Raw genomic sequence first — 143,325 nt, 5'->3', positions numbered from 1 at the left:
GAAGTTTATTTGACTCTCAATTCTGGAGGTTGGGAAGTCCAAGAGTGTGGCACTGGCATCTGCTGGTTATGGGGAGGGCTTCATGCTGCCTCATAGGCAGAGGAGGACATTGTAAGGCAGTGCAGTAAGTTGACAGAGAGAGCTTGCTTTCATGGCAAAGCCCATTGCTGTGACAACCCATCCATCCATCAGTTCATGAGTAGATTAATGACCCAACACCCACAAGAGTCCCATCTCTCAAATCCCGCTGACATATGACTTTGGGGATTAAGTTTCAAACACATGGAATTTAGGGGACACATTCAAATTGCAGCAAATCCTAAAGAAACATGGGCTGCATACAAGGACAGTGGGCAGATGAGAGGGAGAGTGCCCTCTAGAGGGCAAAACAGTGTCACTTCTGTGACACCTTGAGGTGCAAGCCCCGAGTGTCCAGAGCACAACACGTAGGCAGCACGCTCTGAGGCCACAGCACTTGCTTCCTGATGTTTATGACATTCCCACCTCGTATTGAAATCATCTGTCCGCTTGTTTGCTGTCCTTTCTAGACTCGCATCTCCTCAGGGCTGGGTCTGTTTTTTGGCCCTATTTCCATGTTTCTGTGATGCTGGACCAAAGGGGCATCATGTGCTCAGCTGGTGTATCTAAGGCCTCAGGCCGTGTCAATGCCTGCACACACGTGGTTTGCACACAGTAGGTCCTCAGTTACACCTTTTGTGAGCTCTTTCTATCTTCTCAACTCTTTTTTAGGATCTGGGTTTCCCTGGAAGCTGCCTTAATTTAAATTATATTCCTGAATCTATGGGTGCAGCATATTAAGTGCTGAGGTCCCAAATATTCAGATTAATAAAGGAAAAGTTAGTTATTTCTGGGCCAATAAATGCAAGGTATGGTATTGGATTGGATACTGGATCAAAAAGAAATTGCTCCAAGGGGCATTGTGGGTCAGTTGGCGCTGCGTGCATTAATCCCAAAGCTTCTCCTTCTTTATTCTTTCATTCTTTACTCTTAGTTCTAACAGAAGATAAGAGGTTTTTATCAATGTGAAATTTTCTGAGTTTGATAATGCTATTTTCATTATATTAGAGACTGTCCTTTTTCTTAGGAACTGAGGTAGTTAGGGATAAAGGGATATGAAGTATGCAATTTATTCTCAAATGGTCAGACAGAGAATTGATGACAAAATGACTATAGTAAAATGTTAGCAATTGGTGAATCTGGGTAAAGGGTATTGGGAACTCTTTGTACTATTCTTCCTACTTTTATATAAGTTTAAAAATTTTTTTCCAAATTAAAAGTTAATAAAAGGTTTTCATTTCATTGCTAAACGTTTCCTTTGATGCACTGAGAATAAAGGGCACAGGCACAGATAGCCAGGACCTATGAGTCGGAGCAGTATGTCCTTATCCGCCCATCTCTGTTTACGCCTCTCCTATTGTGCAGACGTGGATATGTGCCTGTCTTTTCTGCTATGCTTTTTTAGTGCTCTTGATTCTGCGCAGGGCTTCTGTGGTCCCATTCACCCTGGTTATTGAATGCTATCGTGTTCAGGATGCTGAGGCCGGTTGCAGATATTCAATTTGTGGTTGTGTAGATAAGGCAGTGCAGAGGGTGCTTTTCATCTGGGTTTGAAGACATTATGAACTTTAAGTGAATCTGGAGATCTGCATGTCCCCACTGCCTGCTTCATCTCCCTCTTCATTCCCTCGTCTACTGGTTTTGACTTTCATTGCCAGTCATGTCAAACTGTCCTTGTATGGTTACCAAGAACTCCTAACTGGAAATCCAATGGACAGTTTTCAACCTTTGTCTCGTTGACCTCTTAAGAGGCTATGTGATGTGGGATAAGAATAACAGCAAAATTTTATACAGCACTTACCAAGGCAGTCTTTCTTCTTGGCACTTGGAGTGTAATTATATATTTAATTCTCCCAACAATCCCAGCAATGGATATTATTCTCATTCCCATTTTACAGCAAGAGTTTGGGGCACAGGGATGTTAAGTAACTGGTCTGATTTAGTAAGCACTGGAGCCAGGCTGCCACCTGGGGACTTGCACTACCATTGTACTCTATTGCACAGGGTGCTCCTCATGGTGGCTAGCATGGTACCAGTTCTCCATGGACAGTTGGCTACTGTTGCCGGCCAGCTGGACTACAGTGAAGGTATGGGCCTGATGGCCTGGAGCCGGTCATCCCCTAGCCACAGGCGGCTGCTGCATACTGAATGTTAGCTGGTTTAAATTGACATGTGCTTATGTTTTGAAACATACACAAATACAAAATTTCACAATAATTCAAAAATATTTTGGATATAGCAGATTAAATAAAATACATCATTAAAATCCATTTTGCATTTTATTTTTTACTTTTAAAACATATTTAAAATTATAACCTTGGCTTGTGTTGACCAGGCACTGGTGGGCATGCCCCTGCAAGCTTCCTTGGGCAGACACCACATGGCAGTGTTGCCATAAGGTCCACAGGTGGCTGCGGGACAGGACTTTTATCTCCGGACTTCTCCTTGATTCTTCAATCTCATTACTTACCCCTCTCCCCTTCCTACTTTACAATCTGGCCATCTGAGTCTTTTGCTTTTCTGCCTGAAATTCATCAACCTAACCCTCTGCTAATATGACCTCTGTACCCACCTCCACCAATAGTTCTGCCTGGGAAGCTTACTCTTCCTCCGGGCCTCAGTTTAGTCACCTGTCACTCTGGGAGGCTGTCCTCATCCCTCTGTGTTCCTCCATGAGAGCACTTTGTACCCTCCTTTATGGATTAGCTTTGAGCATGGATGGCTCCTGATGCCCTATCTTCAGCACTACCAAAGTGCCAAGTTCATAGTTGTCCAAGAAGCATTTGTTATATAAAATAATGGACTCAACGGAGCTCACTGATGTCAAATGGCAGCTCCCATCGGACGAAGAAGATGTGAAAGGATAGGTGGATACTGACGCTCAGGTCTGTCTGATTTCTTCTAACTTCTTATGAAAAATCAAAACCCCTAAGGTCAAGGGCAATAGCTTTTTAAAACCCAAACCCCTTACTTCTTGGCCAGCTCATGAAATGCCCATCTTCAAGTCCATGGTCACTGCTGCTTTCCTTTTAACCTTTTTTTTTTTTTTTTTTGGTACAGGGATTGAACCCAGGGGGCCCTTAACAACTGAGCCACACCCCCAGCCCTTTTAAAAATATTTTATTTAGAGATAAGATTTTGCTAAGTTGCTTAGGGCCTTGCTAAGTTGTTGAGGCTGACTTTGAACTTATTGTCCTCCTGCCTCAGCCTCCAGAGAAGCTGGGATTATAGGCATGGGCCACTGCACCTGGCTTTAAACTTTTTTTTTTTTCTTTTTAAAAGTGCAGTCAGGCTAAACTTGTATGAAGTTTAGGTAAGACTGGGTAGAAATTGGGTAGAAATGATTTCTGTTTAGCCACAGAGAGTGAAGTTACTTCGAAATTGTCAGCCACTCTGTACTTCTCACCAGCTTACTCTTTTCAAGTATTATTCTCAAATTAAATTTGAGTCATTTGGGGAATCCAAAATATCCTCTGAATTATTGGATGTGGCTGTAAAATGTGTTCTCAAGGAGCCCCTTGTAAATTTCCATGAGCGGCTGTTATCCTAAGTCATATGGAGGCAGTAATCCATCAGAGCTACCCCATGTACACAAGGAAGGACTGTCTAGAATCTAATTTTATCTCTAACTCTATAAACAGCCAAGTGGCACCATTTATTATTTTACATAAATCAGTCCTGAGACCAAATTCTCCTTTAAATGTGTCCTTCAGTCTTTTCCAACGCTGCTCCAAAGACCTCGGTAGCTTGAAACAGTACTAGGGCCCCTGCTTGTGGGAGGGAAACGGGGTCCTGGAGGGGAAAAGGAAACCCCTGTTTGGCACAACTATCCAACAAGGCTTTGGCCTCATGAACCAGAACATCTGGGTGAAAAGCAAAGAACAAAGTTCATGGTGGGCCTCTTCTCAGCTTGGCCAGGTGCCCTTTTCTGTTCTCATTAAAAATGTCTTTTGGCAAGTTGAAAATTGCAGGTCTGCATTAGTCACTGTTAGGAAAACTCGTACAGGAATTCACTCTCTAGTGACTTGGCTTGGAGAACGGCTGGTATCCGTGAGTCCATAATAAATGTGAGTGAGAGATGAGGCCCTAAATGGGCCATATGCTTCCTGAGGCGCTGATGGGAACAGCACTGCATTGAGCATAATGGCAATATGGAAAATCCACTTCCTTCTCCCAGCCATATTGTCACTAATATAATACTATAATATAATTCTCTCCTGTTTATCCCCTTATTTTTTATAGTTAAAATTTTAATTTGGGGTTTAAATGTAATTTGAATACTGCCTAGAGCTCTCCAGAGACAAGGTGTGATATCAATTCTGCAGAATGGAATAATTGTAACTTCCACATGGTGTTGGATGGCAGCTGGGGACATCTATGCCTCATGCCTGGGTATCGAAAAGCCCCCCACCATCAGGTTCAAGAGCACCACCAGGAGCAAATGAGAAACCAATAAAAAAATGAATGTTTCTCTCCTCCCAATGTCAGTTACCGGAGTGGAAAATCACCCTGTTATCTTTTCTTGCCATATTTTATAGAATGAAAATCTGGCCTTTAAAAAAACATTTAGGAGTAAATATCCCAGTTTTTTATTTCTCTTCAGCTCTGGGCTGAATTTTGGGGCAGGTAAGTGAACTGTGAAGCTTCAATCCTTCCCTGTCTGGGTTGGTTGCCGAGCTCGAGGGCAGATTATATCCTTGCTGTTGTTTTTGTCTGTTTGTCATCCTCAGTCCAGTGAATTCTCTTCTCTGACTCCAATCCACATTTAATTTACATTCCCAGCATTTGACGTCCTTGGATGAGATCAGAAATGGCAAACAACTTTGAGGACTTTATGCTCATATGGTTATAGATGTTTGCCGGCTGGATATTTGGTTTTGGTTCATTTATAAGCTGATATTGGTTTTTTAAAAAATGGGCTTGATTTTTTTTTAGATCTGTTTTTGACTCACAGCAAAATGGAGCAGAAAGTGTACTTCTCATACCCTCATGTTCCTGCATCTGAACAGCTGTCCCCATTAGCAAAACCTCCAGCCCAAGTGGCATGTGTGTTACCACTGAGGACCCTGGGCACCTCGTCATCACCCCACTTCCATAATCTGCATTGGGGTTGCTCTTGGTATATACCCCATGGGTCTGGACACAAGTACATGCGTCCACCATTGTGGTGTCATTCATACAGAGTACTTCCACTGTCCTAAGCTCCTGGTGCACTATCTAGTCATCCTACCTCCTGCCTAACCTCTGGCTCACACTCATCTTTTGCTATCTCCGTGGTCTGATCTTTCCAGAATGCCATAGCTTGGAGTTGTGCCATACGCAGCCTTTCACGTTGGCTTCTTCCATTTCCTTTCATGGCTTGGCAGCACATTTCTTTTTCGCATTGAATAATATTCCATTATCCGGATATACCACAGTTACTTTTATCCTACTGAGGGGCATCTTGGTTGTGTCCAAGTTTGGGCAATAGAACTGCTTTTTTTGTGTGTGGCCAAAAGTTTTCAACTCATAGGTGAACACCCAGGTCTGTGACTGCTGGAGCATACAGTATGTTATTTTGTAAGAAGTTGCCAAATTGTCTTACCAAGGTAGCTTTGCCATTTTGCTTTCCCACCAGTGGTAAGGAGAGGTCCTGTTGCTGCATATCCGCACTGGCGTGTGGTTTCACCAGTCCTGAACTGGCCATGCTGACAGGGGTGGGGTGTCATGTTGTAGTCGTTTCAACCTGCCTCTCCCTAACTACACGTGGTGGGGAGCATCTACTCATGGGCTTATTTGCCATCTGTATGTCTTCTTTAGAGAGGCATCTGTAAAGTCTTCAGCCCATTTTTAAATCAGATTGTTTTCTTGTTGTTGACTTTTAAGAGCTCTTTGTATATTTCATTTGTATATTTGTTTTAAGTTTTATTAAGGTTTACTTGACAAACAGAAACTATGTATACAGTGTAACGTTTTATATATGTAAACATGGTGCAATGAATAAATCAACATAATTTGCATATTTATCACCTCCTGTACTCAGGATCTTTTTTATGGTGAGAGTATTCAGGATCTATTCTCCTAACATGTTCAGGTGTATTTTATACTATTATCACATAGAGTCACCCCGTTGAACTATCGATCTCTTTAACTTTTAAATTTTTTTTTAATATTTATTTTTTAGTTGTAACTGAACATGAAATCTTTATTTTATTTATTTATTTTTTTATGTGGTGCTGATGATGGAACCCAGGGCCTTGCATGTGCTAGGCGAGTGCTCTACCACTGAGCCACAACCCCAGCTCAGTTCTCTTTAACTTAATCCTCCTGTTTAACTGGAATTTAGTACAATTTGACCAACGTTGAACTTCCGATTGGTTAGGGCTGTCATGCAAATATTACTGATATCTGGGTTGACGGACCCTCTGATTGTGAAGGCAGCAGTTTGCTGAGAAGAGGGTGGTGGCCCCTTTTAGGACAAAGTGAGACCAGGTGGCATGAAACATGCTTTCCTGTAGAATGGATAGGAAGGGACCATTTGGCTGGAGGGATGAGGGAGAGGGGAGGGCCCTGGGGCTGTTCAGATTCTGGCTCAGGTGCTGTGAGAGGTGGGTACTTGCTTCTGTATGGAGAGGGCTGCCAAACTTCACAGTGATGAATGGGGTGATGGCCGAACTTCACAGCCCCCATCTGCCACTCAGGAAGTAAGTGGAACACTCACATCTGGGGAAGAGACTCCCTTCTTCCTCTCCCTAAAAGACTTGCTTAATAAGATTATGATTTCAAAGGATCTTAAGAGACCAGGAAGCAAGAGGCCCGTCTCCACTGGCAAGGCTCAGTGTGTAGTCTTCACATAGAAACTCCCAGGTTCCTCTCCTGTTATACAGACCCCTATATATGCAGGGTGACATCTGGCTCTCATGTGGTCTCTATGGGGTGCTGGGCACAGGGAACCAGCACAGTTCTGATGCAGTAATAAGTTGAGCTCTGCTACTGAAACTCATGTTTCCTTCCAGGATATAGATGAATAACTGTAGAGAGTAGAAACTTTCCAGGTAGTGGGTGGTAGAACTCCCATAGCCTCTGTGGACATGGCCCTTTAGATGTCCCTTCATGACCGTGTTTGACCTTCTTCAAAGTCCAGAGCCAGCAGGGCAGCTCTGGGGCTTTTTTTTTTTCCAAATGGGGAGAGTGAGGCGCTGTGAGGTGAAAGGGTTTGCTCAAGGTCAGACTGGCTTCTAGACCAATGCTCCTGCACTGGCAAAGTCTGCCCTCCAGGGGACAGCTGGCAGTGTCTAGGAGCATTGTCTCAGCTCTGGGGAGGCTGCCATTGACATCTGGTGGGTAGAGGTCAGGGGTGCTCTCAATACCCTAGGGTGCCCAGCTCACCCTGTGACACATGTCAGTGTCACCGAGGTTGAAGGATGGTTCTAGGTCCCTTGTTGCTGGAGTCTCATGCCTTTCTCAAAAACCAATGTGCCAATCAAATACGACTGAGAGTACCTGTCGCTGTGAATGTAACCTTTGTGAAGTTTTCCTTTTCCAATAAATGATCCCAGCCTTTAGTATAATGTTCTGTGGGATAACGTCTAACTCAGACCTAACTGGGCATATTCCATCTGTGTGTTTTCTTAAGAGCCTATGGTATGAAATAAAAGGACTGTGAAACTTACTGGGAAAACAGCAGGCTGGGCTGCCAGCTCCTTGGGAAGTGCTCCCAGGAGGGAAGGCTCCTTGTCTCCCCGCTCCCCAGCGCCATTCTCAGTGATGCTGCTGTGGGGAAGCAATGGTCTCCTTCAGTTCTCTTCCCCAGGGCCCTTGGGATCTGGCTGCCACTGTGGGCCTTTCCTCCTGGGTACCGACAACCTCGTGATCCCAGCAAGGTGAAGGTGGACGTCATTTGGCCCCAACTCAGGACTGCCAAGTCAAGTCCTGCAGAGTTTTTCTCTGTGGACAGCCTGGATCTCCAGCCTGGTGGCTGGTCAAGGGTCTTGGACAGATGTGAACAAGTGGCATTTTAGGATGTGCCAATGGTTTTTGGCTTCATCCTGGCCTCAGCTTCTCTGGGTCTTACCACAAACCTGCGGTTATGGTTTCATTTGGTTTGTTGGCTTCATTTTTTCTTCCCTTTTGGTTTTTGTTATGATTCTGGGGTTTTGAGGCTCACAGTGAGAGGGACTAAGGAGCCAGGCGATGGCTCAGAACTTCAGAGGCAGTGGAAGGAGACCCTGGGCCTGGTGTGTGTAGGTTTTTGTTTTTTTTTTTGGTGTTGGGGATTGAGCCCCGAGCCTTGGGCATGCAAGCCAAGCACGCTACCAACTGAGCTATATCTCAGCCCAGGGCCTGGTGTGTTTGTGGGCCCCAGATAGTCACTGTCTTTGTGTGTTGGCTCCCATCTCCACTTTCCTCAGGTCAGGGAGATAGCAGGCACTTCCGAGGAGACAGCATCCTTCCGATGGACATCCTTCCAACAGGATCCTCCCGACTCCTTCTTCTCAAGAAAAGATGCTTTCCCTGGTCCTTGCCCTGGACCCGTTCCCTCCCACAGTCATCCAACTCCACTCACAAAGCATAGGTCCAACTTTATCCTGAAGTCCCCAGGCTTTTGTTAAGGTCCAAGTGACAATACACAAGCGTGCAGTCTAGGTCTGGGCTCTCCCTCCCTGGGCGGAGAAGGCAGGTCTGAGGCTGGGGGCTGGGTGGAGTGCCCGCAGTCATCCCAGGTGTGGAAATGGGGCCCTTCCTTGGGCCTAGCCTTGCTGCCCTCACTAGCCACAGCCACCCTTTCATCCTCTCTTGCCATCCAAACACTGTGGATGAGTAGCCCAGGCTCTTCGCTGGACCAGGACTCAGCCCATGGAGGATTCTCCTTTCTCTCCTGAACCCGGCACTCATGTATCTGTTGGGGGCATGGGGTTAGAGGTTGAGGTGGTTTTGCAACAGCAATGCCAGCTAGGAGCTGCCCCGGCAGGACAGGGCTTCACCTTCCTGCACAAGAAGCCCAAGCGTGGACAGTTCAGGATAGAGTGAAAGCTCAAGGACACCAGACCCAAGGTCCCTGCAGCACTTGTGACCTTTCCCTCCCGCTGTGTTGCATGTTGTCTTTTGAAGGGGTACAGGGGATCAAACCCTTGGGTACTCTAACCACCGCCCCCCAAGCCCTTTTTAAAAACTTTTTATTTTGAGACAGGTTCTCGCTCAGTTGCTTAGGGCCTCTAGATGTTGCTAGGTCCTGTCCACAGGTTTCAGCTGAACTGCTCCCCCCCACCTTCTCAAAACCATGCCAGCTGTCCCTCTTAGGAGTCCCTATGCATCCTGTCCTTCCTAGCATGGACACTCTAAGGTAACTGTCCATTTACTTGTCTGGATTTCTCGCAGATCACAGGACAAAGGATTCTACTTTGATCCGATTCCTGACCCTAACCTCTGGGGTTAAATCTTAATGAGTGTTGCTTCCCTCCAGTTTTTAAGTACCAATAAATCTTGGCCTTGGATGAGGAGTAAGAAGGCGGCCTCAGCTCTAGGTAAGTGTTTCCCAAAGGGGTACTTCCCAGGGATGAGTTGTGTATCACCCAGTCGCTGGTAGGGCCTGGCTTGAGACCCTTAGGGGTCTCTGGGTGTTGGGGACTCAACCAAGACCCTTTACCTATGAACGCACGTGCTCCTGTTGCTTTGCTGAGCCTGGGACAACGCCCTGTCCACGTGGCCTCTGGATTGTGTAGTGACCTTGAAAGCTCCCAAGGCCCAGCCGAAAGCCCCAGAGACGGTTCGCAGGATCATGAGAACCAGGGGAAACGCATTTTCCTCTGGCTGGGCCAGCTCTCCTCAGGACTGCTCCTCATGCCAGCACTCACGGAGGTCAGCCGAGGGGACAACTGGATGCTTGTCCTTGGCGGGAACCTCCTTCTTTCTTGGAAAGTTACATGTTCCTGAGCTGGGGCTGCACAGCTGCTCTGAGGTCAGGGCTGTGTGTGAACAGGCTCTGCTGAGGGTCTGGTTGGATGTGCCTTGGCCTGGAAGCAAGTCAGGGGACAGAAGCTGCCCTCATTAACCCAGGATTTTGGCTGTGGTCCGTCAGCCAAAGAAGGGGTGGAGGACTAGAGGTGACCGGTGGCTTCTGGAGGCCAAGAAACTGCAGGGCAAGGACAATCTTTATTTAGGCCCAGTGCTGCAGGAAGAAAGAAAAAGTTGATGATTCTACTTCCAAAATGAGAGCAGAAAGGAGAAATGGCTTCTGGGAGCACGTACCATGAGTGTCCTGTCATTACCACTCCTGGGCTCGTCCAGCTAGTGCGGGGTGAGTTGTGGACCCTGTCTGTCCCCATGTGTCCACACCCTTGCTCGCTGCATCCCCCTGAGTAATGGCTGCCACCCTGGCTTTTCAGTTCAAAAATCGTTTTCTGACTTTCCCCACATAAGCACCCTGTGGTCTGATTCCACTTGTCAGGCTACTGAGAGGTGAATAGAGTGGCACATGGATGTGCATTTGTCCCCTTGAGCACTGCAGATTGGGATCCTGGAACTCAGCACTTGCTTGAAAGCTAATTGTTCTTGAGTGGTTGCTTAGAGGCCACAGTGCTTCTGGTAAGCGCATCTCGTGGGAGTGGCGCAGAGGACATCGTCAGGTAACAAAACTAAATGGCAGCAGCGCAAAATCTGTGGACACAGAACATTAAAATTTGCAAGTCCATACTTCACAAGCTGTTGTACATTTTCTCAATTATTTTGACTATAACACACAAACCAATAACAACTGATGTATTAACTTTTTTGAGGGGCGAGGGTACTGGGGATTGAACTTAGGTGCACTCAACTACTGAGCCACTCCCCAGGTATTTTATTAGAGACAGGATCTCACAAAGTTGCTTAGCACTTTGCTTTTGCTGAGGCTGGCTCTGAACTCATGATCCTTCTGCCTCAGACTCCTGAGCTACTGGAATTACAGGTGTGAGCCACTGAGCCTGGCTTAACTTTTTTAAAAAAAATCAGAAGACTGTTTGCTAAACTGTCACAAAAAAAATGATGTGTGTTGATTTGGACTATTTAATTTTAGTGTATATTCATGAATATTCTGTGTATCCCAATCTTGCACCAATACAGTTTACTAATAAATGATTTTTAAGTAATATTGGTGCAATTTTTATTAAAGGTTCACATGGTTGTAGCAGCTCAATTCACAACAGCCAAGCTATGGAACCAACATAGGAGCCCTTCAACAAATGAGTAGATAAAGAAAATGTGGTATATGTACACAATGGAACATTACTCAGCCATAAAGAGGAATGAAATTATGGCATTTACTGGTAAACTAGAGACTATCATGCTAACTGAAATATGCCCATCCCAAAAAACCAAAGACCAAATGTTCTCTCTGATATGCTGATGCTAACACACAATAAAGGTGGCAGTGAAAATTGAAGTTCATTGGATTAGATGAAGGGGAATGAAGGGAAGAGGGGAAGGATGGGAATAGCAAAGTCAGTGGAACAAATCCGTCATAACTGTCCTATGTTCATATATGAGTATACATCATGTACAACCACAGGAATGGGGTCCTAATTACAATACGTTATACTCTATGTATGTATAAGACGTCAAAATACATCTACTATCATGTATAACTAAAAAGAACATACAAAATAACATAAATAAATAAATAAATAAAAAAGAATGAGGAATGGGATCAGAGGTCATCAATGCTTAGATGGCTTGTTAGAGTTTTGAACTCTAAAGAATCACTGTGCTGGGTGAAACAAAGCCTATTTAAACCCAGAAAAGAAAAAAAAAAAGCTTCACACGGACTGGAAAAGCCTTTCTTAAAGCTTCATATGGGGACGTGGTTCAGTGATGAAGTAATTGAACTGGGTTTGATCCCCAGCACAGGAAAAAAAAAACAACTTCATATAAGGGTTGCACCCCATTCTTTTGAAAAAAAAAATCTGACATAAAGTCTGCAATGATTATATGGCTAAATACTATAAAGCAACTTCCTTGTTGGTCTGGGATCTCTTTGTTCTGTGATAAAAGATTTAAAAATTAAAAAATGCTGAAAACAATTTGTCAAACACTTCCATGGTGAGGGGTGCATGCAGAACACCTCACTTAACAGAAAGTCCCGCATCACCATGAGGCAGGCGGTCTACAACCTTCAACCTCAGTTGCTACCCTTGAGGCTGGGAGCGGACAGGCCACCTATTCAGGGTCCCACAACTGGGACATGGTGACTCTGGGGTCTCTACAAAGTCTGAGCTCTTGCCTCTTAATGCCACCCCCAACCCCAGAATTCTTTTGTCACATCTCCAATTTATCCAAACTGTAACATTTTTACAGTAAATATCAGACTAGTTCTTGTCATTGGTCTCCTTCAGTTCAACCATAGGTTGAGCAATTAAAAAGGTGCATTTTTCTTGGGAGGCACAAGTTTCAAAGTGTTATTTTGTAAGAGAAGAAGGCTTGAAACGATCAGATGTCTGTCCATAGTGGACACGCTGAGCAAGCCACGGTCAGAGTGCTGTGCTCTTGAAAAGATGAGACGAATATCTGTAAGTATCGCTGCACAGGGGTCCCAGTGTGCATAGTTGAGCAGAAAAAGCCCCAAGGTGCAGAACAGCGGTATTCTCTTTGTGTAAGAAAGGAAAGTGTATACGTGTGGTGTAGGAGTTTTTTAAAAAAGAGTAAAAAAATAAGAAAAAAATAAACAAACTGCTTTATATAGCTATCTACATAGGGAGGGAGGGAGGGAATAGAGTAAAAATAAGATTTGTGAGAATATGTCTTATTTTATAGAATTGACCCTGACCTTTACATATTTTGAATAATTAAAATTAAAAATTAAAAAATAGCAACTGCTAAAAACTGTAGTAAATAAATCTAATATGAAATTGATGCCAATACTCACACCCACACACACACACAGTATTTGAATGCTCATCCCTAGTGAAATAATATGCTAAGGTTAAAAGAAACTGTAAAGAAATATTAACTTGTATTCATAAGTCTTATTGCAATAATAATATTAGTACCTCTACTACTTGGAAACTATTATATGGTAATGTAGGTTAAAGGTAATGAAAATGATGTTAATATCTTTAGGACCAAAAAATTCAGTAAAAATATAGATATATCTATATCTCTACTATATGCATGTGTATCTATCTTATCTATATCTAAAATACAAAGAAGTTAAATAAAACCCTACAGTCTTGGGGCTGGGGTTGTGGCTCAGTGGTAGAGTGCTCACCCAGCATGCACGAGGCACTGGGTTCTATCCTCAGCACCACATAAATGTAAAATAAAGATATTGTGTCCACCTAAAACTTAAAAATAAATAAATATTTTTTAAAAAACCCTACAGTCTTAAAATTGGTATAAAATGTCAGTATGAACTCATTTTTTTCCTCTTTCAAAAACAAAAACAAATGACCTCTCACCTATTTCTTAACTTTGTCCATGGGGATGTGGTGGAAATAATGACTAACACAGTGCCACTGAGCGTCACAACATCTAGACTGTGGTCTCTAATTACCATTTCTCACCAAAAATGAACTAGAGTTCCTCAGAGAAATGCACAAGTTGGACGTGAGAGGTTTTTGTTGTGCCAAGGAGCAAGAAAGCTGAGTGGTGACTGGGACCATGGCAGAAGAGGCAGGAGCCAACAAAGTGGTGTTTCCAGTGCTGACGGTAGCAAAATAACGAGGCAGCTGATGGAAACAAACCAGTTAGTGTCCAGAACCAACCAACCAACCACGACTTACTGGTCACTCTTGAAAATTGACAGGTACCAACTTATTCTAGAAGTGGAAAAACGAAGGACAAGAAATGAGCATTTCTACTGCCTTTCTGCTCCAGCTGCATTTCATGGCGAAAGGTTGATGAGGGAGGGATCTTTACAGGAGAACTTTAGTTAACGGATGGAGAAGGCACAGGAGAAGCAGAGCATCATTATTTTGCTACCCTGACGAACTAACACCTCTAGGCCACAGTCCTTGTGCTGTTGATGCTGTTAAGATCATTAGGTAGGAGGTTAATGGGGAGCGTACATGGAATGACCCAAGTGACAGTGCTTCAACCCACTGGGCCACTTGAGCATCTCAGAAAGCGAGGTGCTCGATGTGACGACACAATACAATCACAAGTGCCCAGCACCACCTGTATCCCTGCCCCTGCAATTGAACTGGAAGGCCCCGTGCCTGGATGTCATGTGATACCCTCGCTGATTTTGTTAGGTGTGACAATAGTGTTGTGGTTATGTAACAAAAATCTTCAATTGATATATAATCTAATAGTGCTAATGGGAGTTGCCTTAACATTGTCCAGAAAACCTGTTGGGGGGGGGGCATTGGACAAAACAGATTGGCCAAATCTTGAAGATCTCTGAAGGAGGGTGGGGGGGTCATGGGGATTTATCACTCTCTACCTTAGTGTAGGCTTGATCATTTCTATAATGAAAAGTTAAAAACAACAAAATAAAATGGAAGAGTTTTTATAATTTAAAAAATGTCATGACTCATTTCTGTATTCCCTTCATTTGGTGTACTCTGCTCTAGGGCCTGGCCAATGTGGCCGTCCATGTGGAAAGGAAATGATTTATTAGAGAACTGCTATACCCAAGCCCTGCCAGCCCATCTGGGAGAAAGCCTGGAATGTAGTTCCATGTGAGCTGATCCCCAGCTGAACCTGAGGCCGAGAACTCCTGGACTCTAGACATCGAGGTGGGGCCCTGGGTGCAGTCCCAGAGGGATGTCTTGGGGACTCCCAAGTCTCGGTGCCCATGTTGCTGTCAAGCCAAGCCTCTGGGGCAGCTTCCTTAACTGAGTTCTTTCTGGTGGTACTGGCAGCAGTGGGGCTGACAGGTCCACCTGGGGACCTCTACTTCCTGGGTCCTTTCTAACTTCCTAACCTCTCAGGGCCCTGGAGTGGCCCAGGAAGTAGCTAGAGGGGTCTCTACTGGCTACAGAGTTCTCAGGGCAGGAGTGCTGTGGAAAACAGCCCTGGGCCGGGGGAGCAGGTGTCTTGGTGCTCATGGTTGGCTGTGGCCATCAGCCACAGTCCTATCCCTGAAAGTTTCAGCAGACCAGTCTGTTACCTTGAAGAACTAGGGATTTTCGTAACTATGGAAACATAAATCTAGGCATTAAGGAGTCAGAGAGAAAACTGCTATTGTTGCCTTGACAACGGATGAAACCCCAGGTCTTTGTTGTTAGGAGTCAAGATACTGCACCTTCAAGCTTCTAAATTAATTTGCTTGTGGGAAGGAGAAGTTGAAGTGGGCTTGGGCACCCTCTAGAAGCAGATGATGGGTGACAGCTTTGACAGGGGGTGTGGGGGGTCTTTCTAAGGTCTGCCCTGCTAAGTAGAGAGGCCCAGCTCTGCAGAGATGTTCCTGAAAGCCCATACCAGGTGGCATGTCCCAGGAAGGCCTGCTTCTTCTCCAGGTTCTTGTGGTGAATGTCACCTTCAAGCTGGCTTTGAGGGGACCTGGCTATCCAGGGGAGCTGACACCTTATTGTTACAGGGACAGATACTTCAACAGCCTTTCCCCCTCCATGTTCCTGCTCCTCAGTGTTTGCGAGAAAGGGTGAGATGTCAAGATGTGCCGCTTCCAGTGAAGCAAACTGCTCCAAACTCACCCCACAGCTTCTGTAGTGAGGACATAGCTGCCTCCAGCCTGCTGATCAGTGGTCACAAATAGCCATAGCTCCAGGCCACACAGGGGGTTAACTTCCATGTTCCACTAAGAGATTGTTTTTCTTCCTTAATATCCTCAGAGGATATTGTTCCCCAGTGTGGCATGAAGCTTTCTGAGTTGATGTCCAGATAAAATCTGCAGGAGTGTGTCCCCAAGCTGACTCCAGGGGATGGTGACAGGCTTCCTGCTCTCGCTGGGAACAATGATGGTGGGTCTTTTCAGTGCTGAACTGCCAGCCCTCTTGGTGGGGAAGATGACCCGAGAGATGAAAGGAAAATGGGAGAAGATGCTTTTAGAAACCATTACTTGCCCAGTGTAGGCTTCTGGACCCCATTCAGAGAGGGGACGTGGGGTGAAGTAGCATAGAAGCACACCCAATGGTGCTGCAGGCTGGGGAGCCAAGCAGGTGGAGCTAGGCCTGCACCCAAAGAATGCACACCTCTGCACAGTGACTGATGTGATCTGTTGACCTGTAGAGAATGACGAGTTGAGAAATACAGAGAAAGTACCCAAAGGGCCGTGCCTTGTGCCCAGGCTTTATCTCCCGACCCCAGGCCTAGATTTCCCCCACAATCTCAGGAATTGCTCCCTCTCTAGGGGCTAATTTAGGGTAGCTCAACATGGTGAATGTGGGGTGCACACATTTAGCAGCTCAGAGACTACTTGCTATGACACCAAAGGAGCCTTCTAAGATAGGTTTATCCATTTAGCACTCTGGCAACATCTCCTTCCTGCTGAGTGGAACCAGGGATGCAGTAGCCCTTGCCCACGGGCTTCAACATGGAGAATGAGCCCTGCCTGCAAATCCCCCCACAGCCATTTATTCATTATCCCCTGGGAATTTCTCAGAGCACTGTGGAGTGAGGGGCACCTGGATCACAAGACAAGGGGACCCCAAGCAAAGCAAACAGAGCCCTAAGGAGCTTCAAACTTGGCCAGAAGTGACCTTCATCAAGCAGCTGGTGAAATGCCCCCTGACCATGGGGTGACCAGGTCTCTTACTTTCTTTTATCGACTCAATTTCTTTTTTAATTTTTTTTTAGTTGTAGATGGACAGAATGCCTTTATTTTATTTGTTTATGTTTATGTGGTGTTGAGGATCGAACTCAGCGCCTCACTCACGCTAGAGAAGGGCTCTGCCGCTGAGCTACAGCCCCAGCCCCTATCAGTTCAATTTCTTCTTATTAAATTTTGACAAAAATGGAGCATCGTCACAGAAAACCAGCAGGTCTGTGAATTAGAAAGTGATCCGAGAGTGTTAAAATCACAGGCAATGGATCAATTTTGACATATTGCTTTTTCGTCAACTTGGTACTCGTTGAACTTGCTGCTGATCTGAAGCCTATTTCAGAAAAAGCTGCTTTATTAACACAGGCCGGATGAGCTTTCTCTCATTAAGTCTTGGCTAAGAGGCGGAGCTGTGCAGGGGTTACACCAGGTGGCAATTTCCAGCCCCTGTTTTTTCACAAATGAGTGAGATAATGTAAATCAATCAAATCAATCGTGGCTGTCCTGGTGCATCTTACAAGTTGCCTTAAACTAATACAAAGGAAGCTGTGGAGCCTCTGTCCTGGGTGTCCTCCTCCACCCTCCTCCACAGGCCTCGCGACTCCATGCTGGGAGAATCTTTTTTGTCTCTGTTTAAAACACAAAACAATAGGGGTTGGGGAATTAGTGGTGCGGTGCCAGGTGCCTGACATTTCCAGCAGTGGTAGGAGAGCGGGAATTTTGAAGTGGATGAATCACCGGGATTAGCGAGGGGGCCAGAACAGCAGCAGGTGCAGGGTTCATAGGGATCAGGCGGCTTGTTCCGAAACTCGAAACTCGATACTGGGATTCTGCTTTCTGAAGGCCAAACAGTGAAGAATAACTGACTCCTGTTGACGCACAGGGAGTGGGGAGCGGGGCGGTGGGTGGCAGGTGCAGATGGTGGCGGGCCACCGGCAGATGCTGCTCTCCGGTGGGTTAACCCTTTCCTGGTCTCCAAGGGGACTGCTCGCCTCTGGCCCAGGCCCTCTCTGGTCTTTTCCTGCTGGAACCAATGGCACAAAGACTGGCTCTCAAGTTCTCAAGTGGGGGTGCTGCGCCTCCCCCAAAGCTCTGACATAGAAGAAGCCCATTTGTCACAATCTTTCATTTCCTAGCTTTGCGTATACCCAGCATGCACCAGGCCCTAGGCACAACTGTAGACGCTTGGGGGGTCTCTGTGGTGGGGCCAGGACATTCCACTATGAACTGGGATCTTGTTCATATTGGAGGGAAAGAGAAAGATAGGGCTGCTGCCCCAGGACCCCAGATCCGGCCACATGCGTACTCACCTACGGGAGCCTCACCTCAGGTTTCTGAGTCCATCAATTCCTCTTGGAAATAAGCCAGTCTAGACTGGATCTCTGTCACTTGCCACCAAAACCATCGTGAGCAACAGGAAGCTAATGTGTGCTAAGTGAGGCAAGCCCTGGCAGAGCACTGGAGAGGGTGCAGCTGTGGGGTTCTGCCAACATCATTGATTGGGCTGCTGGCAGACCCTGCCTGGGCAGTGGTGCTCCATGCGACGCTGTGGAGCTCAATACCTGTCTCCTTGCTCAGGAAGCCCGTGGTCCTGGGACCAAGAGGAAAGCTGCCTCTGCTTCCTGGTCTAGGATGAGGGCAGCTGAGATTTCTCGAATTTGTTTTTAAAAATAGTTTTATAGAATTCTGAAAGTTGCCAGTGGTTCACAGAAGGAGGAAGTCTATCTGATAAGAAATCCCCTCTTTCCTCTTGCTGAAGGGCCGACTGCTGACCAGCGTGGGCTCCTGCTTCTTGGCTGGTGGCGGGGAGGGGAGGACTGCCATATCATCTGTTGTTTTGGGCTGCCCAGCACACGACGTCCCTTTTCCTGGTGATGGAATCTCCGTTTTCTTGTGGAGCTCACTGTGTTCTCAGTTTGTGTGGCTCAAGTGGACCGACCAACAGATGCAGACAGAAGCAGAGCCCGAGAAAGAGGGAGCCCAGAATACTTCATGGAGGGGGCAGGGGGACCTGAGGCTTCTGAAGCCTATGTTCCATCTCTGCCAAGGCTACTTGGTGGCTACTAAAGCTCAGGTCCCAGGAGTTTCCATGGTACAGTATGGGTACATGGAGGGACAGCATGCTGGACTGTTTATAAAAATGGCTGCCAGCCTCTGTCCCTCCTGGTCTTGTGCTCTTAGCAATGTGACTTTCAGCTCTTCCCATCAAGAGGAGATGTCTATTTCCTGGCCGCCTGCTGTGGGTCTTGGCCATGGGATATGGTGCAGGTTTTGCCAGGACAGTGGCAGACCTACGTCTCCAGAGCCTCATGGGCTTCTGTTGGCTCATCCTGCTCCTCAGAAACCTACTGCTTCCATGTGGAGAGCCTGGGGAAGCTTGCTATAGTCTGGGAACCCTGTAGAGGAAACCCTGATCATTCCTGGTGAGGCTATCCCAATCCAGTCCATAGCTCCAGATACCTGAGAGCTCAGTCAGGATGGGAAGCTTGCTATAGACAGATGAAGCCCTGCTGAGACCTGGAGAACCCAATTGAACTTCAGAGCCATGTGAAGTGCTTACTGTATGATCTTGCCAAGTTTTGGGATTGTTTGTTACTCAGCAAAAGCTGACTGTTACAGACATCACCAGTTAGGCTTATTGGGCACTAAAAAGTTGTCCAAACACAATTTAACTCCACAAGTCCCAAGGCTTTGGGAGGTCACTGACTTTGAAAGCATGAGGTATTCTTGTTGCCATGGATACCCCCATTGAGACACTGGAGTGCAAAGAGAGAAACCTAGTGTTGCCTTGACAACAGGCTTGCAAATCCAAGTCTGGGAAAGCAAAGAACTATAAAAAATAGGAAGACTCAGGAGGAGGGGGAAATTAACTTTAAAAAAGCACCCCACCACCACCACCAACAACTTGCCTCCATGCAGTTGACAGTCTATTAGAAGCAAGCGCTGCCTGAATTGGGAGCTATAAAGTGAGCAACAGGAAGCTCTTCCCTTTTCACGGCCCATCCCCACAGCAGGAGAAAATCACACAGCCAGAGAGCAGCGTGAAACGGGAGTCATTAAGTGCTTCCTCTAAGAGTTTGCAATTTGCTCTCCACCAAGTTCCATTCCGAGGATCAGAGCCTGCCCCAGCTGGAGGGGGCTTAACGGCATCCCGCTCCTTGCTCCTTCCCTCTTTCCATGGGGAGGGAAACCAAGGCCCAAGGAAGGAGCAGATTGCTGAAGGTCAGACAGGACGAGAGGATTTGGGTCCAGTCTAGTGGGTCACACTCAGCCCCAGAGTCAGTCAGACGGAGTAAAAGTCCCAGTACATGTCCAGTGACACTGACTGGCTCTGTGATGTTATGCAAGCCCCTGGCCTCCCAGACTGTCTGGAAGATGGGGCTGCCGTCACGTCAGCCTCGAGGGTGCCGAGAGCTCCCTGAGCGGAAGTGTGGAGAGCACACGGCGCAGGGCTCGGTGAGCTGAGGTTTGCAGCAGATTGCTCACGATGATTCCCATTGTCATCATGTCATTCTGCCTCTGCTCTTTAGGGTTATTGAAGTCATACTGGGGAGGCCCAATGGATCCCGCATCTTCAGGGAGAGGCTGATGGCACATTTTAAGGTGCATTTTATGGTTGGATGCGGCAGTTTATAACTTTCAAAGAAGTCACAGCTTCCAAGTCCTCCTCCCTGCAACCTGGCTGGACAGGCAGGAGGGGACACCAACCTCATGTTTTTCACTTTGTCAGGGGGGAAGCCAAGCCATAGGCTGACGATTTGCCCAAAGTCCCCAGGAAGTGCCTGGCTCTGCTGGAGGGCACCTACTCAGCTCCCTGGACTGCATCTGCCCCCGGGGGTGGCACATCCACACAGATGGCCAGATGTTGGGTTTAAGGATGTCTGGGGTGTCTGTTTATGAGAAGGTCACCAGTCGTGCAGGGTGTTCCTGCTCATGGTGATGAGCAAATACCCACTTGCATATTCAGAGACACATCTCAGACACAAACAGCTCCAGCTGAAAGGCTTGGGGAGAGGGGTGGAGGAGGTTTTTCCAAGCCTTCATGTGATCAAGGCCTGGTGATGATGAGGAGGAAGAGGCCACAGGCCTCAGGAGGTACCACACTGAGCCAGCAGCGAGGCAGGGCCTGGGGATGCCATCTGGGGAAGCAGAGGTGGGCTCATAGGTCCACCTGGGAGCACCTGGGTTTAATCTGCTCAGCAAGGAGGAAGAAGGATGCAGAAGGGTGTGTGGAAGTGATTCCAGGTCAATATTGTGAGGGGAGTGGGCTACCCCTGAATTCCTAGAGCAGGGGGTCTTCCCAGTATTGGCCAGAAGCTGTCGAGGGCGCTCACCTTCTGATAAAAGCCTGAGGTGGGCATGTGCTAAGAGCAGCATCTGTGGGTTCTGGTCCCATTTCTTATTTGCACACGTGAGGTGAGCCCCATGCAGAGCTTATGCATAGTGCATCTGAAGGGGTGCAGGTGAAAGACTATCAAAGCCTCTCCTGGAGGGCTCCCTCCTGCCGGGGTGCACAGGCCTTTGCCTTGCTGTTGTTCACTGAAGGTGAACAGTGTTGGTTCAGGTGTGGGGAGTGGGGAGGGAGGGAGGAAGGGTGTCCGGTGCAAAATAATCTGTGTTGGTGGCAACGTCAGGTGAACTTCCAGCAGCTCGAGAAAAATAAACTCTCCTCCTATGGCTGCTTCCTTTCAGGAGGTTGAGGGAGACAGTGGGCCGGCTGTCTGTTCTCTAACTTCAGCCTCCAGGGTCCTTCCTTAGGCCCCACTGGCAAAGACAAATGGTTGTTGTGTTGGTGGCCTTGTCTGGCCTCGTGTTAGAACAGGCTGGCTACAGGCACAGCTGGGTATGGATTCTGATTCTGAATAAAATTGTTGCCTCTTTTGTCCCTTGGCAACATCCCCCAGTGCCACGTAGGGTTTGTTTTTGTGTACCCGACTGGCCATCTGTCTCAGGGTTAGCCATCCAAGTCTGTGTTAAGCCAGGCTCCGCAGCCACAGTTGGCTGTGGATCTGGCTTTATCGACCCTGAACCCTCCAGTGGGGACTACAGATGCGGAGAAGCAGGCTCCACAGGGGGGTCAGTCACCTCTGTGGGTACAGCATGTTCAGGAGTGTCCCCTCTGCCCCTGGATGCACCATCCTGACAAGGAGGAGGCCATACAAAGGACACGGAGATTAGAGTGAGTCAACAAGGCTCAGATAAGTCACAGAACCTCACCTGAGATAAGTCTGAGAACCTCACCTCCCCCAGGGAAAGGGCTGGCCCTGGGGGCTCTTGCCCTGGGGGCTCTCATTCCTGGCCACTCCTTGTCCTTGCAGGTGGGTGACCAGCCTCCCTCAAGCCATGAACGCATGGAGGGTGAAGCCTCCCAGGCAGGGGGCTCTAGTTAGACATAGTAGTCCTGGCCATCTCCCTGCTCTGACTGGGGTCAGGGGCTTTTGGAAAATCAACTCTTGAGGAGGGGCTCAGGGCAGATGTGGCTGTTTCCCTGGGGTGCAGGTTGTTAGGACTGGGTGTGACGCTGTGATGGCTTCAGCCATCTTGGGACTTTGATAGCCTAGGGGCAAAGCTTGCAGGCTGGGGTACTGGTCTGAAGAGAGAAAGGCCAAGGGTCTCTGCAAGGAACTGTGAAGCCCCTGAATTTGCTATTCCTGGCCCTGCCCTGCGGCCAGACCTCTTGGTATATGAGATAATGAGAAGTCCTTGCTGGTTCCACCTTCGTGCAGTGTTGACTTCAGCTGCAGATCCTTCAGTTCTTTCTAGTGACCCTCAGACCTGTGGCACTGGCACTCTTAGTCTTGTTAGAAATGCAGCTCTGAAGCCAGGCGCAGGTGGCCTACTCTCGTCATCCCAGAGACTGGGAAGCTGAGGCCGGAGAGTCACAAGTTCCAGACAGTCTTAGGCCACTTAGCAAGACTCCATCTCAAAATTAAAAAAAAAAAAAAAGGCCTCGAGATATAGCTTGGTGGTAGAGCACCCCCAAATTGAACCCCCAATACTGGAGAAAAAAGAAAAGAACAGAAAAGAAAAAGAAATGCAGATCTGGGTATCAACCCCAGACTTGCAGCCCAGACCATTCCTGCCTTAGATGGGGGTGCCCAGTAGTTTGAGAAGTCTGGTGGGATGTTTTTTGTTCAATAAGCCTTACTGAGGAGAACCTAGTTTTGACAGTGATGGGCTTCTCTTCCTTCAAGATGAGTAGGTGCTGGGAATGAAGGCCCTGCAATCTCATCTACTGCCAAGGAGTTGGGGAGAAGCTCAGAGAGATGGGGGGCTGGCCGGCCTGGAAAAGGAGAATAGGAGAGAGCTGTTTATTAGTTTCTGCCGCCCCCAACTATTGTTCATCGACTGGCATTTGGGTACAGCATTGATTTTCATCTGGAGCCATGAAGGCACTGAAATCTCATTAATTCAAGCCTCACCAATTTTGAAGTGATAATTGAAACCAAGGCCAGGCTGAGGGCTGGCTGGAGTGAGCAAGCGGTGTTGAAGGGCCTCTGCTCTCCAGGAGATGCAAGGAGACCTTCCAATCACAGATGAACCTCGCAGAGATCTGCTTCAGCGGGAACCACACTTGAAAATCAATCCATCAACAGATATTTATTGAGTGTCCCTTATGCTCACATCCCTGGTCTGCACAACACACTTCGTGAGAAGACTTTTAATCACCGGCCATGCTGGAAACCAATATGGATTTCTTTAGGAAGCGCAGTTTCTCCCACCGCCCATGTCCCCATCTTCTGCCAACTTCTCCACTGCCCCTCCTGCTCCATCTCCAGTGTCAGCCCTCCTCCCAAGGTGTTTAGAACTCGCTGTTATTTCCATCAGCTTACAAGAAACTCTCGAGTTTTGATCCCATGTCTTCTCTGCCCCTCCACCCATTTCCTGGATCAACTCTTCACAGGGTTGACTGTTCCCTTGTGTCCAGTGGTCCTCCATTTCCATCTACATCCGAGGCCACTCCTCATCCCTGGAGGATGCTCTTCCCTGGGCCGAGGGTACATGGAACCCTGAGTGTGGTTGAGCTGCAGACTTGTCCTGGCAGGTGGTGGTGCTCTTAAGCAGAGACATCATGGTATTATATCCACTGCCATCCCTAACCCTGTACCATGAACAGCCCCTCCCTCTTTATGATTTGTCATTTTGAGTAAGTCACATACATTGAATGGCACTGTGTGCAAGGCCTCTCTTTCCACTCTGCGTGAAGTCCTTGAGGTGGTCTGCGTGTTCACCATGCTTGCGTGCACAGCTCACTGCTCCTTATTGATGACTGTCTGGTACCCTGAGATATGAATGTACCCCATTTAACCATTCCCCTGTGGAAGGACATTTATACTATTTACATTATTAACTAGACTTGGACCTTATGCAGATTTCAATGTATGGGGACCTTGAGCCAATGGCCCGCGTGCTGGGAGTGTGCATAGAGAGAAAAACAAACCACACAGCCTTGTTTTCCCCATTTGTCATTGAGGACAGAAGAGTCCTTTCTACCTAACATTGTTATTAACAAGAAAGGGCTGCTAACATGCGGGGGCAGGTGCTAGGAGAAGGTGGTCTTGGGTTTTCCAAGTGGCGTGGCATTCACGCGGGGCCTGGACACGCAACTCTGTCTCAGCCTTGCTTTCTTCCCTCCCTGTGTTTTTTCCAGTGGGCTGTGAACCATCGTAGCCCTGAGATAATGTGGGTCTCCCCAATATGGAGGCCCCAGTTTCCAGGGTGTGCTGGCGGGTGCTGGTGTCTGGCCCAGGACTGAGCAAACAGCCCCCAGACGCACCTCCTTCCATCCCACATGTTGCTGAGCGAGCGCCAGAAAAATATGTTTGGGGCCTTTGGCTCATTTCCCTCCTAATGAATAAATCAGGCTTTATAATCGGGCTGGTAGAGGCTGTGTGCTTTGGCTCTTTTGAATGCACAAGGGCACTTTTGAAATGCGAGTTACTTTCTCTTGTGCTGGGAGCTGTTGCAGATGAAATGCCCCAAACTCTTGATTGGTATGAGTCTCTCATACCTTTGGAGTCTAAAGGGGATTATAAATGGCTCTTTGAGGCCCAGGTTTTCTGGTCTCTGCTCTGGGACTTGGGAATCCTGCATCTGAGTGGCACACCTGGCTCTGACATTGGCCCTGTGACTTCAGTAGTCATCTACCTCAGTGAGCCCCAGTTTTCTCTTCTGAAGCAAGGGTTGGTAATACCTTCACCACAAATTGTGGTGAGCCCTCCCCCCTGCAAAAAACAACAACAACAGGTGTGGACTTGCATTGTGCACAATAGGTGCTCAGAAACATGACACCTCACGTGTGGGCAAGGGGAAGGAAATGCCAGGCTCTTGCACTGACCTAGCAGCTCTGGGGGTGCACTGTTTGGTTGGGGTTCAGGACAGACATTCCCTCTGCTCCCCCAACTCTTGCCATCCCCTCCTTCCAGATACAGTGCAGATCCCTGACCACCAATGCCCAAGGTCATCATTTCTATACTTAAAATTCTCCTCTAGAGAGAGTGCTGATGTTCATGAGGGGCAGGACCACAAATTTAGAGATGGTGGTGACTTGTGCCAATTGTCTGCTATGAAGCCCAGGCTCCAGCTGGGACATGGATGTTCACAGGTACTGGCTCAGGGTCCTTGGGAGAGCTGGTCATTAAATCTCACCCCACAGAAGAGGGGTGGCACCAGAAGCCTTGGCCCAGAGGGACTTCAAGCGAACCTTCTCTGCCCTCCACCCAGTGGTGGCCCATGGCCCCTCCTCCTTCAATTCACAGGCCTCCGTTCCATGGGTGTCCCTCTGGGGAGGGATCTAGGTTGGATCAGGGAGGCTGCTTCTCTGCACCAGCAGGAGCTTACTGGGAAATGTGGGATGGGAGGTGCAAGGCAGCACCGGCCGGGGGCTTGCTGCCATACAGAGCCCTCCTCTCCAGCCCGCAGGTGGGCTTATCTCCTAGCCAGGCGAGGCGAGTTCTTCAGACTCGCATTCTTTGTGCCTCATTAATTTCTCTCTCTTCTTAAAATGGAAACTGTTTTTATTGTACTTTTTCTGATTATAAAAATGATACAAGATCATTGTAAAGGATTCAAAGCACACAGGAAAGCATAAGATGAAAATTAAGATCCCTTTGGTTCTCTCCATGTGGGGGTAACATTCTGGTTACTTCTTCTCAGTGTCTTGCTGCGCGGACACACGCACACCCCATTGTATGAGCAATTTTGCATAAATGGGAACATCATCCTGTGCTGTTCTATAACTCGCTATTTTTCTGCCCAATAATGTGATAGAGACATCTTTCTAAGTCAAAAAAGTGTGGTGTCGTATTGGTATTTAAAGTAACTCATTTCTTCTCATTGTGTGGATGTCCATCACTTGCCTGGCCATGCTTCTTTTGTTGGAGATTTGACATATATATATATATATATATTTTTGGTCATTGTCTGGCTTCAACAGACTACCCTGTACATATATAGTGTGAATTTGTCTGATTATGTTGTCAGGGAAAATTCCTAGGCGATTAATCGCTGTGTGCCAGTATTGCCAAGTTGTTCTCCACAAAGTTCACCACCCGACAGGCTCGGCAGCGGGGCAGGAGCATCCTGCTCCCCAACCCCAGGACCCGGGCCTTGGCAACACCCATGTCATTGTCAGTCTGGTAGATAGAAACACCATCCTGATTTTACCTGTTTTCCTTGTGCTCAGAGATGTGAAGCATCTTTTCATTTGCCACTTGGACGTTGGCACATCTTCTGGAAACATCTTTGCCCATTTTTTCCCCCAACTGGGTTTTATCTTTTTTATACTCATTTGAAACCCTTGGGTCCCTAAATGGGGAGTTGCGTCCTCTGCATACTTCAACCTGATCTCCAGCAGCCCACAATGGAAGGAGGTGCGCCGAGTGGGTCTAACAGGCTATTTCTCTGGCCTCGCTGGCCCACGAGGGGACTGAGGCCCTGCTCTGCTGCCTCTTCTAAGGCCAGACAGCAGCCCCTTATGCTGCTGACCACAGCTGGAAGTGTCTCAACTGATCTGTTAGGGCCTATTCAACCTCTGGTGCCGCATGACTTCCATGGGGTCGCCTCCGGCAGTTGCTATGCTTGTTTTTCCAGTAAGAAAACACACCTCACCTGTCAAACTCTCACCCAAAGTCAATTTTTGAGATGATTTAAGGCAGCATATGTTAATGCTGATCTGTGCCTAGGTACCTCCATGCAGTCAGACAGCCCTGCCTGTGGGCCGGCCGGGTGGCCCCACGAGTGCCTCGATTTGACAGTTTCCAAGAAGAAAGAGGGAAGAGAAAGAGTCGATTTACAGTTATGAATGCAGGGCTGGCACACAGCAAGCGGCAGGTGAAGGCTGGCTGAAAGGGAGCAGTTAGCACCCTGTCCAAGCCGAGGAGCCAGTGGAGACTAGGGAGCTCTGCTTCCTGCTTTCTCTCACTTCCCAGCCTGGGGGACAGGGTGGGGCTCACAGCAGAGATGCATATTCACCGCAAGGACTAGCTGGAGCCTGATCCCTGGCTCCTCCTCCTTCATCCCACACTCTTCCATTCTGCCCACTCTCAGGTCCCAGAGCCATGAGGTATGGCCCTAGCCACTGCAGGACGAGTGGCACTCTGGCATGCAGATAGCTCACATCCCAGTTACCTTCGTGGTCCCCAGGAAATGTCTTGGGCATGTTGGAAGTCACCTCCCTGCCACCTTCCCAGTGGCATCCACACTGTCCCAGAGCCCTCTAGTAAAGGTGACAATGCCCAGAATCCTCCCTGACCTTCTCCTGACCCAGACCTAAAAGGCCCTGCCATGACTTAGATATGGTTTGTGTGTCCCCTAAGTGGTTAGAAGTGGGGTCCCCAGGGTGATGGTATCACCTTTACTAGATGGGGCCTAGTTGGAAGAAATTAGATAAATGAGGTCTTGTGGGACCTCTGTTAGTTCTTTCTGAGGATTGTCATAAAGAGCAGCCCGGCCTCTCCTTGCTCTCACCAGCTGATCACTCTTGCAAGTGCTCCTGCCATTGAGATGCCATCCTCTACAAGGTCCTCATCAGAGCCAGGCCAATGCTGGCAAAGGCCCTTGGACCTTCAACTTGTGATCTAAAGAAACCTCTTTTCTTCACATTACCCAGCTTTAGGTATTTTGTTATGCAACAGAGAATGGACTAACACAGCCCCCTTCTATCCAGTTGGTCTTATGTGCTTATTTCGTTACTTTCTCACCCCTTGTCTGTATCTCCTTGCAGAGACCTGACCCATTTGCTCATTACTGTGACCCAGCACCAAGGACAGGGCTGGCATGTAGAGGGAGCCTCAGCTGCTTTCCTGCTTCGACTCTCACAAAGCTGAAGTGAAGAAGCCGTCAGGCTGTGCTCTCTTCAGAGGCTCTGGGAAAGTCTTCCTCTAATATGTTCAGGTTGCTGGCAGAATCCGCCTCCATGCGATTGGGGCTTTTGTTTTCTTACCAGCTGGGGCTGGGGGTCATGCTCTGCTACTAGAGGCTGTAACCTTGACTCACAGCCCCCTTAAGGCCAGCAGTGGTGGTCAGGTCCTCATGAGGTGGCCCTGTCTTCCCTCCTGTTCTGGCTTGCCTCCTGCCCACTCTTCTGCTTTGAAGGGCTCATGTGGTTACACTGACTCCACCTGGATGATCCAGAATAACTTTCTTATCTGAAACTCAGCTGATTAGTGACCCCAATTCATCTGCAATGTCCCTTTGCAGCAATGCTTAAAGTTTGGAGGTCCAAAATTTTGGGGGGAAATGTGAAGAATTCTGCCTTCCACCTTTGCCCAGAAGTAAATGGCAGGGCAGAACCCCAACTCTGTCCTCTGACCCTGAAGCCCAGGGTTCCCTCTGCTGCCCAGATCCTTGGGGTGCATGCAAGTTTACCCTTTAGCCTGTAAGGATGCTTTGTGGTAGATACTGTAGCTCCCTTTTGATTTCTTGATTTTCCAATCTCTCCTTTCCTCCAAGCTTTCATCCTGACAGGTGTTTGGCTCATTCTAAAATGAAATGTTGAGTTGAATCATATTCTTTTTGACCCACCAGGCTCCAGGTTCCTGGGGTGAACCAGGCTTGGGCTATGAGTTGCCCCACACCACTTCCTTTCAGTCTCACAGTGAGCATACCTGGTTCTAGCTGCACAACGTCATGAAGAACAGGCACTTTTATCTTTTGGTGTTGCTGGGATGGAACCCAGGGGCTTGAGCATTCTAGGCAAGTGCTCTACCACTGATCATATAGAAAATAAAAAACTTTCCAACTTTTCTTGAAGTTGCATGTGATCTGATGGCTAAAATCTGGCTAAAGAGCCTTGTGCAGAAATGAATTGTGCTGTTTCCGTGTCCAGCCTTTGAGGGATGCGCACACATCCCACTCCTTGTCCATTCTGGGAGACTGTGTGTGCCATCCTGGACCATGTGGCCAGGGCTTTGCTAGAGGGAGCACAGCCAGCCAGAAGTGGCCTGGGTCCTGTGTGGCTCCATAGCCATCCCTGGACTGCCTGTGTTGTGACCGTAGCATAAAGGGAAGGTAAGCACCCTTCTTGCTTAAGCCACTGTTTGTTTTAAGTCTTCATTACAAAGCCAAAACTTTTATCCCAAGATGGGCAGTTACAGGTGGTTGACACATTACACACGCAGCATGCCTTTGATATGTTTTTTTTTTTTTCCTGAAGGCTCAATGAAGTGTTGTGCATACGATAAAAATGCCTGGCATTTCCCAATATTGTGTGCAACCCATCTCTCTTTACTGCCATTCACCAGTGAAGTCTGCGTGGGGAACTGTGAGTTCTGAGATGTTACTTGATGACCCTGGGTCCAAAAAGTGGGTCAACCTCAGATGCCAGCCTTTAATTTCTCAAGCTTTCTAGGGATTTCAAAGCTGAGATGCCACCAGGTAAGCATTTCCTTTCCCTCCCTCTCAGTTAAGTTCATGCAGGGGCTGGGATTCCTGTGCAGAGTGGCAGTTTGAAGTCGCAGTCAACCTGAAGCCTCCAAGTGGGAATAGTGCCAACGGAGCATTCATAGCAAATGGCACCAGGCAGGGAGCCTGGTACTGCCCATATGTTCTGGGCACAGTTGTGTTACTCTAACCATGCTAGAGGCCCCCTCTGACAAACCCAGCCCTTCATTTTAATGCCTAAGTCCTGTCTGTCCCACCCCTCAGTATCAAGGTCCCAGCCCCCTTCTCTCAGGTCATCTCAGAGAAAATCCCAAAGGTCCTTTGGACTTTACTGTTGGTTACCTGTGTTCAGAGAGGCATTATTTTCAAAATCCAAACACCAGGTGATAAATGTGTATCAATTACTCAGTGTATTGAATTGCAGGATTAATGCTGTGACACAGTCATGTATTTAAGGACACATTAAATGTATTATTTTAAAACTGTTATTAGCACCGATTTTGGAGCATTTTGGAAGACTAATTAAATGATTGAAAACCACATTCTGGTATTGTGATGTTTGCTCAACAAAAGCATTTGTGGAAATTAGGTGTCATTCAACCACCTCATTATACAATTAGTTGTTTAATTCTGCCTGCAGACATTTAAGGTCATAGTTAGGATGAAACTGTTGCTTCCAGGGTGCACCTGGCCTTGGGGGTGGGCCTCCCCACTTTAGGGTGCTGTCTCCTCTGCCCACTGTCCTCCCTGTGCACCTATTATGCCCTTGTTTGCCCTCCCGCTGGGCCTCATTTGGACCCAGAGGCTCCTGTGGGCCCCTCTTCTCTCTGCCTGTGTGGTCATCATTGCCGCTGTTCTCCGAATATTTTTGGTTCTGCTCACAAGCATGTGGGGTGCACTCAGCTCCCCACCCGCAAAGAAGTTCCGTGTCCTTAGTAACGAAGGCATCGTAGGCAGAAGGGACAGGTGCTGTTTCTTGGCAGAAGGTTCCAGAACCCTGAGGAATATCCCCCTTTCCTTTTCCTTTGCCATGGCAACTGGAGAGCTTCCAGACAGTGGCTTCTCCATCAACCTTGGGTCTTGACGTGAGGAAATGCTTCCTCCCACTTACAGACACGAAGCATAACTTAGAAACAAACCTTTATGGTCTTAAGCCACCGGGACTTGGGGATTGTTTGTTCTGAATGATCTAACCAGCCCTGATGGACAGTCAGGGTCACTTTCCCTGACCTTCCTGTGGCTGATGCCTCTGGAAGGCATTCCCTCTTCAGAAAGTCCTCTTGTCCCTGCCCTACCCCTCCTCACTTGTATGTCCTGCCCTAGGTTCTTTGAAGCCCTTGTCCCCTTCTGACATTATTTTATTTGTCCATCTTACTCGCCTTCATTAACTCTAAGATACAACATTTCCCGTGTTTGCATTTCTGGAATCAGAAAGGGTCTTAGGGGCATGGTGTCAATCAGGCCAGGGCGTGGTTGGATGCCTGTGTGTGTGGACATGCCAGTGATCTGCACCCAGACCTGAAGTTCCATTCGGCAGCGAATGCGTCACTAACATGTCGCAGGCCGCTGTCAGCACACGGGAGGAGAATGCGGGATTGGAGAGTGTGTTAGCTCCTCCAGACATCATGGCTGTGGATCACATGTTTAGCCACTTTGCTGAAAGATGACACAAAGCAGAAAACCTGGACCCGATTTTAAAGCCTGCTCAAGAGCCTAGTGCTCACGACCCCTCATCCTTTTTTGGGTTCTGGGAAGAAATGCCACATCGTTGGTGTGCACGGATGAATGCAGGGATGACAGAGCGTGGAAAAAACCCAGTCATTGATGAGTCGGAGCTGAGCAAGCAGCTCGGAGGAGTTGGCCTGGGTGTGAAGTAATTTGAGGAATAACAACCAATTTATTTCACTTGTATTTTCATTTTTATGTATGCACAATAGTAATATGTGATAAAAATCTGTCTAATTAAGTCTCAAAGAACTCTTTCAATAAGTAAAATTAAAAACTCTAAGTGATAAGAAAGCATTGTGTCACGGTTTAATTGGCTGCATATTTTTCTTTCATAGCGGAACAAAAAATAATGGTTCTTCTTGCAAGTGTGCGTCTTAGGGCTGATGAAATGTGGCATTTTCGTCTGAGGCTGCCCTGTCACGAAGACATCTGCTGTGTCATTCAATTTAGTTTCAGTTGAGTTTAAACAAGGCCTCCGGCAGGTTAGAGAGTTGGCTCGTTTAGACCCAGAGGCTCCTGTGGTTTTAAATTTGATCTAACCTGGACAGGAGAAGAGCTGGTGTTCTGCCTCCAGGACCCATTAGGTGCCTAAGGCTTGGCTGTCCAGAGACTATGCTCCTGGCTGTACCAGGTCCCCAGCACCTAAAGAAACAGCAATCCCAGATCTCAGGCCTATCACCATCACAATTTTTTTTGTATTCACAAATCACTTGTACTATTATTTAATATTCTCCTTTTATGAAACTTTTATTTTTCAAAAGTTATAAACCCACAGGAATTTCCAGTACAGAGAGGTCCCATAGATCCTCATCTGGCTTGCCCAATGATAAGGTCCTTATGGAACTAGAGTGTAGTATTTAAGCAGGAAACCGATACGGGAAACCGATACAGTGAGCTGTGCTGCAGAACTTATTCAGACCTGCATGTGTGTGTGTGTGTGTGTGTGTGTAGTTCTACAGCACTTTATCATATGTATAGGGTTGCGTGACCCTGGACATTATCTGGTTGCAGACTTGTCCCTGGGCATAAAGATGCTCATAAGGCCCCTTCGTTGTGGTACCCTATTTCCATCCCTAACCCTGGCAAGCACACTTATTTCTCTTGTTCTAATTCTATCTTCTGGGGAATGTGGCACATATTGAATTGATACATGATGTTTTTTCTCCACTCCACCCTTGAGATTCACCCAAGTTGTTGAGTTTATCATGGCTGGTTGCTTTCTGTGGTGTCCCATGGTCTGGATGTACTGCAGTTTACTTTGTCACCTACCTGTGGAAAGGCATTTGGGTTGTTACGTGCATTTTGTATGTGAAAATACATTTTTATTTATCTGGGATATATGCCCAAGAGTGCAGTTGGTGAGTTGTCTGATACGTACATACTTAATTTTATAGAAACCACCAAATTGTTTTTCAGAGTGACTGTCCCATTTTATGTCCACACCGGCAAAGTGTGGGTGATTGGTTTATCTACAACTTTGCCAGCATTGAGTGTTGTTGGCATTTTCACTTTTAGCTCACCTGATGGGTATGCTGTGATATTTCAGCATGGTTTTTAGTTTGCATTTTTCTGATGGTCAATGATGTTGAACATTTTTCACGTGCTTTTTGGCCATCTGTGTGTCCCTTTTGGGGACTGTCCTTTCATATCTGCTGCCCATTTTCAAATTGGATACTGTGGGTGTGTTTACCATGGAGTCTTGAGAGTTCTTGATGTATTCTGAATATTAGTTGGATATGTGGTTTGCAAATATTTTCTCCCAATTTAAAGTCTTTGTTTTAGTCTTCTTAACAGACTTTGCAGAGCAAAGGTTTTTAGTTTTAATGAAAGCTAATTTAATGATTTTTTCTTTTATGATTTATTTATTTTTTGATATTATGTCGAAGGTCTCTTTGAATCCTAAATCTGAAAGCTGTTCTGTCTTTTTCTCTTAAATTATTATGGTTTTACATTCAAATGTACGATCCATTTGACTCATGCTCTGTATAAGGAGTGAGGTTTACTACAACTTTTCTCTTTCTCTTGTAACCTTCCAAGTCCAACAGCTTCAGCATCAATGAAAAGGTTACCCTTCCTCCACGGAAGTAACTTTGTCCCTTTGCTAAATCAGTCCAGCACCTCTGTGAGGGTCTATTTCCAGGTCCTTTATTTGATTCTATTGATCCCAGTGTTTAATCTCTTGATTACTGTTGCTACATAGTAAATCTTAAAGTTTGGTACTGTCATTCCTCCAAATTCATTATTTTTAAAAATTATTTTAGTTATTCTAGTTCCTTTACTGTTTTTCTGTAAGTTTTTGAGTAAAGTCAATGCTTTAAATTGATGCTTAAAATCTTACTTAAAAAGGAAACACATGAGTTAGGTATATTAGATCTGTACTGTCAAAAGCACATTAACATGAAAATATAATTAAAAACTTCATCTATGAACCATGTTTAATGATTTCATGAATCAGCAACTGATCTGCTCTTCATCTCCCAGCATCCCAGCACTGGAAGGTCCTGAGAGCTGGCTGTGCTTCTCTGGGGAGGCTCACTTGGCCCTGACCCTTGGCTAGAGGGTCAGTGGTGGCTGGTGCTCCCCCCTCCCCCCCCAGCAGTCATCTATAGTCTGGTTGCAGCTACACAGTCGGCTCTAGGAGCCTCTGCCTAACTGTGAGGCTCCATGTGGACTAAGGGAACTGTCAGGCCCTCACTCAGCACAGCTGAGTGTTGGGTAAGAAAGTCAGTGGTTGGCAGTGGGCATGGGGCAGAAGTCACGTGGAAGAAGGACCAAGAGGGAGCCCAACAAGCAGAAAGTAGGTAACTCGTGTGGAGGGAGTAGCCAGTCCTGTGGGTGGGAACAGGAGCAGGGAGTGGCACACTCCTCTGCCCTGGCAGGGGCCTGGGAAGAATGAGGAAGTAGACTACCAGGCTCCGGAGCTGTCCTAGGTCCTGACAGCCTCCTCTCAGGAGGCCTGACGCCCAGGGTTGAGCTGGCTGTGTCCCCTCCCTGTGGACAACTCCCACCTCCTACAAGAAGTGTCATAGAACAGAAGACCTAGCTCTCCAACGGTGTTAGCCAAGACCAAGAGCAGGTCGTTGGGTTCTGGCCCTTCCCAAGTCCTTTAGAAAAAGAGGTGGCCTTGGCCTTAGGGCTCTGAGTGAGCCACACCCTTAAGGCTGGAGCTTAATAGTATGTTATGTTTTCATGGTGGGTTTTGATGGTGATCCACCTACCTACATTTTCCTTCATTGGATAGCACCTAGTATGTGGTAGAGCTTCAAATCACCACCCAGTGAGTGGCGGAATTGGACATTTTTTTGTCGTTATCACTCTTTGATTTTTGACTTTTCATCCTGATTGACTGTGAACTCTGAGAAGGCAGGGACTGTGCTGTCGCTTCTTCTTTACTGACTTGTTCCTAGGGCTCCATAAAGTGCTGGCCCAGGAGGCCTGCTGGTGTTTCTTCAACTTGCCCTCTTCCTTCCCTCCTGGGCTGGGCCTTGTCCTCACCCCACCATGTTTCCATCTACCAGGGACCTCTCCCACCCAGGAGGGAGCCAGAGTGAAATGCGGCCAGATTGTCCACTCTGAAACGGGGTCATCTGCTGTCACCTGCACCTCAACTCCAGCTTCACGTTCTCTCTTCATTTTCCTCTGATAATTTGCTGTGGGCCGAGGGCTGTGGTGAAGCTGGCTGAGGACTTCCTTAAAAGAAAAAGCCCACCCAGGCTGGATGCATTAGCGTGGTCAGCGTGACCGTCCGCCTCCTTCAGAGAGAAGGTCAACAAATAATTTTCAGCTTTGTTTAAAACCTCTTTAGAGGATTCTATAAAATGCTCTAATTACAAGTGATTACCTGCCTGAGTGCTGGCAAGCTTCTAGAGCTTTCTTTCCTACACCCTTTCCACTCTGTTCACACAGAGTTCAAGTTATCTGATGTACTTAAGCAAGAAGAGGCATTTCTCTTTTTCCTTCTCATCCTCCTCCTCCTTTTTTTCATTTATTATTTCCACCCCCTCCCCCACAAAATTATACAGCTTAGAGCATCTATTGGTCAGGCCAGTTCTTTCTCTCCCTGTCTAAAGCAGGGAGTTTTTGTTCTACTTTGTTTCTGTCTTATCACTTAAAAAGAAAGTAAATGCCATTTAAAGGATATGGAAGTCTCTTTCTTACCAAATAGAAAGTTATTGGTCTTTGTTTTGCATAGAATTCTTGCATGTTGTCTCATCTGGGATCCACAGGTGGAGAAGGGAGCGGACACTTAGTCTGGGCTTCTCTACCTCAACACTGGGGACAGTGGGGCTGTATCCTCGTCTGTGGCTGGGCTGTCCTGTGCAAAGAGGAATGGTCAGCAGCATCTCTGACTCTGCCCAAAAGATACCTATACCTAGCACCATCCGGAGTTATGAGAACTAAAATGTCTCCAGAGACTGCCCAGTATCCCCTGGGGGGCAAAATCACCTTTGGGTGACAATAGTTGACTTAAGTCATTTTCAGAGGAGACCAAGGCTCATGTGAAGGGGCCATAGCCAAGGGCCCAGAGATGGTGTACTGTAGGGCTGGGGTCTGTCAGTCTCTTACCTTGCTTGTGTGGATGGCCCGTGGAAGCCCCAAACCCAGGAGGGGGCCTCTCTGTCTTCACCTCTCCTTGTCTGCTTCCTGCTTCCTTCCTGATAGTTATCTCAGTATGAATGCCACCGTTCAGTAGCTCCCCGTTGCAGCGCTGGTATCTTGCATGTCTGCCTCACACTAAAAGACCTCTCTTCTCATCTTCATAGTGCCAGGGAGGCCCTTCCTGCTCTCCGTCACAGGATGCCCTATCCCTGGAGGCCCACTAGGGTGGAGAGGAGGCAGAGTGACAGCTGCCGTAACAATGAGAGATATAAACTCCCACATCTTGGTCCAGTCCATGTTCTTTTCATGAACCAGGACCAAAAGTCTCAAGTTCATTGATAACTCCATGTGGCAACCAGTGTTGATGCAAACGGAGAGTGCCCTGAGGTGTGAAGCTTGCCTCGTTCCCATTCTTAGCATTGAGCTTTTCCTGTCCTCTCTGGCTATGATGGTTGATTTGGGTCATGCTAACATTGGTTGGTGTGAGTGTGCTGTGCTCTAATCATTGGTAAGAGGGGACCCTTTCATCTAAGGTCTCCCACATTGTGAGAATGTTGCATTAAACCAAGTAGAACAAGATTCTGTATTGCAGGACTTCTCCCAGTCTTTCTTGGCTGAGTGCTGTGTGATGACCCAGAGCAGTGTGGGACGAGACATTGAGGAATTTGACCACAGACCCCTTTTCTGCTATCCATGGGGTACTTCCTTCCACTGTTCACAGAACATTCTTTGGGGAAAGTGCCACATCCAGAAATGAAGGTACACCTCACCCTAGTCATGTTGGCTGGTTCTCAGGTAGCTTTGACACTAGGAAACCTGAAAGAACATCAACTACGGACACCCAAAACCTCTTTGGGTTGGCTGGCGCTCAGTAGCTAGACTCTGGGAGATTCCAGAGGAAAGGGTATCTTCCTCAAATGACTGGACGTTCTCAAAGCAGTGGGCACAAATCTTCAGAACTGACCTACCTGTGCATTTTGGTGGCCACAGGGATGGTGTGGCTGGAAAACAAGGGCTTGGGGGGTCCCTGCAGGGGAAGTGACCACCCTCACTCTCCTCCTCAGAAACTCAAGAAGAGAGGTGAAGTGGAGAGAGTGAAGAGAGAGGAAGGGAAGCAGAAGTTTCCATTTGTACCCAATGGTTTTGTTTTTTTTTTTTATCTGTTTGCAAATGTTCAGTGCAATGGTTTGAAACCCAGCCGTGTAGCTGCTGCCGCCCACACAGAGCTGCCGTGGCGCTCAGCTCCAGCAGGAAAACCATCTCACCAGCGTCGGCCATTACCCCCGAACCCACACCAGGGCAGGCTGCTCACCTACCCCCCGGTGTCCCCCTGCCGCCCCCCAGCGCCCCGGCACCCCCGACACCCACCACCCTCCACACACACGGTTCTTCTTTTTTTAAACCTCCAGCACTCTGTTTTCTCTAGAGGAGGCATAAAGAGAAGGCAGAGATGGGACGAGCAGGGAGAGCACTCCTGCCTCATCGGAGCCACCGGCTTTCGGGAGAGAGCAGCAGCCCCCCCTGCTTGTGGACTGACCACTGAAAGGTGAGAGAGGACTTTGTGATTTCTTTGTGCACCTGGAGGTCTGGGATGCAAGGCCAGGTGAAGGGGTCTTGACCACTGAGCCTGGTTTGCTGCCTCCGAGTGAGTCTATGAGGCAAGCGTGGTGGATGCCCCCTCCCGACACTCGCCCTTGTCTCTGACACAAGCCCCCATGCAGGGCCCGCAGAGCTTCCCACCCGGGGGCGTCCAAACCCCCTCCACCTTCCAGCACAGCCCCCGACACCCAAGTGGGATGGAGGTGTGACCCCGCCTTCGGTTGGACCTGTTGATTCCCAACCAAGGCTGCTGGCTCTTCCTCTCTGGAGTGTGTGGTGACCCACGCCGTGGGGGCCATATGGAATGCTTCTCCATCCAAGGGGCTTTGGGAAACCTGTTTCCCTAGTGGCCCCAAGCCCGGTAATCAGAAGCAATCAGACCCAGCTGTCCAGCTAATCTGTATGAAATAGGCTTCCTTCCTTGTAGAAATCAACAAAGTTTAAAATAGAAGGGACTGTAATCGGAAACGAAGCTATAGAGCTCTCTGTGTGATGCCACGGGCAGAGACATCCGCATGGAAAATATTAAGTACAGATGACATGGCTTACAACCCTGGGAGTCAGGAAAGAAGTGATTTCCTTGCTTATTAAGCATGTTTATGGGTCGGAGGGTAGCTGAGTAGGGACATCACTTCCGGAAGGTTGAAACCTTTCAACAAGAAGGACAGAAAGAAAAGGAAGAACAACAAAGATGGAGAGAAAGGAAAAAGGCCATAACGTAACGTTCATGTAGAAGAGAAGCAGAGAAAAAGGCTCCGAGTTCTGTGCAGTCGGGGGATGAATCAGTTGGCAAAGATCTATTTTTAGTTTCCAAGATCTGCTGCTACATTTTGCCTGGCATTAATTAATGTCACAGGCATGTTCCACACACGGTTCTGAAGGGCCCTAGCATGTCACCAAAACTGGAGGTGTCCGTCCTGAGCACAGGCATTCCCTGGCCCTTCGGGTCTGGTCTCTGATACAAACACGTGTCCAGGCTGTTCTGCCCTCTGACCTTGTCCTCTCCGGGTGTATCCGTTAATCTCCTGGCTCCAGCCCTTGGATGTCTGGCCACTGGCCAAGGGAGAATTGCAATTGTTATGCTTTGTTTTTCAAAAAGGAGAGGCTGTATAAGCTGAAATTTGAAGAAAAAAAAAAGACATCAGATCATGGCTTGGAATTAAAAAAATAATTAAAAAAAAAGGTTTTGGGGGCAACTCTACCACTGCTAGGAAGAAGAATGAGGTCCCCAATCTCCAATCTCCAAACGAGGTTGACTTTGACAAAGTAGATTTCATAACCAGGGAGCATCTTCCAACATAGCTTAGACAAAGAGCAATAGGCTGTTAGCAGGAACTAACTATGTGACTGGGTTGGGTGGATGTTGGCTGAAACTGTGTGTGGGGCACCCCCAAAACCTGTTCTTATTCAGAGATTAGGCGGTCAGTCTGAAAAGCAATGTCCAAGAAAGAGGGATCCTAAGGAAGGTGCTTTGTTCTGAGGTAAGGACAGAGGGTAGTGGCTAGCTTGAGCAGAGAGGAGGTCAAAAGCCAAGTGGAAGTTCCACACTGGGGCCACTGCTTTGTGCACTTGCATGAGTGTCAGGCCAGTGGCACCATTAGAGGTGACCTCCATACACTAAGATCATTTAAAATAGTCTCCGACTATTCTAGAATTACCTGAAGCCACGAGGGTCCCTGGTTCAGTGCCACCGTCAAGGGCTGACCACAGTCTCATTAGTTCATATGTCACCTCTGGTTGGCCCCTTCGACACGCGGCCTGGACAGGGTCCTGCTCTTCAGAGTGGGCTGGGAGAGTTCCCGCAGAGTCTTGAACCCTTTGTTGGGTACAGAGGAGCTCTGATGACCATTGGCAGAGTTGATTTTCAGGTCCTTGAGAAGAATTAACTCCACAAATTTAAAAAGTTCTTGAAAATAAGGAACAGAACAGAGGCTGTGACCCAGGCAGGGCACTGACCTTGGGTCTCAGGTCACAAAGTGATTCGAGCCTAGCACTCAGATAGCTCGATCTGGGGTCCTGAGCCCACCCATCTCAGACCATGTATCTGAGGTGCACCTGCCCTTCTGACTGTCCCCAAGTGCCTTGGCCATGGCTCACAGTCTCCTTCACTGGGTGGCTTCAGCTGGTGAATGGGCACAGTGTGTGGGGGGTTCTGAAACAGGAGCACTGTGTCCACGAAGGGCAGGGCTGGTAGATGGGGGTCTCGCCCCCTTTTAGGCTGGTCACACCTGTGGCCACAGATGTGCAGGAGGGGTTCCCATCTTGGTAGACCACACAGGCAAATGGCTTTTAGGCCACTGTCTTTTGTTGGAGGTCTGATACCTGGAGGCCACTAGGAAGTCAACAGAATATCCGTCACTTTCCTCTGTGCCCCAAATCGAGACTCCCTTTTCTGCTTCCTGGTTTCTTTATGCACACGGGAGTCTGATGAACGGGACCTCAAAAAGGAAACTTAATCGCTGGGTCTGGTCTCTGTGGGAATTAATGTCCCCACAGAAGGTCATACTTGGCCTGCTGTGGCTGTGCAGGGTCTTGCCTCAAGTCCCTGCACTGTCTTTGCAAAAGTTCTTTGGGACTGCCCTCTCCATCACCACTGTAGAGAGCAGAAAATGGAGTCGTACACACTTTACTTTTTGTATTTTATCTTAAAAATACAAGTCTGTTGCATTATACTCCACAGTACGTCCACTGATCTTACTGTAAGACAAGATTTCCCTCTCAAAAAGCTCTCACGGGAAAGCAGTCCCCCCCTGGATTAAGTTCAGGTTCTCTGCTGGGGTCATCGGCTGCAGCACATCAATATTCAGAAGTACCTGTTCCCCCGAGTGCAGAGCCTGGCAAGGCAGGGCCCTGGAGTGCAGAGCGGATCATCCCCAGAGGTCTCTCACCCCACACCATCTAACACCCATGCCTGGTGCCCTCAGTATTGGTTCCAAATGAGTGGCAGAGCTGGGACTTGAACCCAGGTGCCCAGCTCTGTCCAGCCTCACAGGCCCCCAGTGCAGGCAAAGAATCTGGCAAGGCCCGTTTGCCCCAGTGCACTCTGGGAAGGGTCCCAGTGGACCTGTTATGGCAGGAAGTTGGGCGGTGGGCTGGTGCAGGCCCTCAGGCCGTGGGGCCAAGGCTCTCCAGGTAGACCCTGGCTCCAGCCCCAGGACTGCAGCCGCCTGGCCCACGGGCCCCCCTGTGTGCTCGCCTCTTCCTCTGCGACCCACCGTGAGCCTCACATCCTGAAAGGAACCCTAGAAACGAGCTCTGTTGATGAAAACACACATACCCTTCACCACAGGAAGCGTGGCCTCACGTTCGCAGCGATAACACTGCTCCTCACAGAGACCGGAGGGGAACAGATTTGAGATCTTTAACTAAATTAGGAAACACATGTTCTCTCTGGTCTCCCTCTCCCTCTTTCTCCCCTTGGCAATTTTCAATGTACCTCGCAGGGACCCCCACCCTCCCTTCCTACCCTGGACTGGGAAGTGGACGTGTAGGTAGCAGAGACGTGCCCTGTGAGCGGAGGTACACTCTGCGAGAAAACAGGATGTGCGTGATAACAGAAGCCTCCGGGCCTTGGGTCCAGGTAGTGTGGTTGGACGTGCTCTGGGACTCCCAGTTAGAACTGGACTTTCAGGTAAACAGCGGACACCTTCTCACTGTGGGAGGACTGCACAGGACAGACTTCCCCTGAAAGTTCACTGTTCCCTTGAAATTCACATCCAGCCCTGCGTCCTATAGTTTTATATACTTGCTGCCACTAGTTACCAGAGCACAGGGGACCTTCCCTGTGAGCCTCAAGCAACATCGGGGCATAGTGCTAGGGAGAATTTCTCTGTCCAGCCTTGCTTCCTGTCCTCTGATAGGAATAAACAGCCTATTGTGTGCCAGCAACTGCTCAGCTCTGGGCATGGGCTGGGTTTTGAGCATGAGAAGCTCTCTTTGGGTCTGCCCAGTAGAGGTGTGTTGTTGTTTGTAGTCGAGGGGGAGAAACAGGCCCGGGAGGTCCCTGTGAGTCTCCGAAGCTCCACCATCTCTGGGCCTGTCTCCTGGCAGAGTATTGCTGGTGGTGGGTGGGGATGCAGCGTGAGCTCGGAGGAGCAGTAATAACAGGTTAGCTTGGAAGTGCTCTGCGCAGAGATGGGAAGGGCTGTGTCAACACATGCAAATTATATGCAAATACACTTGGCCTCCTGGCAAGCTCCCTTACCTGGATGAGAGACCCAGGAGCACAGCTTCCAGCCCAGCCGTCCATGGGCTTCCTGCAGGGGCAGGGGAGGAGGCAGGGAGAGAAGCTGAGGGATGCTGGCCCCGGAGGCCCACGTTTCCCCGTGCACGTGGGCTGGGGCAAATGCACACACGTGTGTTCTCTCGGTGTGGATGTGGAGGTGGATGCAGGAGGCTGTGGGGCGTGTTGATGTGTGCGTGACCTGCCACTGCGATCTGTGTATTCCCAGCAAGCCACAGGGTTTCTGTCTCCTGGGATAACCCCTCCTGAGCTTTTGGCATCTCTCTCTGAAGAGAAGGAAGCATCCCTTTTTCTGGGCATCCTCCTGATGAGATGCCCCAGGACAGGAGAACTTTGTGAATAATCCTGCCACAATAAAGGCCTTGTCAGCAGTGGTTGGGTGTTTAAGCACCTTGTACTTAATTCTTCAAGTGCGGGGTTTGTGTTTCCCAGACTTCATGGTTGAATATGCTGAGGTTTGGAAGGTGAAGGCCCTTCCCCTTGACTAGTGAGACTCAGAGCCAAGACGTGTTCCTAGCTGCCACTAACTCCTCGCTCTTCGGTTTGGTCAGTAGATTCAGCGGGAAGGGGAAGGATGAGGTAGGATAGCATGAAGACCCTGTCCTGGGCCTGGGATTCCTAAAATGGGAGAACTATTTTGAAAAGTCCTCTATGGAGATTTGTAGCAGTTGCAACTGAGAGAGTTCGGGATTTGGCCTATGGGAGTTAGCTGGCCTCCAGCATTGGTGCTGAGGTATAGGGAGATATTCTCCATGCCAGGGGACACTTTGGAGAGGAGCTGCCTTGCCTTCCCTCTTTCACATGCTGCTAAAGGACAGCATGGTTCCCTGGTAGAACATGCTGGCGGGGCAAGGTGATCTCCTGTTGAGTGATCTCCTGGTGGTCACCTCCACCAGCTTCTTTCCTCGTCTGTTAAATGCGGTATTTGAAAGGTGTCTTTCTCTTACATGGCTTGGAGGTCTCACTGGCCAACAAGTATGATAATTATTTGTATAATAATAATAATAATAATAATAATAATGGTGTTAGCTCTCAGCTTTGATAATCTTACAGTTCAGTGAATCAAGCTAAATCCATTCTAGTGAGGAAGGTAAAGATTCACTCAGAAAGTGTAGCAGAGACTGTGATGCTAGGGTTCAGGACAAGGGGAGATCATGTCTAGCTGGGAAGTGCACCCTGAGGCCTTTGCTGAGGAGGCAATCTTTGGGATCCACTTTGATGGATGGGTAGGCTTTGGATATATGGATCAAGGAAGGAAGGAAATGCCACGCTGAACAGCCCACAGATTCTCCTTCATGCCATGTTTATACCATGAAGGAGAATCTATGGGCTGTTCAGTTTGACTGGGAGGTCCATTCACCATCCATCCACCCACCCACCTATTCATTCATTCATCCATCCACCCATCTACCCACCCATCCATCTATCCATCCACCCATCCATCCATGCACACTTGAGCATGGATGTGAGGCATAGAACAAGACAGAAAGGCTCCTGACCTTATGTAAACTGCATCATTAAACAACATTAAATAAGCAATGCTGTATCTGATAGTTTACTCATGATTGTGGTGGGCTGGTGGGTTTCTGAGCTGGTCAGGGCATGGTGTCTAGAAGCTTCCCTGAGGAAGTTTCATTAAGAGGTAATGAGAATGCAAAGAGCACTTAGGGCTATGAGTGTGGCTCTCTGGGGACCCTGACATGCACAGGAGTTCAAGGACCTAAAAGGCCAGTGCGCGACTGGGCTGTGTGTGACAAGAAGTGGCTGGGAGGTAGAGTGAGGTTGGTGCACATGAGACCAGTGTGGCCAGGGGACATTACTTTATCTCAAGAGTAGCGGGTTGCTGGAAGGCTTTAACCAGAGGGGGGACGTGTGCATGTAATCTTGTGTTTGAAAATGTCCCTCTGGCAATGGTAGAAATGGCTTTGCTTAGGGCATGGGTTAAAGTAGGTAACTGCGGCCTGTACACTTTGACCTAAATCCTACTTGGCTACCAGCACTGTCCTCAGCACAACACTCTCAGGGCCTCACTGGTGTCTTGTTTAGACCCTGTTCCTGAGGTCAACATCCCGCTTGGCTTTCCACCACCCTTGCTTCAGAGAACATGTGCACTGGCTCCCGCCCCTGGGCTCTGAGTTCTTTCCATCAGAGCCAAATCCTGAGGAACTGGGCCCAAAGAGAACAGGAAGGAGTCAACAAGATATTAAGCATGCTTAAGACACACTGCCTGTCTTTTGAGAAGGTCAGGGCCTGATTTCTGTTTGGCCCTCCTCACTGGGCTGGGCGCATCCTCATGGGGTGGATCCCTGGGGAGCCGAGGGCTTGGCAGGAGCAGTGGATTGCTTCACTGAGCAGCAAGTGCCAAGGCATACAAGGTGAAGTGCTTAATTGTGCTGGACTCTGCCCAGGCAGCCTGGGCCTCCCGCAGCCAAGACCTGATTGCGAGGCTGGAGAGCATGTTTGACTGTCCCAAGGGCCACCAGCACCCGCTAGGAAGGGTGAGACAGTGGGGCAGGGGGCATCAGGAGGAACCCCAGAAGGTCAAAGACAGGGCGGATGAGGCTTTGGCCTTGTGGTCTTGAGAGAGAACCACTGCCCCACTACTTCTTCTACAATAGTAGACTCTTTCTTTGAAAAAGCCGCAAACGATTTTTGTTCTCCCAGCAGAGAAGAGATCTCTTTTGGTAATTGCTTACCAAGTACTTACTCAGAGCCAGGCTAAGAAAGTTAGATTTTGTCTCCTTTGTCAGAGAATACATAGTCTGGTGGGAGAGACTGACATGTAAACCAGTCAGGACAATACACTGTCCTAAGGGCCCCAGTGGTGGAGCATGGGGCTTTGGGACCTGAGAGGTGTCTGTGGTTCCCAACACCTGGAGGCTGGGTCATACCCTATAGAGGGTGGAACATTTGAGTAAGGCCTGGGTCTGTTTTTCCCACTTCAGGGCTGGGGAAACAGATGCATCCAGAGCCTGGCACTTCTCCAAGGATGCACACACTGTGTCTCCATGCAGCTTGGTAAGCCCCTAGAATGCATACGTAGCCTTTTGGGAACTGGGACTCACATGGCCCAGTCTCTGAGCAGTTTTCTGTACATTAGATTTGAAGCAGTGAACAGAACGCCATTTGATAACTCAAGTACTTGACTTGCTTGTATTTCTTGAGCTCTATGAAGAAGCATGATCCACATCAAATATTCCTTAGAGTCTCTTAATCTTAATTTCTTCTTTCTTTCTCCACCCCCTTTTCTCTCTTCTCATAGAATTATGTGGAAAGTTCTTTGGTTATGACCCCTGGATTTCTCTCATGCACTGCCCCACCTCTGTGTCAGGTCCCATGCACTTGGAATCTGATTTCAGTTACTTGTCCCCGGCATCCCATCTGGCTTCCCTGTTTGCGCTGTCCTCTTTGCTGTGGCCCTACAGACCCACTGACCTTGTGGCCAGTGAGCGCCTGAGACCTCTGTTCTCACTGCTCCGTCCACCTCTCCCCTCTGCCCTCAGACATCCCCATGCTGGGTCTTCCTGGTCTGCCAGGGTGGAGAAGGTGCCCTCTCAGCCCCCTGCTCAGTGCTTGTCACTGTCTAATTTTCCTCTTGTGCCATCTTTATATAAAATGGAGGGAGTGTCAGCCTAGGAGGGCAGTGACCTCATCATCCCCTTCCTCTTGGTCCTGTGGCCTCAAGCAGAGCAGGGACCTGGGTTGGTAGTTCATCATTATTTGTCCAACTAGTAACTGTTGGACGCAGTTTCCCTGACACCTGGGAGGGATTGTGACTTCTGTCACTATTTTTTTTTTTTGCTTAGAATCTGCCTGTTTGGCTTTTGTCATTGTTTTTCTCTCCAATTATCTTGATTATGCGTTACACAAAGGATGATAGAACAGTCTGTAAAGACAAAATCCTCTCAGAGGAAGGAAGCAACGGATTGGATAGAGCTGGGCCGTTTCGTCTGCCGGGAGAGTGGGCGAGGCCAGGCACATGATGCTCTGCTGCTCTCGTCCACGTGCACCTGTGCACATGTGTCCGCGTTTGCTTGCCTCTGCTTGGAACGTGGTGCTGTGAAAGCAGCAGCTGCACCTTGGTGTTCTGGTGGTGGGTCGGTTCCCATCTCGCCCACGAGCTGGTCAGCTTTCCCTGCTCCATAGTCTTCAGAACAAGGAGTGGCAAACTGGTTTTAGCTCAGGTGCTAAGCCTCCTAGGGAATGATGGCCCTGGAGGCCACGGGTGAGGCAGGTCTTGGATGAGCAACTGTGGGAAGAGGACTGTGGCCAAGCAGCCATGTCCACCCTGAGTGTGGGAGGAGGGAGGGCACCGCGGTGCACCTGGCTTTGCTCAATTCGATGATCCCTGAAGCACCCTTGGCTGGGATTTCAGGAGTGTCTCCACCTCTGGACACTGTTAAGAGATAAGCTGGGGACCCCGAGGGAAGAGGAGAATTCTCCCCATCAGGAAGTCTTCATTCAGGGTCTAGCCTTAGAAGACTCGATAGGGAAGCCCCTGCCTGGTGGTGTGAGGTGGATAGACCTGGAGGGTGTGCAGATAAACTTCATCCTTTCCTTGGTGCCAAAGACTTAAATCCTAGCACTGAAAATGGAGTCCTGTGAGAAGTTGTACATATGTAACTGTGAGCAGTTCCATCAAGGCCATGGGCATCCCCGTCACCCTGTTAACCCCAGCATCCTTTATTAAGATGTGTGGTAAGAACATTTTACATGAGATCTGCTCTCCCAGAAGACTTTAAGTGGTCTACACTACGGCCAGCTCCTGGTATTTGCCACATAGTAGGTCTCCAGAGCTAATTCGTCTTGAGTCCTGAGATTCTGTGCCTTTGACCACCACCCGCTTGCTCCTTGCACCCCTCAACTCCTGGCCAACACCAGGTTCCTCCCTGCCATCTTGGATTCCACAGGCAACTGAGACCTTCTGAGTCCAGCTTACCTCACCTAGCACGACACTCTCGGGGTCCAGCTATGCTGCTGAGAAGGCAGGTTTCCTTATGTTTTTTAAAAAGTTGAATAAATACTTCAATGAAGTAGTTTTCAAAGAGAGGGAAAAAAATAATAAAAATAAAAACAAGTGTTGTTGGGAGTGGGAACTGGTGTCCTTGCGCTCAAGGAAAAGTAGGACGTAGCTGGCTCTCTCCTTAGGGTGTGGGTGGGATTCGGAACTCTGCTCTTGGAGGCTTATTATTGGAGCTCTGCCTATTTCCAAGAAGAATTTGAGAGGACTTATGGAAGAAAGTACCCAGAGGACAGACAGCTGGAAATGAAGCTAGGCTGAGAGTCAGAGGACATGCAGAAGAAGAGCAAAGCTCAGGAAGGGCCAGGGTCTTGGGCCAGCACTTGGATTCGAGGAACAGCCATCATTCGGGTTCACAAGGACAAAAGCATCCTTGGCTCAGGAAGGCAGCTGGCAGAGGCTAATATACAAATCTGTGTTTTAGTCTGTTTATTGAAATATTGAAAACATATTGTTTTCCTGAATAAAAATACATCTAATGGTTGCGGCCGATGTGCCAGCCCCGCAAGTTTTGGGTGGGGCAGGCTTTTCACTTACTGTGTTGTTCCCCATCAGGTCTAGATTTTTTTTTTTCTTTTTAAAATTTTTTTTTTTAAACAGAGAGAGAGAGGAGAGAGAGAGAGAGAGAGAGAGAGAGAGAGAGAGAGAGAGAGAGAGAGAGAATTTTTTTTAAAATTTATTTTTCAGCTTTCGGTGGACACAACATCTTTATTTTATTTTTATGTGGTGCTGAGGATCAAACCCAGCGCCCCGCACATGCCAGGCGAGCATGTTACCACTTGAGCCACATCCCCAGCCCAAGATTTTTTTTTCCTTAAAAAAAAAAAAAAGAATTGCTTTAACTATTCTGGGTCTCTTATTTTTCCAAGTAAATTTCGTGATTGCTTTTTCTATTTCTATGAAGAATGTCACTGGGATTCTAATAGGAATTGCATTAAATCTGTATAACTCTTTTGGTAGTATGGCCATTGTGACAATGTTATTTCTGTCTGTCCAGGAGCAAGGGAGATCTTTCCATCTTGTGAGGTTTCTTCAATTTCTCTCTTTAGTGTTCTGTAGTTTTCATTGTAGAGGTCTTTCACCTCTTTTGTTAGATTGATTCCCATGTATTTTATTTTTTTTTTTGAGACTGTTATGAATGGAGTAATTTTCCTAATTTCTCTTTCAGTGGATTTATTGCTGATGTATAGGAACGTGTTTGATTTATGGGTGTTGATTTTATGTCCTGGTACTTTGCTGAATTCATTTATTAGTTCTAGAAATTTTCTGGTGGATTTTTTTGGATCTACTAGATACAGAATCATGTCATCAGCAAATAGGGATACTATGAGTTCTTCTTTACCTATTTGTATCCCTTTAATTTCTTTCTTTTGTCTAATTGCTCTGGCTAGAGTTTCAAGGATGATGTTGAATAAATGTTGTGAAAGAGGACTACCAGACCTTAAACTATACTACAGAGCTATAGTAACAAAAAATGGCATGGTATTGGCACCAAAATAGACTTATAGACCAATGGAACAGAATAGAGGACACAGAGACAAACCCACATAAATATAGTTATCTCATACTAGACAAGGTTGCCAAAAACATTCACTGGAATGTTAAAAAGATAGCCTATTCAACAAATGGTGCTGGCAAAACTGGAAATTCATATGTAGCAAAATGAAATTAAACCTCTATTTCTCACCCTGCACAAAAATTAACTCAAAGTGGTTCAAAGACTTAGGCACTAGAACAGAGACCCTGTGCCTAATAGAAGAAAAAATAGGCCCAAATCTTCACCATGTGAGCCTAGGATCTGACTTTCTTAAGAAAACCCCTAAAGCACAAGAAGTAAAATCAAGAATCGATAAATGGGATCGATTCAAATTAGAAAGCTTCTCAGCAAAGGAAACAATTAATAATGTGAGGAGAGAGCCTATAGATTAGGAGAAAATCTTTACCACATGCACCTCCAATAAAGCATTAATCTCTAGAATATATAAAGAACTCAAAAAACTTAACACCAAATAATAATAATAATAATAATAATAATAACAACAACAACAACAACCCAATCAATAAATGGGCTAAGGAACTGAACAGACACTTCATAGAAGAAGAAATACAATTAATCAACAAATATATGAAAAAGCGTTCAACATCTCTAGCAATTAGACAAATGCAAATCAAAACTCCTTTAAGATTTCATCTCACTCCTGTCAGAATGGCAATCATCAAGAATACAGTAGGCAACGATAAATGTTGGTGAAGATGTGGGGGAAAAGGCACACTCGTACACTGCTGGTGGGACTGCAAATTGGTGCATCAACTATGGAAAGCAGTGCGGAGATTCCTCAGAAAACTTGGAATGGAACCACCATTTGACCCAGGTATCCCTCAGTAGATGAAGGGATAAAGAAAATGTGGTATATATACTCAATGGAATATTACTCAGCTTTAAAAGGAGAGTAAAATTATGGCATTTGCCAGTAAATAGTTGGAATTGGAGAATATCATGATAAGGGAAATAAGCCCATCCCACAGAACCATAGATAAAATATTTTCCCTAATATGCAGATGTTAATTCACAATAAGGCAGGGGTGGGTATGGGTGGGTGGGTACTAGGGAAGAATAGTGTTACCTTAGATTAGGTAGAGGGAAGTGATGGGAGAGGAGGGAAGGGGATGTAGGGATAGGAAAGACAGTAGAATGAAACAGACATTATTACTGTATGTATGTATGTGACTATATGACCAATGTGATTCTGCAACATGTACACTCAGAAAAATGAGAAATTATATCCCACCTATGTATGATATATCAAAGTACATAAATGCATTCTACTGTCACATGTAACTAATTAAAACAAATTAAAAAATTAAAAAAAAAAGAAAGAAAACAAACTCCTTACTTAGGGAACTTCTGGGGGAGGAGATAGGGGAGCCAGCCTTGGTCATTATAGTTAAAATACGACTTGTTCCTTCTGGACTGAAGAATGGACCTACAGAGCAGCGGGCGGCAGCAACAAGCTCAGGCCAGGTGGCAGCAAGGGCTTTGGTTTTAACTCTGGGGTTAAAGGTCGTGTGGTCATGAGCTCAGGAGCAACATCGTGTGTCCACTTTAGGGACACATAATGCCTGGCCTGCCACTGGCTTTCCCGGGGTCACCTGGGCACTGTCAGCACAGGGTGTGCTGTGAGAGCTGGACCCACAGCGGTCACTCAGGAATGCATTGAAGGGAGCCCTTCCCAGAGCGGAAAGACTGTCAGGCACAAGAAACCCCATCCATTCCCAAGAGTGCCGCAGCCAGGCCTGCTGCCCCCCACAGCCGGCTTGATAGAGCCAGCTCTGTGGCCCTGACGTGACAGGAACTGATCCAAAAGGGCCCTGGGGTATTTATTTCCCAAATGGCCTTTGATGTTTTGGGAGAGGAGTGGAGGCAGCAGGGCAAAGAAGGTGAGAGTGGTCAGCTTGGGGGACACTGTCTTGCAGTCGCAAGGACAGCGTCTTGGCAGAGTCCTGTCCGTCCTGTGCCCACTGAGCCACTGGTAAAGGCCACAGGGAGCACCGTTACTCAGCTTCCTCCCTCAGCTGTCCCCAGAGGGGGGTCTGGGCCAGGAACCCAGCCCAAACGCAGCCTGCAGCCTGTCCCATTGCTTAACCTGTCGAAAAATTCAGAGTGCAATCTGGTCCCGAGACTGGTGGGCAAACCCCAGGAGGGCTTTTGTGTTATTGTTTCCTTTTCACTTTTTACCTTCTTTCTTTAACTTGAAGAGGCACTGGGTTTTGTTTTGTTTTATTTATTTATTTTTTTTGGTCCTCCTTTTGGTCAACTTTATTTTGGAATTCTTTTAGATTTACAGAAAAGCTGCAAAGTGTGTGAGGAGCTCCCACATCCCTTTCACCCCCTGACCCTCGAGGGGCATCTGTCATGGCTGAGAAGTGTATGGGTCAGCGGCCGCCAGGCTGGAGCGTGTCTCTGTCTTTCATGCATGCTGCCCTTCTCTAGGAGGCAAGCTGGGCTCACTGATGCCTTTTGATATAGCTTTTTAAAAGAAGTGCAATACTTACCGAGGTATTTTAATGGATACCACAAAAATATATTATTATCATATCAACTAGTACTACAGCTTGGGGCAAATTAAACGATAAAAGCAAGTCAATTCGAAGGAAAGTGTCATAAATATGAATGGAGATGGCACACAGCTGGGCTAAGAGCAAAGCCACAGGGAGCGGAGGGCTCACTTATCACCCCCGCCCCCCCACAAGTTAGAAGCAAAGTCCTGGGGGTGTGTAGGGATGGGGACGTACAGCCCAGGACCCCTTATGCCCCTATAGTGACCCTCTTTTGGCCTGGGAGCTTGAGGGTAAGGCAGGAGGTGGAGAGGAGAGAAACCTCAGTGGGAATGAAGTTTCCATTTCAATTATTCAGCTGATCCTTGACCCCCATTACCATAGACAAATCAAAAAGTGGCTGGATGCACGAAGCTTTAAGTAAAAACAAGCATCAGTTAAGTGGCCCGAAGGATGGGAAGTGCAGCCAGATAATCGCAGGGGTGCTCATCCAGTTCCACATTTCCATATGCACAGAAGGAGAAGGACAGCCTCTGTCGAGTGCTCCTTCCTGAAGGGGCTCAACAGGTACAATGCCGTTTTTCCTCATGCAGGAGTGATGGGGAGCCTCTTCTGACAATGGAGGGACCTGTGCAGAGGCCATTAGGGGAACCAGACCCCCAGAGGGAACCAGCTGAAGGTGAAGCTGAGTGAGTGTACGTGTGCAGGCAGACCAGCACTCCTCCGTGGAGTGTAGACCAGGGCCTGGAGCCTTCCTGGCCTCCCTCCACGGGCAGGCAGGTTCCACCTGTTGTGTAGGTTGCAAGGCTCCCCAGGCTGGGTCAGTGAAGGCAGGGGTCTGGCCAGGGCTGACTGTGCCTGGCAGAGGTGAGGGGGTGCAGTGCACACGGGTGTGTGTTGGGCAGAGACAGGCGCTCACGCTGCTGGTGAGAGGGTAAAGGGCAAGGGCAGGGATCCAGAAGCAGAACCATATGTTGAGCATGGGAACAATGGTTATCTGTCGTGAGAGACTTGGGAGGTCTCAATTCCTCTAATTGTGGCTGTGGCCCCTAGGCTCATGCTGAAATGAACAAGGACATTCATCCTCCTCCACCCTGCTCATTTATTTATCACATATTTTGAGACCAGTCTCTGGGGAGAGCATGGTCAGCAGCAGGCTGTGGCGACAGGGCTGAGCCCTGGAGGAGCCATGGAGATGTGTCTGACCGTTGTCACCCACGTGGCTGCCCAGGCAGCAAGAGGTGATACACAGTTCCCTGCTTGCATGTGAGGCTGTGCTGGGCCCTTGTCCCAGCTGTCCTTTCAAACATGCCAGGTGACTCCGTTTGGCAAGGCTCTGCTGGTGACTTTCTGCCCCCTGGTTGCACATGTGGCACTGGGGAAGGTCCTGGGACCGAGCCCTGAACTCCCCCCAAAGACAAGGGAGTATCCTGCATCTGCCTGCTGGCTTCCTGCCAGCACGTGGTGTGAGGCCGCGAGGCTTCTGTGGCCTGTCTGAGTGTGCCTTCTTCCCACCCGTGTGCTTCCCAACAGGGTCTGGTGTCCTCTCTTGTTTGGCTGCTTGTCCACTTAGCTGCATCAGAGTTTTGTCTTAAAGAGCAGCTTCACAGACTGCAATTTGCCAAAGAGCCTTGCTCTTGGCAAGAAAGTTATTTATCTTTTTTTGTTTGTTTGTTTCCTTAGAAAAAGAGGCCTGAGAAAGCGAATTGATTCTTTGAAAGTAATTTTTCTTTTTTTTTGGTGACTGTGGCCTGACGTTCCACTCTCTGGCTATCTGTTGCATTCTGTGTCGGTCAAACTGCATCGTGGTGCTTAGAGACATCGAGGGTACATTTGTTTAATACTCAGCCACAACTCACAAGACCATTCGAAAGTGCACCATGTGAGAGTGCAGTCAGTGGTTAGCGCGGCCACACATCCTCATGGTGATCTGCTCCAGAGCCCTTTCAAGAGTCCGGAGGAAACATGTGCCCTCCAGCACATGCTTCGGCTTGCCCCACCCCCCCCAATGCCCAGACCCTGGCAACCACTGCTCTATCTTCTGTTGTTACAGATCTGCCTCTTGTGACATTTCATCGAAATAGAATTACAAGGTATGACTCTGGTGTCACTTTCTCAAGGTTTCCCTGTTATTGCCTCAAGATTGTCCCCCTCTTATTGCCTCAAGATTGTCCTGCCTACCGGAAGCCCACATTCTTCTTTTCTGGTCCATATTTGATACTTTGTTTTTAATCAGACCACTCCAAAGTCTTTGTTTATAAAGTAGCTTTGTACAGGAAACCTTTCCATTAATTCATTTCAATGAAGTACATTCCCAGTGAAACTTAGAAGGAGAGGCAAACGGAAGTCTTTTAAAGTTCTGGAGACAGATTCTTTCCTGAGGATGTCCTTGGTAAAGGCCAGGGAACAACTGGCCAGGTCCTGCGGGGAGTGGGCTTGGCAGCTGCTTGGGAGACCCTGTCCCCCCTTTCTGGTATCATCTCCCCTTTTCATAACTCTCTGACTCTGTCCTTCGCGTCTTCAGTCCTTCCAAGGTCAGCAAGTAGAGCCCAGCCAGCAGCAGAGGCAGAGACTCCCCTTGAGAGCACAATTAAAGGCAGAGGCTCATCCTTCAGATCATAACTCAGTACAAAGTTTTAAAATAGAAATCAATGCAAATAAATTTATATTGAGCACAACATCAAAATTATTAATAAAGTCAGCATCCCAGTGACCATGGCTGCTCCCCATCCCCTGCCTAGCCACCTGCAATGGAAATGCTCATTCTGGGCCCTTGGGAACCTCCAGAGTTACAGTGGAGGCTCTGCTAACCCCATCTCCAGGGAAATGCACACCCTGGCTCTCCTTCTTACTAACCTGTGCAGAACAGTCTCGTCTCTAATGCAATATTTTGTACACCTACCTTCCCGGGAAGCAGCCTCCATTCATAGGTTGTTAGATCAATAGCCACACTTCTAAAGATCTGAGCTGTGTCTGTACTTTTTTTTTTTTTTTAGGTCTCTGCTTCTCTTTCTTCCTGTTTTCTAAGGGTTGCTACTGTCACATAAAGTAACGTATAGACAATAATTGACTTCCTTTTTCTGAACCCGACAAGTTTCATCTCTGCTCGAGTCTCTTCCAGGTTACCCAAAATGGTGCTTTTCTCAGTTAAACATGGAGTTGACTCAAAGGACAAGCACTGGGAGGCCCTTCTCTTTTATTTTACTTTCTAAGGTGCTTGGAACCTCTCTGTGCTCTGAGATGCTGCCCATGGAGCAGGAACTGGTAGAGAACACCAGATACCTTCTCAGCAAAGAGGAGCAAGTCCCCTGCAGAGTGTGGCGAGGCGCCTGGAGCTCAGTTCTCCTCTGCGCAGCCAGCCTGGGGTCCTTTCTGGATCTGTGGATGTTGTCTCTAGACTGGGCCAGGCCGTCTGGGTCTGAACGGGTGTGTCTCTGGTTGGAAATGCACCTCTCTTTATGAAGGTAGGTGACTGCCCCAGGGCACAGATACAGAAGGGGCCAGTTATTTATTTATTTATTTTTAACCAACAAGCTCTTTTACCCTGTGTTCTTAATGATATATTTGTCTCCAAACCCACAGTTAAAAAGAAATGCTACGTGAAAACTGGGTCTGACCCAGTTCAGTAATTCTCCTGTGTGCCTACCACCACTGTTGTGTTTGTCAAAATATTTACTGCAATTTATAATGGCTGTCAGAAACCAGGCTCACAATCCATGTTCTGCTAAACTCGAATACATTTGTAAGGAAATTTAGTGCTTTATAAGCTGTATTTTTTTCCCCCAATGATGGACCTAATTACATTGAAGATGTGAATTGGTTAACAACATACATTATATTAGCACAAGAGTTTTAAACAGAGTATAATCTGACTATCAAGGTATTTGATAGACATGCTATTTATAGCAGCTGCGCCAATCAGTCACCCAAGGGTAGCATTTTTTAGTGAGATTTACAGGGGCCAAGGAACCATGTATTTATACACATATTTGGCTTCCCAGCCTCCAAAATAGCTGAGGGCTGGAGAGAATCTCAGATAAGCCATGGAAGCCAGGTTCTGAGTGGCAACATGTCTCTCCTTTCCCGTAGCAAATCTTTCTGTAAGAGTGACACCAGAGATCTTATCTGCTGAAATGCAGTGAGGACAGGATTCAACCTAGAGGACGATTACCATGGCTGGTGGGGAGACGAAGTGTCAGCATCAGGGCCGGTCTGAAGGAATGTGCCTGGAACCACCTACACTCTGTATTCAGGACCACAGGCTCATACCAACCGCAGACCCCAGAAGCCAAGCCATGAGGATGGGCTGGGAAACTGGGGATGGGGCCAGTCATGGGGGGGGGGTGCTCCACGTGAGCAGGGCAACCTGAAAGGACCGAATTGACTGCAGCACAGCTGCCTGGGGAAATGAGCTCACGGCGAGGGGCCAGGGGTCAGCAGCCAGAGAGACCTTTCTCCTGGCAGGCAGCGCAGCAGCATGTCCGCAGAGACCAAAGCTGGAAAAGGGGGTTGATGAGGGGGCAGACTCACGGGGAGCCCGCCCTGTGCCAATATTCACATCTGTGACTCTTCTGATCTTCAACAAAGGAACGAGAGCCCACTGTGAGAAAAGGGAAACAGCAGGGCGCATAGAAGTGACTTGTTCAAGGTCACAGGGGTTGTAGGTAGCCAAGGGGCAAAGGTGGGTCCTGTCTCCCAGGCCTGGGGCTCTACTTCCCTTGCTGTCCTTGCTAGGGTGGTGCGGCAGAGGGGCCAAACCATTCTGGAACTTCACACTGAGAAAATTCTGCAGCTGTAGCTTGGGCATGGGGTGGGGGCCCTGACCTGAGGGCTGGCTGGCCCCTGTGTGCTGGCTCCTCATGTGTGTCTCTTTAGCTGTGCCTTCTTTGTGATGACTTCTGGTTGGCAGCCGCTCTGAAGCGTTTCCATGTATGGTAGCAACACAAGCTGCCTTTGAACACAAGTGTATGTGGACAAAAAGTGAGTTGACACAAATGAAATGGGGTGGAGGAAAATGGCCTGTGAGAGCCGGTATTTCTTCCAGAGGGGCCAGGTGCCCATGGCCAGGGCAGGGTTTTAGGTCTTATGCATCAAATAACATTAACTCACACTGAGAATGTTGTTCTGATTCTGTTTGTTTATGATTTTTTTAAAAAATAGCCTCTTTGTTTTGAGATAATTGTAGATTCACATACAGGAGGAAGAAAAAAAGCAAAGTCCCCGTGTACGTTTTACACGATTTCCTTCCGTGATAGCATCTTCAAGTTGTAGTCTGATATTGACAGTGACTGAGTCAAGGTACAGAACATTTCCATCACTGCCAGGACCCCGGGGCCACACTGACTTTCTCCTGCTCTTCCCATCTATTCCCTCCCCCTAATCTGTGGCACAGGCAACAACTTACCCATCTGGTCTGCAGTTCTGGAATTGGTCATCTCAAGAGCATTGTTTCGTGCGCAGCCCTTGGGCATTGGCTTTTTTCACTGAGCATAATTCCTCTGGAAATTCATTCAAATCCATGTCAACAGCTTGTTCTTTTTTCACTGCTGAGTAGTATTTCACTGTAGGAAAGTTCTGTTGAAGGGCGTCTGGGTCGACTCCCACCTTGGACCATCATAAAGCCAGTGCTCTGAGCATTCACAAACAGGTGTTCCTGTGTCCATGTTTCCTTGGCTCTGGGGCGAATTTCCAGGAGCACTGATGTTGGGTGAAGGCGGGCTGCATGTTTACCTGCACCCTCTTGGGATGGCTGTGCTACTTTACTTCCTAGCAGGGACATACCCAGCACGTCCGCGTCCTCACCGGCATTCTTTATGGTTGCTTTCTGAAAGGAGCACAGAGATGTCTCGTCGTGGTTTTCAGTTGCATTTCCTTGGTAGATAACGATGGTGAACGTTTTTTGGTGGTGTGTCATTTGCCATCAGTTTATCTTCTCTGGTGATTTGTCTCTCATGTCTTTTGTTCATTTCCCAACTGGACTGTTATTGGATTTTTTTTTTTCACTCTTAGTCTTTACTCTTACTCAGTTCTTTCTACATTCTAGATGTGCGTCCTTTGACAGATCTGTTGCTGCAAATATCTTCTCCAGGTCTACGGCCAGTGTTCTCTAATTCTCTTATTACAAGCAGGGACTTTTACATAGTAAAAAGTTTTAATTTTAATGAGGTGAGACTTATCAATTTTTCTTGTGTGACTCGTGCAAGTCTAGAAACTCCTTCTCGTGTCCTAGATTCGGAGCATCTTCTCCTACGGGTTTCCCCTAAAGCTGTGTAGTTCTGCGTTTCATATTCAAGCCTGTTTTGCATCTGAGTTAACTTTTGTGCATGTGAGGTGTGAGGTTTAGGTGTCAACTCTCAGTTTTGCTTTTGGCAATGGAAGTCACTTGCCCCAGTGCCTTTGTTGAAAGGCTGCACTTTTGCTACAAAAATTGCTTTGAACCTTTGTCAAAAAGTCAGTTGGGCATATTTATGCAGCTCAATTTCTCTTTCATTATTATTATTCTTATTCTGCTCTGCTGATCTATTCCTATGTCCATTCCTCTGACAATACAGTCTTGATTACTGTAGCTCTATAATAAATTTCAAATCAGGTAGACTGGTTCTCCCACTTTATTATCCTTCTTCAAAATTGTTTGAGTTATTCTAGTTCCTTTCCCTTTCTATATAAATTTTAGCTTTTTAGAAAACCTTACTGGGATTTTGATGGAAATTGCAAGAAGTCTGTATATCAATTTGGGGAAAATAGACATTTTTACTATGTTGAATCTCCTCATCTGTGAACACAATATGCCTTTCTATTATTTAGGGTTTATTTTTTTTTTAGTTCATTCATCAGTGTTTTATGGGTTTCAAGATATAAGTCCTGCACATGTTTGGCTAGATTTACACCTAAGTATTTTATTTATTTTTTTTTGAGTGAGTGGAAATGGCATTGTGTTTTTAATTTTGGTTTCCAATGATTCACAGCTAGCTCTAGACATGCAATTGATTTTTGAGTGTTGATCTTGTACCCTGCTGACCTCAATTATTAGTCCTAGGAGGGCTTTTTGGGGGAGGGGTGGGGATTCCTCAGGACTCTCTACAGGGACAATCAAGTCACCTGCCAGCCGGGGCAGGTTTGCTGGTCCTCTGCTGTCATGTCTTCCCTGTAGTCTGCATTTCTCCCCACCCTACTGCACTGCCTAGAATTCCAGGGACCTGTTGGATCAGAGCAGGGAGAATGGGTGTCTCTGTCTTGCTGTCATCTCAGGGGAGAAGACGGTATGTGATGTTAGCTCCATGGTCATGTCAATGCTCTTTATCACATTAAGAGGATCCCTGTTGCTATTTCTTTCTTTTTTTCTTTTCTTTCTTTCTTTCTTTCTTTTTTTTTTAAGTACCAGGGATTAAACCCAGGGGCTCTGAGCCACATCCTCAGCCCAGTTTTTAAGACAGGGTCTTGTTAAGTTGCTTGGGGCCTTGCTCACTTGCTGAGGCTGGCCTGAAACTTGCCATCCTCCTGCCTCAGCCTGTGCTTATGGCTATTTTTCAGAGATATTTATTCAGGAAGGGTGTCAATTTCTCAGAGGCGTTCCCTTGTTGATTGTTTCTCTTCACTGGGCTGGTGTGGTGGTTTGCACTGCACACACCCCTGCAGCCCCCGGTCATGGTGTGCAACTCTTTCATATCATAGAATATGAATCCTATGGCTAGTACCTTCTGAAAGCTTTTTTATCTATGCTCGTGCGGGATATCCGCCTGTGCTTTCTTTCTCATACTGTGTGGTGTCAAGATAATACCTAGGTTGTTGAAATGAACTGAAAGCATTCTCTCCTTCTCTGTTTTCTGGAAGAGATTATATAGAATTGGTGTTGACTCTTCTTTAAAAGTTGGGCAGAATTCTCCACATCGGGGCCTGGCGACTTCTGATGTGGGAGTTCAAAATCACAGGTTCAATTTGATGAGTTATAGTGCTATTCATACTATCTGCTTCAGATTAGGTGGGTTCTGGGTAGCTTGTGCTTCTTGAAGGACTGGTCCATTTCATGGAGGCTGTCAGATGTCAGTAGTACAGCGGCTTCCTCCTGAGCCTCCCGGTGCCCAGGGGGCTGTAGTGATGGCCCCTGGCTTGTTCCTGCTATCGACAGTCTGTGTCTTCTCTAATTTTTCATTTGTCTTTGAAGAGATTCTGAATCAATTTTATCAATCTTGCCCGAGAACAAGCTTTTTCTTTCATTGATTTTTCCCTATTATTTTTGTTTCAATTGTATCGATTTCTCCCCCATCTCTGTTATTTCCTTCCTTCTTCTTGCTTCAGGCTTTTCTTTCTTTCACTCGATGGGCGCAGGGCTTGGAACTTTGACTGGAAACTCTGTCTTTTCTAAGGTAGGCACACAGCGCTGCACCTTTCCCTCCCAACCCTGCTTTAACTGTGTTTCACAAATTTTGAGCTGTTGTACTTTTGTTCTCCTACACCAGCGTATCTTTTTTATTACTCCTGAGACTTCTTCCCTGACCCATGGATTATTTAGAAGCGTGTTGTTCAGTTTTCAAGTATTCCGAGTTTTCCTGTTATCTTTCTGTGACGGATTTCCAGCTTGATCCCACTATGGTCTGAGAACACACTTTGTGAGATTCCCATTCTCCAAATTCGACTATGTTATTTGACGACCTGGGTATGGTCTATCTTGGGGTAGCTGTCTAGATCCAATCAGGAAGTTGAAGCTACCCAGAAGTTTAAGCAAGAGTGGTATAATGATAAGAGTGATTAACCACACTAAAAATGACTATGAGAAATGGGAAACTGCATTTGGTACCCCAGGATTGGGAGCGTACCCAAGGTGAATGTGGAAGGAATTCAGGTCTCAAGGAAGAAGGTGTGATCTGCCACTGGGTGACTGAGGATTGGGTCAGTTTGTCCAGACTGAATTTCCGTGTGGAGTTGCTGGGCAAACAGTAGGCAACAGTCCTAAGGGGAGGTAGGAGCCAGCCCTCTCGAGTCCTCAGAGCTTGCAAGCTGCAGGACTGGGTAGTGGGGCTGGTCACTAAGGATGCTCCAGCCCTGGCAGGCGCCATGGGCTGCTGGTGTTGCAGAGGAGTGTCAGATCCCCATGGAGCTCTGGGCCACAGGCAGACGGCCAGGGCTGCACAGGAGCTCAGGTTCCGTCCTGCAGTGCTCCTCTGGCATTTTCTGTTGGGAGGACTTAGCACTGTGCTCACTTTAAGGAGAAGAGCAGAGGGAGTTGCATTGTTTACTCCAGGTGCGCCCAGGTACAGTGGAGCAGGTAGGAGATCTACCTGCGAGGGACGCAGTCGTCCCTTCGTCCACTCAGCAGCAGGCGCACCCTGTTCTGCACGTTCAAACCACCTTATGGCCGCAGAACGGCTCTCTGCTTCTACGTGGCAAGAGCCACCATCCCCCTGTGAGTGAAGACTCTCTCATTGTCCTCATGATGAGAAGACAGTCCCTGTGTCCCGTGGCAACTGTATACATTGCTCTTCATACTCACTCACAGTCTCGCCAATTATTCTGTTCCCTGAAGACTAAGTTGTAAAGTGAGCCTCTGATAACTCATGTGTAAAACTTAAAAACAGGAAGTAGGAAACAGGAGAATGGAGTGGAGACCGAGTCGTGTAGGTAAATAAACTCGTTCGTCTGCCATTCACAGAGAACATGTGCAAAGCGGCCCCGGCGGCCTTAACGGCTGTGTGATTAGATGTGAGGTCGCAGTTCACGTCTCTGGCCTTCTTTACGTGCCATCCCGCGTGGACCTTGCCCTCAGGCAGAGCCCCAGCTGCTCTGGCTCTTGACCTCTTCGGGCATCTGGTGATCTGGGAAGACTCCGAGCATCTGCTTTTCCTCCAGTCAGTCATCCTGGTGTGTGGCCGCGGGTCCCTCAGGGGGCGCAGAGGAAGACAGACTCGCAGTGTGTCCTGGTGGTGCCAGTTCAGGGTCCCCCATCAAGGGGATCCAAGCTTCCCTTCAACCAGGCGCCTGCAGTTCTGCAAACTGGCTTTGCTCACTTGTCCCTGCACTGAGGAGCAAATAACTGTGTAGATCGAGTGATGTCCTGGTGGGCTGCCCACCCATTCAGTCCTAGGGATGCCACGGTCCTTCAGCTGTTGTTGAAGGTGTCCGTGAGCCGGGCAGTCTGATTGCTGTCACGTCCGCATTGCCTTGTGGCTGACAGGCCCATCTTGCCTTTGACAATGAGTTATGCTCCTTGGTCCTTGCTATTCTAGGATCCCTGTACCACCCTGAAACGAGGAAGCCCTTCTCCATGATGACATCCCCTGTGCCCTCCTGAGCCTGAGGAAGGAGCAGACACAGAGGTTGGGGAGGTGGGCACTTTCCCCAGTGCTCTGGGGAAGAAGGTGCTCCTGAGTCTTCCTGAGGAGTTGGGGTGGAGGTGAAGGCTGCGTGTGATGCCTCTAGCCCAGTCCTCCTATGGAGCTCTGCCTTTGGATTAGCACCTTGGAAGCGCTGGCATGTCAGTCTCATTAAATGTAGGTCACCCTCACATCCAGATTTCTGCCAACCCACCTAGGAGACCCCTGAAGCCATCTGGCACTTCACAGCTGTCGCATGAAACTGAGGGTCTGGCAAGGCGGCCACACCAATTTTGACGTCTTATACATACCTGGAGTATAACTTATTTTACTTAGGATCCCACTCTTGTGGTTGTACATGATATGAAGTTTCACTGGTTGTGTACTCATATGTGAACATAGAAAAACAACGTCTGATTCAATCTACTGTCTTTCCTATTCCCATCCCTCTCCCCTCTCTTCATTCCCCTTTGTTTAATCCAATGAATTTCTATTACTCCCCTCCACGTTGTGCATTGCATCCACATATCAGACAGAACAGTTGACTTTGGTTTTTTGGGACTGGCTTATTTCACTCAGCATGATAGTTTCCAGATCCATCCATTTACCAGCAAATGCCATAATCTCATTCTTCTTTATGGCTGAGTAATATTTCATTGTGTATATATATCACATTTTCTTTAACCGTTCATCTATTGAAGGGCACCTGGGTTGGTTCCATAGCTTAGCTATTGTGAATTGAGCTGCTATAAACACTGATGTGCTGGTTTCACTATAGTATGCTGATTTTAAGTCCTTTGGGTATAAATTGAGGAGTGGGATAGCTGGGTCAAATGGTGGTTTCATTCAAAGTTTTTTGAGGAATCTCCCTACTGCTTTCCATAGTGGTTGCACCAATTGAAGTCCCACCAGTATGTATGAGTTTACCTTTCTCCCACATCCTCGCCAACATTTATTGTCACCTGTATTCCTGATAATTGCCATTCTGACAGGAGTGAGATGAAATCTCAGTGTAGTTTTAATTTGCATTTCTCTAATGGCTAGAGATGTTGAACATTTTTTCATATATTTGTTGACTGACCATATTTCTTCTTCTGTGAAGTATCTGTTCAATTCCTTTGTCCATTTATTGACTGGGTTATTTTTATTTTTTTGGTGTTAAGTTTTTTTTTATTTCTTTATATATCCTAGAGACTCATGATCTGTCTGAGATGCAGGTGGCAAAGATTTTCTCCCATTCTGTAGACGCTCTCTTTACGTTCTTGATTATTTTCTTTTCTGTGAAGAAGCATTTTGGTTTGATACTATCTCATTTGTTGATTCTTGATTTTACTTCTTGTGCTTTAGGAGTCTTGTTAAGGAAGTTGGGTCTCAAGCCTACATGATGGAGAGTTGGGTTTACATTTTCTTCAAGTAGATGCAGAGTCTCTGGTGTAATGCCTAGGTCCTTCGCCCACGCTGAGTTGAGTTTTGTGCAGGGTGAGAGGTAGGGGCTCAGTTTCATTCTGCTCCATATGGATTTCCAGTTTTTCCAGAACCCTTTGTTGAAGAGGCTATCTTTTCTACAATGTATGTTTATTGCACCTTTGTCTAATATGAGATAACTGTATTTATGTGGGTTTGTTTCTGTGCCTTCTATTCTGTTCCATTGGTTTTCATGTCTGTTTTGGTGCCAATATTGAATGGTCATTTTAATTCAGCAACTTGCACCACTAAATTTTGTGTTTGGGGCCCAGCAAAGTCAGTCCTGCAGGTGCAGAAAATGCAAGATTCTTTCAGGGCTGTCACAGAAGCTGTCTGATTTTCAGACTGTGACTTGAGGTGGGAAGGGACCTGGGCTTGTCATTTTCTCTCTGTAAATGCTCAAGGACTCTCCAAGGAATCCATTTCACACCACAGTTCTTACAGTCGTCATCACTGTGGTCCATGGGAGTAAGACACGACCCAAGGCATGTGCCCCGACTGTGGCTTTATCACAAATGACTGAAGGTGGTAGCTGGATTACTTGTGATATTGTGGCATGCCAAGGGTTCTAAGCTGTGTTTCTTATTGGCAAGGAATTCAGCATCATGCTCAGGTCCAAGGCCAAGGCCAAATCAATCCCCAAGCCCCACATTTAGTGGGACTGCTCCCAGGATCAGGTCTGACCCTGTCTGTGTCCAGTTTGGAGATGTAGACTGCATGGTATGTTGTGCTGTGGAAGTGTAGTGTAAAAACGATTAACCATAACAAGATAATAACCATAAAACACAAGGACACCCTGTGCAGTGCCCGGGATCAAGGGAGAGTGTTCTGGGAAGGACAAACTTGGGAGGGGTTCAGTTCTATTGGAAAAGCTGAGCCTTTGATTACCTGAGCTGGTCTGGAGGTGCTGGGCGAATGGCTGCTGCCGCAGTCTGGCTGGGCACAAATGCCGCAGTCTGGCTGGGCACACAATCACGAGCCACCACACAGCTTGTAGATTCAAACAGCAACTCTTTATTCCCGAACTCACACCAGCCGTCTGGGGAAATCCACGTTCTCTTCCCAAATCCACCTCCACTGGGCTTCTATCTCCAAAATATACTGTCTAAATCCCGTGAGAACTCAAGGGGAACTCAGGCAGCAGGATACGCCCTATTCCCAGCAGGAATAATCTTAAACCTTAAACCTGGAACCTAAACTGGGAACGCCCTAAACACGATTATCTTAAAACCGGGAACACCCTAATCTGCCTTGGTCCTTGAGCAAGGTCACCTACATTCAATGTCACTGCAACATGTCAGCAACATGGGGTACGCTGGCAAGGAAATTGTCATACCTACTTGGCTAATGGCTCCCAGCAGGCTGCCAGCCTCCGGAGGGCAGTTGGGGAGCAGACAGTGACAAGTGGTGATGGGGTGTGTACTTGCAAGTCTGGGCACCAGTGAGGTCAGAGCATAGAGATCCCAGGCTGCACGGAAGGGAGCGGGGCTGGTTGAGGGGGCAGTTGCCATGTGGACTCATGGCCTCAGGCAGGTCATGTCTTAGCTGCAGATAGCTTGTCACATCTTAGGCTGTGAGTTGCGGAGGGATCCCCTAGGCAGCTGGGGTTCAAGCAGCTTCCACAGGATGCCCTTCCACCGACTGTGTAGTTGCTCTACTGTATTATATCTACAGGTTCTGCATCTGTGGATTCAATCGACTGTGGATGGAAAGTATTTGAAAAACATTGTGCCTATATTGAGCACTTACAGACTTCTTAGCATCATTCCCTAAACAATACAGTGTAACAACTATTTACCCAGCAGCCGTGTTGTACAGGGCAGGATGTGCATAGATCTTATGCAAATACAATGTCATTTTGCATAATATTTTTGGAGTTTGGTCTCCTTGGGGGGTCCTGGGAACAATCTCCTGTGTATACCCAGGGATGACTTGGTGTATAGGTATGTGACTTATCCCTGTCTACTGGGTCATTCTTTTACAGTTGGGGTGAAGTGTAGAAATTCCACCTCTTTTGATGCTCCCACTTAAATTATCTTGAATATTCAATTCTCTTAAACAGATCCTCTCCTTCCACTTAGAGCTATATCAGATGGCGTTATAATTTTTTTGTTTCAACCACCAAATATAATTTAGAATCTTGAAAGGAAACACCGTTTCGCCCCAGTCTCCACTTTCTTCTTCCCTCCTGAAGTTCCGGGTCACCTCTATTATTATTCCCTTTGTTTTGAGAGCCATTCCTTGTGGGTAGTAGACCTGCTGGTGACAAATTCTTTTTATTTGAGAACATCTTGGTTCTTCTTCATTCTGGAAGCAGATTTCTCTGGATGCAGAACTTCGCACTGATGTTTCTTTACTCTCGGCCAGTGGGGAGCATCGTCCCCTGTTCTGCTGACCTCTGGTCTTGAGAAGGAACCTGCTGTGGCCATCGCCGTCTCCCCCATGATGGAGGTGCTGCCTCCCTCACTGCCGTCAGGCTATGTGTCCGTGTGGGTCTCTTTGGGCTCATCCTGGTGGGAGTCACTCAGCTCCCTGGAAGGGTACTTCATGTCTTTTGCCAGTTACACTTTCTGGCCTCCTTCTCTGTCCTTCAAGGATTCCGGCGAGGCGAGTGTCCGCTCTTGGCTTGGTCTGGTAGGTGCCTGAGGCCCTGCTCGGTCTTTCCCACCCTTGTCTTCGTTGCTCAGATGGGTGGCTTCTTGTCCCGTCTTCAGTCCCTCTGATTTCTCTTTTCTATCCTTTCCACTTTGCTGGGAAGCCAATCTACAGACTTCTAGACTTTTTGATTTTAATATTTTTATTCTGAAGTTTCGGTTGCTTTGGCCTTCTGTTTCTTTGGCGGGCTCCCCGTTTTTCATGTGTTTTGAGTGTGTTTGTGCGTGTTTCCTGAAGTGCCGCCTCGATGGCTGCTTTCCTCTGCCACACAATTCCGACATGGGCACCTTGGTGTGGGCATCAGTCAGTCTGGTCTCCTTCTCTCCCCATGTGACTGGCACTTGAGTGTGAGAGGCTGGGGTTAGTAAGCCTTCTGTTTTAGCTTCCGGGGACTCTGCCCTGGCAGGGGAAGGGGGCTGTTTAAGCTCAGATGCCCACTGGGCCCCTGTTGACCCCGGTCCCAGGTCCTCACTGCTGCCTGGGGAGGGTAGTAGCTCTGGTAATCCCAGTCGGCGAACATGAATGTCTCTCTGACAAGACAGAGAGGAGTGCCCTGTCCTGTCCCCGTGTGCCTGGCCCTGATGCCCAGCAGGTAGGGCAGTGGGCAAGTAGAGTGGACTGCTGCTGCTCATGGCAACCTGGGGGCTCAAGGGCATGGTCCTAAACCACAGGAGCCGGCTGGAGCCAGCTGCTTTGTCCACAGTGCCATTTACATGACATTGAAAAAAGCAGACCTATAGGGCAGAGAACTGCTCTGTGGCCCCAGGGTCTGGAGGCGCAGGAAGGGGCCCACCACAGCGAGGCGTGGGGAGAAGTGAGCTGACAGTGTTCTCCTGTCTTGATTGTGGGGCTGCTTGTTGAAAGTCATTCGACCATACACCAAAGGAGTGCATTTTATTGTATGTAAATAGAATGTGAAACCAGTGTCAATGCAGGGTGGCTCTGTGGAGATGGAGGGGTTTGGGGACCTGGTTGCTTGCCTCTTTCTGCAACTAGAGTGTCACCTTTTGTCCTAGATGCCTACCTTGTAAGTCTGAAACCCTCTGCTGCATGCCATGGGCCATGCATGTTGTGATGAGGTGCACACCATCTTTGCACAGAGTACCCATCCACACCTTGTTTCTGAAGCAGGGGTAGCACTGGGAGTCACGTCAATGTTGGGGATGTTTTTTCTTACCTTTCTTTGAATTCAGCATTGCATCTGTTTGCTGTTTTCCTGGCTAATTATTGTAATTATATGAAGCAATCACCATCACAATACAATATTCTGAATTACATTATTTCACATCATAAACAAATCTGTTTATAGCCCACCAGACAATTGTGAATTGGGGTGTTGTGTAGCATTTTATATTATGTGTTCCAAGCTGCAAGGATTGGTGACAGGCCTTCAACATGGCCAGGCTGTAGTGGGGAGATCCAGCCTCGGGATATGAGACAGTCCCTTAAACATGATACTCAAGAAGGAAGGAGGGCAATCCCGGGTAGTGGTTCCCACCTATGAGTTAGCCCTGTCTTCCAGAGCACAATAAGGCCTGGAGCCTGTTTCTCCACTTAGCGTAGAGGAGAAATCATCACACAGTAATCAAGACTGCTCCTGACTTGTCATCTGACTAAACATGGTGCTGCTAGTACTTGTAATTTCAGGCCACTTCATACTTGGACTTAGTTCTCCTCATTTCGCAGATGAGGAAATAGAAGCTCAAGGAAATAAAAACTGCCTTAAAAGAATCACAAAATGCTGTCGAGCAGGTTAGCATCTCTGAATGCAGTTCCTTGAGTTTAGGGATTCATGCCCCAAACATCCAGGCACTTCCCCCGCTCAGAGCCCTTGCTCGGGCTGTTCGCATTTGCCTAGGTCTTTTTATTGCCTGAAAACCTGAAACCCTTTTCTCTAGGTGCCAGCAGGACTTAGCCCATCCCATTTATTTTATTTTATTTTTTGAATTTATTTTTTTCTAATTAGGTATGCATGACAGCAGAATGCATTTTGATTCATTGTACATAAATGGAGTACAACCTTTCATTTCTCTGGTTGTACACAATGTAGAGACATACCACATGTACAGTCATACGTAGACCTAGGGTAATGATGTCCATCTCATTCCACCATCTTTCCTACCCTCATGTCCCCCTCCTCTCCTCCTCTTTGCCCAATCAAAGTTCCTCCATTCTACCCCTGCCTCCTCATTATGGATCAGCATTCGCTTATCAGAGAGAACATTCAGCCATTGGTTTTTTGGGATTGGCTTACTTCGCTTAGCATAATATTCTCCAACTCCATCCATTTACCTGAAAATGCCATAATTTTATTTTCTTTTAATGCTGAGTAATATTCCATTGTGTACATATACCACAGTTTCTTTATCCATTCATCTATTGAAGGGCATCTAAATTGGTTCCACAGTTTAGCTATTGTGAGTTGAGCCGCTATAAACATTGATGTGACTGTGTCCATGTAGTGTGCTGAATTTAAGTCCTTTGGGTATAAACCAAGGAGTGGGATAGCTGGGTCAAATGGTGGTTCCAGTCTAAGTTTTCAAAGGAATCTCCACACTGTTTTACAGTATGGTTGCACCAATTTTCAATGCCACCAGCAATGTATGCATGTATCTTTTCCCCCCACATTCTGGCCAGCACTTATTATTGTTTGTATTCCTCATAATTGCCGTTCCTACAGGAGTGAGATGAAATCTAAAAGTAGTTTTGATTTGCATTTCTCTAATTGCTAGAGATGTTGAACATTTTTCCATATATTTGTTGATGGATTGTATTTCTTCTTCTGTGAAGTGTCTGTTCAACTCCTTAGCCCATTTACTGATTGGGTTATTTGTTTTGTTGGTGTTAAGTTTTTTGAGTTCTTTATATATCCTGGAAATTAGTGCTCTCTCTGATGTACGTGTAGTAAAGATGTTCTCCCGCTCTGTGGGCTCTCTCTTCACGTTCTTACTTGTTTCCTTTGCTGAGAAGAAGCTTTTTAGTTTGAATCCATCTCATTTATTGATTCTTGATTGAATTCTTGCGCTGTAGGAGTCTTATTTATGAAGTTGGGGCCTAATCTGACATGATGAAAATTTGGGCCTGCTTTTTCTTCCTTTAGGTGAAGGGTCTCTAGTTTAATCCTTGGTCCTTAATCCACTTTGAGTTGAGTTTTGTGCATGATGAGAGATAGGGCTTAATTTCATTTTGTTGCATATGGATTTTCAGTTTTCCTAGCACCATTTGTTGAAGAGACTATCTTTTCTCCAATATATGTTTTTGGTGCCTTTGTCTAATATAAGATAACTATAGTTATGTGGGTTTGTCTCTGTGTCTTCTATTCTGTACCATTGGTCTACATTCTGTACCATGTCTGTTTTGTGCCTATACCATGCTTTTTTGGTTACTATTGCTCTGTGACAAACCCTCTGAATGAGAAATTAGGAAAACTACCCCATTCATAATAGCCTCAAATACAATGCAGTATAATGCAATACAATATAATGCAATACAATACAATACTTGGGAATCAATCTAACAAAAGATGTAAAAGACCAATACAATGAAAATTACAGAACACTAAAGAAAGAAATTGAAGAAGACCTTAGAAGATGAAAGATCTCCCATGTTCTTGGATAGAAAGACTTAAGGTTGTCAAAATGGCCATATTACCAAAAACATTATACAGATTTAATGAAATTCCAATTAAAATCACAAAACATTCCTCATATAAATAGAGAAAGCAATCATGAAATGCATTTGGAAGGATAAGAGGCCCAGAATAGCCAAAGCAATCCTTAGCAAGAAGAGTGAAGCAAGAAGCATCACAGTACCCCATCCCATTTAAGGTTGCAACCTCTGCTCCCTTCCTGACCACACCCACATTCCTTCATCAGAGTCCCAGACTTCTTCACCTTGCTTGGTTTGTTCCATGACAACCATCATTTTCCAATATATTACAACTTTATTTTTACAGTTTCTTGTCTGTATCTCTGACTGGAACATAGATTCTGTAATACAAACTTTTTCATTTACTGGTGTCCTGTACCCCTAGGGAAGCTGGCTCATCCTAATTTCCCCTGGACTTGACTGGTTTAAAAATGTAAAGTCTGGCATTCAAGGAAGTCCCTCAGTTCCAAGCAAAACAGGACCCAGCACCCAATAGGTGCTCAATAAACATTAGAATGAATTCACAATACATTTTCAATAGGTGGGAACGGAATTGAAATAGTCACCTTGCTTTTGAAAAAGTTATATACTCCATTTGGTGTCATCCCAGAGAGTGCTGATTCACACTTTCACTTTTTGTTTGAAATAATTTACTAAATCAAATGTAATGCTCATCAAAGTGAGTTCCTGAGCATTCCTGCATATTCCCAGCTAATGAGATCCAGCATGGCAGGCAATGCCGTCCACTCCAGGCAACCCTGTGCTGTGAGCTCTCTGGGTCACTGGGAGCTCTTTGGAGCTACTCTGCCATTCAGCATCATGGGGCTTCTCTCTCTCTCTCTCTCTCTTGCATTCTAGCAAAAATTCTGACCTAAAATTGATGTCAAAAATCATGCAAGTGCTTAGTGGGACTGACCCAAGAAGCAAAGGAAGAACTTTTGCTATATGTTAAAATAAAACCACTGCTGAGCTGAGGCCCTTCAAAGAAATGGCTGAGAAAACAGGAGGTAAAGGCCAGCTGAGGGAGAGGCTGTCCTGGACAACAGGCCTGAAACAGTGACCAATGATTCTGAGGGAAGTTGAAGAAACTCGTGGTGGCTGTTAGGACCTTGGGATATCGGAAGTGATGGGAAGGGTAGGGCCATGTCCAGAGGGAGTCATCAAAATGATATTAACAATTTCAGCAGGATCACTGCCATCTCGCTGTGGTAAGTGCCATGGGGATGATGTGTTCAGTCCTCATTGACCCCATTTTGCAAGTGAAAGATCCTGAAGTTAAAGGCACTCGCTGAGCCATATGGTGGGCCGGTGGCAAAACCAGGATTTGAACCCAAACTTTCCCTTTAACCTCCCCAGGGCTCCACAGGGCCCAAGCCGCTGTCATCAGGCTTTTCCTCCAAACAACTGCAAACTATCGACCATCTGCAGGGAAGCCACATAATTAGCATGTAGAAATCAAGCAACTGCACGAGATGCTCCTTTCCTTTGACTTGCTCAGACTTTCTGCACATCATGTCTTTGTAAACTCTCTTCTGGCCTCTCAGGGTCTTAATTTGTTTAGGCAAAACATGACTTTGTCACCAAGTGGAATTATTTTGGGTGAAGTTTTGGTGAGAATTGCATGCTGGGCACCTGGGACATGCTGCATCTAGAACCAGGCAGGCTTACCCCTCAGAGAGACCCTCTGCTGTGGAGACCCCTCTAGGCCTTTTTAGAATCAGAGAAAATGAGGGACACTCTTGCCCTATGGGAAAACCCACTCAAGTACACCACGTAAACTGTGATTTCAGTCTGTTTCCTGGCAGGCCAAACATGCCTGGGCTGATTGAGGAGAGATTGGCAGAGGGCTTTCCATAAAGAGTGGGTGTGAGCAGTGGTGGCAACCCTGTGGCGGGCCTGAGGGTGCTACCAACCACAAGACAGAGCCGCTGGCGACAATTAGGCCTGGAGAGGTCCTCTGGTGGGTGTGTGGCCTTCACAGAGACCGTGGCATCAGAGGTGGCCTCAATGCCTCCCCTCAGTCCTGCTGTGCAGTGCCTTACCTGGGCCAGAACAGCTGGACGCCAGACTGGCCCAGCCATGGGTTTCCAGAAGGATGAAAGAGACCACCTATCTGAGAGGTCTAGGCCAAGGGTGTCCCAAATTAAGGTCTTAAATTAGAGAGGTGGTCCTCAATGTAGGAGACCATATAAGGTGGCGTCCAGATGCATATTTTAAAAATTTGCTAGAAGCAGTGGCACATGCCTTAAATCCCAGCAACTCAGGAGGCTGAGGCAGAAGGATCACAAGTTCAAGGCCAGTCTCAGCAAATTATCAAGACCCTAAGCAACTTAGACCCTGTCTCAAAATAAAATAATAAACAGGGCTCGGGATGTGGCTCAGTGGTTAAGAGCCCCAGGGCTCAATCCCCAGTAAAAAACAAAAACAAAAACAAAAAACATGCATTTCTTTGCTGGTGAGCATGAATGTGTCCCTCTCTTTTTAAAATTTGTTTGAATTTTAGAAAGTTTTTAAAGTTTAGAGACTTAGTTCTTTTAGAGCAGTTTGAGGTCTATAGAAAGTGCAGGGACAGTGCAGCGCTCCCTGGTGCCATGCTGACCCCGCCCTCCATGCTGCACTGGTCATAGCTGGTGTCACACTGGTGTCACACTGGTGTGTGGCTGAAGTTCACACTTTGCATTAGGATCGCTCTTCTGTGGTACCCTCCATGGGTGTGGTGCATGTGCAGTGACTGGATTCCCCTCCGGCCTTGTGCAGGTGGCTTCACTGCCCTAAAGACCCTCTGCACAGCCTGCTCAGTGCCCTCCACGCCCCAGATCATGGATCCCTTCACTGTCTCCCTGGTCTCCCCTTCTCCAGAGTGTCGCAGCCTTGGAGCCACGCAGCCCTCTGCCTCTCAGGCCTTCTTCGTTCAGCACCAACACTGAAGGTCCTTCTGTGCCTTTTCTGGCTAGCTTGCTCCTTTCTTCTCATTGCTGAATAAGTATCCACTGTCTGGGTTTCCAAAGTTTGTTTTTCCATTCATCAACCGGAGGACACCTTTGTTGTTTCCGTGTTTGGGCAATTATGAATAAGTCGCTATAAAGTCTGCGGGCAGGTTTTTGTGTGAATGTATATTTCCACTCATTGTGTAATGACAGTTCCCTCCTCTGTACATACTTTAAAAACTTGTAGTAAAAAAAAAATTGACATAAAATTCACCTCTTTACCCATTTTTTAAGCGTCCCACTCAATGGCATAAGCACTTTAACACTATCATGGGCATAGGTTCCCCTTTAAAGTAATGGTATTCTAGAAAGACAGGAGCTTATGCAGGGAAGGGACAAGCCACAGCCTGGTGACGAAGCAGGGGACAATGGTGCAGAATGACCTGAGGCCTGGGAATCTTGTACCTGCAGCTGCTGTCTCCGCACCCTGTCTGTTCCTTCCCAAAGGCTCCACCTATTCAGTGAGTTTCTCCACATCCTTCTCTTCCAGGACCCTGAACACATATTCCCAAAGCCTATTTGTGGCATTTCCTTGTTCTCTCCCCACCCAGGCCCACCTCTGGGTTGGGTTTGATGAAGAAAGCTTGGGAAGGTCTCTTCCTTCCTTCACATTTCTCTCACCTCTCTGCTGACCTCTCCTCCATAAAGCTGCACCAAAGAGCAGGACCAGTGTGCAGGAGGTTGGGGGAGGGGTGAGCCGCACCACTGTCAGAATAAAGGGAGTCTCAGGTAGCAGCAGGGTAAGTGCTTGTCCCTGAGTCTAGGTGACTAGAATTTTTGCCCAGATCCTTCCCTGAATCTCACCCTGTCTCTCAGTTTCCCAGGGTTCCCACAGACACACTCTGCCTTGCCTTCTCCTTGGTTCATTCACAGTGACCAAAATCAGCTGTGGCCCTTGGAGTTTTTCTGCCCCACATGCCCACCCCCAGGAGGAGGGTGTCTGTGGGCTCAGCATCTTGCCACAGTATCAGCTGTTACTAAGAGGCCTTGGTGGGGCTGGGATTGTGGCTCAGTGCAGCGTGCTTGCCTTGCATGTGTGAGGCACTGGGTTCGATCCTCAGCACCACATAAAAATAAATAAAAGTATTGTGTCCATCTACAACTAAAAAAATATTTTTTTTAAAAAAAAAGATGCCTCTGTGTGTTGTGAGCACAGGACAGGCTGCAGAGGTGGCTGGTGGCCATGGGACCTGGGGTCTGGATGCAGGCTCCCTCTCTGCAGCCTCAGCCTTCTTGTCACCTACAGGGGCACGTGGTGCTGGCCCTCAGCTCCCCTGGCAGGTCTTGCCTCAGGACCCTTCAACGGTATCTCCTCTGCTCATCTTCTGGTCCTCCTGGGCCCCTCGTGGGTGCTTGGGAAGGCACTGTGGGGCAGCACTCTGTGGGTAGCCTCCAACCCTTTTGCAGGGACTGGAGTGTGGAGAGTGCTGGCCCTGTTCTTGTGGGCTGCTGGGGACTGCTCCCAGAGACCTCTCCCTCTGCTCCCCTTGGGGCGCAGGGGAAGCGCCCCTCCCTTCCCACTCTGCTCCTCCCTTCACTTCCCTGCCGGCCTCTCGGAGCCTGGGCATCAGAAGAACTGGCTGCGGTCCATCAGGTTTCCTTCCTCAGGCTCCTCTGCTTGCCACAGGGACTCCAGCAGCCCCGCCCATCCGTCCCCTCAGTCAGTTTCGGAGCCCACTGTGGGCAGCCTTTAGGGCTCTGGCACTTTTCAGGCCCTCCGTGGTCAGGTGGGACTGCCAGGACGGGTACCTACTGGGGCCCTCCCCTCCCCTCCCCTGTGGGACCTGCCCCAGCTGCCCAGGTGGGGGTCTGTGGCACACTTGGAGCTGGCCTTCCCCACTCCCCTACTTCCCGGGGTCCCTTCCCCCAAGAATGGAATCCCTTTCTCAGGAATCCAACCTGAGACTCATCCTTTCCCAGAGGTGATGGAGACTGGTGCAGTGATTGACAGGGGAAGAGACAGGGGTAGGAGGAACATAGGGTGGGGGAGGATCCATTATTTAATAGTTCAAAATATTATGGCGTGTTATTGAACACTCAAATAAATTGAGAACTTATCCTGTGCCGGGCACAGCGCTCCGGGTTTTCACATGAATGATTTCATCTGATCTTCCCAGTGGCTCAGCCCTACTGACATGGTTCTTAGAGCCAAGGAAGCTCTTCGTTCCTCAGCCCGTAGAAAGGGCAGCATCCCAGGGAAAACTTTATCCCATTCCATCAGCTCTGCCGAGTCTGGTAGCCACCTACTAATCTCTGAAGACCTTTTCTAAATCTTTTCTTCAAAATTTATAAGCTCTCCAGTCTTTTGAGGCCACGTGTTCTTGCAGGTGATATGGTGCCATGAGATCCCCAACATTGGGCAGAGGTCCATGGGAGGGACAGAGAATGGGTGCTGTTCAAACCACCCAGTCTAGGATGTTTTTGTGACAGAAGTCCAAAGTACTTGCTTTCCTGACCACTTTTATCTGATAGAGGGAGTACCTTTTAAAATGTTTGTATTCAAACAGGACCTTTTTCTATTGAGGCAAACCTCACATGACCTTAGATCCACCCTCTAACTATCTTAGAGTGCACCACTCAGTTGCATTTAGTTATATACAGAGTTTTGTGCAACTACCACATCTACCTCGGTCCTAGTTTCATCACCCTTAAAGGAAACCCTCTACCCACTTAAGTGGTCTCTCCTCATTCTTCCCATCCTCTGGCAACAACTGTGATTTGTTTTCTGTTCCTAAATATTTTCTGATTCTGTTTTTCTTTTCTTTTTTCTTTTTTTTAACTTAGGCTCACACTGCATGTGGCCTTCCGTTTTCTTCACTGGACGTTTCAAGCTCCCTCCTTGCAGCAGGTGTCACTTTTGTCCTGTGGCCGAGTGACACTCTGCTGCATCTGACCTGCCCACTCCTCAATTGATGGATGCCGTGACACTTTTCCCCTCCGTGTGGAGTGGAGCTACCAGGAGCGGGCACTCTGAACAAGCTTTGTTTTGAATGCCTGTTTCTGATTCTTTGGGGCGAACACGTTGGAGTGGAGATGCTGGGTCACATGGCAGCTCTGTTTAGCTTTTTCAGGGACTGCCAAACCCGTGTTCCTCAGCAGCGATGGCATTTGATGGCCTTTGGCAGCGTTTGGGATTCCCATTTCTCCAAATCTATACCAACACTTGAATTTGCACAGGGCTATTTTTCTATTTTCGGTTTATGGTTATTACTAGTCACGCTAATTGGTGTAGAGTTATATCGGACTGTGGTTTTGTTTTCATTTCCCTAATGACTAATGATATTCAGCATCTTTTCCTGTGCTCTTGGGACAACTGTGTATCTTTCTTGGAGAAACGTCTGTTCCAATCCTTCGCTAATTTTACAATTGGGTCATTTGTCCTTTTGTGGCCGAGTTTTTTATACATTCTTTATGTATATGAGAGTTCTTTACACATTCTGCCAATATCAGATGGATGATCTGCAAATATTTTTTCTCATTCTATATCTTTTCACTTTCTTGATAGTGTCCTTAATTTTGAATCAAATTTACCAAGTTTTTTCTTTTGCTGCTTGTGGTTTAGGTTCTATCTTAGAAACCTGTTGCTAGATCTAAAATCAAGATTTTACCCTGTCTTCTCTTCAGAGTCTTATAGTTTGAGGTCTTTCTTTAGGCCTATGATCCATTTTGAATGAATCTTTGCATATGGCCCCAGGTGGAGGTGACTTTGCTCTTTCGCATGTAGACACTCAGTGGTAGTATCTTTCTTGTTAATAGAATTCACCTAGTTGTAAGCTTATATAATTTGGCTTCTAATTAGGGCTGTGTTTGACAACTGGATTGCAAGATCTTTGAAAAATGAACCACTGACTCTGTTGAGCTCGTGCTGGTGTTAGCTGGCCCACCCAGTGGCCACGTCCAACACATGTTGCTCAGACAATCTGCCTGGTAAAGGCTGGAATTGGGAGGTTTTCTTGAGGAGCTGAGCTGGAGATGGAGTGCTTGTGGGGCTCCCAGGGAGTAGACTGCCCCTCGAGCATCCTCCAGCCACCATCCCTGTACACCTAGCTTTCCCTCGGTGGTTTGAGAGCAGAGTTAGCCCCTCTGATTCCTTTCCCTGGTGTTTGCTCAGCTGCTCCTTCTGCTTAGAGGGAGTTGATTCTGTCCCATCTGGATCTCGAAGGGTTTTGGAAGCTCCCTCCACCTTTTAGCCTTTTCGGGAGGCTGAGGAGTGCTCCTTTTCCCGGCATGTTGCCAGGTCAAACACAGGGTGCCCAGTTATGTTTGAATTTCAGGTCAACAATCCAATTTTCAGTACAAGCATGAACCATGGAGATACTTACACTAAGAGTAATTCTCAGGCATATTTGGGACATACTCATTATGCATTGTTCACCTGAAATTCAAATATAACTGAGAGTCCTATGCTTCTGTTTGGGAGATCTGGCAAGCCTCCACGATGGCCCACCTTTCTCCTTGTTGTCTTCATCTTATATCAAAGGCTCAGAGACCCTGTGGGGGAAGGGCCTGATTCCCCGTCCATTTTACAGATCTGGAAATTGAGCCCTGGGTAAGTCACGCAACTTAATGACTGTGGATGTCGAGGACCTTGACTTCTCTCTCATGAAACTGGCTCATTTTCCGAGTGTCTCCTCTGCGTGGACACTGTGCCAGTGCCAGGGGGTGATGGTGACCAGCCACCATGGGCCTAAAGAGGGCAAAAATTGGGGGTCCCTTGGGAAATGTTAAATAAGACCCAGGCTTCAGAGAGACCAGGTTGATGACCCCTGTGCCATGTGTTGGTGGCATGATGGGACTGCTCTTTCCTACCAGGGGACAAGAGTACTTGGGGACTGTGGTCAGGGTTCAAAGGGGTAGGAAATGCCCGTGGGGTTAGGGAGGGCTTAGTGATGGAGAGAAGAGAGGTTCCCATGGTAAAGTGTGGTTGTCACCCACAGGTTGCCCAACATCCCGGCCCACTCAGAGATGTGGAATGGAGGCTCCAGAGTCCAACTGTTCTGCCCCAGCTGCCAGGGACCAGCCAGCTCCTGCACCTGGGCCCCCAGGGCCCCCAGCTGGGCAGGCCTCACCTCACCTGACTCTGAGTCCTGTCATCTTGCCACCAGAGCAGGGCCTGCCCTCCACCGTGCTCCTGAAGGCCCTCCCCATTCCACTGTACCACACGGTGCCTCCTGGAGGCCTCCAGCCACGAGCCCCTCTAGTGACAGGCAGCCTGGATGGGAGCAGTGTGCCCTTCATCCTCAGTCCCCTGCTCCAGCCTGAAGGGCCTGGCCCCACCCAGGCAGGCAAGCCAGCTGCCCCAACACTGACAGTGAACATTGTGGGTGCCCTGCCTGTCCTGTCCCCAGGCCTGGGGCCCACACTGGGCAGCCCAGGAAAGTCACGGAATGCCGGCAGGTACCTCTGCCCACACTGTGGCCGGGACTGCCTGAAGCCCAGTGTTTTGGAGAAGCACATCAGGTCCCACACGGGTGAGAGGCCCTTCCCGTGTGCCACCTGCCATATCGCCTTCAAGACCCAGAGTAACCTCTATAAGCACAGGCGGACACAGACTCATCTCAACAACTCCCGGCTATCCCTGGAGTCTGACGGGGGTGGGAGCAGCCTCCCAGAGGAGGGGGACAGGGTTGGAGATCTCTCCACAGCAGATGGCAGCGGGGAGAGTCGGAACCAGAGGATGGGTGAAGGAGCACCAGAGACACCCCTCTCCCCAGATGCCCCTCTGTCCCTTGTTGCCAAGAACCAAGGTGTGAAGGCGGAAGCTGCTTCCTGTCCAGGGTCCACACTTGCCCACAGAGAGACCTCTCTGGACTCCACCCAGATGGCGTCACCTGGGATCTTGCTGGCCAGCATGCAGCCCCCGCGGAAGCTGCCAGAACTGAAGTCGTGCTCCCTGCAACGGCAGCAGGAGGCTTCCTCCGAGAAGCCCTGGGAAGCCAAGGTCCCGGAGGGCCGACTGAGGAAGTGCGAGAGTACCGATTCAGGCTACCTGTCCCGCTCGGACAGTGCCGAGCAGCCGCCTGTCCCCTCCAGCCCCTTGCACAGCCTGTCGGAGCACAGCGCCGAGTCCGAGGGGGAGGGAGGCCTGGGCACGGGGTCTGGGGGCATCAGGGCTGAGCCGGGAGTGCCAGGGAGCAGCCTGGAGCTGGAGAAGAAGCGGCTGGAGGAGCGCATCGCCCAGCTCATCTCGCACAACCAGGCTGTGGTGGACGACCCCCAGCTGGACCACGTGCGGCCCCGCAAGACCGTCCTGTCCAAGCAGGGCAGCATTGACCTGCCCATGCCCTACACCTACAAGGACTCCTTCCACTTTGATATCCGGGCCCTGGAGCCTGGCCGCAGGAGGGCGGCCCTCAGCCCCGCCCACTCTACCTTCACCCCTCTGGACAAGTTACGGCCCCTCTTCTTCCACTCTGTCCCCACTCAGCTGTCCACCACTGTGGAATATGTCCCCATCACGAGGAGCAATTCACTGCCTTTTGTTGAGGGCTCCAGGACATGGCCGGAGCCGCGGGCCCTGAAGGATGCCTGCCCCAGGACACAGAAGCCCCTGAGCCCCAGGCCCACCCCAGCCCGGCTGGGCTGCCGCTCTGGGCTGACCTTGGCAGATGTCCCCAGTGGCCACCCCCGGGCCCTGGTCAGACAGGCTGCCGTGGAAGACGTGCCATGTGCCCTTCCTGGAGACACCCCGGCCCTCATGGAGGACCCTGGTGGAAAGAGAACTGTCATGGCCGCAGGGGCAAGCTGGAAGGGCAGACCGACCAGTAAGAAGGGTGGCCAGCGGAAGCTGAAGATGTTCTCCCAGGAGAAGTGGCAGATGTATGGGCACGAGACGTTCAGGAAGCTCTACCAGAAAGTGAAAAGCAGCCACCAGGGAGGCCAGAAAGCCAGGGAGGTGAGAGTGGGCTGTGGGACAGACCCGGCCCTTCCTGCCCAGGAGGAGGCAGTGGGGGGTGAGAGCACAGTTCCATCCCAAGACAGCAGGACTCCCATCCTTGAGGGTATTTCTGCAGAGGCCAAGCCAGAGTCTTGGGGAAGTCTGCCAGCCCCTGAGGGATCCTTGGAGACTGAGCCTCCTAAGCAGAGAAAGGCAGAAGCCAGAGTAGGAGGCAGTGACCAGCCCAGGGCAGCGTCTTCCCCAACCCTCAGTAGCAGAGGATCACCCCATTCAGGCAACAGGAGCCCTCTGCTTCCTCCAAATGAGGGGCTAGAAACAGGATGGCAGCTGCCTCCAGCACCTGGGCCACTCCAAGGAGGTGACCTAGGAGTGCCCAGGCTGGCTTTGCCAGCTTCCAAAGTGGAAGGGGGCATTCCGGGTGTGGGAGGCATGCAGGAGACTGGTCCTTGTACCCAACTTGTCCTGAGACGGCCCAGTGGTAACTCTGGGGAGCCCTGGCCTGCAGAGGACAAGCATCCCTCAGAAAGGAAGAAGCTGAAGGTGGATGAGCAGGGGCCCCTGGAGCAGCCAGGACCCCTGGGAGCAGAGACCCCTGGTGGTCCCGTGCAGGCTTCCTCCGTGCCATGTCAGAAGCAGGATGGTGACCATGGGGAGATGCCAGGGGGGACACATGGGAGTGCCCATCTGGTGGCTGAAGCCCTGGACTCTTCTGATGCCTCCTCAACTGCTCCTGTTGCTTCCCCAAGCTGGGCAGGGCCAGGGGACAAGGAGCCCACATCGCTTGCTGCTGCTAAGGACCGGGGCCACCACTCCCATCTGGGTACTCCACCTCAGGCTCCTGGTGTCCTTGCTGCTCTGGCAGAGGGCGCCTTTCCCCCCAAGTACCTTCTTAAGGTACCTCAGGGAGAGATCCCCTCGGCACTGCTTGCCACCCAGAGGCCACAGCAGGGTCAAGACTCTCTCTGCACAATTGGGCCACCTGAGGAACAAGCATCCCTTGTTGGACCAGGACTGGGGACACCCTGGTCCCTCAGCACAGGCTCAGGCCCAACCTCAGGTGGGGCAGATGGCATTCTGGAGCACCCCAGCTGGTCCAGGCCAAGAGATGGAGGACAAGAGTCTCAGATGGGAAGGGAGAAGAGAGAAGGGACAGACAGCAGAGTGCCAGCAGCCAGGGAATCTCCTGGCTCAACCACAGGGCCCCCCTGGGAAATGACCTCCTTCCCGGACACCCCCTCGTGTGATGCCCACGTGGCCCAGGATGCAGGAAGTGAGGTGCACGCCATTCATCGTCTTTGCATGGGCAGTACCTTGGCAAGGTCCAGGACATCTGAGGGTGTCCTGAATCTGTGGACTCCCAGTGGGGACCTGGGGGGCCCTCATGAGCATGCCCCAGAAGGCCTGTCTTCAGAGCCACTGGCACTACGCACCCCCTGCTGCTCCCTGCAGCCTGGTTCCTTCCTCAGGGCTCTCACCAGGCCCCAGGGTATGTCTCTGAGCCAGCCAGAACGGGCCCTGTCACTTCACTTAGGGATGCCCAGGAGCTGTGGGGCCCAGAGCCCCTTCCCCTCGCTGAGAGCTGAGCCCCGGCTCACATGGTGCTGCTTGAGCCGCAGCCTGCCTCTGCCCATGGAGCAGAAGGAGAAGGCCGCTTCAGTGTACGAGGCTCTCCACTTCCCTGGGGGCAGGCTCCAAGATGCAGGTCCTGACGCCCTGCCTGTGAGCAACCAAGGAAGGACCAGGAGGAGCCCTGGAGGAGGAGAGCTGGTGCAGACGCCTCAGGTAACTCCCAGTTTCGCCCTGGGCTGGGGGCTGACGGCATGCTCCATAGACAGGGTCTCTAAAGAGAAGGGTGAGGGTGAAGCAGCCCCTGTCCCTCCTGCAGCAGCGCTGTCCATGATAATATCTTGGCCTGCTCCCAAGGGAGGTGGGGCTGCCACATACAGGGCAGGAAAGAATAAAGCCCCCAGTGCAAGCAAAACAAAAGAAAGTCATAAAAAGATAAATTTCAAAGTGAAGAATCACTATACTGGAGACTGCAGGCTTGCAGCCAGCTCTCCTGCCTTCTGGGTGGAGCCTGGGGTGGGGGGTGGCATCTTTGTCACCCTGAGGGTGCAGGTCAAGGAGAAACATGTTGGAACTGAGGAGATCCAAGGTCCAGTCTGGCTCTTCTCCTTCCCATCAGTGTGAGGGTCCTGAGGAGAGGGACTCAGGAGGGAAATGGGCCCTGGTGGCCCCAGGCTCCATGTGAAGCTGGACTTTCCTCTGTGGAGTCAGCCCCGGTGGGTTCTGGAAGATGTGTTCAGGCACACCCTGCCATCACCTTGTTGAGTCCCCATATAAGTTAGGCCATTTGTCCATGTAGCATTTCTGTGTTTCATGTCCATGGACAGACGTCCATCTGCAGAGAGAACCCCTGAGGGCTGCCCATCACGAGGGCTTTGAGTAATGTCATGCCAACATGCCTGGTATTTTCAGCTCTCCAACCCAATAGTCCCAGGAATGAGGTCCCAGGACCAGCCATCTGATCCAGAAAGGAAGAAAGGACTGTTTCGCAGGAGGGTGAAGACATTTCGTGGGAACAGCAAGCAGAAAAGGCTGAAGATCAACCCCAAAAGGTAGGACTGTGGCCTCCTCCATGCTTTCCGCACATGCCCGAAGTACAACACAGTTAAGCTCAAGGAGAACTTGACATGGGACTCAGAGAGCATCTCTGTGCTCCGAGAAAGAGCTCCAGCTTCACAGGGCATGGAGCTGCACAGTTGAAGGACTGAGTTGTCCTCCCAGCAGCCCATATACTTTGCCATCTGTATGGTTTTCAGTGGTGACATTCTAAGACCAGGAATATAGCAAATATCTGAGATAACTGGGTTGGATACACTTCCATCCAATTTAAGTCCTGAAGAGAAAGCATGTTAATTATTTATAGCTTTTATTGCTTTCTAAAAAATTATGCAAACAATGTATGGCCTTTGCAGAAAAATTAGAAAATAAAGATAAGCAAAGGGAAGACAATAAAACAACCTAGTTTTCTGCCCTGGGAGCTAATTGCTGCTCGTGTTTGGGAGTATGCCCCCAGCCTTCTCTTTGAGGCATATCCATGCACACACCCACCAATGCAAGCCCGAGGATGGCAGGTTTTAAGACCACTCTTCCCTCATCTCATTATTTGGTCATCTTGCTCCTTTGCTCAAAATCCTTCCCATTCCATACAAGGTAAAAAGAAAGCTCTCTGCCAACCCTAATCCCCTACTATGTCCACCCCCTGAGCCTTCCTGGGCTCATTGCCCCATGATCTCCTTTTCTCCCATTCCATGTGACCAGGTCGACCTCTGCCCTTACTTATTCTCGAAGCCACCCTCTGAACCAGGACCCTAATATCTGTATGACAGGTCCCTCCCTTGAATGTTCTGGGCCTTCTCTGATCTAACCAAACTCAACCCCCAGTCTATGTGCTCCTCAGCGGTGACTGCAGCTCCTAACTCTCCCCCATTTCTGCTGGAACCCTCAGGGGCTGGAGTGCTCAACTCCTTCCAGTCATCTGCAGGACCACGAGCTGGAGCTGATCCAGGCACAGTGGCTCTGTGCACTCATGCCTTCTCCCTAGTCCTCCTCGCCACACCCCGAACTCTAGGAGACAGGCTCATCATTAGCCTCACTTTCTCAAGAGGAAACCACGACTCAGAGAGGTCTGATTTGAGCTTGCCAGTTGCCTGTTTTCTGGAATTTTCTTGCAGTGCTAAGTAGAACCCAACAGCTCTGGGGAGGGCCTCAGATTCTCTATTGCTAAAGGGTGATGAAGGTGACACCGTCCCTGGAGCCTGCTAAGAGGATGGAATCTCCATGCTGTGCCAATTCACGTCCTGTCCTTCCCAATGTCCATCATTTTTTGGACACATCCTTTATTCCATGGGTCATTCAGGCTCTTGTGATAGAAGCCCAAATCAGAGTGGCCCAAACAACAGAAGGCCCATTGCCTTGTGACACAGGCTTCCAGGCCTAACCATGAGCCCTGACCTAAATGGGTGGACTGAGGAGGGGCAGTCCCCCAAGGGAAGATTTGGATGCTGTCCTCAGAGGAAGGGGATGTGCATGCTGATGGACTGGAGTAGCTGCCTGTGGGTTCCGGGATCTCTGGGATGCTGGCACCTGGTTGTTACTCTCCTTGGCTTCTCACTAACATCTGAGTGACACTGACAAGCCCAAAGTCTCAGGCAGCAGCAGGAATGCAGAAGATGTGAGGAGAGGAAGCGGGGGAGGGGTCTCCTGGATGGTTGTACCTTCCCAAGACTTCAACCCATCGATTCCACAGTCAGTGTGCCCCTGCCAGCTGCCCACATGTGGATGCTCCAGGGGGACTTCCAAAAGAAGGCTGGGAAGCCCCACACTGGTGCCCCCAGAGGCCTGGAGATGTCTCTCCAGGATGCCTGGCAGAGCCAGAAGCAGCTGTGGGGCCAAATGCTGTGTAAGAACCTCATTAGGCCAGTTCTGACACTTTTTAGCCACATAGTAAAAATCTAGTTTCACCAAAAATCTGGATTTCTCACTCCTTTTGACTGTTAGAAGCTCTGAAGACACCAGAGCTGCCTCTTGCATGGTGACAGCTGGCTGGGGCTGAGCACTGGCCACCCTTGATGGGAGAGAGATGTGCTTTCCAGCTTGCCGCAATCCCCACCTCTCCCCACTGTCATCTCAGTTACATTGTCTACCTGGCCCTCATAGGCATTTGGGTTTGCAGATCTTGCTCTAACAGTTGGCTTTGTGGGAGAGGGAGGTCCTCAGCAAGAGCCTGTGGAGGAAACACGAAGGGACAGGGTACAGTGGCACAAGGAGGTTTGAGTGAGGACCTAGAGCTCCATCTGGCAGCCCCCGAGTATGTGGAATGAGGATGGAGATTTTTGTATCTACCAAACATTATTGGTTAATCTTGAGTCACTCACCTCTATTCCTTTATTGGCTCGTGACTGTCCTTTCATTTAATTCCAGTTTGGGGGCCATCGTGCTTGCTGGTTCCCCTACTTCTACTAGCCTGCCCACCTCTGGCTCCTTGCCTGCTGCCCTGCCCTGTCTCAGCAGCATAGCTGTGCCTGGGCGGCTCCCTTCTGCTCTCCTACCATTGTCTGGCTGGATTTCCTTCCAGCATCCCACTGTCTTCGTTGGCCTGTTTGGATACCCACTAGCCAGTTCCCAACAGAGCGTGAGCCTTTGTGTCCCCGGCACTCAGAGCAGTGACCGGCACTAGAGACTGTTAGATATTATTGTGTGTTCAGTATTAATTGAACTTGGTGAATACGGATTGAGAGCTACCCGAGTTCTCTATTGCTATGTAACAAATTACTGTAAGACTCAGTGGCTTTGAACAAGAAAGCCTTGTGATTTCTCAAAATTTCTGTAGGCTGAGGATTTAGGAGTGGCTTAGCTGGTGTTTCTGGTGTGGGGTCCCTCATGGAGGATGCAGTCAAGGTTCCCATTAGGTCTGCAGGCTTCTGAAATCTTGATGGGGGCTGGAGGACTCATTTTCGACTGGCTCCCCCATGGTGCTGGTTACCGGCAGGAGGCCTCAGTCTCCCACCCCACGTGTATTCTCTCCATGGATAGCTGGGGCATCCTTCCAGCATGATGACCAGCTGCTTAGAGCAAAGATCAGAGAGGGCATAGCGAAGCCACAGGGCCTTGGAAGTCACATTTCTGCTGTTTCTGCAATATCCTATTTGTAACCCAGGCCAACCCTATTCCTCATAGGAGGGAAGTGACAACCAGAAGGAGTTGGGGACCATCTTGGAGTGTACAAAGTAGGATATGGTTCCTTCTCTCAAGGTGCTCCTGGTCCAGGAAGGGAGTGAGGGATGGAGGTAAATGGAAATAACCATGAAATAAAGCAGGCTGGGGTAAGAGGAGAACTGTGGGTCCCAAAGTGAGCTGGCTACAGAGACATGAATTCCAGTCTTAAGCAGATGGCCCCATGTGCAGGCCAATGTTTTATATTCTTCACATATAATAATTAACCCATTTAATTCTGAAAACAGCCTCGTTGGGGCGTGCAGGAGGCAGAATTCTAAGATGGTCCCTAAGATTACCACCGCCTAGTGGGCACACACTGAATCACCCTCTTCTTGGGTATGGGTAGATCTAAACTAACCAGAGAGGGTGTGAAGATCAGAAGTAGAAGAGATCCGAAAACCTGGAAGTGCAGTTGTTGCTCTCCTGTTGCTTTGAAGGGGCAAAGTAGCCTGTTGGTGGAAATGGCGGGTGGCCTCAGAAAGCCGGGGCAGCCCCCCTCTGATGGTCAGCAAGAAGATGAGGACTTCGTTCTCACAGCTGCAGCTGAGCAGGTTGTTCTAATAGTCAGGGAGCATACAAGGTGACCTTGAGCTCTGGGAAGGCATGTGGCCTGGCTAACCTCTGATTTTAGCCTTGTTGTATCCTGAGCAGAGAATGCAAGTAAGCTGGGCGCAGACACCTGAACTTCAGGAGCTGAGAGGTCATGGGTGATGCTGTGTGTGGCTGGATTTGTGGTAGCATGTCATGCAACACAGGGAACTAAACACACAGCTGCCATGTTCACCTCTGAGAACGGAGACCCAGAAAGTGGAGGGACATGCATTGAGGCCACACAGCTAGTTAGGGCAAGCTAGCCCTCAGGCCAAAGCACTGGCATGGGAGTTGGACTGAAGAGGCTCCTAGTGAAGATGCCTCCAGGTTGGAGCAGGGACCCTTCACTCAGGCCTGTTATGTGGTAACGACTCGGTTCAGTGCTGTTTATTTTTCGGTTAAAAGGTGGAACCAATGTAGATTGATGATGCCTTCATTGTGCAGGTGGGGAAGTGAGGCCCAGAGAGAAGGACAGGCTTGTCAAGGGTCCTGCTGTGAGCCCAAATCTGGGGCATGTGTCCACACCCCTCAAGACTATTGTTTTGCAGCTCCAACACCAGCAAGAAAGGGAGACCTCGGGGCAGAAGGAGTGGGTAGGGATGACTGTCTCAGGCAGAGGCTGCCACACTGGCTCCCAGTGAGGCCAGAACCCTCAGACAGGCATAAGGTGGCCTGGGCTGCTGGCCTGATCTCACAAGGAGCGCTGTGCTACCTGGCAGCACCTGGCAGGTCATCCACCTTGAAGCAGATGAAGAAAGCACCAATTCTGTGGTCTTCCTTCCAACAACTTTGGACATTTGGAGCAGATTGTAAGAAGTTTTTTCTTGTTTGTGATCCTTAAAAAGTTTCTCTGGCAGAGAGATTTCCATTGTTCATCCTACAGATAAAGAGCTGTGTGGTTCAGAGGATACGCTGGTTTCTATGACAAGTTACAAGTCACCACTTTGTGGCTTAAAATGGCACCCATTTATTATCTCAGAGGCCTGGGCATGGTTCAGTTGGGTCCTCTGCTGCAGTCCTACAAGGCCCGCATCGAAATGTGGACTGGGCCATGCTCTCATCTGCAGGCCTGACTGGGAAGGTTGTAATCCCAAACTCCCTCAAATTGTGGGCAGAGGTTGCAGTTCTGAGGCATGGGGTTCACAGCAGCTTGCTTCTTAAAGGTCAGCAGCAGAGACAGAAGGTCTTTGCAGCCTCAGGTCTCTGATCTCTAAACCCATTGCTGAAGGGCTCCCCAGAGTAGGCAAAGCCCTCCCAGGGACTTTAATTACAGCAAATTGATAAGGGACTTTCATTACATCAGCCAGGTACCTTCACCTTTGCCATCTTTTATAGGCATCGAGTCACAGCTTCTCCCACCCTTGAGGAGAGCAAGGAGAGCACACAAGATGAAGTGTCTGCCACAGTGGCCTCCTCAAGCTCACATAGCTAGCGGAGAGAGGATCATGCCCAAGTGTCTCTATCCTTGCCACTCAGAAGCAATGCTGAGACTTATGATGTTAATGTCTGGACAGGGTCCGGGAGATGACCCTGGGTGAGGGGAAATGGTTCTTTACACACCTCTCCCAAGGTGCTGGTTCTGTCTCACTTGGCCTGTGCAGATGTGACCAGGGAGCTGCCATTGTTGGACTCCCAGAAGCCTCAAGGGTCATCAGGTTTCTGGTGATGGAATTGCCTGGATATCAGAGCCTCTCAGAGAAATGGCTGTCCTTCAGAGGGCCTGGAGCTGGGGCCCAGTTCTGGGTGGTAGCGTTGGGATGATGCTGAAAGGGCCCCTCATCTGCCAGTGTGTCACACTCATGCTCAAGGCCACACAAGGAGTAGCTCAGTTCTGCTCCTCAGAAGGGCTCTGCATGTTGAAGCCAACCCAAACCCACTTTTAACATGGTAGTTTATGGCTGATTTATAAAGAAGTCAAGAGTGACACAGGAGTTGTTTCATATGCATTGACTTTGTGGATAACTATACAGGAATATTTTCCTGATGAAGTATGGGGCCTCTTTGTACACCTGCTTGCTTGTCTGGGTTAGTTTTCTATTGCTGATATAACACATCGCCAGACATAGGGTGTTGTTTTAATGACAAACATTCAGTAATTACTTTAGAGTTCTGAGGGCCAATATTCCAGCATGGAGATTGCCAGATCCAAGTTGGGGTGTCACAGGCTGCACCCTTCTGGAACCTCTGGGGGAGAATTGTGTCTGTTGGCTTGGGTTGGGTACAGGATTCAGCCTCTCCGCTGGTAGCTCAGGTCTTCCTTCTTGTGCTTCATCCTCCCCGCAGACACAATCCTCTGCCTCTTTTTTCATTGATAAGCCCTCTTGTGATTACCTAGATTAGGCTCAACTGGAAAATCCGGGATAATCACCAGTGTGAGGTCAGTGTCCTTTAAACACACCTATAAATTCCCTGTTGCCATATAAGGTCATGTATTCATAGGTCTGGGGACTAGGACATGGACACCTTTGTGGGGGCATTATTCTGTCTGTCACTCTATCTATCCATCTACCACCCCCATGTCTACAGGTATCTATCTACCCATCTCCCTATATCTATCATCTATCAATTATCTGTCTGTATTTCACCTATGTATCATCTATTTATCCAATATCTATCAATTATCTATCATCTAGGATTCTGCCTATCATCTATCAATCATCTGTCACCTGTGAATCCAGCTATCACCTATCATCTGAGTATCTGCCTATGTCCATCAATCACCTCTCCATCACCTATGGATGCGCCTATCACCGATCAGTCATGGTCTGCCACTTGCGTTCTCTCCTCAGAGAGTGAAAGAACCTGTGTCTTGGGTCTGCGTATCTATGTGTCTGCCGTTTCTGCTTCAGTTGTCTTAATTTCTATGGAAAATGAAATCCTGCAGCAGAGATTTCCCAGTGGGCCAGAGCTCATGAATGATAAAATTCATGCATCAGAGTATCTGTTCTCTTTTCCTTTTTTTTTTTTGAAAAATAAAAAAATATGGGGAAATTTAGAAAGAAAAAATACCAAACTTCTGGCAAATGACAAAAACAAAATTAACAAACATTAACATCATTTCACATTTTCCTCCAAGCCTTAAAATAAAATAAATGAAACATTACCGCAGGTATTATATATAATATAATAAGTAAATAAAAAATTGAATATAAATAAATAAATCATTACCATATGCATTATATATAATATGTAGAAAAGGAAAATAAAATCAAAAAAATAATGAGGTAGTTTCATGTACTTCACTCAAAATCGTGTCAATCCATGATTTCATATGTCATCTAGAAAGTGATGTATTCATCACCACCTAGAGCATTGCTTTGTGCATTTGAAGCACATCATAAACCTGCAGCAGTTAGGATCCATCAGCCTGACTTTCTAGCTCAGCATTATGCTTTTGAAGATCCTATGGTGTGAGGACACACAGGCCACCCTCCACTTGTCTTCGCTGGGGATTTTCACCTCTAGGGTGAGGTCCATCACTGCTCATTGGAGCTCATTGTTGTCAGGTTTTGATGACAGACATGCTTCACAGGATCCTACATATGCCTCAGATTTGTACGGGCTCTTTGCCTGTTGGAGACACTAGGTAGGTTTCCTGTGTGTCCACTGTGATGCGCTTGTCTGTACTCCGCATCTCACCCTCTCACTCTGTTCTGAACTTGAGACCTTCCTTCTGGGAATGTTTCCTTCTGCCTAAAGCATATCACTTAGGGTTTCTTGAGGTGAGAAAGCACTCTCTGTTTTTATTAGCTTGAAAATACATTTATTTCATCATCGTTGTTGAAAAATATTTCTGCTGCTCACAGTTCCGGGGTGACTGAGCTTCATCTGGGCACATCAAAGCCGTCATGGTGTGGCCCCTGGTTTCCATTTGGTATTGGAGGAGTCAGCTATTACTCAGCTCTCAGCCACGTCTCTGCTTTTCAAAGTCTTTTCTCTCTGGCCACTTTTAAGATCTTCTTTTAATCTTTGGTGTTCCACAGTTTTACTTTGATGTGTATAGGTGTACATGGCTTTTTATGTATTCCATTAGGAATCCAGGGAGCTTTTACGGTTTGTGAATTCATATCTCACTAGAAAAGTCTCAGCTGTCAGTCTTCAAACACTGTCACCCCCCACCCCCCATTCTCTTTCCTCTGTTTCTGAAGCATTGAAATAATGTATCTTAGACTTTATCTTTCATCTATCTCTCTTTTACTTTTATCAACTTTATTTCTTTCTGCTATAATCTGGATACTTTGTTCAGAAGTATCTTTGAAATTTTGCTAGTGTTCTTAATCTACTGAATTACTTTTTGTAAAGTTTTATTGAAATATAATTGAGAAAAAAGAAATATAATTGAGTTTTAATAAATTGCACCTATTTAAAGCATACAGCTTACTAAGTTTCGACACATGTATACACCTGAGAAACTAAAAATACTCTCAAGATAATGGACATACCCATTCCCTCCCAAAGTCTCCTCTTCCCCTTTGTAATTCTTCCCTCTTGCCCACCGGCTGCCTCCCATCCTCAGTAACAACTGATATACTTTTTGTCATTATAGATTAGTTTGTTTTTCTAGACTTTATAGAAATGGGAATACATACATACATATGTATACACTGTATACTGTTCTTCTGTTTTGGCCTCATGGTTTTCAGTCGGCATGATTATTGTGAGACTTGTCATGTTGTTGAGTATGTCATTCCTTTGTTTTATCAAACAGTGTGCCACTGGGAGGACATGCCACAGTTTGTTCATTCACTTGTTGGCAGACATTGGTTTGTTTCAGTTTGGGACTGATACAAAGGAAACTCTGCATGCCCATATTCAGATTGTATAAGCACACCTGCTCTAACCTCTCTGGAGGAAGCTCCTGACCCTGGACTGGCTGGGCCACATGGAAGGGGCACCGTTCCCTTTTCCTGGCACATGTGAGGCCCTAGGTTCCATCCCCTGCTCTGCAATAAATAAATAAATAAATAAATAAATAAATAAAATAAAGAAGCAGAAGAAGCTGCCAAATTGATTTCCAAAGAGGCTGTGTACTTTCCATATTTGCACTGGCAGTGTGTGAAGGAGAGTGCCAGCTTCTTCACATCCCTGGTGATGCTTAGCATGGCCATTCTTTACAGTTTCAGTCATTTAAATAGGTGTGTAGCAGTAGCTCCTTATACTTAGAATTTGCTGACGATATTGCGCACCTTTTCGTGTGCTGATTTACCATTCGTCTATCTTCTTTGGTAAAGTCTTTGTTCAAATCTTATTCCCATTTAAAAAATGAGTTGTTTATTTTTTTACTGTTGGTTTTGAGAATTCTTTATATATTCTAAGTCCTTTCCCAGTCATGTGATTTGAAACTGTTTTCTTCCTGGGCATGGCTTGTCTTTTCCTCTCCTTAACAGGGTTAAAGAAGTTGCATGCATCTTTAATTTGGATAAAATTATTTTTTGTTGATTTGCTTTCAGTGCCCTGACTAAAAATGTGTGTCTAACCACGGTCACTTCTCCTGTTTCCTTCTAATGCTTTGTACTTTTAGGCTTTATATTTAGGCCTATGATCCATTTTCATCTATTTTATATAATTCTTAAGATGTCAGATGGATTGTTTCAGCACCATTTGTTGATCTATTTGCCCATTTTAATGTGAATACCATGCTGCCTGGACTAGGCCACCTGATTTTAAGACTTATTATGATGCTAAAGTAGTCAGGACAGTGTGGTATTTGCATCAGAATAGACCAAGATCAATGGGATAGAATAGAGAGTAGGGAAAGGAACCACAAGTATTTGGTCAATTGAATTTTCATAAAGGTTTAAAGAGGAGTGGTGGGGACACACCTGCTCTTTCCAACAAATGCTGCTGGACCTAGATAGCTTCCCCACCAATGAGTGGGGCCTCCGAGGCATACCTCACCTGCTCCTCTCCTTTCAGGGACTGCTCCAAAGCCACTGGCCACCAGTTTATGCAGTATTTGGGGTGGTGAGCAGACTGCCATCATGCATCTTAAGCCCAAGTCACCCCAGCCTCTATTGCAACAGCCTCTTAATTGACACCCCTGCTTCTATTGTTCTACTGAGTTTTAAATTCAGTTGTTAGTGGATAATATGCTTTATTTCCAGAAATTTCCATTATTTTCAAATCTGCTTGTCAATTCTGATCTCTTAGTCTTTACTCTTATTTTCAATTTCTTTTTTTAAACACACTTACTATTGTGCGTTTGTTAATGCCTACATGTGGCATCTCCGCACGTGGGGCTCGGCTTTATGTATCAGCTTCCTCTTAAGGTAACTTGGTTCTTTGTCTGTTTGAGGGTTTTTGAACTGTGAGCTGATGTTTTTGGAACTTTGACACTGGGTTGAAGATAGATTTCTGCGGTAAATATTTGTTTTGCTTCTGCTAGGTGCCTGGGGGCCCTACCAGACGCCACTTTAAATGAAATTCCTGGCTTTAGATTTTTTCCTGTCTTCTGTGCCTTGTGAATTCAGTTGCAAGCCCACGTGCGGCTGTTTTATCCTTCTGAAATCAACAAGAGAGTCTTCTCTCCTGCACTCAGTTGAAGGTCTGAGTTGGGAGTGTTTTTGAGGTCTGTTGGGCAGGCAGTGGGGTGGCAGTATTTAGCCCTAGTTTACCCATGGGTTGGCAAGGACCTTCAGAGGGCTCAGCTCTAAGCAGGAACGGAGGTTGTCTTCTACTCTACTCTCACCTGGGCACATTCTGGGCTGATGATAGACAAATGCCCTCCAAGAGAAGGCGAGCTTGCCCATCCAGGTCTCAGTTTTCCCTTTACCTTCTATAAAAATATTTTTTAAAAAATCAATGCATTTAGATGTTTACAAAATTTTTACAATTTAATCTGCATTTTCATTTGTTTTCAATAGAAGGGTGAACGTGGGGGTGATATTCAATCTGAGTACTTAGCTCACTCTACTGTTGGAAATGGAATTCTTTTTAAAATCTTGCCTATGATTCTTTTGTCATTAAGAAGTTGTGTTGTTTGGTTTCCTTTTTTTTTTTTTTGACTGAATCTCACTCTGATGCCCATGTTGGCCTCCAACTCCTGGGGCTGACCTTGTCTCCCCGTGTCAGTGTGTATGTACATCACCACGCCTGGCAAGAAGTCCTGCACCTCGATGTATTCACAGGGACTGGCCTTTTCCCTTGTAACTGTTAGTTTGGGGTCTTACTTAAGAAGTCTCTCCTTACTCTCAATCTCCCTAAATCACAAATATACAAATATATTCTCTTCTGTTTTCTTATATGAGTATATATGCATTCACACACACACACACACACACACTTGACTAATATATATATAATCATATATATATATATATATATATATATATAAAACAACTATGTATTGTGGGTCAACCATGACTTTTGATCTATTTTTACATGTCTTCAAAAGGCATGGTTTTCTGTTTTTAAGAGGACATATACATAGGCACACACACACACACACATATATATATATATATATATATATATATATATATATATATATATATATATATAAATATGAATACGAATTTGTACAGAGATCCTACGTGGCCTGCTAACTCTAAAATATTTATCTGGAATTTGCTTGAAAAGCTTGCAGACCCTGCTTGAGGCTACTTCCCCTCATGTATTTGCCACATTTTGGCTTCCCGTTTACACTTGGAGTTTATTTCAAGGCCTTCCATTCTGTTTCATTTATCTCTTTGTCTTTTGCCAATTCCAAATACCACACTGTAATGAAAATGGCTGTTTTCGTTAATGAAACTACATGAGTTAAAGGAAGGGGATTAGAAAATGCAGGGTACATTTTCAGAGTGGAAATGGAAAATTCATACTTGGATTCCTAATTGCCCTGACATTCACTAGAGGCATAGAGATTCAGAGTGCTCACAAAATGCGTTTGCCGTGCCCCAAGCAAGCGCTGGACCATGGAATTAGATTTTATTGATTAATTTGTAACTGTGTACAGTGCCGTACGAAGCATGAAACACTCAGAGATTTGTTCCCGGAAGCTTCCAGCAAATGGAACAATGAGCTGTGGCGCCCCAGGTGAAGGGAAATGAGCACGGGGGTGGCTGGAGGTTGTGTGGGAGAAGGGCACACTGCAACCCTGAACACCCAGTTGTCACCAAAGGGAGAATGATGGGGAGAAGCCAGGCCCCAAGCACAGGTCTGTGTGGTGGGTTTCCTCCCAGAGAGAAGTCTGTCTGTCTGAGCCCAGGGCCTGTTCTTAATCATAGCACCATTTCCTTGTCGATGAGCCTACACACTTGACAACGAGAGCACAGCCTCCAAGGTGATGTGAACTGAGGCCAGCCCTGCAGACATGGCCTCAGTTCACGTGGCCTCTCCACCTGTGGCTGTGTCCTGTGTCCTGCTGGCTGTACAGCCCAGGTGCTGCTGTGTGGGTGCAGGGGCCGGGTTGTGCACCCTCTACTCCACTCCTTGGCTTTTGTTGACCCCGTGGAGTCCAGAGAGGAAGCGAGAGGGTGAGAACACCAGCTTTCCCCAGAGCACATGCGTGTGAGTCAGGCCTGTGTCCCACCACGCCTTCCATCTGCCCTCCCTAGAGAGTAGGGTAGCAGCATGGCAAATAGATTTCAGCCAGTTCCAAGTTCCCAATAGAAGCCTCACTTACCTCCTTTCTTGAATTTCCCACTGAACTCCAGTCAAAATTGATGTCCCTGACCTGGCGAGCCTGGCTGACTAGGCTTCAGGCCTCTGCTGGGCTGACCGGGCAAGAAGGCTCGTTCCTGCTCCGTGTCCATGAGGCCTGTGAACAGAGGTGACTACTGGGCTCCGGAGGGCCTGTCACATAGGCTCCATCCGAGACCTAAAGGGACACAGTGGGCAGAGGCGAGAGGAGCCAACAAGTCGAATTTAAAATCTTGGACCTTAAGTGGCAGCTTATTAAAAAAGACTTAGGTTACTAAAGAGCTCAAAGTGGCAAATTAGACATAAACACAAACCTGCATTGATCTTAAAGCCGTGAGATAATGTGAGAAGCAGAAGGGACTCCATGGTGCAGTCTCACCAGAGGAAGTAGGGAGTTCACATTGCAACACCTGAGGTTGGGTTCCTGGGACCTAGGCCAGGGGGCTCTTAGGAGGCCTGGGAGGTGTGAGGAGGCAAACCTGGGTGAGTTTGAGGAACAAAGGCCTGATCCCATGGGAACTTGGGCACGAATTGCACCAGGCCAGCTTCTTGCTCAGAGGTAAAGAGCTCATCCATTAAGTCCTGCAACAGTTGGTCAATCAATGGCTTAGAGTCTTCCATACAAACTCCCCTAGGGGTAACACTGGCTCACACTGGCCAAGACAATCCTTTTGAGGCAGGGGCAAATATGTCCCCTGGACAACAGGGGGACAGATGTGCAGCCTGGGGAAGGTGTCTGATGGGTCACCAGCATTAGCCACGCCTTGGGAGTCTTGCTTGATTGTTGATGAAGGCCACTGTGCAGAAGTTGCCTGGCCAGGCTGAGGTCCCCAGCGGTTGCACAGAGAGCCTTCTGAGAGAATCCAGAAGAGAAAAAAAAGACCCTGTCTGAGTTAAACCAAAATACTGCTTAGAAAATAACACCAAGGTTCACCTTGCTCTCCCCAAGGGCAAAAGGAAGCAAATTCCACCTTGACTTGATGTAAATTCAGGGTGGAACTCTCCACCTTGATTTGATACGGATTCAGGTGGGACTATCCCTGCAATCTACAGTTACTCTGACTGAGCTGAGTCCCTGTGGCTCAAACTATGTCATTTTTTTTCAAATGATTTTTCATATTTACTTTTTAAAAATTTGTTCTAATTAGTTATTCATGACGGTAGAATGCAGGTTGACACATCATACATAAATGGAGCATAACTTCTCATTCCTCTGGTTGCACATGATGTACAATCACATCAGTTATGTAGTCATATATGTATATGGGTAATAATGTCTGATTCATTCTACTCTCCTTCTTACCCCATATCCCCTCCCCTCCCTTTACTCCCCTCTACCTAATCCAAAATAACTCTATTCTTCCCTACCCCACCCTCTTTATTGTGAGTTAGCATCCGCCTATCAAGAAAACATTAGTTCTTTGGGTTTTTGAGATTGGCTTATTTCACTTAACAGGCAAATGCCATTATTTCATTCTTCTTTAAGGCCAAGTAATATCCTACTGTGTATAAATACCACATTTTCTTTATCCATTCATCTATTGAAGGACACCTAGTTTGGTTCCATAGTTTAGCTATTGTGGGTTGAGCTGCTATATACATTGATGTGGCTGTGTCACTGCAGTATGCTGATTTTTAAGTCCTTTGGGTATAAACCAAGGAGTGAGATAATTGGGTCAAATAGTGGCTCCATTCCAAGTTATTTTCTGAGGCATCTCCATACTGCTTTCCATAGTGGTTGCACCAATTTACAGTCCCACCAGCAATATCTGAGTTTACCTTTTCCCCCACATCCTCGCCTACATTTGTGGTTGCTTGTATTCTTGATAATTGCCATTATGACTGGAGTGAGATGGAATCTTAGAGCAGTTTTAATTTGCATTTCTCTAATAGCTAGAGAGGTTTAACATTTTTTTCATATATTTGTTGATCTATTGTGTTTCTTCTTCTGTGAACATTTCAGTTCCTTTGCCCATTTATTGACTGGATTATTTGTTTTTTGGGGGGTGTTAAGTTTTTTGAGTTCTTTACATATTCTGGAGATTCATGCTCTATCTGAGGTGCAGGTGGTAAAGGTTTTTCTCCCATTCTGTAGCCTCTCTCTTCACGTTATTGATTATTTCCTTTGCTGAGAAGGAGCTTCTTAGTTTCGCGTTCCTATACATCAGTGATGATTTAGGAAAATTAGAAAACTCTACCATTCACAATAACCTCAAAAAATAAAATAAAATAAAATAAAATACTTGGGAATCAATCTAACAAAAGAGGTGAAAGACCTCTACAATGAAAACTACAGAATACTAAAGAAAGAAATCAATAAAGACCTCAGAAGATGAAAAGATCTCCCTTGTTCTTGGATAGGTAGAATTAACATTGTCAAAATGGCCATAGTAGCAAAAGCACAATACAGATTTAATGAAATTCCTATTAAAATCCCAGTAACATTTCTTATAGAAATTGAAAAAGCAATCATGAAATTAATTTGGAAAAACAAGAGACCCAGAGTAGCCACAGCAATCCTTAGTGAGAAAAGTGAAGCAGGAGGCATCACAACACCAGACCTTAAATTACACTACACAGCCACAGTAACAAAAACAGCATGGTATTGGCACCAAGACAGACATGTAGACCAATGGTACAGTGTGTAAGACATAGACACAAACCCACATAAATACAGTCATTTCATTCTAGAAAAAGGTGCTAAGGGGCTGGGGTTATGGCTCAGGGGTAGAGCTCTTGCCTCACGTGCATGAGGCACTGGAATTGATCCTCATCACCACATAAAAATAAATAAATAAAGATATTGTATTCATCTACAACTAAAAAAATATTTAAAAAGAAAAGAAAAGAAAGGAAAGAAAAAGTGCCAAAAACACTCACTGGAGAAAATATAGCCTATTCAACAAACAGTGTTGGGAAAATTGGAAATCCATATGTAATAAAATGAAATTCAACCTCTATCTCTCACCCTGCATAAAACTCAATTCAAAGTGGATCAAAGACTCAGGGGCCAGAACAGACATCCTACACTTAATAGAAGAAAAAATAGGTCCAAATCTTCACCATGTTGGTCTAGGATCTGACTTTCTTAACAAGACTCCTAAAGTGCAGGAAGTAAAATCAAGAATCAACAAATGGGGTCATCATTATACAAAATACACATATGAAGACTTGAATTTGGTTGTCAACATGCCTTATATACAAACAGAGATATGAAACATTATGGTATATATGTGTATTAAGAATTGTAATGCAAAAAAAAGAGTACATGTATAATGGTATAATTTGGCGTGAACATACTTTATATACAGAGTTATGAAAAATTGTGCTGTATATGTGTAATAAGGAGTGTAATGCATTCCACTATTGTCATGTAATAATAATAATAAAAAAAAGAATCAACAAATGGGATGGATTCAAACCAAACTGTGTCATTCTTTAATACCCTCAGGAATGTGGCAGTCACCTGCTGACTCAGGCAAAGGTGACTTACAGCACTGAATTCTCTGCACATGACTCACCTCCCTTTCTCCGTTTGTCTCTGCACCACTTTGAAATCACTCTCTACTCATCCCTGCTGAAACCCCAGTTGGATTAGGCTTTGTGATTAACCTCTCCTCCCAATCTGGCTCAGAGAGATCTTTCTGGAACTTGTGGTCTTGACCAGCAGGGAAGCCTGCTTCAAAGAAGGAGCTAAATGCCCTGGGTAGTAACAGTTCCTGCCCCAGGAAGTGAAGACAAGCTTGTCCCATAGAAACCATGCAAGTCTGGACACAAAGCCTCTCTCTCATTGTTGCTGCCAGGAAAAGCCAACACACAAGACACATTCTGCATATCTTATTTAACATTCTACAGGCAGCCCTGGGGATCAGGAGACTGTGGCCACATCCAGGCAGCAGCTCAGATAAACAAAGGCAAGTGGCCATGCAGGTTTCCTCACCTTCTCCCTAGCAGGTTCTGAGAACCATGGGAGTCTAATTCTTGTGAATTGAGACTTGTAAACAAAGTGGGTTCTTGTATTTGACCAGGGAGCTCGAAGCAGTACACAGATCTTTCAAAAGAGCTTAGTGCACATGGCAGATACTCTTCTCAGTTCCTTTGCCTGCAAGATGGGGTGCTTGACTAGATGGTATGTTATAGGGTTGCACATTGCTTTAAGTAGATTATTGTGAGCCTGTATCCTAATAAGTACATATTTGTTCATTTGCAAATTATGCAAACATTTTCCTCTATATCACGATACATAGCGTGCATCTCAGAAGTCTTGTTCCAGTGGGAATGATGAGGTTCAGAGGAGGGTAAGTGTGAATAGAAGCCCTGGATTCTCACACCTTCTCCCTCTGGGAGGTGAATACTTTGTTTGGGGGACCACAAGATCACATAATCCAGAAGAGCTCCTCCTCATGGACCTCTACACGTGTGCTGTCCATTGTGGTAGTCACTGCCACTTGTGTCTATTTAAATTAATTAAAATGACAAAATTTAAAGCCTGATTTCTCAGACACACTGACTACATGTTAAATGCTCAACAGCCACAGGATTTAGTGGCCATGACACTGGTCAATGCAGATTACAGAACATCTTCATGGGGGGTCTGTTCAGCAATAAGGGAGGCCACCAGTTCAGGGCTTCCTCATAGCAGCTGACCTTCCCAAAGTCTGACTCAGCGATGTGGGAGCTTCATGAAGCACTATATGGCTTAGTCCCTCCTGTGTCCTGGGTGGGGATGAGGGCTGCGGGTAACAGGGTTGCTCCAAGCTGACCAGAGAGAGTCAAGCTGAGTTCTCCCAGGGTTGTCCCTGACTTGTGGGGCACATGCTCTCCAGGCTGGTTCCTGCACGTGTGCTTTTCTGTCCTGCAGGTACGAAGGGAATTTCTGGCAGAGCCGTGCTCCCTCGAGAACCAGCAGACTGCGTAAGCCCCCATGGGTGCCAAGAAGAAGTTGTCCCCGTCTCCGACTGGAGGGGCCAGAGCCACATGGGATCCTCAAGAACTCAGGTAAAGCTCCCCTTGGAAGTGAACCCAGATTGGACAGATGGCTGGAATGTAGGGTGCATGGCAGCTAGCCCAGCTCTAGCAGGGACAGTGTCAAAGTGGATGTCTGTGAGATAATGAGAGGGACCGTGAGGAGACAGAGCCTCCCACACTGACCAGTCCATGCACATCCTGGAGTCAGGTCCTTACTGAGCAGAGTCCCTCCAGAGCCTGGGACAACAGGAACCAGACATCTGAGTGGTTCTGTGAGAGCCACTGCTGAGATGATCGCCTGGGAGGCAGGGAGAGCTGCCCTCCCCACGCCCAGAAGGAAAGTACGGGAGCTCTGGAGGCTGCTTCCTGGAAGGGGCTTTTCTAAGCTGCAAAGGCTGAGAACCAGGGCAAGTCACTTACCTTCTCTGGACCCCTGTGTCCCCTCTTCCCAGCAGCAATGAGCCCAGCCTGGGCCTTGCTTGCCGAGGGTTAACTGAGAAGATGAAGACCATTTGTGAGAGGCTGCAGGCCCCATCTGGCCAGCGGTGACTGCATTACCATCCTTCTGTGACTGATGTTTACCTCTTTGGTTCAAAGCCTGCCCCGGGACCATGTCTGAAGACTGAGGTTTTTGGTCTTGGGGACGTGTGTGGAGCACCTTCTCTTCCACTTTTGGGCAGCTCCAATGGCCCCTGCAGGCAGAGGGCACTTGCTCCCCTTCCTTCCTCCATTCGTCAGCCCCCCAAACCCTCTGTGGTGGTGGAGGACGAAGACCAATGTTTTGTTACCCAGAATTTAAATCAAGGCAAGTGTTTGCTCTAGTAGTTGGATGGAGAGTTGTAAAGGCAAAAGATATGTTTTAAGGAATGTGAAGGTCCTTATTCCCATGGGGAATAGGGTGAGGGGAGGTGGAAGTGCACTCAAGGTGCCCAGCGCTGCTCTTTCTCGCCCTCATCTGCATCGTGTTGCTCCTTATTCCATGGCGCTCACACTGGGCTCTGCCTGGTGACCCCTACCCCAACCACGGAGATGCCTCAAGGCCAAATGCTGCTCTGCACACCAGCCCCAGACTGCAGGCTCCCACACCAAGTGCCAAAGAACACAGTGCAACTCTTTGCTTTGTCACGGGGCCTTCCTGTGACTGTGGCAGGTGACATCAGTGTCACCTCTGTGCTTTCTAGACACTATGCGTGCCCACTTCCCTCTCTCTCAGAGCCTTTTCCACCTGTACCTACCACTGGGCATCCAGGTGCAGCCTGGCACTCTGAATGGTAGGTCACAGCTCAGAGCCCCTGGAAGGTGAGGAGTTGGGTGGGACTTCTGGGGCATGGGGGCCCCATGTGTGAGGGGAGCCCCATGGGTATCATGGTCCCGTGGTGAGCTCCTTGATTTTTGTCTCCATGGACCCTGCCTTCACCTCTCTTCCATCAAGTCCAGTTCTTGAATCTTCTGTTAGGCGGGTGTGGAACTATAGTGACAGCTGTGACAGGTCACCTGCTGAGGCACTGGCAGGGTGGCAGGCACAGCTCTGTAGGTCAGGGAGGTTTCCAGTGGGTCCCAGTGTGGATCTCATTGGACCATCTGGCACTCTGCCAGTTGACCCAAATGATGGAAGTCCCCCACCAACTAGCTCCCTTCCCAGCACCTTAAAGACAGCTTCATCCAGGAAACTCCTGCGGCCTCTATTTCCATTTTTGGGCTCTTCACTGTGCCCCTGAAGGGGAAGGGAAGAAGATAATCCCTGCTCTGATGAATGGGATGGTGGGTGAAGCCAGGAGAACCAACTGACTCTCCTTTGCTCCCATCTTACTGGGAATGACATTGTGGCCAGTCAGCTTCCATGTGGGGTCTCTGACGGTATGGCATTGTCCCCTGTCCAGTGCCTCAGCCATACAATCAGAGACCAATGCCTCCTGTGACTCACTGAGAGGTCAGGGGAGCTGTGTAACTTATGCTGAGTGCAGTGCCCAGTGTGACGCTTGATAATAAGGGTCTTTGCTATTCAGTGGAGGACCAGGCCACTTGTGGGTGTGTTGGGGGAGAGACACGCAGGGGAAGTTCTCTTTGGGGACAGGGGGCTTCTTCTGGAAAGCTGGGTGTGGGAGAACAAGGCAGGGGCTTTCTAGACGGGGATGGGACAAACGCAGGCTCATGGCCAGAGGGGAGGATTCTAGGGAGGACTCTGGGGAGGGAAGGGGGAGTGTGAGGCCCTGTGCAACGGGCAGCAGCTACTGGGCATTTCTACTGGGGTTCTTAGGTTGCTGTAAGAAATCACCATACACCTGGTGGCTTGAAGCAACTAAACCTTATTCTCTTTCAGTCTGGAGTCCAGGAGCCTCCCAGACCCTCCAGGGGTTCTGAGGAGGACACTCCCTTCCTCTCCAAGTTGGCTCTGGGTGTTCCTTGTTTTGTGGTCACATCATTCCAGTCTTGGCTTCATTTCCACATGGCTTCCTCCCTGTGTCACCATGGGTCAGACCTCCCTCTGACTTTTTCTGTGTCATTGGATTTAGGCTGCACACTAAATCCCACTTGGTCTCATCTTGAGAACCTTGAACTGATTCCTTCTGCAAAGTCAATCAACCAACCATAGAAGTGACCTTTTGCCTAGTAAGGCCACTTCTGGAGGAGCTTTGGGTTAGGACTTGGGGGGCACTATTCAACCTGCTTTATGATTTCTCCCCATCAAAACTAGTGAAAATGATCTGAAAGTGTGTTTCTAAACGAACGACATGGACATGGCATGTACAAGAGTGTGCATCATCCGGGCTCTCAATGTTTGTCGGCTGTTTTTGCAGAACCTTAATTATAAACCTAAACCATAAAAACAGACATGTTCTTGCCCCCTGCAGGATGTGTTCCACACTCTGGGGAGCAGTAGTCTAGTAGCTTCTCTCCTGATGGCTGTGGGACCCATCAGTTCCCTTTAGGGAGAAGACCTGTGGCTGGCTGCCTGGGCATGGCAGGGCCTTTGGTGTGGATATGCACACAGCTTTACCCCCTGGCCACAGCCATAGGACGGGGCTGGGCCAAAGCAAGTGGTGCCTGCTCTGTCTGCTTCTCCTCGGTGGTAGATCCTACACGGCTTCCGTTGCAGGCGCTGCCTCTTCCTATCAGGTGCACACACCTGGCTCGCTTGGGGTGACCTAGAAACCCTGAGACACGCAGATAGCCTTTCACTGTCCTTTCCTCCCTTCTTCCCCTTAAAAGCCTCAGGGCAGAGTCCTGTGCCCACATAGCAGGGCCTGTGGAAGAGCCCCAGAGGTCCTGAGGCTCCCTCCCTTTGGGGGAACTAGTTTCTATACATTTCCTGTCTTGATACCAGCACTTCATGGCTTTGTCACACCATGATCCCAAGAGCAAGGTGGGGTCCTAGTGAGGAATGTGTCCATACCTCAACAGAAATAAAACCTGAATATAGAGATAGGAAAGCAGGGGCCAACCATCGTCAACTCCTGTTGGGAGCATAGGTCCCCCTGCCCACGCAGGTGACAATGCCCAGGAAACAGCCTTCAGTGGTGACAAATGTCTGTGCTTTCATTTTTATTATTTGAGCAGCAGGTTGAGCTAGAAGCCTGTGTCCCTGGTGCCCCTTTTCAAAGGCCTCCCACTCCAGCAATTATAAAGGACGGGGAGAATGGGCATTGAGGGGCAGGAGGAGCCTGCAGATGTGTTGGAAGCCATGGCCCGGGGAGTATTAATCACCTCCCATTCCTTATTGAAGTGTCAGAGAGGGATTAGGGAAGGCTGATCGTGCCGCCTGCAAGCTGGGGTCCACAGCTCGTGATGGACATGGAGTCCGAGGGAAAAAGAAAGAGTGCATCAAAATAAATGCCGCCTGGAAACCAAAGGGGCCAGAGGAGTTTATTACCACCACCTGCCAATATCAATATTTCACAGCAGAGTGACAGGCACTCCGAAGGCTCTGGGTGTTTGAAGACAAAGTGTTGTGACTTCAAAGGAACCTAAAGCTGGGCCTTGGTTGCCCCCATTTACAGACAACTTGCTTGGAGCTTCTTTGACCTGGCAGGTCCTGGAGGGGAGATCAGAGCCGACCCCCGGCTGGAGAGTCCCTTCACTCTGTGTGTGTGTGTTTGGGGGTGAGGGAGGATGACCGCTTTCCCACTGCAGGACAGGGAGGCGTGATCTGGCCTAGGTGACCCGTGATGCTGTAACTTGGGAAGCTTGATGGAGTTCAACAAAGATATTGACAATGACCTTTGGGGAAGGGGATTGGCCAATTAAAAGGTAGGAAAAACATCAATCTCAGCCCGGATACACCAACAAGATGAGGAAGACATTTACAAACAGTGCTCAGGAACATCTGTGTCCAGGGGCTGCAATATGTCCTAACCAATTTTTTTTTCTGGTCTTCTTTATGTTTTGGAGACTCTTCCTGTCAATAACTTAGGAAGATGAGAGAGAGGATGTTTTTTAAAAAAATGTTTTTTTTTCAAAAGATGTTTAATTTCTCTCTTCTCCAAACTATTCCAATAGCTTGGTGCTAATCATTGGAATTAACAGATGGCTCGGTGGTGAAGTCATCTGCAAGCAGAAGGCCAGAGGAGTTATGAAGGATAAAGACCTAATTTATGAGATTTTACATTAATTAGAGCCCATGAGACACTCCTGAGAACGTGTTTTCTTTCTTAAACCTAAACCGAGTAGACCATCCTGGCCAAGTCTCCAACAAGGGATCCGACGGGGCTGACTAGAACTTTCTGTTCAGTTACTAAGCACTGTGGGCTCACCAGGCACCCCAGCTAAATGTGGAACGTGCAGGCATATCATTGATTTTTTCATATCACGGTTTCAAAGAACGCTGTTCATTGGCCACATTCACTGGAGTGTCAGGCTGTGTGTGCACTGGGTTGGGGGCCACTCACTGAAGGGACTGGCTCTTGTATATGAAGCCATTGAATGTCCCAAGGAAAGCAAGCATCTGCCTTAGACTCTAAATTGTCTGTATGGGATACCCCAGTCGGGAGGTGTGCCAGCTAAACCACGGCATAGGAGACCCTTATCTAAATTCAGACCTCCTCCACTCTCTCTGCTTTCCATAGCATCCATACAAGCCCTTCACATTAATTTTCACAGTGTAATATACAGGAGTCCCCTCTGACCCACAGCTCTACCCTCCACTGTTTAATTACCCGCCATCAACTAACTGTGGTCTGAAAATGTTAAATGAAAAATTCCAGAAATAAGCCATTTGGAAGTTTTAAATAGCTTTTATTCAGTCTGTTGCTATTGTGGTTCTATTTCGTCATGTGTTATTATGGTTGATCTCTTAGTATGCCTAATTTACAAATTAAACTTTATGGTAGGTAGGTATGTATAAGAAAAAGCAGAGTTTTTATATGGGGCTTGGTGTTGTCTACAGTTCCCCAGCCACTGGGCTCCTGCAAGATGTCCCCTGTGGATAAGGGGCTGCTGTAAATTGGCCACCAAATGTTAAGAGACATGAAGTTGATGAACTGACCATTGGAAACCTGTGTGATTCACACTCGTTGGCAGAGTCAGACTGGGTGACAAATGAACAAGAGAGAACGAGGCAGGGTGACAACTCCAAGAGGGAGGTGGCTGCCCCAGGCTTAATGAAAAGTCCCTGGAAAACCGATGAAGTGCTATAATGTGTTTTTTGGTGAAAAAAAAAATCCTTCTTGAAGTTCTTGCTATGAAAATAAATAGGAAGTGAGGTGCCGCTGCTTGGACCACCCCACAATTTTGTGTAAAAATGTACTCTGTCCTCATCAATATGATGAACTCTAGTTGATCACAACAATTAGCTCAAAGCTTGCCATCAGAACCTGAGGCTGAGGGTTCATTTTGATTTGATGTTTGTGGGCGTGACAGCTTATTTTCACAACTTTTGTTTTCATTGATTTTTTAGGACAAATTCTCAGATGTTAATTCCCTCCTACTTATTGTGGAATTTTGGTCCCCAATGTGGATGGGTTAATTTTACCTAGTGTCCCCTAGTTGCAATGATCGGAGTTAATTAGGACACTGTTTATCAAGTTGACAGGCATCTCTGCTGCCTTGTACCCAGGTTGCCCAGCTGACCTTGTAGCTTATAGAATCGCCACCCTCAATCTTACAGATCATCTGATGCCACCCCAGTTTTGTAGATGAAAGCTCTGGGGAGATGAAGGTAGCCCTGAGCATGTGTTTTCTAGCCCGGAATCCTCTATGACATTGGAGTGGGACCATGTTTCAAAGGTGGTGGATCTCATTTCCAAGGCCAGTCTGTAAGGCAAAAATCATCTGGAGTCACAATTATCTTTGAAAATCCCGCAGATCCACCATCAGGGTATGTGTGCAGAACTCTTAACAGAAGTGTTCACACACACACTATGTTTGAGGCCCACCAAGATAAAAGGAGGAAAGCAAAAAGGCCGTCCATCTGAAGAGGAACACGCCTCCCACAGAAGAGGACCGTGAGATTCTCAAGTGCTCCTGCTTTGCTGCCAGGCAGGAGCTATTTGGTTTTAGCATTAAACCTCTAAAACTGTGTTGGCATCCTAATGGATTGGGTTGTTGTGCTGGGGATTGAGCAAGGTAATGGAGTTGTGTCCGCCTGGGTCAGGGGAGGGCCATGGGGCCCAGGGGGGTTTCTACCCTCACCTGGAACACCAGAAGATACCTGCTTGGGCATGGGTACAATTCCCTGCCTCCTTGTGAGTGCTCCATGCCAACTTGAGCCAGCTGGCACCAGGTGGCCAAAGACCACCCCTTCTACCTGCTGGGGAAAGTCCCCCGCAAACCTTGCCTTGAAATGTTCTTTTCACTGTCTCTTCCCTTAGTCAGGGTCTCACTGGAGAAAGCAGCCTTGCTTCTGTGGTGCACGTGCCTGTGCCAGCTCACGTGCCCTTGTGTTATTTTTCCATTAGAGAAAGCCACTGAAATCCCACAGATCCACACAAAGAGCTGACCCCACCTGAGCAAGAGCCCCCACGACTCTCCTTTGTTGTGGGTACACAATTCGGACGAGGCCACTGCTCTGAATGAGTGTTCTCTTTCCAGAGCGTGGGCGGTGGGGTGAAGGCCAGCATGGCAGTTCTCTGGGACCAGGAGGGGGAATGTTCTCTCTCTGAGAGCTCAAAACCCCTCTGTACACAGCCTCGTTACAGTTCTCTTGACATCACAGTTATTGACCCTGGGCTGCAAAAAGAATCTCATAATTAGGTTTGCCCTGTTTTTGTGTTTGAATGCACATCTCTTTCTGGCTGATGACATACCAGCTTTTTATTATTATTATTATTGAAATCCCTGTGTTAAAAGGACCTGTTCCATTAACTGAGACCGGTTCTATTTACTCCGATGCTGGGATACATTAAAACATTCCGTGGTATAAAGAGTGCTCTTATACATTTCCTTAGAAACGCATTTTGTGGAACTGAACAGAGAACATTGATGTGGTTGAGGTTAATTATTTGGGCTTTTGCTGGGCACATTGGAAGTCGTGCCGCTTCTCCCGGTACACAGACTAAAATTGGAACACTGAAGAAGAGCCGAGCATGGCCCTGTGCCCGGATGACACATCTGAAGTCATATTGATTGAGGGAGATGTTTTATTGAACGATAAGAACTACATTGAGTTTATGGTTTTGCAATTTCCTGCAGCTGGCGTGGCTTATAACAGTAAACACCGTGAGGTTCGGGACCACAGTTCCAAGGGAAGTTTTAGAAAACTCTCAAAAATCTAGGAAGCTCATCCACATTTCACCCCCTCACAAACTTGTATAACTTTCATTCTCGTTGTGCAGACAGACAAACTGAGGCTCAGAGAGGCATTGGTGCCTGCTTGGTGAGTGTGGTGGTCGTTGGCATGGATTCATGTCACTCACGACCCCCTTCAGCAGCCCCGTTGTGCCCATCGGTCGCTCGCCTGTGAACTTACTCACTGGTTTTTTCCTACTCGGTCACTTACAGAAAGCTAAATACATAAAATCAATGTTTGCCACCATTAAAAACAAAAGCCAATACCTAATGCCATGAAGGGATCGTTACAAAGATTAAAACACCGCAGTGTACTTGGGTCAATAAATTCCAGTGGGAATCTGTTGTGAACTGAAGTCCATGAACTCTAGGGACATTCCCTTTGCTAGAAAGAGATCGGGAGAGCCAGGGAGACCTCACAGCCATGTCGGTGTCCAGTTAAGGCTTCCTTCTTTCCATAATCAGAAGAGTAACATAAAATTGGCAACTGTGCCATTTAGATTTAGTTAACTCTGTGCCTGTGAACCACCTAAGATCATGCCTCTCTCTGGCCCCCTTGGGGGTCCCTTTCCTGGGGCTCTCCTGTTCCTCTATGTCCCTTTTTCTCTGTCCATAAGATGGTCCTGGGCTTCTTTTGCTGATCTAGTATTCCGTAGGCTCCAGCAGAACTTTGCCTTGCATAGTTTTAAACCCTACATTCAACACAGCTGATGGCAGGGGTCACAGGGACATCCTGCCAAGCCCTCCTTGAAGAGTCCTCTTTCTTGGGCTCACTGGGGTGGCATTCCCAGCACAGCTTTGGAAGTGCAGGTTCAAGTTCTGAGGTACTGTGTGGGTGCCCACAGTAGGCGAGCTGCCCGTGCCGAGGGGGTGGTATGTGCCCAAAGGTGAGAGATGGCCTGTGCAACCAGGGCTTACAGGCTCTGGGGGCCACCTGCAGGGACCCCAGGCCTTTATGGGGGCCTGATCTTTCTCCTGAAATCAAAGGGGACCCAAGGCACGATTAGGGCAGGGGCAGATCATCACATTTGGGTTTTGCAAAGATCACCATTGGCACAAGGTACCAGGGCGGTGGAGGACAGAGCAGGAACAAGAAGGCTGCTGATGGTGGCCAAACCTGTTCACCCTTAAAAGGAGCTTGGAAAAAGTGGTGCTCCACCCAGAGGAACAATACTTGTGGTCATGGACAGATCTTTTTCCAATACATTGTAATATGGTAGGTGAGGCTGGCGCCCACCGTGGCCCCATCTGCAGCCCACCACCCTCTTCAGATAGAACTGCTCAACCTACAGTGGTGGAACCCCAGGGACCCCTGTGTATCACATTGAACAATGCACCATTTCTACTCAAAGAGAGGTTGTTACTCCATACCCCTGACTGCCCATCTATTTCAAGCTGGGGACCAGGGACAGAGCCTCTGGGTGGAAGGTTTTGGGATGTCACTCTTCTCTGCTGACTGGGAGACTGAGTGTCTCCTGTGCTTCATTCTACATGAGGTAGATGTAGAATGCTTCCTATTGCCTCAGCCCAAGCAGAGGGTCCCTCTGGGGAAGACCCTGGAGGAGAATCACTGTGAGAAGGGGTCTCTGAGCACCATGTTGTACCTTTCTTAAAAGACTCTGAACTGGTCTCAGATTTTAGCTTCTTCTAGTAGAAGAAGCATTAGAGCACCCCCTTTCCCCAGTCTCACGGGGCTTCATCTTCTGACCCCACAATGGGGGGTGGCCTGGGGGCTGCCCACCTGCTTTGCTTCTCCCGGGGTCTGCTCCTCTTCTGGCACAGGTAACATCCAGGGAGAGAGAACATGGAGAGTCGATGAGACTATTTTTCTTTTTAGTTCACAGAGAAGTTGAGTTTCTCTTGACCAAACTTTAAGTCCACTGGGCACAATTTGATGTTCTCTCCAAATATTAATAGATTTGTTCCTCAGCAGAGGCACGATGTCTCAGCCTGCTCTGGGAGAGTCTTGTCACTGTAAAGGACACAGAGCCACGCAGGACTTCCTCTGTGCCTAGCCAATTCATTAGAACCGGTTAGCAATTTGCAAAAGAGATTAATTGATTTGCAGGCTGCTGAGCCCCAAGTGTTACTCAGTTACCTCCCAGCAAGCTCAGAGAAGCCTGGCCTCCTGGGAACTCAGAAAGCAAACAGCAATATGTGAGCTTTCGTCAAAGGCTGAGCAGCGTCCTCATTCCTCATGATAAACAGAAGCCAGAGAGATGAATTTCTCAGCCCCTCCTGGCTTAGGGTGGGATTTGGGGCCACAGTCTAGACTCCCTGGATAAAATGAGAAGGCTCACGGAGCTGTGACTATCAATATGATAGCATGTTTCTTTTTTAAAGCTCTTATTATTCCCAGATACCCTGGTTGTTATCTTATTTTGAAATGTTGCTCTGGAGGCGGAAGTTTAAGTCCTTCATACCTGTGTTATGAAGAACTCTTTGGGTTGGGAAGAAAAGAGACTAAATTCAAATTTGCCTGGAAAAGAAAGTAAGAAAAGTAAATAAGTAAATAATTCTCTCACATAACAGAGAGTGAGATGGCTTCAGGTCTGGCTGGATCCAGAGTTCCCTTGGATGTCAGCAGGACTCAGTTTCCCTCTGTTTCTTGGCAACTCTCGACCTGACCCATCTTTCCATGTTTATGTGAGCTGGTCACTTTCCATAAACCAAGTCCCCAAACTGAATCTCACTGGCCCTTGGCCCTTGAGAGGCCTGGCCTGGGGTACCCTTATACCGAGGGAGGGGTTGGGGCCACCTCTGCTATAGCCATAAGGAGTAAAGGAGCAATGATCCCCAGCAGAACACAATGTAAACTGAGAACTGTTTCTTTCTCCTGGTTTAATGTAATGAAGCAAGTACATGGGAGCAGCTGAGCCCCTACAGCCCCTGAAGAGAGGAAAAAGCGAAGGAGCTTAGGGACTGGCGGTGGACCCAGAGTCACCCAGCCTGAGGTTCACGGGCAATTACTAGGGCCTCTCTATGCCAGGCAATGTGTGGGCGCAGGGGACAGAAAAATGGGGACATGACATGGCCCCTGTCCTCTGGGAGAGCCCAGCCTGGCAAGGGGAGCCGGCACAGACCGGTAAACAAGTCATTACAGATGCGGCGCAGTGAGCTGGCTTCCAAAGGAGGGATGCTGACAGGGCCGGCTGCAGGGAGCAGGCAGAGCTGCCTAAAGAGGAACAGAACAAGGAGGGCCCGCGCTCCCCAGGCTCCCAGCCCGAGGCCCCTCGCCCGCCCGCCCGCCCGCTGCAGGGGCAGCATTATGGCCTGCAGGGACCAAAGCTGGCACTCTCTGTCCTCCTTGTCTCCCTCCTTGGATCGTAAAGAAATTTTTGCCATACGCACTAAACTGCAGGAAATGGAGGCACACAGCACTTAACTACTATTTACTTATTTATCTAAAATGCTAAGTGTTCCCCTTGGCAATTACTAATAGATTCCTGTAGAAATGGAGCAACCCATTCAGAATTCTGATTTCTGTGCCCACAGGAGGAGGGAGGGCAGACCGCCTGTGCCCTGATGACCCTCAGCTGGGCAGTGGGTGCACCAGGTGGGAATGCCATTCACAGAGAGGTGGAAGGGTGATGATTTGAAAGATGTGTTTATGTTAAAAGAGAGCTTCTAGGGTGGTGGTGGTAGTGGTGGTGTGTGTGTGTGTGTGGGGGGGGTAACATCTTCAGCCCTAAGCCTGAGATGAGGGGGAGTCTCCTTTTGAAAGAGTTTCTGAAAATGATTTTCACCTTTGGGCTGGAAGAGCCCCTTCTCAGCAGAGAGCTACATATGAAACCTGTCTTGTTCTAGAATTTTCCTATGTGAGCTGCTGGAGACAGCTGCTGAATTCAGGGGACAAGGCCGGATGGGAAATGTGGATCTCAGGCACAGAGCCAACAGGCTTGCCTACTGGGCACAAATGGGGAACATTTTCATGAACCATCTCGAAAGAGAGAACAGAGCTTACTGTCCCCCCCCCCCACCACCACCTAGCACCTGTTCCTCCTGGGGGCAAAACCCTTTGGTTTGGGAGGAAGGTGAGACTTTAGGATTAATCCTAAGGTGAGGCAGGATGGGGTGACCAATAGTGAGCCCGGGGGTGGGAAGTAACCCCAGGTGGTACAGCTGCCTACCTTAAGTGACAGAAGGCAATTGGCATCTCAATCCCTTTAAGCCTCTTGATGGCGTCATGGAGAAAGTCTCAGCCTGATGCTAAATATGCATTTGGCACCTGTCTACCCCCTTCCTAATCTCCCTTTTAATCAGGGAGAGGTTAGGTCTCAACCTCTACCTAGAATTCGAGAACATGGTTCTGTTTATTTCATTTATTTTTACAGGAGCATCTGCTCCTTCTAATGCCCGGGCGCCTCAAAGTCTTTGCAATCAATTGGCGCAGCTGACTTTGCAAAGCAAGTGCCCCTCTCAACTTCCTTCGAAGCTGAGGGTGGTCCGGGGCAAGAGATTTCATGTGGGGATTTAGAAAAATTCATTTGAGTCCTGACTTTTCCTAGTTTCTCAGGTCTTCATCTGTAAAATGGGGGTGCAGTTCTGAGTTCATGATTATTTACTGTGGCCCTTGGAAGGCTGGTGAAGCCTAGCTCATCTGCCTCAGAGGTAGTTGAGAGGCCCCCCACTACAGGAGATGGGGTGTGAGCTCACTGTGTGAAGCATGAGGGACACTGAGTGGGCAGGGAGGTGTGCTCAGTTTTCACCCAGGATTTGGAGAAGCCAAGGGAAGGGTGTTGGTGAGCCCTGGAGCCCCATCTTCTCAGAGGAGAGGATATTCAGAAGGCTTGTGTTTCAGCTGTAGGCACACTGTGCTGTCCCTCCTGTGGGGAGATTGGAACCAGAGTGGCCCTCTGAGCTGCAGCCCCAGCCCATCCCAGCCTCCCTGAAACCTGCTCTGCTTGGGGCCCTCTCTTCCTCCAGATAATGCACGCCCCCGGCCTCTGCCCCAGGCTTGGATGCTGGCGCTGCTGGGGCATGGAGAATCTGTTCCAACAACAAGCATGTTTCCTGCTTCCACATTTTGAGTTTCCTCCAAATGTTTTTCCTCATCTGATTTTCAATATGGCCCCAGGGGTCAGGAGGTGAATGTCATGGCCATGCCCCATCCTAATTAGGAGTCATGTCCAAGTTCATACGTTGAAGAAAAGAAATGCAAGTTCAGTTCCAGGATTTTTCCTCTGCTAGAACTTTTCAAATCTTGGCTGCTTATTTAACTTCAGAGACATGAAAAAGTGATGTTTGTACCACCCTCTGCATAGACATTAGCGATCATTTTCAGCTTTTCCGTTTTTGCTATGAGGCACCTGGCGTGCCGGGAACGGACAAAAGCCATTTTTCTAAGTACCAGAGTTTGAAATTATTAAGTGTTCATTAAGCACCCCCGGGTGCAAAGCACTCTCCGAGATGTTTGTTTCTCAATTTTCTATAATTTCCTTATTTTTCTCCCCTAGCTAAAGGCAGATTGAAAAATGAACTCGGTGCGTTTGAGTCTCTGAATCATAGTTAATGCACGACGCCCCCTCCCTTAACTGCGTTGTTTTCCTCCTGCCTCCTCTTGTCTCTTCTTATCAATCTGATAAAAGTTCTTCTTTTTCTTCTTCTTTTTTTTTTAACCCTTACCCACGGACTGTAACTTTTGCTTTATTCCAACCTACCCTCAGGGGGAAATGCGCAAAAAACGCCTTGAGTAGCCCTCGCCCCCCGGACTGCGGGCAGAGAGCCATGGAAAGATCGAGAAAGCAGCCGGTAGCCGTGGTGCAGCACGGCTCCTATGCGGCAGCTTGGTGTCCGGGCGCAGTGGGGGCCCTGGGCAACCGCCCGCATCCCCCCACCCCGCCCCCGGCCCCGCAGGCCCGCATCCGGGGGGGCTGGGGGCCTCAGCTCTCCGAGGACTGTTCTGGAAAAACACAAAGCCCAAGCCCCCCTCCCATCCGCCTTCACGGCTCCGTGACTCCGGCTCTTACATGAGCTGAGAAAAAGGCTGTTTTTCTCTTTTCCTTTCTTTTTATTTTTTTGACAACAACCTCACATAACCTCAAAAAGTTAGCCATGAATTTACCAAAACTTTTTATGAAACTATTTTAACCTCTGGTGGGGGTTAAAAAACAAGCTCTGTGAATTTATTACCCGGAAAAAAAGCGAAGCATGACTTTGTATTTGATGTGAAATCGTCTTTCAAGCTTCAACGGCGCCCCCTAGCGCTGTTTGAGAGAAGGGCAGCCCGGGCTCAGCCGCTGCGGACCTCGCGGCGGGTCGGGGTCTGCGCCCACCGCCGAAACCCTCACCTCCTTTTGTGTCATGCCCTGGGGAGTTGGGATGGCCAGAGGAGAGCAGGCTGAAGCCCGCGCGGGGGAGAGCCGGAAGTGGACCCCCGAGCCTCGGTGCTGTTTGACGTGGGCTGGACCCCTGCCGAACGAGCGACCCTTGCCGCGTCTCAGCACGCAGGCGACCCCCGCCCGTTTATAACGTTTATTGCTCTCAAGTGCATCCCACCCAGATGCGCGGGAGGAAGAACCAGTTCCCGCAGAGGAGGGCGGCATCCCGCCGGCACCAGGCGTGCCAGGGTCTCGGGGAGGCTGGGACAGAGTCAGGGGGCTTATTTGAAATTGCAGGGACGAACGTGAAAGATGGGGGAAAAGGAAAGGAAGGGCAAGCGGGCTGTTGAAGGACCCTTCGGGGCCTCGCCGCCCGGGGAGACGGCGAGGTGCACAGCAGAACCCAGGATTCCGCCGCAAGACGCGGGTTCCCGGGCTCTGCGCGGGGCGAGATGTTTCTATGCCCTCCAACTTGGAAACACGCTCTTTTTCTCGTTCCAAACTAGCCATGTTTTTTAAAAGCACACGGAAAAAAATATTAAAAAGCAGATGTTCCGAAGCAGACGGGCAGGAAGGAGAGCCGTGGAGCCGGCTGCCCAGGAGAGGCTGCAGTATTTCGCACGGAGAGGACGCTGAACCCGGGAAGCGGGAGAACCCGGCTCAGGTCCGAGTCCTCCCACCTGTCGTCTCAGAGACGCGTCTCGGCTCTTCCGTGCCTTAGTTTCCCCGTTTGTAAAAAAGGGGTGATAATAACGGGGCCCCCAGAACATATAATTTGAAACAACATTTTTGCAACATGTAGCTCTCGGGTTCTAGGTGGTAGCAGGGTGCCAGCTCATGCTTACTAAGTTCCCTCGTAGAGGAGCCGGGAACAGAGCTTTGCATTAAGTAAAATCTCCCGTTTTTTACCTAAGGGTGATCCATGCGCACCTGGGCCCCAGCACAGCTAGCTTGAGACCCTTCCCCTACCAGCTGGTAAGGGGAGATTGGGGCGGGGGAACGCGCAGAGGGGGCTGCTACCTCTCCCTGCCCCCAGCGCCCCGGGGAGGCCCCTTGAGCCAGGTGTTGAAGCCAGTGTGACCGCAGCTCTGTGTGTGTGTGTGTGTGTGGGGTGGGGTGGTGGGGTGGGGGTTAGAATGGATGTGGGAAACACAAGTCCTTCTCTCCCTCTCTGGGACAATACCGAGGGCTCCTACAGCCGAGCGATGTCTTCTGGAGGCTCTGCCCCCCACCCCAGCTGAGTGTTCTGCTCATCCAGCAGCCCACCAGCCCATGCACTCTGCACCCCTTGGCTCTCCGAGGCACAGTGGGCTCCCCATGAGTCCTGGAGGTCCACTGCTGTTGCCTCCTCTCTCCAGCCCTAACCCATGCTTCCTCGGTCCCTCCTGATGACATACCCTGATGCCCTGACACTGTGACTCCAGTCTGTTCTTAGTGTCCCATGGCTTCGGTAGACCTGACTGCCCGTGCCTGGCACAGCCCTGGCTGAGGGAGCTTCCTCCACCCAGGCCTCCATGCATCTGGTGGCTCCTCACTGGGCACAGGCTCACCTGAGGCTTCCTGAGGGTAGACCAAGCACATCTCCCTGTGTCCCAAACCTCGCACCTTTAAAGGGCCTCCAAGTTTACAGAGAAAACAGCAGAAACCACTCACTACAGTGATTCCAAAAGCCACACCACAAAGACCCCCAAGGACCGAGGACGTGTGTTCCCACTTCCTTTGGTCAAAGCATTAAATATGATGCTATGGATTTTTAAAAATCCACACGTTAATGATTCAAAACAAATCGGTTTTGTACATTTTAATATGAAAGCAATTGTTTTCCTTTGAAAATTGCTCCCTGTGTCTGTGAGGTTTGTATTTCCATGGGTTTTTCTTTCTTTCTTCAGTCGGGGGGGAGTGCTGCATACTGCCAAGCACAAGGGAAAAGCTCTTTATTTCCACTCATTAATCCCTGCCTGTTGTGTTCAGTTGTGTCTAATTTTAATTAATTTTGATTCATTTAAGTAACATTTCATTATAGATTCAAAGCATAAATATTGTTGATTTTTTTTTTAAATTAAGAAGTGGGAAACATTTTAGTCAGTTGTAAGATACTTGGCATTAAAGCTCAGAGAGTGCCGGTGGCCTGGCTTGTTCCACTGTCTCCTTGAAGAGCCTGAGGCGGCTCTCCATTTGTTTGGTTTTTTGTTTGTTTTCCCCATCTCTTCTCGGATCTTCCGCTGCCAGTTTAGCAGGACTGTCTTCACTCCCAACAGCTTGAGTCTCTCGAAGCTTCTGAGGACACAGGGCATATTTCTTTTTTGCTTCCTGCTTTGCCACTCAATAAATTCGAGGTGTCACCAAGCAGTCATCTGGGTAGTTAGATAAGGAAGGAAACAATGCTTTCTCCATTAGCTTGCTGAGAAGAATGGGGACTAGATTAATCAACGTGGGCGGGCAGTGCCTCCTTATGAAAAGACTGGCTTCTTCCATCAAAGTCATGACTGCCTCTCCAATGTGGGCACCTTAGATGCCGTCCAGGGCTGAGGAGCAGATGATCGAGCCTTGAATTTTAAGTCTGTCATCAGTTGATGACATTTTGCAAATCTTTTATTCCACTTTTAATATGGTCCCACTCAAGCTGGGAGTCAGCAGACACCTGGGGCACAAGGAAACAACAATGTCTTAAGAGCTGGGAGGATGTTTTGGTATCAGTCACAATTCTCAGTAGCAAGGGACTAAAATCCAACTCAAAAAAGGTTTAAGCACAAAAGAGAATTGGTTTGCTCCATGATGAAAAAGCCTAGGGTAGCTCCAGCTGGATCAGGAGACTTAAGCATTATGGCCTGGCTCTGAGTGTCACTTCTCAAATCTGAGTTGACTTCCTTCTGAGTCATCTTCATCAATAGGCCCCTGGTGGTCCCCAGCGGCCCAGGCTTATACCCTACCCATTCAGCAAAGATCTCTGATCAGTGCTCCAGCATCCTTTGGTCTAGTGAGGTTTGGTTTTCACAGCTGGCTCTGAATCGACTCCTTGGCCCTGTGGGTAGAAATCATGCACTTTGAGAAATGGGGTGAAGGCTCATCACCAAGAACTGAAATGGGACCTGCAACTCTTGCAAGACTGAGGGGCTCCATTCCAAAAGCAAAGTGGGATGCTTTTGGATCCCACTTTGGATGCTCCTTGCAGGGGCACTGAGGAGGGAGGCTGAGTCCAGAGAAGAGTGCAAATGTCTATGTCAAGCTACTCATGCACATCCTCATGCACTACTCATCTATGCCTAACTTCTCCCCATTCCTTTTTCTCCCTCCAAGTTCCTCAAGGAGGATACCTGTAAGACATTGCTAAAACAGGAACCCAAGAACCAGTTGCTTGTAAATCACAAAATGCAGGTATTTACCACTTAGGTCCAGCACAAGGCTAGCCCCGTTTCAGCACAAAGATCAGAAAGTTTGGGGCACATGTCTCCTCGTGATGTTTGGTACATTAGTCTCGTGGCCTACGTCCCTTTAAGTCACCTATTACATAAACCATTAGTTTTGTGACACCTTTTATTCTGCTGCTTCTCACGACACAGCTCCAGCTGAACTTGTAATGAGCGTCTTTGATAACGTCTTTGTCATCACTAGAACCACTGGTCTGAGTCATCTAATAGGGTTTTCAGAGCACGGCATTTCACTCTCATCCCGGCACTTTGAGACTGAGTGCATTTGGAATCCAAGCATGATGCCAGCTCAGAACTGTTCCATGACATTGGGGCAGTGGCTTTCATTTCTCCAGGAGGGGCCCCTTTGCAATTTCCACATGTAAACACATTCTGCTTTGCTGTCTTTAAGGGATTTGTTTACAACATCTGGTGCTTGTAATTGTATCTCAAATGCCCGAGAATGATGATTACATGTGTGTTCAAGGTCCTGCCTGCCTCTCCTCCCCCCCCCTTTTTTAGTGGTAGATGGACACAATACCTTTATTTGTTTATTTATGTGATGCTGAGAATCAAACCTAGTGCCTCACATGTGCTAGGCAAGTGCTCTACCACCGAGCCACAACCCTAGCCCTTTCCTAGCTTTTTTTTGAAAATTAATTTTGTCAATCTAGGAGTGACCTAAACCAGCACTGATTTCAGGCTAACGTACTTTCCTAAACAGTGTTTTACAATTCAAAAGAAAATATGGATGATCCTCAATTTACCATGAGATTTTTTTTTCCTGGGAGACCCACCGTAAGCGGAAAGTATCCAAGGTCCAAAATGCGTCGGTACCCCCAACCTGCCAAGCAGCTAGCTCAACCGTCCACAGCAGAGGAGGGGTCGTTCCCTGCGTGAGTGCCGATTGCTGCCACCCAGGATCCTGACAGTAGGTACCGCAGAGGGATCCTGGAAAAAGACTCAGATTCAAACCTGCATGCATTCCCCTCTCACACCATTGTTAAGTTGAAACATAATTGTCAAACCATTGTGTGATATTGGGAACTGTCCCTGCACAATGGAGACTTTGTATGGATTTGGTTATAGGGCATCTCTCTTTTCTGAGGGATTACTTTTGGGGGAAATTTTTTGGTGTACCTGTCTTACACCAAGTCTTTTAAATTAACGTGCTCTGAGCGCCAGAAAAGGAACTGAAATGGGACCTCCGACTCCTGCAAGACTGAGGGGCTCCATTCCAAAAGCAAAGTGGGATTTGGTTGGACGTGGAGAAGGTAGACTATTTTAATATAAGCAGAGGGAGAAAAGACATAGAGTTGAAACCCCCAGGAGTGGTATGCTCACTGTGATTTGTAAATAAACATGGGGCCAAGGCTCTCATGACCCAGTCACTTCCCCTCTAAACTCTCTTACATCCTGTCACACGTGAGCCCTAGGGAGACACCTCATTTCTGAATCATGACATGGTATGACATCTGTTGTATTCTGCTGGCTGAGGTCAATCATGAGGCCAGCACAGATCCGAGGTGTGCGGAAATCGAGTCCCCCTCCTGATGGGAGACCTTGAAAGTCCCATTACAAAGGGTGAGAATACAGAGTGGTGGAGAAGTAAGGCTGGGTTTTATTTTTTGTTTTTATTATTTTATTTTATTTAAATCCTTCAACCATGCAGTCCCTTTGGGGCATGTGAAGCCACTTGGGCAACACTTGCAAGGAGCTAGTAACTCACAAGGGACTTGCTGATACAACAGGTGTCTAGGGACAGAATCCTGGGCTATCCCCACTGGCCAAGGACCTCACAGGTGACCCAGGTTCCTCTGCTCTCCTGCTACCCTGCCTTCACCCTACACCACTCATTCTGTGGGGAGCATGATGGCTGCAGCACAGGGGGCAGGGAGAAGAGTGTCAGGGGGACTGTGAGCAGCTGGAGGGGGGGAGTGCAAAGGCTGTGCAGGGTCTGCCCAGCAAGTTTACAGCTTTCATCCAAGGCCATCCCAGTTAATTAATTAATTAATTAAAAAAATAATCTTAATTAAGCAACAAGGAGAAATCATTAAACGTTTTAGGTGATGCTTGCATGGGACTGGGGTCAGCTAGCTCTTTCTGTGCAGTACCAAGCAGGGCTGTGCAGAGACAGCTCTTGGCTGTGCTAAGCATGCACTTCCTGTTGCAATGACTCAACTCCACCACTGCGGGCAGAAAACATCCGATATGTAAATTGACAAGCGTGGGTGTGTGTCAAAAACTTCATCTGCAAAAACTGGTGTGGGGGGGTGAGGTTTGTCCTTTGTCATTTGCTGATCCCTGGTCCTCATAACTTGCAGATATGGCAAAATGGTGAAGGCTTAATGCATGGTGGTCAGCAGGTCTGGACCATTTGCCAAGGTCATGGGGGATAACAACATTTAGAAACTAGGCTAAAGTTGACGCTTTCACATCAAATGTTTCCCATGGCAGTGGAATGAAGTATGATAAAGTTTAGGTTTCTCTCATGAAGACTGAAAATAGCAATGGGCTTAAAAAGATTTATGAAGTTTCATAAATAACCATTGGGTGTAAATCATCTGGGTCTCATGTGTGGCTCTGTGGTGTATGGGGACCTGGGCTCCTCCCATCCTGGTACTCTGCTTTCTTCTCCCTAGGTTTTCCTTTTGTGTGGTTCAGAATGGCTGTTCCAGCTCCTATCATTAGATCTGCATTTCAATCAGTAGAAAAAAGGGAAAAGGAGGGTATACACTTTCCCTTGAATGACATGCCTTGGAAATTGTATTTATCACTTCTTCTCACATCTCCTTGGCCAGAACTGAGCTACCTGGTTATGCTTGACTGCAAGGGAAACCAGGAAGGATAGGTTTTAGCAGAGCAGCAATGCACCCTGATAAGAAAGAAGACTTACTAAGAAAAATGATCAGAAATAGGTATGAGTTAAGACATAAGCAAGACCTGTAAAAAGAACATACTTATTTCCCTTAGAATAATTTAGTCAGTATTCAGACCAGCAATGCTATTTTCCAGGTACTATTTTAATGTTAAGTCTTCTGTTTGTGTCTTGACCAGGCACCTTTCCAAGAAGTAGGGCGATCTTATCCATTATTGCTCTCCCCAGCACAATAAAATGTAAAATTAAAAAAAAAAAGACAGAATTTGTGAATTCAAGTTTGAGGGAAGCTAGGGCGTCCCTTCTAGAGTCACAGCAAATTCACATGTTGGTGTCCATCAGCCTGGGAAGGTGAGAAACTGCATCCCTGCCCCTCCACTCCCTGCATACCCCCACCTGGTGGTAGATGAGGACCAAGGTCTGGCCTGAGTGGGGAGCCTCCAGGCTGAACCTGTGCTGCTGCTCTCCTGTCATCTCTATGGAGTCCTTGCTGCCTTTCCCATGGTCACCCCTGAAGAAGTCTCTTGTTCTACGCTGAGCTTTGGGATGACGTGGAAACTCCGTGCTCTGATTTATACAAAGGCACCACCCCACAAAGTTGTGTGAGCCTCTGGTAATCCACATACTCCTATGGTGACCTCCCAGCAGCCCCACTGACCCCTGGGAAGAGCATGTGGTTCTGCTGAGACTCTACTAGAGTGGACCTTGCAATCTGTTCCTTCCTTAAAGTGCCTTCAGACACAGGGTCTGTTACCTTCAAGATCCATATTTAGCCTTTAAAGAAAACTACCTCTTTAAAGAAGGGGAAAAAAAAAACCTGATGAATGCAAATTGACATTAAATGGAGTTTCAAAAAAAGATTGAGGTTTTAAAATATGATTATAATCAGTGACAATAGTGGAGGGGAATCACATCATTATTGATCTCACCCATGGGGGGTGGGAGGGAAGGACTGCTGGGAATTAATTGGAAAAGGAGCATTTCTGTTAAGCCATTCCAGCTGTTAACTCTCCCTGAGTGGCTCCAGACCAGGGACCTCTGAGATGCTGAGCTGTTGGTCACCTTGTCATGACTCTCCCACGGGATCCACAGTCGTGCAGAAGGGGACATCTCCAAGCAGGTGTCCTGTATGGGATTTTGTGGAATGGAGTGGAAAGAAAACCTGGAATGCAGGCTTTAGGATCAGACTGACTAGTTTTCAGGCACTAAGCTCATTGAAGAGATTTTTAGTGAGCACCTGTTATGTACTGCATGCATTGTTTTAGGTGTTGGGGACACTGGTGGTTGGGACAGGCCACTAGTGAAGCTGATGGTCCTGCAGGAGGGCAATGGCCCCTGTGCTGGAGGCTGCCCCAGATATGAGCTTGGTGCTGTGGTATCTACTCTCTTCACTTCTTCAGCCTGTCCTGTTGGAAGGGCTGGGATTCAGCCCATTGTATGGATGAGGTCCAGTGAGGGAGTGACCTCTGCCTGGGCGCCATTGTCCACAGGTGGCAGAGACAGGACTTGAGCCTGGCAACTGGCTCCAGAGCCTGAGTGCTGGGGGTGTGTGGGGCCAAGGCCCCCACTTTGTTTGACCTTGTCCTGTTTCTGCCTTGATATTCTAAATAATGTTGAATAAAGGCAGCATGTCTGGGTTTGCAGGGGCTCTGCTTGCAGCTACTTTGTCTTGAAGGCATTATGTCCCGGTGACTGTTGAGGAAGTGGGGATGAGAGAACTGAAACACAGGTGTGCTCATTTCAAGGACTACTGAGAGGGAAAAGATCCTCCGTGCAGAAGAGCCCTTAGCGGGGGTGAGGTTCTTAAATCAGTCTAGGTTTTGAGACAGCTGTCCCTGCACAGCTCTTCAGCCTCCCCAGAGGGAAGAGGGTGAAAGTGTGGATTTCCAGAAGGTTCTTAAATCAGTCTAGGTTCCGAGACACTCCAAGCAATAGAAGTGAAAGAAGCGGTCCCCGGAAGTCTCCCCCAGGAGAAGGGAGTCTGCACGGAGTTTCCAAGAACACAGGGCCTTGAGTGGGTTTTTATGTTTCAATAAACTTCTAATTTTGCAACATTTACAGTAAAGTTGTGAAGGTAATAGAGAGTTCCCACCTACTCCACTCCAGTCCCTCTTCCTGGGCATCTGGGCTGATTCATACCCTGATATACTCACTATTGATACATTATGGCCAAAGAAACTTTGTGGTTTATTTACATTTCCCTAATTTCCCTCCTGAGCTTTCCTTGTCCCAGGACCCCCAGAATTCCATGTGACATTAAGTTGACATCCCTCATGGCTCCTCTGGGCTGTGACTACTTCTCCACTTTCCTTTCTGATCATAGTTTGGAGGAGCACAGTGGAGCATCCGGGGGTCTGTGTGGTGTTCCTGTCACCACTTGGCGGGGTCTGTGGGCATTGAGGAGGCCTCGTCACACCTGCCCTCGTCCCCGCTGCTAGCTCAACTTGTGGCTGATGATGCTGACCTGGATCACCTGTTGGTGAGCCTGGCTTCTCCTCCGTCAGCTTCTCACCCACAGAGTTCTGCTTTTTCTCCTGGAAACATCCAGCGACGCCTCCTCTGCTCCTGCACAGCTTTCCCTTGGAGGCAGCCTCTGCCCTCTGTCCCGGGGTCTCCCCGCTCACCCACTCACGTCCCTGTGATGCATGGTTTAATTAGCGTTTCTGGAACACAGTCAGGCCAGGCCCTTTCAGAGCTGCCTCGTGAGCTCAGTCCACCACAGTCTCTGCCATTATTGGAAAAGTAAATTACTCATATTTTTCTTGAAAATACTTGATAGGAACTGCATTAGAATCGTCACTGAGAAAATATACCCTGAGCCTATAATCAGAGGAAAGATGTTACCTATAAAATAAATAAATAAATAAAAGAACCATAGGGTTTGTTTCTGCACAGAAGCCTATTTTAAATTTTATTATTTATCCTGGAGTATTTCATCAATCCCACCCCCTCTCGGTATTTATTAGCAGGTGAGCCCGGCTTTCTCCCCCTCAGAGAACCATCATAACAGAGGAGCGAGTTCCAGGTTGTCTTCCGGCAAGAGGAGGCTGCAGAGGCTCCGCGTGGGAAGACGGATGGCCTTGGGTCCCCCTAGGCAGGGAGAAATATTTCTGAGGGAAATAGACTAATAATTTTTTAAGATAGAATTTTCGAAGGCTGTTTTTGCATAGAGAGGTTAAAAATGTCTCTGACGGGAAGGACACTGGAAACCAATTTTTCACGCTGGCCATCTGTCAGTCCCTGCCCTTCTCAATATGTGTCTGGGCCTCCTGAGTCCCTTTGACATCCTTGTAGACTTTTTCCTCCTTTGGGGCCTGTCCGGGATCCTCCAAAGAGGCTCTGGCCATGTGGCGGTAACTTTCTCTGACTAGATGCAGCCACACGGTGACCCAGTGCCTGTCTGCCGTGGCCCAGTGTGAGCCCCTCGGTCCACTCTGCCCCTCTGGTTCCTGCTGTGGTCCTCCAGGTCCAGGAGGAGTTAAGGGCATGGAAGGCTGTTCCTCCCCCTGCGAGGGGCTGTGCTTGGCTGGCCCTGGGCCTTCCAGGGGTCCGCAGAGATGTTCCTGGTGGAGTGAGCCCACTCGGCCCCTCACGGAAGTCCGCCTACAGACAAGTTGAACAGTGAGAGCCAAGATGGTGCCCTTTTGTTCCCCTCCAGCTTAACAAGAGAAGAAAAGGTTTTTTTCCCTTTCTTTTTTTTCCCCCTCCGTTTCACAGATCTTGAGGGAGAAGTTAGGAGCATAACAAAACTCTCATCTGGAAAATGTCCCTGAACCTGCAATTATGGGAGAGTGGCGCCCTGTTCAGAGCAGAGGACAGCCTCAACACAACGCCTCTTCAGAGGCTGTTGTCTGCACCAAGCCACCTCCGCTCCTGTGTCCCTTCCCTCTCGCATTCATCTGAGGCCAGCTCAGGTTTCTCACCCAGAAACAACCTTCAAAATAATGAACTAGACTTAATAGTCTTTCCTAGTGGTTACGGACCATTTGGAGAGAAAAGGGACAGCCTTGGGTTCTCGATAATGGAGAGAACGGGAGAGTATTTTTGAGATCAGATGGACGAATGATTTTTCAAAATGGACTTTTTGAAGGTTGTTTTTCTGGTTGTCTTAAAAAGGACGGAAGGGCCGTGGGAGGCTGTTCTCTCTTTGTACCTTTCTGTCTCGCTTTTTTCCTGTGATTTTTGTCTCCAGAATCTCTTGGAGCCCCCATAACTTATTCTCTTGCGAAGGCTTCAGGGTCAACCCCATGTTCGGGATCTTTAGGAGTTGACCCATCCCCTACAGGAAGGTGTCTTTATTGGTAATAATTACTAATCCTAAATCAAGGCTGTGCCCACAACCAGCCCTGGTCAACAGCCCCCAGAGATACAGTGCCGGAGCCAGGCGGAGGTGGAGTGACAGACCTCCCTTGGGCAGCGGGTCCCAGTCAGCTTCCCTGCCCTCCACCTTGAGGCAGGGTGGCCAGATTTAGCAGAAAAAATTGCACACTCTCAGTTAAGTTTGAATTCCAGATAAACAAGGGAAGCATGTATTTTTTAGCATAAGTCTGACCCAAATGTTGCATAAGACATGCTTAAAATGACCCCTTGTTTGTCTGAGATTCAAATGAACTAGGCACCCCCATCTTTTACCAGGCAACCCTTCCTGAGTCCAGGCTGTGGAGGGGCAGACCATCACCCTTTCGGTCATGGTCCCCCTGGGGGGATTCTGTATGCTTGGACATTTCAAATCTGATTTCAAATTTTCATTCTGGTCAGTTTGGGTTCCCGCCCACGCCTGCCCAGCTGTTCTGGGGCCCTTCTTCTGATTTCTGGGCTGTTATTTCAAGACTAAGCTGGTTGCCCCGTAGAGGGATGAGGCTAGTTCCCACCCACTGGGCATCCTGAACCTGCACCCCATGTGCCTGGAATCTGTGCATTCTGGTTCCTTTGCTTCCCTGCACCTGACTGCTGGGCTCGGTGAGGCACTTCCTTCCCCAGGCTCTGTCTCAGTGGAGATGAGGGGAGGGCAGCCAGGGTCCTGACTCTCTATTTTTCCAACCTTAAAAAGCCACATTTATACTCCTTCTTTCCAAAGCCAATATGTGGAAGAAAAGGGGTTAATTTCTTTCCTCTCTGAGACTGGAGACAAAGCATCAGAGCTGCACCCTTCTGGCTTACAAAATAGACGCAGGAGCCATGATCTACATGAGCCTCTGTGCAGGGCACATTTTTACTCTAAACCCTATTTTAAATTTTATGACCTAGCTCATGCTATTTCATCTCTTCCCGCCCTCCCCCTGTATTTATTAGAGGTTGGGTATGGATTTCCTTCCCTGAGAGAACTTCCATAATAATGAAGCACACTTGACAGCCGCTCACACAGGGCAGGGGATCTGAGGAGGTTCTGCGAGGAAAATGGATCGCCTTGTTTTCCTCTGTGGAGAGAGGGATGCACGCGGGGTAAAGTAGACTCATAATTTCTCAGTGTAGAAGTTTGAAGGCTGTTTTTGCATAGAGACGTGCAAACTCCGGTGAGTGTGTGGCTGTTCCAGTGACCATTTGCTGCCACGTGCTCCTTGCCTGTTCTACCTTTGTTCATGTTCACGAGGGGCCCAGGAGCCTGAATGACAAAACTGAACAGAATGGTTCTCTGCGGGGTGTCAGGCCTCTCTCCTTATTCTCCTGTCGTGGGGACAGTGTGAGGGGCTTAAAACCATCGGCTTGGTTTACTCCATGACCATTTAAGCTGGGCTTCTCTTTTCTGATTTGGAATTAGTAATAACATGTTTTAAAGCTAGCTGGGGAAGGGTTCCTGACTAGACAGCACCTGAGCTCCGTGAGCCTGGAATCCCTCTTCACTGGACCTCAGTTGTTCACACTTGGGTTAGTTTCTCTTTCTGTGTTTTGAGCAGACCCTGGGACTTCCACTGAGAGGAGATCCCGGGAAGGTTATCCCACATGCCCAGCTGTCTCTCACTGGAGAAATCCCCCAAGAAATCCCCCAAGCTGACAGTATCATCATTGGGTGCCCAAGGCCCCAACCACTGGGACCTGCCTAAGACCGTGCTGGGTGGGAGCCTAGGAATTGCCAAGGAAGGGGTGACCTCTGAAGTGGCCTTCCTTCCCCTCCAGGCAGGTTTGCATCTTTGTTTTCCTGCTCCCCCCCCCCCCCCCGACAACCCTGAGCTTCTGGGTCCGTCTCTCTCTCGTCCTTCTGCAGCCTGCTCCCCTGGGATTTTCAGGGTATGTGACCTGTTTTTGTTCTTCTGCAGATGGGAGCGAGAAGCTGCCAACCACAGTTTCCTCTCCTGTGCTTTTGTAGGACTGCAGAGTGGACTCCTTTTGTGAGCAGCGGGGTAGAAACCATCAGGAAAGACCTTTCTAGTTTTTACAAACCTTCCAGTGGACATTCTAGGTGGTTCTCCTAGGTCAGTTGCTGCTCTTAAAAAAATAGCCCAGAACTCAGAGTTCCCGATGCATTTCACAGGCTACAGGTGATCTCTAAGGCACCTGTTACTTTCTGGCCCTCTCCCCTTCCTCCGCCTTGTTAGTAGTCCTACTGTATTTCTAGGTGGGCTTTTGGGCTTGGGGGGAGTTGAATTTTAATTTTCAGTGCGCTTTCACTTTCAAGTGTGAAGACACTGGGGTAAGGAGTCAGGCAGAGTGCTCCTGAAGTGAGAATGTTTTCTAATTCCAGATCCGTATCACAAAGGACACCTTTTCCAAAGCTGATGTGAGGACAGGAGAGAGAATTCATAGCACTTTGTAGGCTGAGGTCCATCTCCTCCTATTGACTCTCTCCCCTTTGTTCCTCCCACCTCAACTTCCAAGTTGAGTGTGACCTTGGAGTTCAAGTCCCCACCATTTTCTCAGCAGGGTTGAGCTGGCGCTGGAGATTTTGTTCTCTGTTTCAGTCTGAAAGAACTCAAGACTGTTTCCGGTATTTCTTGTTGGAATCCATAGAAACCATGTTCAGGCTTTTGCTAAGAAAACACCATTCCAGACGCCTTACAGAAGCTTTGCGGGCGCCCAAGGACTCTTTCTTTTCTCTCTTTTTTTTTTTTTTTTGGAGGAGGAAATCTTGAGAAAAGATGAAGAGAGGAGAAAGCATTTCAAATATCCCATAGTCCACCCCACTGACTTTCTTTCATTATTAAGTAAACCGCACTTCTAGAATAAGTCAGTAGATTTTGGTATGGACATTTTAAAAGAGTAATTTTGGACCTTGTTTGTTTTCCCCCCTTTATTTGGGACCCCTTGTGTTCAGGCGGTGTTTAAACCTTCCATCCCTCTACATTGCTAGGATATTTCAACTGGCTCTTCCACTAATATTGTTTGGAAGAAATGTCTGAGTGGACAAAAGTGTTCAGCTTCCCAAACCTTTCCCCTACCACGCAAAAGGGAAAGAGAACTCCAGGGTAGGAGGTCTGCAGTGGGAAAAGCCTCCCGAGCTCCACCGGATCTGTACCTGAACACGTTATGGAAACGAAATAGCCCCCCCCCCCACACATCCTCTTGTCTGATTTTCTTAACAAATTAAGCTTCATGATTTTAATTTCAGTTTGAGTCTAGGTTCTTCCTCGGCGTTGACCTTTCCATGGAGGCTGAACCTAGAGGGTTTTGGTCTCTTTTTCCTAAGTTGATCAGAACCCCAGATTTGGCAAGGGACCCATGTTCTCTTTCTCATACCATTTCTAATTTGATAGGAGCCTACTTCTCCCCCTCTCAGGACTCATGAGGAAGTACAGGGAAGCTCATTCTTCCCAGCTGTCATCAGTGAAATGGACTGGTTTCTCCTTTTTAAGGATGCAAAACTTGTGGAGAAATGAACCTTCCCTAACACCTCAATCACATTTGGAGAAAGGGGCAGTTGTTTCTGGATCCAGTAATGAGAAGCATTGGAAATGATAGTTCAGAGATCAGATACTCTTGATTTCAGTTTTGGACTTGTAGATTTCCAAGGACACGTGAACGTGTGGCATTATTTTTCTCTTCATGGGTCTTCTTTTGCTCCTTAACTTTCAGGAACAGGCAGTGGTTCAGGCACAAAGTAACCTGAACTTAAGAATTGATTTTTGAATGTGACTTTCCACTACCCATCTTTCAGGAAGATAAAAACAAACAAACCAACAAACAAAAAACCAACAAGACAAAACAAAACAAACCTCTGACAGGGAAATTTTAAATAGATTGCCTTTTGTCAGAGAAAGAGAAAAGAACTGAGTGCCACTAAGAAAAATTGTTTCTGAAATAAAATGTGTGGTTACTTTGAAGAGACAAACCTACTGTGGAGAGATGCCCTGGCATGTAGCTGGTTTGGGTGGAGGTGTTTTTCTGCTCCTCTCTGAGGCCTCGGGACCTGTAGGCCAGTTTAGAGATTCCTCAGGCTGTCCACTTGTGACACTCCAGCCAGATTAGGTGTCCTTGAGCTGTGATTCATAGCCCATCTCTTTGCGGCATTTACCGCAATACCAGTCATTGTATAATTATGTGCTAATTTTTCTCTCTTTAGCTAAGTGTGTACTGCATCAACGCTATAGAATTGAGCTCCTTAAATGATTCACTATCAACCTGTGCTCAATTCCAGGGCAAGGCCAGGGTGAAGGTCTTTGATTTTTTTTCTCACCTTGCCTCATTTATTTTCCTTCTTGCTGGAATCTCTTTTTAAAATTCTGCACATAGTTAAACTTTTAAATGACTGAAATAGTTTAACTGGGCTCCTCCCCACAACATAGTTTAGGGAAAATTCCTAGCTGTCTTTCGTTTAAAAAAAATTTTTTTTTTTAAGTATAAAGAACTGTTCCAACATGTCCTCCTAGAGGTGAAATGTTTACCTAACTGTGTAAGAGACAGAGGACCTAAACTGGTGTGAGATGGTGGTATACTTCTCTAGGAGTAACTAGAGGAGGGGGATTTCTTTCAGACTTCACCGTTGTGTCATTCTGCCATGAGGAGATGGACAGGTGGGGTGGGGGCTCCCACTCTATCCCTGTGTCCTGCACTCTGCCTCAAATCACCTCAGAATTTTTTCCCAGGGAAAAACAAAATGGCAGCCTGAACTCCAGGGCTCCCTCTTCCACCAGCTCCCTCCCTACCTCTTCGACTAGAGCTAATGGCTCTGTACCATTATTTTTCCTGTCAGAATTAATAGGGAGATATTCTTTTCCCAGAGCCATTAGTTAAGTAATATTGCTTACAGAATTGCTGAAACAGGATAACACCTTCTTCTCCAGGGTGTAAATCTTAAGAAATGATGAGGCAAGTGCTTAAACACATCAATTATATTCCAAAGCCTGAACTTTTCTCTTTACAATTTTCATTTAGATTAAGAAAGTTTGAAATTAATGATCCATAAAGTAGATTCTCTTGATTTAATTTCGGCACTAAAGAATTCAAATAATATTAGCTTTCCTCCCTTCATTTAGTTTCCCTTCTTCTCCACAATTTGTCCTCTCTTTAGTTTAGAGCATTCTCTTATTGTCTGGGCATGATTAAAGTTTTGAGAACACTTTTCCACTAAATTTTTTTTTTTTTTTTTTTAGAAAATGGTAAGTGAAGTGTTCTCAAACTGATTGCCTTTCATCAAAGAAAGAGAACAGAGATGAGAACCTTAGAGAAGAGTGGTTTCTGAAAAAGAAGATTCAAATGATTACATAGAAGAAGGAAAACTAAAAAAAAAATGGAATTACAGAAATACTCTAGGTTCAGCTAGAGATTGAAAAATATCTTTCTCTTCTTTTCATAGGCTTCATAGCTTTTCTCTGCCAAAGAAACTGAACTTTAGTTACCAGTGTGTGGAGACTTATCTTCTTCTATCAGCAGTTTCAGTAAGAGGACTGACTGAACTTTTTTTTTTTTTCTTTGTGGTGTTGGAGATTGAACCCAGGGCCTTGTGCATGCAAGGCAAACACTCTACCAACTGAGCTACATCCACAGCCCATCATTGGACTTCAGCTTTGCCTGAACATACTGGACACATCCTGGGAATTTGTTTTATTATTTACAGTCCAAATTTTGGAAGCACTATCATAAGTTGTCTTATTTTTTTCTGACCCACTAATGGTATCAAGTAATACCATGCTTGTTGCAACATATACAACAGCAAAGACACAGTAAGAAAAGTCTGACAACTCTCTGTCACCCGAGGCCACCAGAGTTAGGTTGGTGCACATCCTTCTACGCCTTTCTCCACATGCAAGCAAATATGGACAGACTCTTTTTTCTTTTCTTCTAACAGAAAAGGACAATGCCCCAGTAGGAATCACCAACTCTTCTTCATGTACCTTGTAAAAAACTCTCGGCCAACACATGCATAGATCATTTTAGTACTGGCATAAACTCCCACAGTCTGGATATACTATCCTTCGTTTCTCCAGCCTTTCCTCTGCTGACAGATGATCATGTTGATTCCTGCTGTTTTTTTTTTTTTTTTTTTTTTTTGCTATCGTTGCAGAGAACATTCTAGCTCAGTTTCCCAAGGAACAATTGATGGAACAATAGCTTTATCATTATTTTTTAGCTCATCTTGTAAGATATTACCAAATTGCTGTTCAGAAACAGATTCACTCTCCCATAAATGTTTTTTAAACAGTATTTAAAAAATATTTTTAGCTGTAGATGAACACAATACGCTTATTTTGTTTAGTTTGTTTATGTGGTGGGGGGATTGAACCCAGTGCCTTAGTAGGCAAGGGCTCTACCATTGAGCCACAATCCCAGCTCTTAAATGGTATTTTAAAAAGGAAGCTTTACCTCAGCAAGAGGGGAGAGCTTTGCTCTCACCGTCACTGAGGCACTTGAGTTTCCTAAATAATCAATGGGTAACCTACTGGCCTCTCATTGGCCAAATTCAGGACACGGAAATGTCGGGTAGCACAGTTGTTGTGGTGGTTTTGAAAATTAGCTATTAATATTTAAAATCACATCAAATGTCAATGTCTAGTTAGTTTCTCTTGCAGAGTGGACAGCTGTGCTGAGCAGGAGGCTGGGTCCCTTCACCACCTCTCTCAGGGGCCCCTTCAGTCTGGGCATGAGGATGCTCCCTGCTGCCCCCAGAGCCCCCCAAGGGTGGGATTCGCCTGGCTCCTGCAGCATCCAAGTCGGTCATCTTTGGGGCCAGAAAACTCAGTCGCATTACAGGATATTCATCAGCACCCAGGGGCTCACCCAGGAGAGGTGGAGACACCCCCACTCCCACACTCTGAGTCAGGACACCCAAAAAGTCCCCAGTTATCACTTTGGGTTAAATCAGAACCCCTGGTTTGAATGCACTTTCCTGGGTAAATTCTGAGATAAAGCTAACTCTGCAATGTCTCTGGCCAGCCCCCTTCACCAAGCAGAAAACATCCAGAGGACGAAGTGGTCCAAACTTGCTCCTCTCATCTGCAGCGTGGAGATGCAGGACAAGTGGATTTGCAGGTGGTTCTGGGGTGGAAGCTTCGCCTAGTATCTCTCTCTCTCTCTCTCTCTCTCACTCACACACACACACACACACACACACACACACGACTTGGTTTTCTAAATACCGTGTGAGGAGTACCACGAGTCCCTGGTGCAAAGGTAGACATCGCCTTTGTTTGCTGCATTTTTTCTTTTGCAGGTGGCCAGCCACCTGCCTGCTGCCCTGCAGCTCCCCCCACAGGGGTTTCTGGGGCCAGCAGCGGGCTGCCAGGGACCCCGGGCTCCCCTTCTCTGCCAGGACATCTCCATCTCTTCTAATGACCTCCCAGTATCTTTTCCCGTTAGAATTAATGGAGAAGTATTAATTCTTTCCCCAAAGCTATTAGTTAAGTTGCAGTGCTTGGAAATTGCTGAAACAGAATAATTTCTCCTTCATCCCAGGGTGTAAATCTTGAGGAGCGATGAGAAGCTGTTTCAGGGGTATCGACTATATCCTAGAAAAGAGGCCCACATAGACAATTTTCACCCAGCAACAAGAAACTTTTAACATGATGACGCATAATACAGAGTGTCTAGGTTCAGTCTGGGCATTTCATGCTTCAAACAGTATTTCTTTTTTGTCTCCATTTTTCTTTCCGTGATTTGAGAATCCTTCTCTGTCTCTGTGTTTTAAGGCCATGCTCTTATTGTCTGGACATGATCAAATTTTTAACTTAGAGCAAGATTTAAAATACCATTTTGCCCTCAACACAGTTTAGGTGGAGGTTGTTGGAGAGGGAGAGGACTCATTCTGCTCGCCCTTCATCACAGGAATAGAAAGGAGATGAGAGTCACTAAGAAAAGTGGTCTGCTGAAGTGGAAGATTTGGTCATGATTACTTAGAGGCAAACTTTCCAAAGATCACATTAGGATGGCGCAGAGTGCCCCAGGCTGCGTGGGTAAATGTGCTCCTTGGTGCTCTTGGGCCTGCCCACCTGGGGCTCTTGTCTGGAGCTGCCTCGGTGGCCCACCTCCAGGCACTGATTGCTTTCTGATTGTCATGAACTTCATCCTGCTCCCCTGAGAGGAACAAGCCTCTCTCTACCATTCTTCCTAGTCATGTTTTTTTCCTAAATAGGTTTTATAAAAAAAATTATAACAGGATTGCAGAAACCCAAGAGCTTACTGCCAACTGTATGATAACACCAGGTATACAGAGGGCAGTAAAATGGGTAGAATAATCTCATGAACACATGATTCCGGCTCAGGATGATTGATGGCGGTGTGGCCAGTGTGGTTTCCCTCCTTCCCGATGGTATAGGTTGGGTCGGGACCCTCTGGTTTTCCCTTCATAGTGTTCACTATATTTGTTTGGTAGATTTTCTGTGCAATTCTTTGCTTCCTGAATCTCTTCTCCATTAGAGAGTCATCTCTGTGAGGGGGATCTGAGCCTCCTCCACTGTTGAGCTAGCCCCCTGTGTGTGGCTTGTTTCTCTCGGGGCACCCCATCAACATTCCATCAAGGCTTAGGCTCAATAATCAGGGTCAAAAGGGGGCTTCAAAAGTATGGGCTTAACAAACGAGCTCCATAAATATTTGAACAAATAAGCAAAGTACTGTCGACAAGGTGATTGCTTTTAAAGACCTCCCGGCTCTCTAAGTAATCGCACTTTTTAATCGCCAGTGAGTTGTCATCCTTTAATGACAGGAATCCTTCTAAACAGGTTCATCTCCAGTGGACTGACAGCCAAGGAGATGGTGCCCGCTTTTGTGACCATGCTGGCAGCTTTCTTAGAAGGCCGATGCCGGGCACCCACTTTTAGCCCCTGCCAACTCCATCTGTAGACTCCATGGTAATGGAGTTGGGGTGTATGGGAACAAGCCCAAAGAAACGTTTCAAATGACTTACATTTTCAGATAATGATACTTGAGTAGTACATGGACTAGCATTTTAGCAAGGCCTAGAATTCTGGCAGCTGAAAGCAGGTTTGAGCCGGAGTGGGCAGCGACGTCCCAAGCTCTCATCCTTTCTTTGCCACATTTTCTTTTTAATTATCTTACATTTCCTATGGCCCTTTCAAGAGGGCTAAATTTACAATTGCTGTAATGGCTGAAGCCGTTGCTTCCTCCTGACGTGGCGTGGCAATTATTTCTGAGAGACATTATTAAAAACGCAGCCTTTAATCAGGGGAAGAACAGAACAGCAGCGAGTGGCAGTGAGAGATGGCTCCTCTAATGAGATCCACGTAATGGCGTAAGAGCAGCCGGTGCTCCTGAGATGGCAGGGCGACGCGGCATCTGTAATTTCTGAAGACGCAGGAAGTGATTCATGCAGTGTGATTCTGAAGCTGGCACAGGAGCACATTCTGTGCCTTCGGATGTGACCAGGGCATGACTGACTTTTTGGAAAGGCCATTCGTTTAAAAGCAAGTTAGTGTCCTGCTTCAATAATCCAAATTAGTTTAACACACTTCGGTGACATTATTTCAGCATTTTTCACAATTATTAGAGATAACTCACTTTTCTCTGTAGACTGTAGGGTCAAAAGCAAATTAAATCAATGGATTTTCTTCCTCCATGCTCTCAGATGAGCCAGAAGTTTTCTGTCTGACTTGCTCTGCCCTTTCTGTTTGAGCTTAAAAACCCAAACAACCTGTTGGGGAGACATTGCCAATTTGATTACTTTCTCTTTGCTAATTAGTTTTGCCTTCCTGTTGGATGGAATGAATGGCCTGGCCATTTTGTCACCGTGGGGACAGAGCTTAAGTGGAGCAGTTGTCCTGGGAAACTGTGGCCACAGGAATGTCCCCATCATTATTAATGTCTGGAGATTCGTCCCCTTAATTACTTCTGTCTGGAGATGTGTCGCAGAGTGAAAATCTGTCTTGACACCATCACTTTCTCCACTCTTACTTCCTTGCTATGATCAAGTCACCCCATGTGGCCCCAGACCCCAGCAACCCTCAGGGATGCCAGGCACAGCCAGTCTAGCAGGGAATGAGGGACCTGCTGAATGGTAGTCTGCCATGGAGCCCCATACCTCCTCCCCAGCCCTGACTCAGGGACCAGCAGCCTGCCTTGCACTTCCTAGGCAGCAGGTAGGAGGACCCTTCGATAAAGATCCAGAGAAGCTTCAGGGCTTCCTACTTCCCCTCGGGGCTGGGGGATTGCCAGACGCTGGGGCCCCTGGTTGAGAAACTGCACCCATGAAGTGCTAGCACCAAATAGATTTTTACAGCCACTTCTTAAATATGGGCCAATATTGAAGATGGCTCCTTCCCTCAAGAGAGCCTGTGACAGGAAGAGAAAGACAAAAACACACTGAAACGAAAGAACACCGGAGAGAGACCCCTGCAAGGAGCAGCAAGACCCAGCAGCCACAGCAATAAGCTGTCATCTGAGTTGCCAGAGAAAAAAGGGAAGGTGACAAAGAACAGGATGCAATTTTAGAAAATGGAAAAGGACCTTAGAAATTTAAAGAATGACAGCAGAAATAGCAACTTATGAGCTGGAATGTAAAAATGGGCACCCTATGGAACCAGTTAGGTGTCCATCAGTGGATGCATGGATAAGGAAAATGTGGTCTATGTACACAATGAAGTTTTATTCATCCACAAAGATGAACGAAATTATCTCATTTGCAGGAAAATGGATGAAACTAGAGACCATCATGTTAAGCGAAATAAGCCAAACTCAGAAGGTCATGTTTTCCCATATGTGGAGACTAGAGAGGAAAGGGGAAAAAAAGGTGGGGGCAGAGCTCATGAAAATCAAAGAGAGATGAGTAGAGTAGAGGAAAGAGACCAGGGGAAAGAGGAGAGGGAAGGGGAAATGCAGGGAAACAGTATTGGCCAAATTATATTGTTCTATGTGTGCATGCGTGAACAGGTAACAACAAACCCCACCACCATGTATGGTTAGAATGCACCAATGGAAAAAAATGTGGAAAAAAGATGATGGAATTCTCCCAAAAGAAAACAAGAAGACAAAGATATAGAAAATATGGGGGAAAAAAGAAAAAGAAAAGATTATAGCAGGAGGTACAATAACCTAACAAGAGAAGTTCTATCAAGAGAGAAAATACAAAATAGAAGGAAATCAAAGCCATGGCACATAAGTCCAAGAGATCTTTCAAACAACACAGGGCCATCGTTAATAGCAATGCATTATATTCTTGAAAATTCCTGAGAGTAGATTTTAGGTGTCCTCACTCCACACCCACAGAAAGATAAGTATTTGAAGCAATGCATATGTTAATTTGTTTCATTTAGCTTTTCCATAAAGCATAGATAGTTAAAACAATACAATTTTTTAAAAAAAGAAAGAATGAACCATATTTTTCTAAAATCAAAGGACAAGGTTTAGATGGAAAGGACCCACGGCACGCCAGCAGGTGCCTGAAGACACCAGGATCTGCCCCCACCTTTCTCTTTCCCTTTGCTCTGTAGTCTCCACATATGAGAAAACATGACCCTTGACCTTCTGACGTTTGGCTTATTTTGCTTAACATGATGGTCTCTTGTTCCATCCATTTTTCCGCAAGTGACACTGGGCGTGAGGGGAGCCACAGAGCTTCCAGAAGAGGAAGCACACACCATTGCACCAGAGGATGGTGAACCATGAATCATATTCACACAGAACCTGACAGTGCCGCACCATGGGTTCTGGTTCTCTTTCCTTCTTTCCCCCTAACAAGATTTATTATGGGCCCAGAACATGGGAATGTTAGACTCTCAATAGAGATATTTCTAAAGAAATGAAATGAAATCTTAGGCACTTGATTTTCTTAGGGGAATGATTTTAGTAATATGTCCATCGAAAGCTAAGCAAAAGAGAAAAAAAAATTATTATTTACTCCCAGGGAAGCAGCTTGGGCAGGAGGTGCCCAGCCGTGAGGGTCAAGGGTGCGCCCCTAGACACTGTTTATATGCCCAAACGAAGCCTGGCTCAGATTGCAGAATGGTGGGCAGAGGATGAGAAGTGTGGTGTTGGTGTTGGTGGTGGGAAGAGTGATGTGGTGGACAAGGGTGTGGGAAGGGCTGACCTCTGCCCTGATGGGAAGTCATGAAGTACACAGGGTGCTGTCATCCATAGTCTAGCCTGAAGCTTCTACTGGGGCCACCTGTTGTATGGCAGATAAATCAAGCTGATCTGAAATGAATCTGAGTAAATATGGCCAGGAAGATGACTGGTGGTGGTGGGGAAGGGAGTGGAACACCACATGAAGTAGCCTTTACAATGAATGGGGAACTGTTTGGGGAACTGATGCTGCTACTTCTGTCCTCCACAAAAGTTGAAGACGACTTATCTGACCGAGTGTGGACTGGTCAGAGGTAAAGGGAGCTAAGTGACGTGATGGGAGGTGAACCTGGAAGTGACAGGAAGACAAGGACCAGCTCTTGGGAAGTTGTTTCTTGTGCCTTTTATAATGCCAGATGTCTATACTCATGTCTCCCCGTCTTCAGGTCTAAACCTGCAAGGAGACCTTGCCACTTCAGAATTTTCTCTTGGTTATGGGAATGAAGAAGAGAAGGAAGATGACTGTGGCCGCATCTCAGAAAACGCCTCTCCTAGTTCAAGTTCAAGGACCGTCAGGGAAAGAGACAAATTGACTGCGAAGGTAGGAATCATGACTTCGAGCTATCTCTGCCTGCCCGTGGTCTAGAATTAGGGCTCCCCTTTTCCTGTTGTCATTGTTGGCTGTTGCAAAATGAGCTGGGCCCCTCATTAGAGCTTCCTGGCCCTGAAACACAGGGTGACTCTGCTTGTGAAGCAGTTGGGATTATTTCTGATGGTTTATTGCAAATCCTCAGGACATTAGTAATTCATACCTGAAGGAAGATGTTGCCGTACATCAGACAGTACTGGGACAGGAGGTCACCCCTGGCAGATCGTGGGGCCGCATGTTGAAGACCACTAGCATACAGACCCAGACCACAGGTTGAGCAGTGCTGATGTGGATCCACTGAACACATTGTGCCATAAAATCACACGGCCTTGTGTGAGCTGTGGGGACGGCCAGCAGGAAGCTTAGGCCTGGGTGGATAATTGAGTGGTTTTGTTTTTAACACAGCTAGATAAAAACACATAGCAATCTCAGCAGCCTATTTTGTATCAATAAGGAGCCTGACTTGAGTTAATGCTCCAATTAGTTATTAATGGAAACTTATTGAGGGCATCACATTGAAGTTCACGCTCAGTAAAGAATCATTAAAACCTTGAGACCTTGTTTTCATTGAGGACCACGTTTCTGACTAGTTTTTTTCTTGTACCAATTAACCTTTTCTCCCTCTTTTTTTTTCCTTTGCACTCTGTTGCAGGATATTTCTCCATCTGCTGGCAAGCATGATGGCTGTTCTCAGCAGCATGACACTGCTGCCCTGTCAGAGTTATCCCTGCAAGTTGACACCTGTGTGGCAGTGGCAAAGGATGACCCTATATCTCGTGGCAAAGGTCTTGAGGCTGGATATCTGGAAGCTCAGCTGCCACCATCCCAGGGTTCAGTCTCGGGACATCTCAAGCCATGTGTTTCCTCTGATGCTCAAGAGCCTCCTTCTTATGAGTCCAAAGGAACCTTTCCCCACCATGACATTGCTACCTCTGTTGCTGCCATCTGTATTTCTGTGGGGGCGGCAGCAGGTCACACAGTGCTAGGCATTCACAGTGCAGAGCCTCAGGAGCACAGCTGTGCTGCAGGGGAAACTCTGGCCCAAAGCTCCCCAGACAGAAGAGCCATCACCGAGGGCATATCACAGACACCCCTGCCAGCAAAACTTGCATCTGGACACAAGACTGTAGGCTCAGTTCCCCTGGGCTCAACAGGAAAGGTTCATCTTGAAATACCAGCTTTAGGACTAAGTTCAACTTGTTCACACCAAGAGGAAGGGAGACACCAGGTGGCCTTTCCTTCCAGGGGTCAATATGGGTGTGGGGAAAAGGCCTTCCCCTGTCCCACTATAGGAACTGACAGTGGGAAATGCCAAGTATCTGGATTGATCACTCGGAAGGGCTGTGGGGTTTCTTCTAACCCAGGGCAGCCCTCAGAAGTCCCTGAGGCCCCTTCTAGATCCGTGAGGAAGAGGAGTTTGGAAGGAATGAGAAAGCAAACTCGGGTGGAGCTCAGCGACTCCAGCAGTGATGATGAAGACCGCCTGGTCATAGAGATATGACATCTCCGTGACAAGATGAAGTCCCTGGCTGAAGACTGTTGATGCTTCACAAGAAAATGTCCTTAAGCTGCAGAAGCACTGATGGTACTTACAAAACACCTGCAGACCAGAAAGCCATCTGGGCTCCTTCCAAGCCAGCTCCAATCAGCTCCAAACCCCAGTTGGCTGCACCCTTTCCCAGTTCCTATTGGGCAGGCCTAACAGGCTCCTCCAGTGCCACGAAGCTCCGTCTGAGAAGGCTCCACGTACACAGAGACGGGCCTTGACTGCAGCCTAAGCCCAGAGTGGGTCCCACTGCCTCACTCTGAGAGGAGCACATTCACCCAGGGAGCCACAGTTGGCCCACTGACCAACTGGTGGACCTGGGGTCAGGCCACTGACTTCTCCACTTCTCCCTTCTCCAAAGCGGAGGGTTTGCTTCAGGTAGTGAGCACACATGGGATGATGGGGGGGGGGGCTTCAAAAAAGGGAGTGTGACTTGGGCAACATTCTGAGACAAAATTCAGATGTACTGAAAAACTGATTTGGTCGAGGTAATTTGCCTCCTTGGTGGAAGCTGTAAATATACTTCAAAATGCCCATGGTCTGGTGAAGTGCTGATATCCTTTAATGTTGCACAAATGGTCAATGCTCATTTATGGTCAAATGACGCACGCACTTGCTGCTCTTGTACCTGGTGCCTTTTCTGTGAGACCCCTGAGACCATTAGTTTTTCCAGCTCTTTGCAAAGGAACGCTGTGTTAAAAGTCAATAGAACAGTCTTTCTGTAATGAGTCATTTTTTGAGGGGGAAAAATTCACTTATTTTCCTCTGATTCTTTTTGTCATATTGTGCTCTGAGCAATTTCAATTAGAGGGTTCCATTTTAGTAATCTGTGCAGCTTGAATTGATGCCTGCTCCTCGTGACGGGAACCTTTCAGACTTCCTCCAGAAGCTTCAAGGATACAAAACTAATTGGAGTTTTGACGCTGTTTTACATCTCAGTAATTTTATTTTGGGGGCTTGGTGTTACTTTGCTGTCAAATTAAATCAGCCTCTGTATTGTGCAAGTCAGAACAGCACAGATAAAATTCCCCAGTATTCCAAGCCAGCGCACCCCTATGCAGAGGAAAATAGCAGGTCTACGTCAGCCAGCCCACTGAGCAGAGCCTCAGATTTCCTGCTTCCTCTCCCTCTCCTTAAATGGGAGAGGAAAAACTTAAAGAGGTTTATACTGCTGCATTTCAATAAAATTTTTATACTTGCTTTTGGTATGATTTTGTACAATTTGAAATTTATAGCCGAGCTCTTTTGGCTTAACTTTGATGTAATGATGTTCATATGACATCTTGTACTTCAAAGGCAAAGCAACAATGCAAACCATCTCACACATGTGAACACACTTTGCCAAGCCCTCGCCTGTGACCATGTGTGCTCCCATCTCAAGTCTCTTCATGTGAATTTTCCAATTCTGATGTTATTCATAGAAAACTTCAATGAAGGACCAGCTTCCCCTGGTTACTTAAAATATGTCAGTGGTCATTTCATATGCATTCACAAATAGCTCAGTGATCACAACCTCAGAAGAAGGCATCAGAAGGGAGGTGGATAGGTGCTAGACGTCAATGGAGGGTAATTTTTAAGCCAAGCAAAAGTGCTGCAATGGTCATCAACTCCTGGGAATGGCCTATGCCACTTCCTGGGAGAGGTAGTATAGGGAAGCAGTTGTAGCTCTGGACAGAGAGAGGTGAATTCCCAGCTTGGTCTTTAGCTAGGAAACATTGGTGAAGACCCTCTCTGCACCTCCATTTCCCTAAATGAAATTAAGAGAATTGCACAAGATGAGCTGAGTGTGTTTCCAGATTACAAACCTGGGGAAAGTGGATGACAGAGAAGCTGTCCTCTCCTTAACATGCCTGGGCTCCATGGTTTGGAGATGTTCTTCATGGAAGCCTTGCCCTAGGGGTTCTGCATGTGAGAATTTGGGTGACAATCACGAGGAACAGAAGCAAAAACCTCTGGTGCGGTAGTGCTGCAAAGCTTCATTTAATTCTTTCCCAGAGTTCCGGATTTTGGTGTGATGTCACCAATCTTATAAATGTTGGTTTATAATCCAAATACTAAAAAGCAAAAGCAGAACACTACTGTGTGAGTGGAAGAAAACCTATTTGTTGTCCAAATTGTCTGCTTTGTCTTGGAGGCACTTAATAGGGGAAGGGAATGATTTTCCAGATCCTTCCTTCCTGGATGGCTGCTGAGGTGTCGGCTAGATCTCAGGACCTAGTAAGCTAAAAGTCCAAATAGTACTGGCCACAGGATCACAGTGGAAGCTCTGTCATTCTGTGAGCCACTGTGAATGGCTGTCATATCACAACCTAGATCCAATATGGCGGAATGCTGATTTCATCTTTTTAACTCCCTCTATGTCCCTCAGAGGTAGGCAGTTGACCAAATAGTTCTGTTTCACAGGGTTATTTAGCTAGTTGGTGGCAGTGTTCCCAAATATACCTTACTTTGTATTAACATGAATTTGTAAAAAGTTCAATGGATTTTTTAAAAAATCAGAAATGTTTTTTTGAATGATACTAGGAGAGCTGGCTATTGAAGACATTGTAAGCTGAGTTTTGATTCTTTTGTTTTTAATGAAGAATTCTTTCAGAAAGCAACAAACCGATCTCTGATTTTTAGAAACCCAATTTTCCTATGGGTTTTCTTAAAATGAAATGCAACCACGGGAATACATTTTAAGGGTAACATCAACAACCTGTATTCCAGTTTGGACAATTGAAAATAAAATTTAAATATTGTCAGCTGATAATTATTTTCATACTGAATGGGTACATACTGCATGATGTTCAGAAAAGATGTTTATTTTACCACAATGCAAACTCAAGTATAAAGATCAGATGTTTCTTTTTCCCCCTAGTGCTGTGCATTTATTTTCAAGTAAGGGTCTTAATCAATTGGTGCCTCAGCTTCCTCAATGGAGAATAGCTCTGGGGCTGCTGGCATGGGCTGAGGTGAAGGACACTTCAGATTCTTTGCCTCGCTCTCAGGCAAGGTAAGCCAGGGCTACAGCTCCTGATGCTTGAAGTGTTTACCAGTTCATTTCTTTAACTCTATTCCCACCCAGCCACGTCTCACTTCTTCAGATGTTTAAAGGAAAGGGGCCTCACCTCCTTCCTTGGCAATATAAATTTTTACCTGACTTTTAAATTCACATGTTTTTTGGTGGGCAAACTGGATCCTCCTGGTTATAAGCTGTGATGAATAGCTCATCCCTCCTGGTAAGGCCAACCTTCGGAATTCTAGATGAAGTGAATCCTCTTTGGTTCACACTTCACAGTAACCAGGAGGACATGTGATTCCTTTGCCAAGAAATCAAAATAGAAGGGGGAGGGTGGTATCTCTGAAATCTAGCCAAAATGTGGCTAATACCTTTGTGGGTGACCTAGAGCAAGTTACAATTTCCCTTCCTAAAATCCCACTTCTGAAGCTGAGATCAGAAGAGTAATCTTGAAAATGCATTTTGACCACAGTCCTTGGCATGAAAGAAACGATTTGCAGTCTTATGCCAAAAAGTATTTCCTTGCATTTACATTCATTACTTAGAATGATCACATTATTCATTTTTTCCCCAGCACAGAAATTTGCATTTTGCACAAAATTTGCCTGGTGCAGCAGATTTTTATAGTTATGGAAACTGTCATCATGATGGGAATATGCTGCTGCTCAACTCCCTAGACATAATTTAATATGGGGAGGAGAAAATGGCCTGCCTGGCCTATGGGTGATCATATTTCTACTACTGCAGCAAGAAAAGCTTGTGTATCTTTCCTCACTGCAGTGGTTATTGCCATAGTTCGTGCGTGGGAGAAACTCTGGATTTTGAAACACTACATTTCTTGTCCTTATCTTTCAGAATTCATTAACTACCAATGTCAGGATCTAGAAAACCTTGTATGGTTCTTTGCACCCATGCTTTGTACTTACGTGGGAATGTGCATAATTTGGTCTAAAGAAGTATAGGAATATTTGAGCACATTATTTCACCACTGGAAGAAAAGGAGTCAGGGAAAACCATCAGCCCTTGCTGTATGGAGTCCTGGAGGATGACTCACTATCTTACATGCATAGTAAATTGTCAGGACTTAATACTCTATTGACTGTCCATAATCAGGGAAGCAATTGGCTTCTTGGTTGTTTGTTGACATTTATTTCCATCTTTATATAGTTAAATTATTTTGTTTTGATAAAAATAAAACTTATAATGAAAATGTCTTATCTGTTTTGTTAATATTTTAACTGAAACCACCACAAGCAGTATCCTGTATGACTTGGACATCTGATTATTTCCAACAAGTTGGCCAGACACCCTGTCCGCCATATTGGTATTCCATTCCACTCAACAAAAGGATTAGATAATGGTGAATTATTACATTTTCTTGTGCTGTTTCTTTCTCCCGTGTGTCTCATTTGTCATTATCTGCCATATTTTATAGTTTGTAACTTAGAAATGTGTTTTTAAACTCTTAAATGTAGCTAAACTTTGAAGCCACATGAGGGCACTATCCACAGTGCAATAATCCAAAACTTTCCCCCTCGGAATTGGTGTTTTTTGGATATTTAATTTTATTCATCAACAGAGAAAACATACTTACATCAAAATTGTGCCTCCTTGCAAATGTAATTCATGTACTTCTTGCAAGAATAAGTAGGCTTATTTTATATCCCAACACAATATTCTTCTTCTGGGTATATATCGGTTGAAACCACTTGAACCCAACAGGGATACGATGCATTGGGAATAAAAGTGGAAACTTGGAAGGAACAGATACACTAATTGAGGACTCTTAATTGTTTTTTTTTCCTAATCTATCAAATTATAATAGTAATAAATTAATCCATTATTTCCAAATTTCAGTCATTTGAGAACCATCTTTTTGCCATATATATCAACAGACTATGTGTAGTCATATTATTTACTTAATACTATTATCCAAATAATCTCTGTTAATGAAGAGATTATTGCTGTCATCAAGAATATCTGTGAAATCTCAAGTTTAATTTGCTAGTTAGGTATATTTTCTAGTTTGTGTTATGATCCATTAAAACTATTAGAAATTGTTTCTCCATGCACCACTTCAGTATCATCTTCAGACCACCATGGTATACTCACTACATTTTGGGAAACATTGAATTCATCTAGAAGGTACACGTATTATTAAATTCTCTACAATGTTCTATTTCCTAGTAAGCATAGCTCTGTCTCACTTTTTCTCCAAGTCAACAGAGTTGGTGACAACAAGTAAAATGGTAGATATACAGATAGCTTTCTTGAGTCAAAATTTACAGTTGAATAACTAACATTTCAAATCAAAGGATTATCTCATTATTTAGTCTTGAAGTAATACTATAAGGTCTCATCGTGTGATTTTTTTTTTCTTTGTTTTTGTTTTGACTTTTTGTTGGTTGGCCTTTGGTGAACACAGAACAACACACAGGGATAGCAGATTCACGCACACACACAGCTATCAATTCTGTTGAAAGACCCACTTCCATATTTTAAAATGTGAAGCAAATGGATTTGGCTGCACTAACAGCCACAGAGAGCAAGTTTCAAGTCTCCTCCTTGGTGACAGCTTGTTGATCTTCAGGCTGTGAAGGCAG

General features: G+C 47.4%; 1 protein-coding gene across 3 annotated transcripts; it reads left to right on the top strand.

Annotated features, from left to right (window-relative positions):
* Positions 1–37,324: 37,324 nt before the first annotated feature.
* Positions 37,325–138,060, top strand: Znf831 (zinc finger protein 831). 3 transcript variants are annotated; one of them, XM_046433443.2, is made up of 6 exons: positions 37,325–37,508; positions 76,879–80,621; positions 81,318–81,457; positions 98,713–98,849; positions 135,973–136,127; positions 136,828–138,060. In XM_046433443.2, exons 2-6 carry the CDS (start codon positions 76,914–76,916, stop codon positions 137,674–137,676), a joined length of 4,989 nt encoding a protein of 1,662 aa, XP_046289399.1. In that variant the 5' UTR covers positions 37,325–37,508; positions 76,879–76,913; the 3' UTR covers positions 137,677–138,060. The 3 variants fall into 3 exon arrangements, with proteins under 3 accessions (XP_046289399.1, XP_046289400.1, XP_046289397.1); XM_046433441.2 differs by lacking the exon at positions 37,325–37,508 and adding an exon at positions 53,797–54,344; XM_046433444.2 differs by lacking the exons at positions 37,325–37,508; positions 98,713–98,849; positions 135,973–136,127; positions 136,828–138,060 and adding exons at positions 53,598–54,344; positions 82,351–92,471.
* The last annotated feature ends 5,265 nt before the right edge of the window (positions 138,061–143,325 follow it).

This window comes from Marmota monax, unplaced genomic scaffold, assembly GCF_021218885.2.
Source record: "Marmota monax isolate L192 unplaced genomic scaffold, Marmota_monax_Labrador192_F-V1.1 WCK01_AAM20220418_F8-fsc00014, whole genome shotgun sequence".
In the NCBI taxonomy this organism is placed as follows: Eukaryota; Metazoa; Chordata; class Mammalia; order Rodentia; family Sciuridae; genus Marmota; species Marmota monax.
The sequence above is the reverse complement of the archived record's forward strand: the minus strand, read 5'-3'. Positions and strand labels throughout refer to the sequence as shown.

What these genes read in the sequence shown, in the direction of transcription:
- Znf831 (XM_046433443.2), top strand. Translation starts at nt 76,914, where the DNA reads ATGGAGGCTCCAGAGTCCAACTGTTCTGCCCCAGCTGCCAGGGACCAG. An exon ending in AGCTGGTGCAGACGCCTCAG is followed by an intron (nt 80,622 to 81,317) that starts GTAACTCCCAGT and finishes TGGTATTTTCAG; the next exon opens with CTCTCCAACCCAATAGTCCC. An exon ending in GAGACAAATTGACTGCGAAG is followed by an intron (nt 136,128 to 136,827) that starts GTAGGAATCATG and finishes ACTCTGTTGCAG; the next exon opens with GATATTTCTCCATCTGCTGG.